Here is a 144179-nt window from a genome sequence, read left to right as displayed (position 1 = left end):
AGTCCAGGTTTTCCTGTTTATTAGAGTGTCAGTGTCAAAAGGTGATATCCAAGCCTAGTCTTACAGCTCATTAGTTCACACAAGCAAAAGAGGAAATTGACGTTTCCAAGCATAATAATCACATTGATCCAACGTGGGCCACGTTCTCTGCTGCAGACAAGGATTGATTGGAGTACTGAGACTAAGTACTGCAAAACATACCTAGGTCCTAGGGCTTCATACAGAACCACCTGGACTGATGGGTCTCAAGGTTAGATGGGCTGCTCCTTCTCAGTGACCCAGTCTTTAGAATATATGCTGCCTTTAAATTATTTTCTTTTTTAATGTAGCTAATTGTTATGGTCAGGCTTATGATTTCTATCAATGGAAATGATTTCTTTTTTAGCATAAGGAACAGGCTTTAGAGAACAAAATGAAATTTATGAGGCAAATCTTTAAAAAAACAGTTTTGTTTTATTTAGCTTGCTTTTATTATTTTTTATTTTTATATTTATTTATTTATTTTTGTGGAGCTGAGGATCGAACCCTGGGCCTTGCGCTTGCTAGGCAAGCGCTCTACCACTGAGCTAAATCCCCAACCCCGCTTTTTATTTATTTATTTATTTATTTATTTATTTATTATTATTTATTTTTGCTTTTTTCGAGACAGGTTTTCTCTGTGTAGCTTTGAGCCTTCCCTGGAACTCACTCTGTAGCCCAGGCTGGCCTCGAACTCATAGAGATCTGCCTGCCTCTATCTCCCGAGTGCTGGGATTAAAGGCGTGTGCCGCCGCCGCCGCTGCCACCACCACCACCCAGCTTGCTTTTATTTTATTTTTTAAGAAAGGGTCTCCAGTTGGGGATTTAGCTCAGTGGTAGAGCGCTTGCCTAGCAAGCGCAAGGCCCTGGGTTCAGTCCTCAGCTCCAGAAAAAGAAAAAAAGAAGTAGATTCAAAAGAAAGGGTCTCAAGTAGCCTTCTCAGGCCTCCAGCTGACTATGAAGTTGAGGACAACCTAGAACTTGCAATCCTCTTGCCTGTACATCCTAAGTTCTGGGATTACCTGTGTATGCCACCTCACCGGATAAAACTCAAAGAATCTTTGTCGGTTTGTTTGTTTTGAGACAGGCTCTCAACTCTGTAGCTCTGACTATCCTAGAACTCACAATGTAGACCAGGCTGGCCTTGAACTCTCAGAAAAATTCCTATATTCTGGTAAGTTTGGGCTTGAAATCATTGCAGTATAGGAGCTAAAGTAAGTGCCACTCCACTGTGCAGTCTCCAGTTGACGAGGCCTACAAACGCTAGACACATCACAAGAGAAAAGAACCAGAGAAACAAACTCCAAGTTCACTGGGCAAAGTAGCGACTGGGACAGGCTATTTTATAGCCATTGAAAATCATGTTTGTGGGGCTCAGTCAGCAAAGTGCTTGAGGTGCAAGTGTGAGGATCTGAGTTTAGATCCCCAACACCTAGGTAAGAAAGTAAAACAACGGAACTGGTGCAGATGTGTGCCTGTGACCCAAGCTCTAGGGAGGCAAAGACAGACAAGTAGAACCCTGGAGCTCAGTGTCCAGCCAGCTGAATCAGTAGTCAGGTTCAGTGAGAGACCCTGCCTCAAAGAATAAGATGATGAGTAGTTGAGGAAGACACCCAACATTGGCCTCTGGGCTCTACATACTTGCACACACTTGTGCACACATGCACAGACACATGAACACAACACACACACATACACACACACACACACACACACACACACACACAAATGATATTTACAACAGGTATGTGAGAAAAATTCTTACTGTAAAATCCTCAGAAAAACAATTCATATCATACCCCCTCCATACAAAGAGTAGAAAAATAATACAAAGAAATAAGTTGAGTTGGGTGGTGCATTCTCACACTCAATCCCAGCTACTTGGGAGGCTAAGTCAGTGAGATGGTGAGTCTGGGCCAAACCTAGACAATAGAATAAGATCCTTTCTCACAAACCTATGAAAAGTGTTTGCAGTGGTGGCCCGTGTCTTTAATCCCAGCACTCAGGAGGCAGAGGCAGATAGATCTCTGTGAGATTGAGGCTAGCCTGGTCTACAGAGTGGGTTCCAGGACAGCCAGGCTACACAACGAGACCCTGTCTCAAGAACAGCAACAACAAAAATATGGAAATGCCAGGCATGCTGATGCACACTTGTAATCTCAGCACTTGGGAGGTGGAGGCAGAAGGATCAGATTTCAAGGTCTGCAGTTACATAGCAAGTTTGAGGCCACATGAAAGCTATCCCAAACCACACAAAACAAAGTAAGATAAAACAATGAAATAGAATGCTAACGATGGCCTCTCTCCTCAGTGAGACTGGCTGATTTTCCTCCTGTGTCATTGTACTTAGTGGCCATTGCCATATTTAGATTGAACATTCATTGCTTTTAGAACTAGAATTAGAAACAAGAGTTTTAACCTGACTTGTGATGGCAATCACCCCTCTTATAAGCTAACAATGGATATATTGATGTATTACACCTAATTTACCAATAAAGGGCTGTCTTCACAGTAAAGAAAATCCACGTAACAAGTTAATGGTAGTGTGTACCTATAATTCTGGCACAGACTCAGGAGGATCAAGAATTCAAAGCCAGATGGGGATGCATAGTGAAACCCTGTATCAGAAGGGGATGGGGGCGGTATTGGAACAGACAATGAAAACTTAGTAAAGAAGATCTTATTAGTGTCCATGGTACCACATGGCAAACTCCATTTCATCTTATTTTGTCCACTTAGTAAATAAGATCTTATTAGTGTCCATGGTACCGCTCAGCAAACTCCATTGTCTTATTTTGTCTGGTTCCCATCTCTGAGACTTTAATCTAACTTTCATTACATACTCATTTGTTTGCTTATTTGAGACAGGGTCTCAAGTAACCCAGGCTAGCCTGGAACTCTCTATGTAGCCCAGGCTGACCTGGAACTCCCTAGTCTTCCTGTTGCCATGTCCTGAGTGCTGGGATGGCAGGAGTGCGCCCCTATACCTGGCTCTCCAGCTTTCTTCGAGGATATTACTTACTGGACTCACCAAGCCTTTCCTCTCCTTGTAGATTACCTCGAATATTCCAGGGCCTTGTTCATTATCTCTGTCCTCTGCATGCTTACTGGCCTTGGCTTGCTCTTCAGCTCTTGCCGCCCTGCAGACGGAATCATGTCAGCTGAGTTGGATCTGAAGGTGTCCATCCTCAGCTTCTGCTCAGGTACTGACTGGCAAGGTAACACACAAAGGTAAAACAGTTAAAGAAACTAAGCTTGTCTGGGGGCTTTCATGGGGGCCAACATCACACCAACTGGCCAGCTCCCTGCCCTATCTCACTGCATAGAACATGCCTTAAACTGTCTTATACCAAGGGGCAAGGACCCCTTCTTTCTCCCATCTTGGCTAACCCCCCAAGTCTTTCATCTTTTGATCGTTGCCATGGATATGATTCCCGCAAATGGAAGAGGAGCTGGGGGTGGCCGCCAAGGCACATGGAAGTTGCGGATAGTTTGTAACATCTTCCTTTATGGTCCTAGCTTTCTTCTTGCTCCTCTGCCTCAGCCTGTTTCTGGCCCAGGTGGAACGGTATACAAAGAGCGCCATGGAGTCAGTGTTCCTGTGGGCCTATTATCTTAACTGGTGCAGTGATGTCTTGCACGTCTGTGCTGGTGAGTCAGCCCCCTGCTCTGTGCTTAGGAGGAGGGGAATCATTTCTGTAACAGGAGGTAGAGTCGAGAAAGAAATGGAAGCACAGCAGGTTTGTATGTGGAGGTGCGGTGGGGAAAGCACAGATTTGACAATCGAAAGCCTAGAATTAGTAACTTGTTCTCTCACAAAATGAAGTGCGGATGAGTTAAGTAACTTGCTTAAGGGCACACAGAAAACAATAGCACCATTGTTGAAATCCAGGGGCGTCAAGCTTTATTCTAACCAGACTGGAATAGTCGAAAGAGGCCTTTTAGGACTAAGTATGGAATGATGAATATGATGTTCAAAAGCTAAAAGACCATCTGTCTGTTAAACCTCACCTGTTTTCCCCCTCTTCTAGGAATCGTCTCTTTTCTCAACTATGTAACTTTCCAATCTCATCCTCCTGATCCAACAAGTGTCGGTATGACCCCACAGCAGAAGTCCAGGCCGGGCTTTGGGCCAGTACCAACAACAGCACCCGCTGCCACTGCAAAGCCAAGTCCTGAGATGCAATTTCTAAGTGGGAAAGGGGAGAGACAGCCAAGTACAAGAGGGAATTGGAAACCAAGTACGAGACTGTGATAGAAAGAGGGAAGGCCAGATCCTGCTGTCTTACACACAGAGGTGGGCTAAGTGAGAAACGATTGTGCAGATTCCATGAAACCTTCTGATATCATGTTCATAGGAGCATTAAAGCTAGCGAAATGTCCTGTGTGTGTGTTACATCCAAAATGTGCAAGAGCATCATAAAATAATGAAGGGCTGAAGAAATGGCTCAGCAGTTAACGGAGCTGGATGCATAATCATGGCATTCAGAATTTGAATCCAGCACAAGGCTCCTCAAAGAATTGGTGGAGATGAGGAGATGGAGGCCCTCCCAATATCCTGTTCTGGTGCCTGAGCTCACGTGTGTGTAAGGATTCTGTCCTTAATTACGCCATCAGCCTTGGACGGCAGGCCCTCTGTGTGTCTCCCTTTTCTCTTTCTGCTCTTTTCCCTTTGCGCACGGTCTCTCTGGTTCTCTGGTGTTCTCTCTCTCTCTCTCTCTCTCTCTCTCTCTCTCTCTCTCTCTCTCTCCCTCTCTCCCTTTCTCTCCCATCTGGTTCAGCATCCTTCTCTACAGTTTAGTTTGAATACTTTTCTTGATTCCATTGAGAGGATGTCCAGCACCGATGGCCCCTCAGGGAACGGACGTTTTAAATGGGGAGAGAAGGTCGGAAGTGTGATTGAGATTCGAATCTGCGCACTAAGAAACAATACAGGGCCTAGCTGTTAGGAGGCAGTGGCAGTCGCTATAGAGCTGGCCCCTCTAGAAACTGAATAAATTAGTCTTTCTCTTTCTTTGCTTGAAAAGATTTCCTTAAAGTGGGACTGTAGAGAGGGCCCAGCGGTTAAGAGAGCTTGCTGCTCTGACAGAGCACCCACATCTGGCAGCATACAGCTGTTTGTATTTCAGTTTCAGGGAACACAACACCCTCTCTGGCCTCCATGGACACCTTTATACACACATATTCTCTCTCTTTTTAAAAAGAGTTTCTTTAAAAAAAAAAAAAAAAAAAAGGCCAGGCGGTGGCGGCACACGCCTTTAATCCCAGCACTTGGGAGGCAGAGGCAGGCAGATCTCTGTGAGTTCAAGGCCAGCCTGAGCTACCGAGTTCCAGGAAAGGCGCAAAGCTACACAGAGAAACCCTGTCTCCAAAAACAAAGCAAAAGCTAACTGTATTTTCAGCCAAATTGGGTAATAAATCCCCCTTAGATACATACCCCAAATACATTTTGTAATAGATGAAAGGGAAGAGGGAAGAGAGAGAGTCCCCATCAAAACAAGACTAACAATTCACACCAGAAACACCATCATCAATGACAAACAAAACATAAACCAGTGTTTGAGCAGAAGTGAGGAGGAAGGGGGCTCTTGTGGGGTGAACGGGCTCAGCATACTCTCAAGACAGATTAGAGTCAGGTCCACACCTTTAACTCAAAAAAAAAAAAAAAAAAAAAAAAGCGTTTGGAAAAGAGGCTGAGCAAGCAGCCGCCAAGCACTGACTGAGCCATAGTTTATTAGGAACTTGGGCACAAAGGGGCAGACGGCTGCTGGTGTGACAGTGAAGCAACCTCTCAGGCCATTCACCCCTTCTGCAATGTCCTTCAATAGCAGAACAAGAAACCCAAAGCACTACATCAGAAGGCCCAACCTCGGGAGGTGGCGGCGGCGTAAGCCTTTAATCCCAGCACTCTGGAGGCACTCAGGAGGCAGAGCCAGGCGTATCTCTGTGAGTTCGAGACCAGCCTGGTCTAGAGAGCAAGTTCCAGGACTGTCATGGCTACACAGAGAAACCCTGTCTTGGGAAAAAAAAAGAAAAGAAAAAAGACCCAATTGAGAGTTTAGGAGATTTACTTTTATTTATTTATTTTAATTACATTTATTTATTCATATATACCTGTTTTATTGATAGTATCCATATGCCATATAATTTGCCCATTTAAAGTGTACAATTTACAATTTAAACCAGGTTTGATGGTACACACCTGTAATCTTGGAGGGGTCCCAAAACAGCTTGACCACATAGCAGCCATGACAGGCTTAGGGGCCTAGACATAGCTTCTGTGACAGGCTTACTGGCAGGCAACAAACACCCAGGTCCAAGAAAAGCCTTAAACTGACACCACACAGGGATCCACCCAGGGATAAGGAAGTACCTGACATCCCAAACATTCCAACCATTAGATAAGGTGACCAGATGTCCCAGAGTGTAGCACACACCTATTTCTGTTGTACAGATAACCCTAGACAATTGTCAGTCCTGGTCCCTGGAAATCCCCTCATCCCAACCTCTGCTATGATAAAAACTCTGCCCCACCTGAACTCAGGGCTCTCTGCTCTCTGCTCTCTTGGACAGAGGGACCAAGCTCCGGAGCTTGAAATAAAGCTCTTTGCTTTACATGTGGGATTTGGTCTCCCTGGTGATCTTTTGGGAATCTCTGTGATCTGGGTATAACATAATCCTCTCATCCCAACATCTGCTATGATAAAAACTCTGCCCCACCTGAACTCAGAGCTCTCTGCTCTCTTGCACAGAGGGACAAAGCTCCAGAGCTTGAAATAAAGGCTCTTCGCTTTTACATGTGGGATTTGGTCTCCCTGGTGATCTTTTGGGGATCTCTGTGATCTGGGCATAACATAATCCTCACAGGGAGGAGGCTGAGGCAGGAGGATTGCCACAAGTTTGATGGTAGCCTATACTACACAATCACTTTGAGGCCATCCTGTGCTACATGGTGAAATCCTATCTCAAGAAAGGACACCCGCCGGGCAGTGGTGGCACATGCCTGTAATCCCAGCACTTGGGAGGCAAAGGCAGGTGGATCTTTGTGAGTTCGAGGCCAGCCTGGTCAACAGAGTGAGATCCAGGAAAGGCTCAAAACTACAAACCCTGTCTCAAAAAACAAACAAACAAACAAACAAAAGGACACCCAGCCATGTGGTGGTGGTGATTGCCTTTAATCCCAGCACTCGGGAGGCAGAAGCAGACAGATGTCTGTGAGTTCGAGGCCAGCCCAGTCCACAGAGTGAGTTCCAGGCTATAACAGAGAAATCCTGTCTCAAAAAAAAAAGGCACCCAATAAAAATAATAGTAATGATGATGATGAAGTACAGGTCAATGATTTTCAGTACATCCCCCAATGTTTCCCCACCATCAATTTATAACATTTTCATCTTTGCCAAGAAAACTCCACTTCCATTAATTAACAGTCACTCCCCTATTTCTCTCACCATACCCCAAGCCCCCAACTCTACTTTCTGTCTGTCTGGATTTGCCTATTCTGGGTAGTTTGTATAAAAAGAAGCGGAGTCATGCAATGCATTCACTCTCCTTTGTGTCTAGCTGTTTCTAGATAGTGCGATGTTTTCAGGGTTCATCTAGGTCACAGCATAGACCAGAAATATCTGTGCTTCATCCTTTTCCATGACTAAATAATCCTCCACGTGTACTCAGGAGATGGGATCTTTTGTAGTCTAGGTAAACCTCTTGCTGTAAAGACCCGAGTTTGGAGCCTCAGAACCAACATAAAGCTGGACATGGTAGCATAGGTCTGTACTCCCAGGCTCCTACAGGGGATGGGAGGTGGAGCAGGAGATATTTCAGAAGCTCTTAGGTCAGCTAGTCTGGGACATATAGAAATGAACACCAAGAGATAGATGTTCAATGCCATCCTCTTACCTCCACAGGCCTGCATTCACACACAAGAACACACACACTTGGGGCGGGGTGGGAGGGAGGATACAAACAAACCAACAAACCAACCTAACTTTAGACAGGACATCTTTGGCCAAAACAAGGAAACACTAAAACATCCAGGTTGAGTACAAGGGGGGGAAACAAACAAACAACAACAACAATAAAAACCATGCCTACAGGAACTAAGGATTAGCTCAGTTGGTAGAATGCTTGCCTAGCATGCATGAAGCCCTAAGTTCAGTTCCCAGCATCTGATAGACCAAGTATGGTTGGCATGCACCTGTGACCCTAACACTCAGTGGGTATAGGCAGGAGTATTAAGGTCTTTACAGTGATGTGTGAATTGTCAGGGCACCCTGAGCTAAGGGAGACCCCATTTAATTTTATTTTAAAAATTTCTTTATTTTTATTTTATGTGTGTGGGTGTTTTGTTTACATGTATGTCTGTGTATCATGTGCATGCAGTGCTGACAAAAGCCAGAAGACATTAGATCCTCTGAAACTGGAGTTACAGATGGCTTTCAGCAGCCATGTGGATGCTGGGAAATGAACCCAGGTCCTCTGTAAAAAATAGCAAGTTCTTTTAACTGCTGAACCATCACCCCAGCTCAAAACCTTATCTATCCATCCATCCATCTATCTATCTACCTACCTACCTACCTATGTTTTCTAGCGACAGGTTTTTTTCTGTGTAGTCCTGGCTGTCTTGGAACCTATGCCACTAAGGACTGATCAATACCTTATTTTTTTTTTCCCAAAAGTTGCCCCCTTCCCCCCAAAAAAGTCGCCTTTATGTAAGAATTCCAAGGAAATGTCACAAAACCTAACAGTCAACAAGAGTATTGATTCTTTCCACTGAAGTACATTGGGGGCACATATGACAAACACTTTAGACTAAGTTATAATTGTTGGTTATGCTTGCGGTGCTTGTGGCTGGCCGCTGCCTCGGTGGCCATGCTGACGGAGGAGAGTGCCAGTCGGAAGAGTCAGTATGCCATAGTTACCTTTCTAGAACTTTATTGGGAGAGAGAGGGAGAGAGGGACAGAAGGAGAGAGAGAGAGAGAGAGAGAGAGAGAGAGGGAGGAACACACAGAGGGCCCACCTGCTTTTTAGGCTGGGACGCCATAGCAGGCTGGTGACAGTTAAGGACAGAATCCTTACAATAGTGAGATAATGAAAGAGAGCAGACCTATGAATGAGAAACAGGGATGAAACAAGAGTAAGTTTAAATGAAAAGGAACCGATTAAAAACCACAGACATTTAAAAAGTAGGCTCTGGAATAAAACTCAGCAGAGCTCTAGGCATGGTGGTTCAGGTCTAAGCACTCAGGAAGCTAACATAGGAAGATCAAGAAGTTAAGGTCAACTTTTACTACACAGCAAGTTTGAGGATTCTCTGGACTACAGAAGACTACATACATCTCAGATAAAAAGGGAGGCCTGTTGTGTGATGGCTCAGTTGGTAAAGTGGTTGGTATACAAACACGAGGGCCTGAGTTAGCACCTACATAAAAAGCTAGAGGCGCACGCCTTTAATCCCAGCACTCGGGAGGCAGAAGCAGGAGGATCTCTTTGAGTTTGAGACCAGCCTGGTCAACAAAGCAAGTTCCAGGAAAGGCGCAAAGCTACATAGAGAAACCCTGTCTCGAAAAACCAAAAAAAAAAATAAATAAATAAAATAAAAAAAAATAAAAAATGGAGAAATTGAGCTAAGTACATTCAAGCAAGTACACGAATGTGTATGCATTCTTTTACTCTCCTCTGCTGACTTGGGTGTGACATGACCAGCTGTTCTTCAGTTCCTGCCGTGTCGGTTTCTGTGCTCTGACAGACTTTCTGTGTTTTAATCATATCAACAGAAATGAAATGAGAACATATGATATAATCTAGAAAACACACTCAGCAAAAGAGAAAACTGCCAGGCTTGGTGGTACGTACTTAAAATCCGAGTACTCATTCAAGAGGCTGAGGCAGGATGATCTAGTTCGGCTATATAGGAAAACCCTGTGTCAAAGAAAAAGAGGAAGGCGGGAAGGAGGGAGAGAGGCAGGGAAGGAAGACTTTATCTTCAAATATCTAGAACATTGACAAAAATATGACAGTGTCAAGAAATGCTAAATGCTCTTTATTTCATTTGTCTCTTGATCCAAATCATAACACATTAAACTTGAATGCATTTAACAAAATGATTACAAAAAAAAAAAAAACCCTCTCCATTTTAAGAACATTTAAAAAGTAGATAAAATAGAAGTCACAATGGAAGGGACAAACTATCTAGAATTAATCAAGGATGAACGAAATAATTATGGAAATCAACCCCCTAAGGGGTATGGCTCAGTGGTATGCTTACCTAGCTTGTTAGAGGTATGGGCTGGGGCTCTAGGATTCCATAAAAATAAAATGAAACCCTAGAAACATTTACCAGAAACAAAAAATATTATTTAAAATAAATGAATGATGCATTAAATTTTCAAGCCTGCAAAAATATTTTTTAGTATCTTAAAATATGAAAAAAAAACAGGTTTAAACATTATCTTGTGTATTAGTTACTTTTTTTTGTTTGTTTGTTTGTTTGTTTTTTTTGGTTTTTCGAGGCAGGGTTTCTCTGTGTAGCTTTGCCCCTTTCCTGGAACTCACTTGGTAGCCCAGACTGGCCTCGAACTCAGAGAGATCCACCTGGCTCCGCCTCCGGAGTGCTGGGATTAAAGGAGTGTGCCACCACCGCCCCGCTTTCTATTGCCATAGTAAAATACTGTGACAAAAGCAACTCAAGGCCGGGTTTGTTTTGGCTCATAGTCTGCAGGTATAGTCAGTCTATCATGTTGGAGAGGTCAAGCAGGAGTTTGAAGCAGCTGGTCATTGTATCCATACTCAGGACTAAGGCAACAGTGAAGGTTCTCTCTCTCTCTGTCTCTGTCTCTGTCTCTTTCCCTATCTCTGTCTCTCTCTCTTCGTTTTCCAAGACAGGGTTTCTCTGTGTAGTTTTAGTTTTGATGCCTTTCCTGAACTCACTCTGTAGCTCAGGCTGGCCTCGAAATCACAGAGATCTGCCTGCCTCTGCCTCCTAAATGCTGGGATTAAAGGTGTGCACCACTAATGCCTGGCAGACTTCTGTCTGTCTCTCTCTCTCTCTTAAAATATAGTCCAGGACCCAAGGCCAGGGAATGGTACACCCACATCTAGGGAGGGTCTTCAGTAAATTAACCTAATCTAGACAATCCCCTCCTGCCACACTAGAGACTCTCCTAGGTGATGCTAGATCCTGCTAAATTCACAATTACCATCACAACCAAAGTTTAATTGTGGACAAAAAGTAAATAAAAGAAGAAGTACAGCACCTGAAGAGATGGCTCAGTGATTAAGATCACTGGCTACGAGAGGACCCAGGGCAATTCCCAGCACCCACAGAGAGGCTCATAACTGTCTGTAACTCCAGTTCTAGGGAATCTGATCTGTCTTCTAGCCTCTTCAGGCACCAGGCATGCACATGGTTCATAGACATACATGCAGGCAAAGCACCCATACACATAAAATTAATTAAGTAGTTTTAACAAAGACAAACTACAAGCAAATATAACTAAGGGAAAAAAAAACAAGAAAGCTTAAATAAATAATAAGAACAAAGAGGAAACTGTAACTATGTACATGTCTACATATATGCATATTCAAGTGTATTTTATTTAAATCTCTTTGTTATTCTTTGCTCAGGTTTTCCTATGTTAAATGTCCCAGAATGGCTTTAACCTTTTCCAGATTTCTCTTGTAATACTAATGAGTTAATGTTTTGAACCAATAAAATGTCAAGCTACATACATTAATTAATTGTGAATTCACTGTTACTCTTTTTCTTCTCCTTGTGATGGGTGGAGGCTGAGACACATTTGGAAAATAAGAAGATGTAAATTATCTATATGGAGATGATTTATCAAATATGTAATAAGACAATAGACTTATGACCGCAGGTTTAAACAAACAGGCATGTTTATGTGGAAGTGTGACATCTTAGGAAGTATTTAAAACGGGAATAAGGAAACCATAGACTGTTCAGATAACGAGGCTGACACAACCAGACCCCTGCTTTCTGCTACATTTTCCTAAGGTCCAGAAGATTAAAGCCCTAAATGTGCTAAATAAAACTTTAAGGACCTTTGCTGGCCTTAGTGGTACACAGCTTTAATTTCAGAACTCAAGAGGCAGAGGCAGGTGGATATCTCTGAGTTCAAGCCCAACCTGGTCTACAAAGCAAGTTCCAGGAGAGCCAGAGCTACACAGAGAAACCCTGTCTTGAACATCTCGCCCCCCCCCCCCCAAAAAAAAGGAAAGAAAACCTTAAGGACCTTCACTGGGTAATCTGCACATCAAAATGAGTAACATCAAAACAAATTGGGGCAGAGACTGGAAGGTCGCCTGGGCCCTGGAATTTGAGATAAGCCTGAGGCTTATGTCTTTAAAAGGTCAGGTAGTGGGGCTGGAAAGATGCCTAAGAAGTTAAGAGCACTTACTGCTCTACCAAAGGACCAGAGTTCAGATCCCAGCACCCACACTGGGTAGCTTGCAAACACCTGTAACTCCAGCTCCAGCCTCTTTCTGACTTCCCTGGGCTCTTACACACACACACACACACACACACACACACACACACACACGCACACGCACACGCACACGCACACGCACACGCACACGCACACTCATGAATAAAATAAATCCTTTGGGAAGAAAATATAAAAAGTCTGAGAAATTTTTCAAATCTTCGTTTTATTATCCAGTATTATTCAGGCCAGTGGCAAGTTCTTTGGAAACAGAATATCAAATTATCACTCCCCAAAGTGTTTCCTAGCTCCAAGGGGGAGATGTACTTTTGCAATGGAAATATTTGGCAAGTGTCACGGTATCAAGATGTCACCACACAATGTGCCTCTTGATTCGACACAGGGGGAGGTATACACAATCACCACTGTAGTGCTTTGCTTAGCAATGTTTGACCTGTTTTCATAAGAGACAGAGTCACACAAATCCAAAATGTGGGGCATTCTAGAAGATAACTGGCCCAGGCTATTCAAGGACACCATACTGTGAAGAACAGTGGGAGGTAACAGGATGTTCAAAGCAACAGGCAGTGAAATGCTTTGATTCTGTGTTTAAACATTCTTTTGACAACTGGGGAAATTTGAGCACAGAAAGTATGTTGGTGGTTGTATTAGATTAACGTGATGTTTTTCCTTCCAATCAATAATACTGTGGGTATGTAGGAGAATACTCTTCTTGCTTAGTGGGTAGACTGAGGGGAAACATTATGGTGTGTATTGCCTATTTTCAGATGGTTTGGACAAAAGAAGAAATGCATATCTGTGGAGACACAGCAAGAAATAGGCCAAGATTCTGACAGCTGAAAACTATGCAGCCTAGAAATGTGGCAGTTTAGTTTTTCTCTGGGTTTGAAATGTTGAAAAATAAAGTGTATTTTTGAAAGGAAATTATGAGTGAAAACAGTTTTGTGATTTTTGTTTGCTTGTTTTGTTTTGAGACTAGGTTTTTCTATATAGCCCCAGCTGTTCTGGAACTCAGAGATCTGCCTGCCTCTGCCTCCTGAATAGTGTGATTAAAGGTGTGCATCACCATCACCTAGTGGGAAATTATTACTATTACTATTATTATTATTATTTTAATCACTAGTAATTTAGGAAATGTGTATATATGTTGCATATGTGTGTGTCCATATATGTGTGCTATCCAATGCATACACACTGTGCAAGCCTATATGTGGAAGCCTAAGGTCAGGGCTGAATGTCTTTCACTATGGCTTTGCACCTAATTTTTTAAAAAATTATTTTTAATTTTTACACATATGTTTTCCTGTGTATATGTGTACCACATGTGTGCCTGGTGCCCCCAGAGGCTAGAAGAGGGGGGTGTCTGCCCTGGAACTGGAGTTACTGGCAGTTGTAAGCCATTTTTCTGGTTGCTAGGAACCAAACTCTGAAAGAGCAGCAAGTGTTCTTAACTACTGAACCATCCCACCAGCCCCTCCACCTCAATTTTTGAGACAGAATTTTTCACTAAAACTGGAGTTTATAGACTTGGCAAGACTGAGAGCTGCAGGGATCCTCCCGTGTCTGCCTCTCCAGCATGGGCATCACATATTTTCTTCCACATACACTGCTTCTTGCTCCAAACACTCCTCTTTTCCTTATCGCGTTCAATCCTAGGATCTTGATACAAAAAAGAAGGCTATGAAGTGGGAAACTACTGATGGCACTGGAGTGTTAAGTTCAGCAATCTAGAATGGCATATACTAGTGAGTTTGTTTGTGCAATGAAGCACCTGAGGCAGACTGACTGATAAGGAGAAAGCTTTCACTAGATCAGTTGGGACGGTTCTACATCCAAGATCAAGTGCGAGAGGCATCCATTTGGCTTCTCGGGAAGGTGGCACTGGTACATACCACGATAGGAACACAAGTTTGCTCCCAAGAATGCTCATGTCTCAGACCAACACAGAGAGTGAGTTAAAGACATTTTAATTTCTTTTGAAAATTTCTATCTATCTATCTATCTATCTATCTATCTATCCATCCATCCATCCATCCATCCATCCATCCACCTACCTACCTACCTACCTATCTATTGGTTTTTGAGACACGGTCTCACTATATAGCCTTGTGTGTCCCGTAACTCACTGTGTAGACCAAGATGGCCTTGGACTCAGAGATCCACCTGCCTCTACCTCCCAAGTGCTAGGATTAATGGTATGCGCCATCACAATTGGCTCAATTTCTTTTTTAAAGGGTTAGTTTTCCTGAGTGCAATAACCCAAACCCAGAAGGACAAACATGGTATGTACTCACTCATAAGTGGATTCTAGATAGAAAGCAAAGAACAATCAGACTGCAACCCACAGAAACAGGGAGGCTATATATATATATAGCAGGGGGGACCCTAGGATGACTGTGGCTTATAATAGGTTTTGGTTTTACTCAATTACTGAGCAAGCCTCAATGAAACATTTCACTATTAGGATAAGAATTTATACTGTATCAAGCTGATAATAGAAAAATAAATTAATTGATTTTTAAAAATGGTCAGTTTGATTTATACTATGTGTATAACTGTGTGTGGGTATGTGCAACATGTGCATACATATGCCATGGAGTCCCGAAGAGGGCATCGGACCCCCTTGAAAGTGGAGTTTTGGACGTTAGTGATTTGTCCGACGTGGTGCTGGCAACAGAACTAGGGTCCCCTCCAACAACAGCAAGGGCTCTTAACAGCTGAGCCATTTCTTCAGTCCTGTAATTTCTTTTGATGAGACACTTTCAATAATCCTCCCACAAAGTAATTTTCCCAATAGTGATGCCTGAAGGATCAATCCTTTGACACACAGGCCTTTGAAGGAGACATTCAACATCCAAATCATGCCATGCTATAATGGGAAAAAAAGATGAGCCAGAGAAAAAGGGGGAAATTTCTTCCTTCTTCAGTAACCTTAAAAAAATTCTACCAGCCAAAGTCAAGGAGCCCTTAGTATTTCATATGAAGAGGAAAGAGACTACTTCATCTTGACACCATTACAATAATGTATCCATTTATACACACACACACACACACACACACACACACACACACTATGGTTATGACTCAGAAATTGTCTCTAGTAACGTAGAACACATTTTTAATCCCAACACTCAAGACTGTAGAAGGATGAGAGTTTGAGAATATTCTAGGTTACCTAAGATGCAGCCTGAACTACACACAGACAGAGACAGACAGACAGACAGACAGACACACACACACACACACACACACACAGAATTTATTGCTCCAGGCTCATCATTTTTATCTCTTTCACTTTCTTTCATTCATTTTAACAAATACTGCTTGAGTACCTACAGTGCATCTGAAATAAGACAGATTTTTGCCCCATATGATTTAGTAGCTGAGACCAACTTTATCACAAACAATTGATTAATTACAATTGTGTTAAATCATAGGAGGAAAGGTACAGAATGCTGTGAATCCAGAAGAAGCTGAGCCGTAGTGTTAGGAGTTTGTTTGTTTATTATGTATTTATTTATTTGTTTGTTATGTATGCAGTGTTCTGTTTGCATGTATCCCCGCAGGCCAGAAGAGGGAGCCAGATCTTATTACAGATGGTTGTGAGCCACCATATGGGTGCTGGGAATTGAACTCAGGACCTCTGGAAGAACAGCCAGTGTTCTTAACCTCTGAGCCATCTGTCCAGCCCCGTGTTAGGAGGTTTTTGCAGAGGATTTTTAATCTAAGATTTGAAGAGTGGAGCTTGGCCAGGAGAACAAAGGAAAGAAGTGGCAAGGAAGAGTCTGAGCCATCCTCCAGGGTATCTAAAGAGCATTCATCACAGACCTGAGTGTCCTATGATGGAACTGGCAAGATGGAAGAGCTGGCTCCCAGAGACCAGAAGGTTTGGAGAGGGTTGAGGTGGTAAGGATAAAAATCAGTTTTTGAGCCAGGCAGTGGTGGTGCACACCTTTAATCCCAGCATTTAGGAGGCAGAGGGTGATGGATCTGTATGAGTTCAAGGCCAGCTTGGTCTACAGAATGAGTTCCAGGACAGGCTCTAAAGCTACACAGAGAAACTCTGTCTCAGAAACAAACAACATCGATTTTTGTTGTTTTAAATATTTATGTAGATGGAAAAATCAGTATGTGCTCCATTTGTGGCTGGGGGTGCAGTTCTGGTGGTAGAATGTTTGCCTAGCATGACTGAAGCCCTGGGTTGGTCCCCAGCACTGCATAATACCAGGTACAGTGGTTCATGCCTGTAGTTCCAGTACCTGGGAGGTGGAGGCAGGAAGTTCAGAAGCTTAATCCTTAGCTTGTCCTCAAATACATGGTGAGTTTGGGGTCAACCTGTGCTATGTGAGACCTTATTTTAGTATCAGACATATACATGTATGTATGTTTATAATATTCCTTTGTGTCTGGTCTTTGGCTCAATGCCCATGAATGTCGTGTATATTTCTCTGTGTGCAAGACTTTATTTTCCTTCTTATCTACTGAGTTATTCACTTATGTTAATGTGTTACAAACTTTTTGTTCTCTTAATGATCATTTAGATTATTTTCACTTTCAGCCATTATGAATGAACTTGTTACAAGCATTCTTGAAAATCTCTTTTGTGGGCATAAATGTTCAGTTCTCTTAGATGAACACTTAAGAGTGAAAGCCAGGCCTGGAGAGCTGGCTCAGCAGTTAAGAGCACTTGTTGCTCTTGCAGAGGACCTGGGTTTGTTTTCCAGTGCACATGGCAGCTCATAACCATCTGTAATTCCAGTTCCAGGAGAACCACCACCTCCTCTGACCTCCACAGACACCAGACATACAAGTGATAACACACACACACACACACACACACACACACACACACACACACACACACAGAGGCAAAGCACTCATACATATTAAATGAAATTAAAACTTCTTTTTTTTTTTTTGAGCTGAGGATTGAACTCAGGGCCTTGAGCTTGCTAGGCAAGCGCTCTACCACTGAGCTAAATCCCCAACCCCTTCTTTTGTTTTTTAAAACAAAGAATCAAAGCTCTTAGGCTAGAAATATACATGGAACTATTCAAAGGTCTTTTCCTGTTACATATTCAATAGGATATATGAGTTTCAGTTGTTCACCTGCAAATGCTTGTGATTACTGATGTGTTCAAGGTATGCATTTGCCTGCACATAAGTCTATGTGTGCCTGGTGCCAGGGAGGCCAAAAGAGAGCACTGATTCCCTAGAACTGGAGTTAAGAGATGGCTGTGAGCCACCATGCAGTTGCTGGGAGCTAAACCTGGGTCCTTTGCAAGAGCAGCAGGTGAGCTCCAGCACTGTGCTTGTCAATCTTATTTATTAATTTATAATGGAGATTGAATAATGGGCCCTAGTTCCTAGATTATCTCTTTACCTCCAGACTCTTTTCTCTACAGTATATTATATGCCACTAGGTTAGATTTCTAAATTCAGTCTTTGCTTGTTTGTTAACAAGCAAAATTCTGATTCAGTTGATTCTAAGAGGGATCTGAGGTTCTGACTCCTCAGAGCCTCTCAGTGATGTGTGCCTCATGTAGGAAAGCACTAGAACAGATAACCTTGACTTCATGTGACAATTATATGTAACGCTGCCTTGCCCTGCCTGCCTAACTGCATTTTGAATTCCAATGTTTTTTTCCAATAGCTTTCCAATGTGTTTTTCCAATAGCTTTCCAATACCTAAGTCTCATTTCCTTTCCCAACTTTCCCCTCTTGCTTCCTTCTCATTTGTGCCTTAATGCTCTCACCTTTCAGACTTTGCATGTGTCTACTGAACAAATCTTCTGCTTCAGATCCATTACTTACTGTTAGTTGTATATTAATGTAAACATCATGCCCTAGTTCTTCCTCAGTCTGTGCCCCACAATAAAAGCTTAGGGACAACTGGGTGGTGGTGGTGCACGCCTTTAATCCCAGCACTCAGGATGCAGAACTCAGGAGGCAGAGACATGCTCCAAAGTTACAGAGAAACCCTTTCTCAGGAAAAAAAATTATTGGGGCTGGAGAGATGCTCAGTGGTCAAGAGCACTTGTTGCTCTTGCAGAGAACCTGGATTTGGTTATCAGCACCTACATGGCAGCTTATAACCATCTGTAATCCTAAGTCTCAGGGGGTCTGATGGCCACTTCTGGCCTCTGAAGGTATCAGACAAGGTTAGAGGACAAATTTGTGGCATTGGTTTTCTCCATCTTTTTATGGGTTTTAGTGCACAGACCTACACACAGGCCAAATATCCACAAACATACAGTAAGAATCCTGTGCTTACACTGGACCTGGAGGAGCAAGCTCAGTCTCTACATGCAGAACTCTGCCCACAAGTCCACGGAGTGCTGAGGAGATGCTCCGAGAGCAACTGCATCCTCGGTGCCAAGGACCACACATCCATCCAGATGAATGTGGCCAGGGTCACAGGCACGTTTACTAGCCAGTTTAAAATCTATGCTATCTGTGGGACCAACCTCAGGATGGGCGAGTCGATGATTCTGTTCTCTGACTGGCTAAGGTGGTGTCTCAAAAGGCTTTTGAGGAAATCTCCAGAGGAAATTGAGGAATATTTGTCATAAGTAGTAAGAAACCACATATAAATAATATTTTAAGTTGTATGTGTGAGTGGTTTGCCCGCGTGTGCAAACGCAGTATATGGTTGGTACCATATACATGTAGCTGCTAAGTACTCTTACCACTGAACTCTCTCTTCAGCCATGAGAACATATTCTTCAAGGGGAACTGGGACTCTGGCCCTTTCTGGTCTCTCTTTTGCTTCTCAGCTGCTATGAAGTGAATAGTTTTGCTATTTCACGTGCTCCCCGCCTTGATGGACAGCCTGGCTTAAAAGAAAGAGCACTAAATGACCATGGGCTGAAGTCTCCAAAACTGTGAGTCCAAAATAAATATTTGCTTCTCCTCTCCCCACACCCCTCTCTCTTCTTTTTTTTGTTTTGTCTGTTTCTTCTTTCAGGCTGGCTCAAATTCATACTCTCTCGCCCACAGCCTCCCAAATGCTAGGATGACAAGCGTGTACCACCATGCTGGACTCTTCCAAGCTGGTTATTGCAGATACTTTTTACAATTATGGAAAGACGGCATACTAGGTAGGTCCTGATTTATCGAGAAAATACATGGATAGCTTTTTTTTTTTTTTTTTTCCGGATCTGAGGACTGAACCCAGGGCCTTGTGCTTACTAGGCAAGCGCTTTACCGCTGAGCTAAATCCCAACCCCACTTTTTTCTTTTTTTTTTCTTTTTTTTTAACAATACAGATCTCATGTTTTCACCATATTTTATCAAAATCTGTGGAGATAGAGCCCAAGAAGTGTATCTCTGGGGAGCACTATTGGTGGCTTTTTTTTGCCCTGGGCTGGCAAGGTGATGATCTAAGTTTGTCCCCTGGGCCCCACGTGGCAGGCAGAGAGAACCGACACCTACCTGACCTCTGCAGGCCACTCCCCAAATAAATAGATGTCTCCTACATCACAAATAAGAACATTAAAAAATATTATCAGGCCGGATGGTGGTGGCGCACGCCTTTGATCCCAGCACTTAGGATCACAGGCCGATCTCTGTGAGTTTGAGGCCAGCCTGGGCTACAGAGTGAGTTCTAGGAAAGGCCCCAAAGCTACACAGAGAAACCCTGTCTCCAGAAACAAAACAAAAACAAAAACAAAATTATCAAATCAATCTACAATCTACCATCAGTCCCAAGGAGGTATTTAGGAATGCATGGACTTTTTCTAAGCGACTATCACAAACGTTGAATTTTAAGAACTCACAGCAGTGAACACTGCAGTATAAAGTAAGTGACTGACAATTTCTCGCGTGTTTTGCTTCTGGCCACTTTGGAGATAAGGGAGTCAGTTCATTTTATTGAGTTTCAGTTTTCCCTGATGTAACATTAGAGTCCCTTTCAGCTATACAACTAATTAATAATTTTTAATACTTCCAATTTGTATGTGTGTGTGTGTTGTGTATGGTGTGTTGTATGTTGTATGAGTTGTGTGTGCTTTGTATGTGTGTGTGCACATTCAAGAGCTAGAGCTTAACATTAGATATCTTCCTCAATTGCTTCATCTTAAGTTTTCTCTTTTTTAAAAAGACTTATTTTTATGAGTGCCTTACGTGTGTGTTTGTAAGTGTACCACATGCACACAATGCCCACAGAAGCTGGAAGAGGGAATTATATCCCCTGCAACTGGAGTTACAGGCAGCTGAGAATCTCTGCAGACGCTGGAAACCGAACTGGGGTCCTCTGTGTGAGCAGCAAGTCCGCTTCATGGTTGAGTCATCTCTCCAGGTCCACTCACTTTAGTTTTGAGATAAGGATTCTCTACATCTCCAGCACTGGGATTATAGTCATGAGTCACCACGCTGACGTTTTACAGGGTTCTCATGCTTGTACAGCAAACACTTGACCAACTGAACCTTCTCTCCAGCCCAGATATCCTCAGTCCCTTTCTATTTCTGCCCCATACTTTGGATTTCAGCTCTTTTTTTTTCCCCAGTTGCCCTGGGCAAGGCAAACAAGAGTAAGTCAATCTCCCCCACCCCACTTCAACTAAACATCTAAAGCCCCCAATTCCCCCGTATCCCCAAGTGCACAGAAACTCTTATTTACGGTTTTCCTGAGTCCGGTTTCCTGCTAGCTCTTATGTGGCTCTGACCCAGTCTTGCGCTCTTCACCCCATGCCCTTGTCTTTCTCTTCTGCTTCTGAACTCCAGTCCAGCCTCTTTGACCTTTTGTTTTAGTCACATTTCTGCCCATCATGTCATCATTTTAAAGTCTGTTTACTTTGAATGATAAGGATCTAGTGTTTACTGAATATTTTCTATGTGTGCCAAGCACTGTGTTGAGCATTTTATAGATGATATCCCATAGGGTCTTTACCCACTCCTACAAATAAAGTACTATTAGCTTCTCTACCTTACAAATGAAGCCAATAAAGTTAACAGCAAGATTACATAGTTACTGGTGGCTCAGGATTTGAAACCAAGCACTTAGACTCCAGAGCCTCTACCCGATTGCTCCAATAAAAACAAGATTAAAGGAGTGAATGCCAGATTAAGGATGACCCAGGCCTTTGTGCATACTGGGTAAGCACTCTTTACAACTGAACCTGAGACAGGCTTTAAAGGCAGCTAAATACACTGGTCAGTCTTGGTTGGCTGGATCTGGAATCAACTAAAAGGCAAGTTGTTGGGCAATAATGTGAGGGATCTTTCTGATCAGACTATTTGAAGTGAGAAAGTCCACCCTAAATGTGCACAGCACTTTCTGGTGATAACCGAGTTAAAGAATTATCATCATCATCATCATCATTATTTTTACTTAGGACAAGATCACTCCAGGCTTGCCTTGAACTTGCAGTAATGCTCCTTTTTCAGTCTCCTGTGTGCTGGGATTACATACATCTGTGACTGCTCTCATGTCAATCAGTGTAGCTGTGTGCAATATAGCAAGTTATTGCTCTTTATTTTGTAGATATCATGTAGTTTCCACATCAGTAATTTATTATCACAGACTGATCTTTGAAAAAGCAGTATAGGGACTGGGGAAATGGTTCAGTGATAAAGTACTTCCATGCACTCATGAAGACTTGAGTTCAGATCCCTAGCACCCACATAAAACCTAGGTGTGAGGGTACAGGTAACCCCAACAGCCCTGGGGAGGTAGAGAAAAGAGGATCCTTAGGGTTTGCCATTCAGATAGTCTAGCCAAATCAGAACTACAGTCCAATGAGAGACTCTGTCTCTAAATAAATAAATAAATAGATAAATAAATAAATGAATAAATATTAAGGTGATGAATGATCAAGAAGCTATTTGAAATTGACCTCTGACCTCCACTCGCTACTTCATTCACACCCACATGCACACACTCCCTACATACACACCCAAAGAAAAAAGGAAAAAAAAAATCAGTCTAGTCCACTAATATTTCCTCTTTTCTGATTTTCTTCTTATTACTCGAACTCATGTGTCCTGGTGTTTATCAAGTCTAGTCTCTTTTGAAAAATGAGAGCAGAATTCGGCCTTCAACAGCTCTCCACGCAAACTCTCTCTCCCTACGCTGTAAACAGCTGGGAGGCCTGGGAAGGCCAGAGAGCAATGGGCAGATAGGGTTAGCGACTAGAGCCTTCTGCAAACAGGAACAGCGAGCTAGCGAGCCCAGAGCAGGTCCTCCAGACCTTCCGCAGCTGTTTGCACTCTAAGAAGTGCATTTGCTTGCCGTCTTTCTGTCCCTTCGGACACCTTTCAAGTGTCGTTACAACCATTTTGACATTTTGTGTTCTGTCTCTTCTTTTGCAGAGGAGTAATAAGGGAGTGGACTGGAATACTTAAAACGAAGAGCTGTAAGCCGGGTGATGGTGGCACGCGTCTTTAATCCTAGCACTTGGGAGGCAGAGGCAGGACAGCCAGGGATACACAGAAACCCTGTCTTGAAATCGCTTCCCCGCCACCACACACACACACCAAAAAAAAAAAAAAAAAAAAAAGGAGCAGTGACGCTCTGTGTGCACCATCACCACCACCTGTCACAGGAGCTCACAGACTGGACTGAGAGCTAGGGAGCCTCCATGGGACCGGCCCAGGCCCTCTACATGAGTGCGCTGGTTGTGTAGCTTGGTCTACTGTGGGTCTCCTAAAGGTGGGAGCAGGGCCTGTCCCTAACGCTTTCGCTGACTTTTGGGAACCCATTCCTCATACCGGGTTGCCTTGCTCAGCCTTAATACAAGGGAGGAGCTTAGTCCGACCTCAACCTGATATGCCAGGCTTTGTTGACACCCATGGGAGGCCTGGTCCTTTCTGAACAGAAACAGAGGAAAAATGGATGTGTGAGGGTTGGGGGGGAGGGAACAGGAGGAGAGGAAGGAGGGGAAACTGAGGTCGAGATATAAAGTAAATGAATAAATTTACTTCATATTAAAAAGAGGAGGTGGGACTGGAGACATGGCTCAGGGGTTAAGAACACTGACTGTTCTTGCCTAGCATGGGTGAACCCCTGAGTTTGATCCCCAGCACTCTACAACTGGTTGTGGTGACACTTCTGTAAACTCAGCACTCAGGGGATTCAGGCAAGAGGATTTCAATGATAAATTCAGGGTCATCTTGGACTACATGGTAAGTTTAAGACCAGCCTTGTCCATGTGAGATGTTGTCTCAAAAGTAAATGAAAACAGGAACAAATGTTTATTTCTTCAGTATCTGTCAGTCAAAATCTAGTTGTTGCTCAGTTGGGTTGCCCATTTCAGTTTTCACAAGGGTTCAAATAAAGTATCGGCCAAGGCTAGATCTCCCATCTGTAGGCCGGGCTGCAGGAAGGTTTGAGTCCAAGCTGTTTACATAGTTCTTGGCAGGATTTAGTTCCTCATAGCCTGCCGAAGTCTTCAGCTTCCCTGCTGGACTTCAGTTTCTCATAGTGTTTGTTGGCTAACAATCTCCTTCAGATTCTTGGCATATAGACCAGGAGAATTTATATTTGTCCTGGGGTGAGTACTTAAGTTCTGATAAACTGATTTATAAGGAACATCTTTGTGAAGGAAACAATTTGCACCAGTACCCATATTTTTTCCCCCGAGACAGTTTCTCTGTGTTAGTAGTCCTGCCTATCCTGGAGCTTGCTTTGTAGACCAGGCTGGCCTCGAACTCACAGAGATCCACCTGCCTCTGCCTCCCAAGTGCTGGGATTAAAGGTGTGTGCCACCACCGGCCGGCTCATATTCTTAATTCTATATTCAAGAGTAAAATGAATTTGCTACACTGAAAATCCTAATTTGTATTAATTTCTGGCCTATTTAAAAAGTAATATATGGTTTAATTAAGCATTCACAAAGCATTACCGATTGCATAGGACAAGCACACTTTTGTATAGGACAGAGAGATCAAGAAAATGAATGTCTGGGCATCATGTGGGTGCAGTATCTGAAGAGGACAGAAGAGGGTACTGGATTCCCTTGGACCAGAGTTTCAGATGGTTGTGTGCCACTGTGTGTGGTACTTTGAAAGAGAATGATTCCATAGACTCATAATTAACTAATTAATTAATTAATTAGTTAATCAGTTAATTAATTAATTAATTAAATTTTATTTATTTTTGAGACAGCATTTCTCTGTGTCTGGCTTTCCTGGAACTCACTTTGTAGACTAGGCTGGCCAGGAATTCACAGAAATATGCCTGCCTCTGCCTCCTGAGTGCTGGGATTACAGGCATGCACCAGACACTATCCCCAAGCTGGGCTCATGTTTGGTCTGACGTTTGAAACTGTTTGGGAAGGATTCAGTGTGGCCTTGTTGGAGGAGGTGTGTCACTGAGGGTGGGCTGTGAGGTTTCAAAAGGCCATGCCATACTGTTGACTCTCTGCCTCTGACTTGAGGATCAGATGTGGGCTCTAAGCTACTGCTTTAGCACCGTTCCTGCTGCCCTGCTGCCCTCCATGATCGTCACAGTCTCCAAAACCCTCTGGAACTGTGAACCCCAAAGTAATGCTTTGTTTTGTAAGTTGCCTCGGTCATGCCGTTTTGCCTCAGCAACAGAAAAGTCACTAAGAGATGTGGGTGCTGGGAATCAAACCTTAGTCCTCTGGAAGGGCAACCAATGCTCTGAATGCTAAGCCATCTCTCCAGCCACTATCCATATTCTTATCATTACACATACATTCAAATTCTTTCCAGAACATTAATTATTCATCCACAAATACTCAGGTCAGGCCATTCACAACACCTAGAAGTCCTCTTTGACAATCTTGTCTGCTTCCTACTCTGAGTCAGATTCCTATCTTTGTGTTAACCAATGTTAGATTATCATCTACTATGGTATTAATGCTTACTATATACTTATATTAACATATGTTAATAGACTGAACATATCATTGTGTGATTCATGGCTTAAAATGTGTCTATGAGTCTGGTGGTGGCGGCGGCAGCAGCGGCGGTGATGCACACCTTTGATCCCAGCACTTGGGAGGCAGAGCCAGGTGGATCTCTGGTCTGGATCTCGAGGATAGCCTGGTCTAAAAAAACATAAAATCATTTAAATCATTTCAGCTATTGACATGTTCATAGACACTGTTTTTTTTTGTTTTTTGTTTTTTTGTTTTTTGGTTTTTCAAGACGGGTTTACCTGTGTAATAGTCCTGGTTGTCCTGGAAGCCACTTTGTAGACCAGGCTGGCCTTGAACTCACTGAGATCTGCCTGCCTCTACTTCCTGAATGCTGTGATTAAAGGCATGTGCCACCACCAGCCAGCTTATTTATCTTAACTTCAATAACCAGCATCATGCCTGACATTTTGATGGCTGACTTGTTGAATTAACTAACATACAGGCCTGTAAGAGCACAGTGACCTTTTGGCAAATGAATGCTGCTTGAAACCAATCTAAGGGCCACTAATTTAAACAAAGTGGCTATCTTTGTACATATTTAGGCCTAAAACAAAGCTTTGTGCTTCTTCGGTGGTCTATATGACATGAATCTTTTATATTTAGTCATTTGTTACAATCAAATGAAGAAAATAGTTATTCCTATTTTGTATTCAGATATCAGGCTCATTACATAGTAAATAAATTGCTTAAGGTCACATACTTAATTCATGGTGTTTCCTGCTCTGAAGCCTACAGTGCTAACTGCTACATGACAACTGAACAGAGCCAGGCATAGTGATGTATGTCTATGAGTCCAGCACATTGGAGACCAAGGCAGGGAGGCCACAAATTCTGTCCAGCATGAACTATACAGGGAGATCCTGTCTGGGAAAAAAAAACCCAGAAAAACATTTCCCAAAGCTGGATGTGGTGGTGGTGGTGGTGGTGGTGGTGGTGGTGGTGGTGCACACCTTTAATCCCAGTACTTCGGAGGCAGGTGGATCTCTACAGGTTCAAGGTGAGTATGGTCTACATATCCAGTTCCAGGACAGCAAGGGCTACAAAAAGAGACCGTATCTCAAAAAACAAAACCACCAAATAAAGATAGCTAAATAGAGGGAATGGTTTTATTTTAGTCACAGAGCCCTGGGTTCAATTCCCAGTACTTCAAAGAAAAAACATTCTCAGAATATCTACTTCTCTACAACATAACTTTGTGTGTCCGATCATTTCCGCCAGCAACTTCCCACCTATATTCATGTAGAAAGTTAGAAAGGCTTACAGCTTTGACATGCCTTGGAAAATGTACCCCCACACACCTTAATTTGTGTTGTATAAAGAAATAGGCTAGGGCTGGAGAGATGGCTCAGAGGTTAAAAGCACTGACTGCTCTTCCAGAGGTCCTGAGTTTAATTCCCAGCACCCACATGGTGGCTCACAACCACCTGTAATGAGATCTGGTGCCCTCTTCTGTGTACATAATAAATAAATAAATCTAAAAAAATTAAAAAAAAAAAGAAATAGGCCACATGGATAACTAATACAGCACTTTGAAGCCATTTTATTTAGTAACACGGAAAAGACAATGTAGTGATTTCAGTATAAACTCTTTAAAGTGGGAACTCTAGCGTTTTGGTAGCAGCGTATGTTACTCAACTTCTAAGCACGTTAAACTCCCTATTTTTTTTACATTTAGTATGTATGCATGCATGTATGTACATGTGCATATGTAGGTCAAAGGACGACTTGCAGGAATTGGTTCTTCCTCCACCACATGGGTTCCAGGGATCAAGCTTACGCCATAAGTCTCAGTAAGTAAGTAAGTCAACCCATTGAGCCATCTTGCCAGTGCAAAATTATCTGCTCATAAAAGCAAAATGTGAAGCAATTCACAGAAAATTCTCAACAAGCAGTCACATACCATAAGCTTTCCACTATTACTCTACTGATACTGAGGGTATAGAGAAACTTGTTCTCTGCCATCTTGAGACACGACTGGAAGAGGTGACACTGGTTCCTGGAGTTGGAAAAGATGATTCCATTGGCTGTAGTTGTTGGGTGCTGAGAACTGAGCACAGGCCCTTGTGTTTGCTAGGCAAATGTTGTGGTGCTGAGCTGTCCCAAGCCCTGTTGTGACTTTTAAATCATGGTATTGTTTCCAAAAGAAGATACCAGAAGAACAAAAAAACCAAAAGAAGTAAAAGACAGAAGACAAGCTTTTTCATTTCGGTAAGCTTTGGTGTTCTGGGAACACACCCAGCACTGATGTTTCTGGGCTGTGGCAGCTAACTCCAATCTGCAGTCCTTCGTGCAGTGACAAGCCAGCTGCACTCTGGGCTTTGTATCCTGTCTGTTTTGATTTCTGTTACAATCTTAACTTGCAATGCAGCATCAAAAGCTGGAGATGTGTGAGGTGAGATGGACACGTGCCCCAGAGACGTCCCAGATAAGGAGTGGAACAGAACAAATGGACATTCAGCCTCCCCCTCCTCTTTCTTCTAGCCTTCAAGTTTTCATGGAAACCTAGAAGAATTAGCAGAGGAGACACCAATGTTTATTTAATATTGGCAAAATCTACTGTACTTTGAGGTAAGAAGTCAATAAATGTCTGTTGGTCTACAGCTTCAGGTTTATAATTAATTGACCCCACATTAGCAAATGCATGGATACTTGTTGCAAATTTTAAGTGCCAAGTTTGGAATGACTTGAAAAACAGTAGTTTTGAAACACATAGATTAGATAAGCAGAGAGAGTTTAGGTAGACGAAACAATAGATTAAAAAGTGCTGAGGCTAGAAAAGTCTAATGTGATTTCTTTTTTAATTACATTTATTTATTCAGTGTGTGTGTGTGTGTGTGTGTGTGTGTGTGTGTGTGTGTGTGTGTGTGTGTGTTTGTCCAAACAATGGCAATGAGAGTATGTGGTTGGTGTGACAAGTACAAACAAATGCATCATTTATCCAAAGACATCCACAAGGCAACACAATAAGATAGAGGATCTGGGGCCTGTAGAGAAGTAAGTCTTTTTGAATGCTGTTAGAAAATATCCTCTTCAGTTGTGGTGGCACATGCCTATAATTCCAGCACTTAGAGAGGGGCAGAGTGACTGCTACAAGTTTGTGTCCAGCCTGAGCTCTACAGCAAGACTCAGTCTCCAAAACAAACAACATAAGAAAATTCATCCCAGCAGGTGGGATCTCAGAGGCACACCTGATCTCTGTGAGTTCTAGGCCCTCCAGTACACAGTGAGACTTTGTCTCAAATAACACTCAAACAAGAAATGATAAAGGAGAAGAAAAGGGTATATGGGGAGGAGGGGCATGTACCACCACCACCACCACCACCTGGTGCTAGTAATTTTTTCCACCCTCATTCAGATATAGGGATGAGAGTACTGCATTACTAAAAATGATTCCTTCCTGCACCAAGGAAGTATTAGTTTATCTATTTTCTTTTTTCCAAGGACCATGTCCTGTTGTTTACAGAGTACTATACTTCCACCCAGTAATCATCATACTTGAGACAACAATCGCACAGGCAATACCTTACAGAGCAAATCATTAAAAGGAAAAACAAACCCCTAATAATGTATATAGGTCATCCCTTGGCCAATATGGGACCTCAGAGAAGCTGCTCTGCAGGTTTTCCTGAAATAGCACCACACACCATAAGCTAACCTCAGTCTAAGATATTTTCCAAATATGAATGGAATGACTACTGCCAAAAACCCGATTAGGAATGCTTGTCCTAGAGTAGGAGAACCAAAACTTCAGATCCATTCTGACACGGCTTATGATATTAGTTTTTAAAAGATTAATTAGATCATAGAGTTTCTGAGAAAAAAGATGAATTTCTTTTCTAGACATTGTGGGTGAGTGACTTAGGAGATGGCTCAGTTGGTAACGTGCCTGACTTGAACTTGATCCCCAGCATTCATGTGAAATGGCAGGTAGGCAGCTGGCATCTGTCACCCCAGCTCTGGAGGGGTGGAGACAGGGAGATCCCTGGAGCTCACTAGCCAGTACGCCTAGCCAAATGGATGAGTTCCAATGTTGGTCAAAAGCCATGTCTCAAAAAAATGAAGGTGGAAAGCAATTGAGGAAGACAACTGATGTTGATCTCTGGTCCATACATACACCTGCACACACATCAACATGAACATATATCACACACACACACACACACCCTACAAAAAAGAGGATATAGGGTATACACATAATAACATAATTAAAATAAAACAACATGTAAGGCTTAAATGGTCATAGTTTCCCCAAGGGTGCAGGTGATTATGACAGGTTTTTTTTTGTTATTGTTGTTGTTTTTTGTTTGTTTGTTTGTTTTTGAGCTGAGGATCAAACCCAGGGCCTTGTGCTTGCTAGGCAAGCGCTCTACCATTGAGCTAAATCACCAACCTTTTTTTGTTTTTTAAGACACAGTTTCTCTGTGTAACCTTGGCTGTCCTGGAACTCACTATGTTAACCAGGCCTGCCTCTGCTTCCCTAGTGATGGAATTAAAGGTGCACACCACACTGCCTTGGCAATTTTTATAAGTTGTAATTTTGTGAGTAATTAACTATATGCCAGGTAGTGACTTTAATATTTTATTTATTCTCTGAGGCAGGATCTCACTGGGTAGTCCCTGCTGTCCTGGAATTCAATATGTAGACCATACAGGTCTCAATTTCACAAAGATCCACTTGTGTCTGCCTCTTAAATATTGGAATTAAAGGTGTGCATCTGGCCTTAGGTACTTTAAATGCAGTTTTTCATTTGATACAAGTGGGGTGTGTGTGTGTGTGTGTGTGTGTGTGTGTGTGTGTGTGTGTGTTACTGGGAACTGGATCTAGAGCTTCACTCATGCTATACTTCTGTTGCTGTGAGTAGTTCTATGAGACTAGCAGTTATGATCCCCTGAAGTAAAGCTCATAGAGAGTCAAAAATTTTCTTAAGATTACAGACAGCAACTCAAGGCAGAGGTACATTCTTATCTCCTCCAAGGCTTAAGTATCTTACCATTATCCTATTCTGCTTCTCCATACTGTTGTTGTCAATCCTTGTAAAATCCTATCTCCATATATAACTCTTTTTTATTTTGTTTTGAACATTAGTACATGGAATTGTCTACTTAATAACTCTACCTTGATGCCTGATAAGAAAACAATGTGCTTCAGTAACTGTTACCACCTGTCTCAGTTGCTCAAGCCCTAAATCTTACAGGAATTCTTGATTCCCTATCAACACAGAGTCAAACTTGCAGCAATCTTTCCCTTTGAAGAAAGGCTTTATTTTGGCTTATGGTATGAGGGGATATGGTGCATACTGGAGAGGAAGGCCTGGCAGTAGGAGGCGCATGAAGTGACTGGTTATATTACTTCTGCAGTCAGGAAGCAGATAATGATGAGTGCTGGTATTCACTGGCTTCTTCCTTTTCCCTTTATTCTTCAGTGTGGAATTCCAATTCTAGGCTACAGGACAGTGCCACCCATATTTGAGTTGGCCCTTCCTCTTCAGTTAAACCTCTCTCAAAGACATTCCAAAGATATTCCCAGAGGTGTGTCCATTAGGTGACCCCCAAAATAGTCAAACTAATGATAGAGATGATCGTCACAAGTCTACCACTTGTCAACTCTACATCAAAACACATCGTTCCGTTCCTGGTCCTCAAAGGCTCATTCTAAATGGGACAACTGTACCATCTCCTATAGTGCTCAAGGGTGACTGCAGGAGAAGGGGAGGGATGAATGTAATAGAAAGGGGAGATGTGTAACAAAAAGTCATCTCCTGGACTTGGTAAAGTCACTGCATTCATGTACTGCAGTTGTGGTTATCTGTATAAGACCTGCACATGGTTGGACCTGTGAGTAGTAGCTGTGCCACAGCCTGAATGTTACACTGTCTTGAAATTTCTACTACCAAACAAGTTAGTCTATTACTTAGAATTCAGTCTCACTCAGAAATTTCAGGACATGGACAGAATATATTCAAGTTCTTTGCTAGACTCAAATATAAGTGGCCTCTAGCACATTAAGAGTCTCATTCTTCTCCAAAACCTCATGAGCCTGGCTTCCACTGTATTTTTTTTTTTAAACTTCCTTCCAAACTCTCACCAGAATGGTCCTTTAAGCTTTGCTTACAATATTCTAAGGTTTCTTTATCCCACTGTGCCAAACTTTTTCAAATTCCTCCAGAAAGCCCAAGAACTGCCTGGTCAGGCTCATTCCCACACCTCAGTACCAATTTTCTCTAGCAGTTTTCTTGTTGCTGTGACAGAAATGGCTGACAAAATCAACCCACTGGAAGGAGTGTTTGTTTTGCCTTATGGTCTGAACACATACAGTCTTGCCATGGCAGGGAAAACATGACTGTGTCTATAGTCAGGAATCCAGAGGTAGGCTGGTGCTCTCATTGCTGAACCTCTTGGGTCTACTTTCAAAGTATACCCAGACTTAACCACTTGTATCTCCAGTGCCATAAACTATTTCAAGCCATTATTATTCTCCACCTGGAGTTCCAAGATAGTCTCATAATTATCTGTTGCCTTTGTAGCCCATGATCTATGAAGTACCCCGCTATCTTTTTGAGAACAAAGATCATATTGTTTTACTCTTCTGCTTGAAACACTGCCCTAATGTAAACATCTTAGGATGGTCTATAATCCCCACTGGCCCCTGCCTTATCTGCCGTCTGTTTTTAAGCCTTAATAGTATTTAGCTGCTCAGCATATTTCAGTGATGTAGATATTTTCAAATATCAAAATTTCAATTATGTTTGCAGTGGGATGTCTTTCTGTTTAGTGTGAATACGTGTTGCTCTGATTGGTTGATAAATAAAGCTACATTGGCCTATGGCAAGGCAACTTAGAGGCAGGCAGAAATCTAAGCGGATACAAGAAGAAAAGAAAGGACAGGAGGGAGAGATGCCAGCTGCCGCCAAAGGAGCAAGAAGCCAGCAGACCAGCAATGCCATGACTGTGGCAATTTATAGATTAATAGAAATGGGTTAAGAGCTAGCTAGCAAGAAGCCTACCATAGGCCATACAGTTTGTAAATAATATTAAACCTCTGAGTGATTTTTTTGAGGGGGGTGTTTCAAGACAGGGTTTCTCTGTGTAGTTTTGGTGCCTGTCCTGGATCTTGCTCTATAGATCAGGCTGGCCTCGAACTCACAGAGATCCTCCTGGCTCTGCCTTCCAAGTGCTAGGATTAAAGATGTGCACCACCACTGCCCAGCCTGAGTGATTATTTTATAAGTGGCTGCAGGACCATGGGGCTAGCCAGGACCAGAGAAAACTTTTGTCTACACAAGGTCCTTCCTGATATTTTCACATTTTACTATAACTTAATCTCATGTGCTTTGAGAGGACTGGAAAGGCAAAATTTGTAGTGGATTTTGTTGTTGTTGGTTTTTGTTTGAGATATGGTCCCCCTATGGAGCCCAAGCTGTGTGGCTTCAAAATTGAATGCTTGGTCTCCAGAGTTGTTAAGAGTTACAGGTGTGAAGCACCACACACACTGTTGGGTTGGAGGCCTGGGAAACGAGTAAAGGTATAAAGAGTAGGTCCAAGCATGGAAACAAACTTTAAAATGTAACAGTACTATGCAGTGGTATTGAGGGTTCAGCTGTGCTTTGTGATTGAAACTTAGTAACAGGACACATATGGCTAAGCATTTTTTGGATTGTGGCCAGCCACTTCAGTACCCAAAAGAAGCTGTGGAGGGTAGGGTAGTGTTAAAAGAAAGATGATGCAAAGGTCTTGACAAATTGTTATGGTTAATATCATCAACTTTTGGACCAAGAATTAGTTAGGAGCTAAACCTATGGGCATACCTATGAGGGGCTTTCTAGACAGTAATTAAGGTGAGAGACCCTAACTGTGGTCTGTAACATTCCACAGGTTGGGGTCCTAGGCTGAATAAGGAGAACGTGACCTAGACACCGTTATTCATCTCTCCCTGCTTCCTGACTGCTGATACAGTGCAATGTGGCCAGCTGCCTCACACTTCCGCCACCATGCTTTCCTTGCTAGGACAGACCCTGTTCTTAAACTGTCAAGCAAATCAATCCCCTCCTTCCTCAACCTGCTTTTCTCTGTTACTGTGTCTCAACAAGAGAAGTAATGAACACACAAATGGTACTCAATTATGTCCATAGGTGTAACCCCACGAGGATGGAGAAGAACAGAGGGTGTTTGTGTCTGTGGCTTGCCCCAGTTGTGGCAATAACTTATAATTGCTAAATAGAAACACTGACTCAAAGGACCAAGATAACCTAGAGCTTACGTTAAGAACTTTGATTTGACCTGGGCATGGTGGTGCATGTCTCCTAGCATTTGGGAGGCATAGGCAGGAAGGTCAGGAGTTAAAGCTACATTTTAAAAAAACAAAAAAGTGAAAGAAAAAAAAAAAAAGGCTGAGCGGGTACAGAAAGGCACTCTCCACCAAGCCTAATGGCTTGACTCCTACTCCTGGAGCCACACAGTGAGAAGAACGAGTTGACTCCCACAAGGAATTCCCTTCTGACCTCCACATGCCATGCTCCCAACTCAGTAAACAGACTAAATAGTATTTCTTAAGGGAAATAAATTTGATCATTTAAAAACAAAATAGATAAATACAGGCATACATATATATTTCATGTTTCAAAGTCAATTTCTAAAAGGAATCTGTATCTTAAGCACTGAATCTACTTGCTAAGCCTTTCAATAAATTAAAGATTCAGCTTTTAAAAGGTTTTCAGTCTGGCCAATCCTTCAAGTTACCGGAAGGAGGCTTCTTTGTGCCTCTGCTTCCTTCAAAACAATTCTCTGATTCTCCTGTCCTATTTACAAGGTCCAAAGCAAATAAAACAAGTTAAGCCAAGTGTTGGAAAGACATAAAATGCTTTGTCATGACCTCTAATTAATTTGCCCAATATTTCCCATTTACCAATTGAGTTTTAATTTTCAGTGTTCTAACTACCGTGAACCTTGTTTGAGCAAGGCCATCTTCCCCTCCTCCTCTGTGGAACTACCCATCCATCAACACAGCTCACTTCTGCACCACCTCAGATAAGCAGTCTCTCTTGCTACATTTGGTCCTTGTAGACGTGGTTTGCCTGTACTGTTTCCTGGAATCGTTACTGTATTTTATATTTCATGTACTATATAGTATGTATCAGAAAGCCTTTCTGCTTCCCTGCTGGGGCCTTTGTGCATGATGGGCAAGCATGCCACCATAGGGCTACAAACACTCCTTGTCTTTCTGTTTTGGAGCATCATGTGCTTCATGGGCACTGGGACTAATCTTTGGAAGGCCCTTAGTGATCAACTGAGGGAAGTCATGGCGTTCACATTGTTTAGGACCCTCAAGAAGTGCTTGTCAAGATGAGTTCGGAAAACGTCTCTTTGCGATGACGTCACGTCAGGGGACCCGAGAACCACTGCAGATGGTGGAGAGCAACACTCCAACTACCTGTCACACAATTTGGAGTTTCCGCGTACTACCACCTTCCAGGCAGTGACTCGGGGCAACCGGAATTTTAGCTGAGCAGCAGACGGCTTTCCGGAACTAGCCAGAGCGGGCGAGAAGTGCCCGTGAGGCCCGGAAGCGGGGAAGGCCGGCGGCGAAAACCTCGGCCTGGGCGCTTCCCGGGCCCCTCCCCGCGACCGGAAGGCCTCAGCCTCCTCACGTCAAGGACCTGCGGGTTCTCAGTCCAGCCTGGCCTCCGCTGCGCCGCCGCGTTCCCGTCCTCCTCCGGCCCGGCCGTGGGGTCTCCCTGCATACTACGCAGGGGCCAAGGGGCGTGGCGCGGTGACGCACAGAGGATGACGCGATGACGCAGCGCGGCGCGGTGACGCACGCCCCTTTGTTGGCTCAGTAGCGGTAGCAGCGGCCGCGGAGGTGGCGCTGGGGACTGTTTTCCGTCCGAGGCCGGAGCGGAGCGGTGTCTGACTGAGGCGGGCAGCAAGCGGCCCCCGCGCTCCCTCCCGCCCTGCTCCGCGCCCTCCCGGCCGCCGCCGCCGCCCGCCTCCAACCGCCGCACCGGGGGAGCAGCCGCGGCCCACGGGGCCGGAACCAGGCCTGCGTCCGGACGGCAGCCGGAGCCGGAGCGAGAGCCGGGGCCTCGGCGTCCCCGCCCTCTCCGCGCCGCGGCCAGCGTCCGCCGGGCCCGCGCGCGTCGCGCCATGGACTCGGACGAGGGCTACAACTACGAGTTCGACGAGGACGAGGAGTGCAGCGAGGAAGACAGCGGCGCCGAGGAGGAGGAGGACGACGACGAGGACGAGCCGGACGATGATAACCTGGACCTGGGCGAGGTGGAGCTGGTGGAGCCCGGGCTGGGCGTCGGCGGAGAGCGGGACGGACTGCTGTGCGGGGAGACGGGCGGCGGCGGCGGCAGCGCTCTGGGGCCTGGAGGAGGCGGCGGCGGCGGCGGTGGCGGCGGTGGCCCGGGGCACGAGCAGGAGGAGGATTACCGCTACGAGGTGCTCACGGCCGAGCAGATCCTGCAGCACATGGTGGAATGTATCCGGGAGGTCAACGAGGTCATCCAGGTGAGGGGCCCCGCCACGCCGTCTGGCCCCGGGACCGGCATGGGAATCGGACCCGGGCGGCCCGCGCGGCGCCGAGGGGGCAGGCCTGGGCCTGGCCCGCCCCAGGCCTGTCCGCTCTGCCGGCCGGTCGGGAGGTGCGTTTGGGCGGTGCTTCCCGGAGCCCTGGTATGGCGGAGGCCTGGGGCTGCCTGAGCGGCTCCGGCCGGCAGTTTCTGCATGACCAGCGGCTCCAGCCGGCAGTTCCTCGTGCCGGAGGATAGGCTACAGGGGCGGGCTGGAGGAGGGGGTGAGGGAGGGAGTGTGGAAGAGGTGTCAGAAAGAATCCGGCCCTTTCCCCCCCCCGGTTTATCCTAGCCCTTGAGTCTCTTGAGCAGTTTCAGACGGGATTAGGGCAGGCCCTTCAGAGCAGCTTTGGTGTACGATTGCCCCAAGTGGGCATCGGCTAATAAAGAAATGGATCTCCTTGGCAGTCTTAAGTGGCTACTTAAAGGTGGGGGAAGGGAACTGTTTCTCGGAAGAGGTGATGATGGGCTTTATTTTCTGATGATGAGGCTTGTATCTTTGTGTGTGTGTGTGTGTGTGTGTGTGTGTGTGTGTGTGTGTCTTTTTTTGTTTGGGACCTAACTGCTATTACTTCCAGTGGTAGCATGTAACTTGATGGAAGCTATTGGAATAGTTACTGCAGATTGCCTACCTACCCTTGCAGCTCCAGCAACAATAAAACTCAGTGTTGTCTAATTGGACAAAACTCTATTGTGAATTAGAAAGCTTTTCAACTTCTGAACTCCTTTCTCTGAAGATTTCTATTTCGTGCATAGAAAAGTTAGGCTTGCTTCAAGCCAGTAACGACATCTCGCTTAACACTATACATCAGGTTATGTATTTTTAAGTTTCAGGAGTTTCGATTAGTTTGGGGAAAATGTTGTCACGAATGCGACATGATTGAAAAATAAAAAACTGACCTTTTGTGAAAATCTGAAATTCCAGCTACTTGGGAGGCTGAGGCAGGTGGGTGGCAAGTTTAAGTCCTGCTTGGCCTACTGAGTGAGCTCAAGGCTGCCCCTGACAACTTGGTGAGACCCTGTCTCTAAAAGAGAAAAGCTGGAGATACAGCTCAGTAGTAGAGCACAGGACTAGCATATTCGAAGCTCTAGATTCAAGTCTTTAGTATTATAAAAATAAAATGAAATCTTGATTCAGTTCAACTCTTAGAAAACAGTAGTTACATGGGAGGAAACTACATAGGAACTAGTTAACTCTTGTTTTTAAGCACATCACCCCCCATCCCCCCCCCCCCCCCCCACTGCCCGCCCCACAGGGTTTCTCTTTGTCTTTTTTTTTTTTTTTGGTGCCTCTACTGGATCTCGGCTCTGTAGACCAAGCTGGCCTCAAACTCACAGGGATCAGCCTGGCTCTGCTTCCCGAGTGCTGGGATTAAAGGCGTGGACCACCATCGCCCAGCTAGCACATTACTTTTTTCCCCTAAAACTTTAGTATGGGTTGGCTTAATATTCATGGACAGGGGTTGGGGATTTAGCTCAGTGGTAGAGCGCTTGCTAGCAAGGCCCTGGGTTCGGTCCTCAGCTCTGACAAAAAAAAAAAAAAATGGACAGATTTGTCAGTGTCACTGCCTACTTGCTGACTATCCATTATTAATGTTTATGGTGTCATCCAATAGGCACCGTTTTTCAGATTAAACCATCTAGGCATTAAATAATTTCCATTTTTGAATAATGGAAAAATCTCATCTAGTGCTGTTATTAGTGGAAATCTCAAGTTTCAATATAGATAATGTAATCTCAGAAATAAGTGGAAGGATTGTAGAAGTCAGACAAGTTTCACTGCTCTAATTTAGTTCTTTGCAAATTGAGATTTACTTCTTTCTCTTTTTTAAGAAACAAAAAATTGTTTTAATAAGGTATTTGTGGTTAAAAAGAATTCTTTTTATTTACATGCAGTTATATCAGGTATGGTGTTTTCAACTTACTACCTAACTCACTGGCATTTTAATTATGTTTTGAAATAACTCAAGGGCATTTATCAGAAATAACTTCTGACTTTACTATAATTAAATCTCATCCAATTTTTGTCAGTTCTTAGATTTGTCTTAGTTAGATAGGTCAGAAACATGATGTCATTTCTGGAACAGTAAAGTAACTGATGTGTATGACATCATTCTTAGTTTAGATAAGAGAATAAATGCTAACGAACTAGCAAGACCTACAAAAAGTAGGGATTCTTTTTGGGGGGGGTGTCCCCTACTTTTTCCATATTTCCTTGCTTCATTATTCCAGCTTTTGTAAGTAAGACTGTTCTTAAGTAGAATTCATGCACACCTGAGCATGAAAGTTCATATTTAGAAATACCAGTCAAGTCAAAGGTTAGGATATATCCCAAACCATCTTTCCTTGAATTGGTATACTTAACCATCTAAATTAGGCTTGATTATGTTTTAGGTCTGAGTTAAACTCAAAGCATTGCATGATTAATGTGTGCACATTGTAAGAAAAACCTCATGAGTAAAGAGAAAGACAAAATAGACCACCAGAGAGAGGCACTAAAATGTGAGATGTATCTACTTTTCTGGATACTGCATAATTATACATACATACATGCATACATTTGTGTGTGTATGTGTGTGTGTGTGTGTGTACACATATATATCAGAATGATTTTGTATAATCTGTTTTCAGTGGGGAGAAATAACAGGTTTTAAAACCAGAAAGAGTCTGAAGAACTTTCTGTAATAAGTAACTATTTTTCAAGAATTTTGTGATTACACATTAATTTGTGTATTTAACCCATTGCTGGCTTCTTTTTTTTTTTTTTTTTGCCCCTCAGAGCTGAAGACTGAACCCAGGGCCTTGTGCTTGTTAGGCAAGCGCTCTACCCCTGAGCTAATCCCCAACCCCGATTGCTGGCTTCTTATGGTTTTTTTACTTACAAGCATACATATCCTTAGAGGTCAGTCATAGAATATTTATTTCTTGGTGTAAGTCCATTTACAGAATTAAAGGCTTTGGGATGGTGTTAAACAGTGTTTTTCCATGTTACACTAGTTGCCTAATTGACATCAAATGTCATTTAAAAAATTTGCTTTGGGGAGTGAGCTGGGAGGCAGAGTCAGGTTGATTTCTGTGTGTTTGAGGTCAGTCTAACCTACATAGTGAGTTCCAGGACAGCCAGAACTACATAGTAAGATCCTGTCTGAGAAAAACAAAACAAAACAAAACAAAACAGCGTCTTGTATATTATAGTTCTGGTTTTCCTTAGACTTAGAATTCTCCAGGAGGCTCATAGTGAGGCTCAGGCCATCCTGGAACTCATGGTTTTCTCTCTAATAGTTGGGTCTGTTGCCTTATACTACCATGCCCTATACCATCATTCTTTTTATGACATAGTGAGCATATATTTATTGTCTTTTCCCTCCTTTCATTTTGTCGTGTTTTTGTTTTGAGATGAAATTTCCCTGCGTTGCCCAGGCTCTTCTGCTCCTGGACTCAAGTGATGATGGTCTTGCTGTAGCTTCCTGGGTGCCAGGACTACAGGTGTGCCATACACACCAAGTGCTACCATAGCAGCAGGATGCACTCTGTGTAGTTCTTTTTTAGTTAGTTAGCCATCTTTTTGTGTGTGTGTGTGTGTGTAAGACTTTTTATTTTAAAGTATGTGTATGTTTGTGGGTACATGGATGCCTGCAGAGGCCAGAAGAGGGCACTGGATCCCCTGGAGCTGTAGTGAGTGACAGGTGGTTGTGAGCTGCCCTGAGTAGATAGATGATAGGAACTGATTTTTTTTTTTTTCCCTTTGAGACAGGTTTCTCTGTGTAACAGCTCTAGCTGTCCTGGAACTCACTCTGTAGACCAGACAGGCCTCGAACTCAGAAATCTGCCTGCTTCTGCCTCCTGAGTGCTGGGATTAAGCACCACTGTGCCTGATATAGCTGAACTGTTGCGCACTTCAAGAGCAGCAAGTGCTCTTAACTGCTAAACTCTCCCGAGCCACTTTTTTTTTTTTTTTAAAGTAACTATTAGCCTTTTTTGTTTGTTTGTTTTTCGAGACAGGGTTTCTCTGTGTAGCTTTGCGCCTTTTCTGGATTTCACTCTGTAGACCAGGTTGGCCTGGAACTCACAGAGATCCGCCTGGCTCTGCCTCCCAAGTGCTGAGATAACAGGTGTGCTCCACCACTGCCCAGCTTCTATTAGCTTTTTTAAAGGCTCTGTGTCAACAGGTGTTTAACTTTGTTAAACCTATACACCTTGATACTATGTAACTATATTAATAACTATAAATAGATTAATTATTCCTATTAGGTGATCTAATGAATAGAATAAATGCTGTGTTTAGACTGGCATTTGATGACTACTACTTTTTGGATAAGAAATTGATCATACTTGTAATTTAGGATGGCTGGATCCTTTGAAACCCATGGTGATACTTGTGACAGTCTTTATTATTCAAAGCCTAAGTGTTTTGTTTTTTTTTTTTCCTTTTCTTTTCTTTTTTTTTTTTAAACTTTTTTTTTCTTCATTTTTCCTTTTTGAGATAGGGTCTCTTTGTAGCCTGGCTGTTCAGGAACTGTAACTGTATAGACCAGGCTAGCCTTGAACTCATAGAGATCCACTTGCCTCTGCTTAGCCAAAAAGCCTTTCTTTTTGAGCTGTCAAGTAGACTTCTGCAATCACATGATTTAAATTTCTTCCAAAATGTTTGTTCTCTTCCTCAGTTTTAGTCCAGGGATCAATGACCATACAGCTTTGTTTTGAATAATGCCTTTTCATGTGTTGTGCTGTAAAGAGATGGCCAGTTAAATTGCTGGGTGGCATGGAATTGGAGGATTCAGCTTACAAGTTGTTACTGAACGTTCAGGCAAATCAACCTTTTTGAGCTTTACTTTTAAAAATTTTAATGGTAAATCTGGTTTCTAGGCTAAAATTTAGGGTTTAAATAAGGAGTGCCGTCAATTGTTCTGGGAGTTTCCCCCACTTAATGTTTATAAATGTACACATTGTTCAGTAGCAATTTTTCCTCTTTTGTTATGTCCCTTTTAAAGGAAGTGTCAGAAATGACTTGACACATAATATGCTTTGGCAAAAAGAACAAAAAATGAAATATTAGGTAATATTTCCTTAATATTAAGATGTTTATTTAGATAATGCTAAAAATAGCATAATTCCTGACACTTTCCCTCATGCTTAATTTAAAAACATCATACCTACAACTCAGATATTACTGATTCCAGTTACTTGACAGTATGTCTCTTACCCATAATTTCCTAATTATTACAAAAGCTTAGTATGCTGATTCTAATTAACTTGACAGTATATCTAACCATAATTTTCTAATTTTTGAAAAGGCTAAGTATAGAGGCAACTATCTCTTGATTCTTAGAAAGAATTTACAACTAAAAGTCACTACAGTGGCTGTGTTTCTTTTAGAGCTTGTGACATTTTAGACACGTTCTTCTTTTAGCAGCTCTTTGATTGATTTACCCAATCCATTAACTATTTGGGCATTTAAGAGCTAGCCTTCATTCATTTCCTGCATCTCTCACATCCAGTTAGCCCAGGTCAGATTACCTTTTTTCTGTTTCTCTTCTTAATAACTAATCCTAATTTTAATTTTTTTGGCTCCTTACTCTAGACATTCAGTCTTCTGTCATACACAGCTATCAAATACATGTATTAGTTATTTTCTCACAAAAAAAGAGTGTTGTCAAAAGTATAGTCCAGATTCCTTCCAGCAGTCTTAGTTTCATCTTACTGTCACCTAATGCTGTCCCATCTCCTCTGGTCTTGTGCCATATCCCCCGCTGCTCTGACTGCACTGCTTATAATTATAACATCACTGGAAGTTTCCTGGGGTTTGTGTTATTAGCTCTTCTTGTGACAGCCCTTCCCTTAAACTGCTCAACTGTTACCTCATATCTTTCTGGAGCCTTTTGATTTACCTTTCCAATGCTTCCTTGTTTGCTTAGCACTTTACGTGGATATTCACTGTGTGTGTGTGTGTGTGTGTGTGTGTGTGTGTGTGTGTGTGTGTGTATGTATGTATTCCCAGGTATGGGTGAGGCAATGTTGCCTGTATGTGTAGGAGTGTGTGCCTACATATCTATCTAAGTCTTGTTGGCTAAATGTGATGGCTTTGAGGGTGAGTGTACTTACACAGTCTGACAGGAAAACACTAGGTAAATATTTTGAAGTTTGTACTTAACTGGTAAATACTTCCTTACCTTATCTATCTATCTTGGTCTTTTTTTGTTGTTGTTCTTTTTGTTTTGTTTTGTTTTTTTAAGATAGGATTTCTCTGTGTAGTGTTGGTGCCTGTCCTGGATCTCACTCTGTAGACCAGGCTGGCCTCGAACTCACAGAGATCCTCCTGCCTCTGTCTCCCGAGTGCTGGGATTAAAGGCCTGTGCCACCACTGCCCAGCTAGTAAATTATTTTATTACTTCTGTATGCTGCAGATGTGATAATGTAGGACTATAAGCAATGTTTAAACTGTAAGAGGACAAACATTTATTTATTTTAACTTGTTTATTGGGTTCTTTGAGACAAGGTTTCTCTTTGTAGCTCTGGCTGTCCTGGAACTTACTTAGAAGACCAGGCCGACCTCTTCTGGGATTAGATATGCTATCACGCCTAAGAGGACAAACTAAAAAAACCCTATTTAATCTTTGTTTCCCTTCCTTCCTTCCTTCCTTCCTTCCTTCCTCCCTCTCCCTCCCCCTCTTTCTATCTTTCTTTTTTTTGATACTAGGTCTTACCATGTAGCCCTGATAGGCCTGAAACTTGCTATGTAGACCAGGCTGTCCTTGAACTCAGAGAGAGCTGTGTAGTTCTGCCTCCTGAGTTCTAGGTTTAAAGGCTTACACCACCTTTAGCTTAAAGGCCTTTTTAGATGTAACCTTTTTTATTTATTATTTATTTCTTTTAGATGTAACTCCATCCCCACACCCTCAAGGCGATGTACTTTTTTTTTTTTTTTTTTTTTTTTTTTTTTGAGTGGAGGATCAAACCCGGGTTTTGGGCTTGCTATGCAAGCACTCTACCACTGAGCTAAATCCCCAACCCATAACTTTTATACTTTACTTGTGTGTAGTTAGTTCTTTGCCCCCCCCCCCCTTTTGAGCTGGGGATCGAACCCAGGGCCTTGCGCTTGGTAGGCGAGCGCTCTACCACTGAGCTAAATCCCCAACCCCAGTTCTTTGGCCCCTTTATGTGAATTGACATAATGGTATTACCAGTTGATTTACTTCAGTGTTGATTTTCAAAGACTCATCTACAAAGAATCAAGCTGTTTGACAAAGGCATTATTATTTCTTTTTATAAGTGTTTTGACATTTGTATTCATGATGTAGAAGCAATAGATGGATAAAACCAGGTACGTAGCAAGACTAGTTTAGCAATAGTCATTGTGTTTTTCACTACCACAGTTTCACTTATTCTAAATGAGACAGTAAATGTGACACCAGTTTATGTTGTTGTTTGTATTTGAGACAGATTCTTAGTATTGCATAGTCCAAGTTAGTCTGGAACTCACTATGTGGTCCGTACTGGCTTGAAACTCGTTTCTCTTCCCTTCAGCTTTTCTGGTGCTGGGATTACAAGTGTGTATGCCACCAGACCTGGCTTGCTAGTTTGAATATGCCTTAAATGCACATCTTCTCAGTTTGTGGGATCAAATGAGAAATATGCATAAAACACTTTGCAGTCTAAAGTATGATGGTTGTCTGAAACAAAGAAAAATGTGCTTCACTTTAGACTTGTGAGTTAAATGTTGATGGGACATTTTTACTAGAAAAGTCATTTAGATATTTGTCACACATGATACATTTTTTTTTTTTTAAACAGAATTTCTCTGTGTAGCTCTGGCTGTTTTAGAACTTGCTTTGTAGACCAGGCTCTCCTTGAATTCACAGATTCGCTTGCCTTCCAAGTGCTGAGATTAAAGAGGTGTATCACCACCACTACCATTACCACCACTAGCTTCATGTGATGTTTCTCTAATCAGCCATTTATTTCAAGGAGAACAGCTAAAATGTTGCTGATGATAAAATTTGAGTTTTATGTGACTTAGAATTTTGAGAAGCTTTACCTGCCTGTGTGAAACAGCATCCTAGGAAAACTTTCTGATGGTATATACTATATAAATAGAAATACATCAACATTTGGAAGATATACATGTTACAAACCAGTATTTCCAGAGGTGGTTAGGATGGGATGGAATTCTTGAAAGTTTTAAGGAGCTAACATACTTAGTTTTTTGGTGTTCTGGATATCGAAGTGAAATGACTAGGCGAAAGGGATTTTCATTAATTTTATTTATTGTTGTAGTAGCAGTGCTCAGAAGAATACTTGGTTTGAGATCAACACCAATAAAATTTTTTTTTATAATTAGTTTTATTTTACCTCCTTTTTTGGGGGGAGGACAGTGGGGACATTCATTTTTGTCACTGAACTGTATCCCAACCTGTTAAATACAAAATCTTGATAATTTAAAAAAATACTATGAATTTTTCCCTATGTACATGTCTGTGTACCATGTGCCCAGAGATGCCAGAAGAGGGCTTCTCATCCCCTGGAACTAAAATGGAAATTACAGTATCTAAAATTAAGCACTAATTAAGGTGCATTTAATAGCACATTAGACAAAAGAGGTCAGTAGAAATTAATGAGTGAAGCGTGGAGAAAAGGATGAGGATAACATGAAGACCAGTAAACAAAGAACTGACAAAAAGTGCTGATATATGTTTGACTAGAGCCTCAGAAGAACCTAAGTAAAGGATGATTGTAGTTGTTTTTATTGTTGTTTTTTCTCTTTATTCTTTATTCTTTGACTTTTTGGGGGTTTGCCATCCAGCTCCCAAATAAATACACGGAGCCTTCTTTCTTATGAATGCCTGCCCTTAGCTTGGCTTATTTCTGGCCAGCTTTTCTTACCTCAAATTATCCTGTATACCTTTTGCCTCTGGGCTTTTATTTTTCTCTCTTTCTGTGTATTTTTTGTTTCCTTCTTATTCCATGTCTGGCTGGGTGGCTGGCCCTTGTCATCCTCCTCCCTTCCATTTTTGCTCCTCCATTTGCTCCCCTTCATATTGTCTCCGCCTGCCGGCCCCTCTTATTTCTCTCTCCTGCCGAGCTGTTGACTGTTCACCTCTTTATTAGACTAATCAGGTGTTTTAGACAGGCCAAGTAACACAGCTTCACAGAGTTAAATGCAACATAAAAGAATGCAGCACATCTTTACATCATCACTAAACAAATGTTCCACAGCATAAAATAAATGTAACACATGTTCAACTAATATTTCACAACAGATGAGTAGAGTTTCCAAAACTAATAAAGAGACATTATCTCCACAGTTAAAAAAAAATCTGATGTTATCTCATGGATAAACACAAAGGAAATACTGGCTAGGCTTACTGATTTTTATTTTTATTTATTTATTTATTTATTTAATTTTGAGGACAAGGAAGTTCTGTTTTTGTAATTTTATTTTGAGATAAGAGTCTCTTTATGTAGTGTTGGCAGTCCTGAAACTTTATGTATACCAGACTGTCCTCAAACTCAAAAAGATCCACCTGTCCCTGCTTTCTGAGTGTTGGAATTAAAGGCGTGTACCAAAATGTTCAGCTAAGGAAAAAAATAACACATAGTTTTAAAATAAGAGAAGAAAATTTTCACAATGGAACTCAAAACAACACAGTCATTGTTTGGAAATCTTTTGTGTGTATGTGGTGCCAGGGCCTTGGCACTTGCTAAGCAAGCACTCCATCCTCAGGTACATCCCCAGCCATGGCTCCATTTCATTTCATTTCATTTATTTAGAGAGGAAGTCTTGCTCTGTATGTAGCTCAGATAAGCTTTAACTTGCTATCTAACACAAGCTTTCCTTGAATTTGTGATCTTTACTGCCTCAACACTCCAACATTGTTGGGGTTATAGGCCATAATCATACCTTGCTAACAACGGAACTTCAATACAAGTGCTTAAAACGCAAAGAACTTCAAAATAAAACAAAAAACCTCTAGCATTTTAGGGAGCTGGAGACATGACTAAGTGATTAAGTTCACTGACTGTTCTTCCAGAGGAAGGTATTATAGCTGCCAGTTCTAATTCTATTTGTTGTTTTGTTTTGTAATGTTGAGACAGGGTTTCACTGTGTATATAACTCTGGTTGGCTTGGAACTTGCAGTGATTCTCTTGCTCTGCCTCCAAATGCTGGGGTTATAGGTGTGTCCCATGCCAGGCCTTCTGTTTGATTCATTGGTGTAAATTACAGTGTTCTACCAATACCGTCTCAGGTATTTTTGTGCTTTGCCCCATTTTCTCTAGGATACTAATCATTTAGTAACTTTTTGCTTTGTTTGGTTTTAGACAGAGTTTCTCTGTGTAGCTTTGGAGCCTCTCCTGGAACTTGTTCTGTAGTCCAGACTGCCTCTACCTCCTAAGTGCTGGGATTAAGGGTGTTTTGTAGGGGGAAGTTTCTTGTCCCGCCTGGCCCCAAGGTCCTACAGCCACTTATAAATCACTTGGAGGCTCATATTAATTATTAACTGTATGGCCTATGGGTCAGGCTTCTTGCTAGCTAGCTCTTATAATTTAACTCAACCCATTTCTATTAATCCATATGTTGCCACATGGTCGTGGCATTACCGGTCTGCTGGCATCTTGTTCCTTTGGCAGCATGCTGGCATCTCTTCTGACTCCACCCTTCTTCCTCTTTAGTTCCAATGCACCATCTAACCTTATCCTGCCTTGCCATAGGCCTATGCATCTTTATTTATCAATCAATCAGAGCAACACACATTCATAGCATACAGAAAGATATCCCACAGCAGTGTTTGCCACTACCACTTGGCATGTGTATTTTCTTACTGTTGCTCTAATAAATTACAAATTTAGTGACACAACTTCATTATTAAGGAATACTGAAAATCAGAAGTCTTAATTGGATTTCAGTAGGCTAAAGATCTGGGTGTCATCAGCCTTTTTTTTTTTTTTTTTCAAGATTGAGGGGAAATTTTTGTTTGATTTTTGTCCTTTTTCACTTCTAGATACCATCTAATTCTTTGGCTTGAGACTTTGTTCCGTCCTCCAGCATCAGAATATCTTCAGATTTCTGATTCTGCATCTTTTTTTTCCCCCATTTTTAAAGGACTAACATGCATATTATAGGATAATCTTACATGAAGGTCAGCTGTGTATTGATCTTCCGTTTGCAAGATTAATGTCTTTTTGCATTATTGTATAGTCTCAGACTCTAGGTATTAGAATGTGAACACCTTGGGGTAGTTAGGTCACATCTACCATGCTGTCTCTTAGCAGTAACCTTCTGTGATAGATGGTCAAGTTGCTTGCTCCCAGAAGTACTGAGAAAGGTCCTTTGAGGAGTGGGGATGGGGGGAAGTCACTTCAGCTGGAAGGGTCATCAGCCTCAGTTCTTGTTACCGAAGCTGTTTTCTATGCCCATCACATTGACTTCTGGATTGTTGTCTGGCTTTTCTTAGGCCACTGTTTGTCTTTAATTTGACTTTTGTGGATTTTGTTGTCTCTGAAATTACCATGTAATCCTCATGCCTCATGGTCTGCCAAATCTATAATTAGCCTTTAAGTCCATATGTTTCTCCTGATATATGTGCACAGTAGTAGCTATGCAAAGATGAGCTAAGGATATTCCTTTTCTTTCCAGAGTCCAAACTGTAGGAAAGCAGAGTGGCCTGGATACAACTTGTTAATAAAAGCAGTAACTTAGAACTTACTGTGCCCACATTTATACATGTGTGTCCTATACATGTGGTGGTTCTCTGTTTCTGGGCTTGGTTTTACTTGGTTTCCAAAGTTAAGAGTCTTAGTATTCCACCCTATGCCAGGGACCTAAACTTCTAGTTTGTGTTTATTTGTTAAGTTAGTTGCAGGGTTCTGAACTATGTTCCCAGTTCCTTAAATGCAATTTTTCTCAAGATGACAATTCTGGTGTGGGTCACTTTCTTGGATATTGGCCCATTGCAATCTTGCTTTCTAAAAGGACCAGTTAGATTTAGGAAATAGTAAAGTCTTACTAGACACAGTTAGCAGTTGTTACAAGGCTCTTTTTAGAAATATTAGAAATCAGGGATATAATAGAGCTTGGTCAGCTGAATGGTTGGCTACCTTTCAAACCTGAATTTAATCCCTAGAACTCAAATTGAAAAATCAGGGCATGGTGATGCATGCTTGTAATTAGTACTGGGGAGTTTGGGGTGGGTATCAAGTAGATCCCTGTGGCTTGCTGGCCAGTTGGTGAACTCCAGGCCAGTGGTGACCCTGCCCCCAAAAACAAGGTGCATGATGACTACAAAGCCTCCAGAGGCACAGGTTCACATAAATACAAATGCCTGTAGGACACACATGCAAAGAGGTATCAGAAAATTCAAAACAACCACACACACACACACACACACACACACACACACACACAATCACACACACGGTGGGGGGTATGAAATTGGTGCATAAGAAGATAGGGGAAGATCTGGGAGGGGAAAGAAAATGATTAAAATATATTGCTTGAAATTATCTAAGTAAAAAATAAAATATAATGAGCTCAGGCAGGGGAGTGGTGTGTACCTTTAATCTAGCACTCTGAGTTTTAGACCAGCTAGGGTGATGTAGTGAGACCCTATCTCAAAAAGCAAGCAAATAAAAAAACAAAAAAGAATAGATGGTATTTTACTGTTTCATGGATAAGGAAGTTGAAGATTAGAGGAATTAAATGACTTGTCGAAGTTGTCATAAACTCTTTTGCAAATCTTTTGTCTTGTATTGAAAATTGTTGCTGGACTAGAATTATCCTTTTTCCTTCCTGTGCCCATTAGACTGATTTGAACAGAATTAGTCATTGGATTAAGTTGTTACCTTATTGCTGTGACCTGTAAATCTAAATAGAGTAGAATAGAGTCACAGGTCTATCCATTTAAGATTTTATTTACATTTTCAACTAGATTTAACGCCTACACCTGTAATCCTACCACACAGGATATAGAGGCAGGAGGATTACCAGTTTAGAAAAAAAATTTTGGATTGTATAGTGAGTCAACCTGAGCTATGTAGTGGAACCCTGATTCAAAAAACCAAAAAGTTGAGTATATATTAGGGGTTTAGTGTTTGCCTAGTATGTTAAAGACTCTGTGTTTGCTCTTCAGCACCATGAAGTCCCAACTTACATACGTACTCTCAAGAAAAATTCAAGCCAGCCCATGTATGTGTATGTAGTGGCACACCCCTTTATCTCAGTACTCAGAGATTAGAGACTGGAGGATCTCTTATGAGTTCAAGGTCAGCCCGGTCTACATATTGAACTCCAGGCCTGCAAAGGCTACATGGTGAGACCCTGCCTTGAAAAGAAAGAAATTTCAAGCCCAAATTGTGATTGTAACATTTATTGCTTTGCTTTTCATTCCATTATAAGCATTTAAAAAACCCACAAAGTTTAGGGGATGGAGAGATTCTGGCTCAAGACGGTAAGAGCATTGGCTGTTCTTCAGAGGGCCTGAGTTCAATTCCCAGCAACCACATGGTGGCTCACAACCATCTGTAATGAGATCTGGTGCCTTCTCTGGCATGCAGGCAGAACACTGTATGCATAATCAATAAAAAAAGGGGGGGGAGCTGGAGAGATGGCTCAGTGGTTAAGAGCATTGACTGTTCTTCCAAAGAACTCGAGTTCAATTCCCAGCACCCACATGGTGGCTCACAACCATCTGTAATTCCAATCCTGGAGGATTGGACACTGTCCCCCCCTTCTCTGTGTACACTGCATGTACATGGTGCACAGTCATACAGGCATGCAAAACATCCACAGTTTAATATGACGTCTGAAGTTTGAAATGTAGACCATGGTCTATAAGGCCTAGCATTCTTTCCAACAGAAGTACCAAAAGATAATGGAAGACTAGCATTGAAACATTGTTATGAGTGTGCTAGACAAGAAATACTTGCTTTCTCTTTCATTACCTAATCTTCCTTTTTTGGTGAATGTGGGTACCATTACTGAGGATCCAACCCAGAGCCTTGTGCATGTTAGACAAACCCTCTCCTACTTTGCTACTTCACAGCCAGAGAAATTCTATTTAGAAGAGAGAATGCTGCTTATTTTATACAATGTATGGAGTTGTGCAGGTGCCTGTGTAGAAGATGGGAGGTGTCTTCCTTCATCACTCCACCTTTTTTTTTTTTTTTTTTTATTTTGGGTTTATTATATACATATGAATGTTTTGCCTTCATGTATGTATGTGCACCACTTGCATGCCTGGTGTCCATAGAGACCAGAAAACATCTATTTATCTGGAACTGGAGTTAGGAATGGTGTAAACCACAATGTGAGTGCTGGAAATCAAACCTGGATCCTCAGCCATAGCAACAAATGCTTTTAATGGCTGAGCCATCTCTTGGCCTTCTTTTTATGAGGTTGGGTCTCTCATTGAGCCTAAAACTCACTCACTAGTTAGCTACCTGGCCCTCCTGCTCCCCCCATCCTCTTGTTTCTGTCATTCAGTGCTGGGAATAAAAGCAGGCTACCATGCCCCACTTTTATGCCTGTGCTTAGGATCCAAACTCAGGTCCTCATATTTGTATAGCCAATACTTTACCAGGCGAGCCTCTGCCCAGGCCCAAGAGCAGAGACCTGTAGAGAACTCTTTAGATGAACTCATTAGTTACTATTTAACTTCACTCCTCTACTCATGGTGTCTTGAGTGTTTTGCCTGCATGTATGTCTGTGCTCACATGTGTACTTGGTGTCCTCAGAGATCAGAAGAGGTGTGCCGAATTTCCTAGAACTGAAGTTACAGAGAATTAAAAGCCTCTTTGTGGGTGCTGGGACTGGAAGCTGGGTCCTCTGGTAGAGAAGCCAGTGTTCTTACCTGCTGAGCCACCTCTTCACCTTCTACTGAATTCTCACTGGCCCTACAATTTTATGTGGTGGTGGTTGTCATCATTGTCTTTTCCTCAGTTCTTTAGAATATGTGACAGTATCTGAAGCTGGATCAGTAATGTTGCATTTCATCCAACTAAAGCCAGAGTGGTGAAAAATAGGACTTCAAAATTCACAAAGTGTTCTAACTAATCATAAGAAAGTGTAAGCTGGGTGTGGTGGTAGACACCTTTAATCCAGCACTTGAGTTTGAGGCTAGTCTGGTCTACAGAGCGAGTTCCAGGGTAGAAGTAGTCAGGGCTACACAAAGAAACCTTGTCTCAAAAAAAAAAAAAAAAAAAAAAAAAAAAAAAAAAAAAAAAAAAAAAAAAAACAAAAAACCCAGAACAAAGGGAATAGAGAGATGGCTCAGCACTTAAGAGCACTGGCTGCTCTTCCAGAGGACCCAGATTCAATTCTCAGCACCTATAAGGCAGCTCACAACTGTCTATAACTCCAGTTCCAGAAAATCTGGCACCCTCACACAGACATATGCTGGCAAAGCACTAATGCACATAAAATAAAAATCTTAAAACAAAAAAAAGTTGAAGTGTAGGTTTTAAGCAAGAGTTAAAAAGTTTAGGATGACACTAAGCTTGCCCAATGTTGGGTTAATTGCTGGAGTCAGTAGAAGTTTTGATTATCGTGTAGTCAGATGAACAGGTTGAAGAGCTCTCTTCATGGTTGTGATGGCTATTTATGGAGTACTACCTCCCTGTTGTTGATAAACTTCCACAGCTTTTAAAAGCGAGTGTACTTTCTTGTTTGAGTACCTTTGACTTAAGTTCTTCTGTACTCTAATGTCTCCCTGTAGTATTAAAGTCTAATTTGTAACCCTGCCTCATAAGAAGTTTTTCTGTAATTGTCAAAGACTTATTTAACACATTGGAGAATACAATGCTTTAAACTATATCCAACTAACATTTTTTGGGGGGTAGAATCCAGAATAAAACTTTCTTCTTAGAATTTGTTGATTAGGAAGATTGTTCTGCGTATTTTGAATTCATGCCTGTGCATGTCTGTTCAGGCATTCGTCACATAAGGTAGAAAGAACACTACAGCAGCACATGGACACCATGCTCAGTTCAGTAAATGCCAGGCAAATACCTAAGGCAGACTTGTTTGTTTATATCTTGCTGCAGATACTGGTGGGTTTTGCAGTAAGCAGTGAATAAGTCACTCATCTTGTGTAACTGTTTTATTAATAGTTTTGAGTTCTGTTTACTTCTGACTCTGCATTTATAAAAATAAAAGCAGTTGCTAAATAGTACTAACTAGGTGACTGAATTTAAAAAAAAAGTTTTTGTGTGTCTTGGAGATTATAGCTAGGTTAAGTGAAGAACACTGAAGTTGTAGTGCAAACTTTGAATTTTTTTTTTTTTTTTTTTTTTTTTAAAGATGGTTTCTCTGTGTAGCCCTGGCTGTCCCGGAGCTCACTCTGTAGACCAGGCTGGCCTGGAACTCACAGTAATCCGCCTGCTTCTGCCTCTGAGTGCTGGGACTAAAGGCCTGTGCCGCTACTGCCTGGTACAATGTAAACTTTGAGTCAGGTTAATTTTTCTCCTTGTGTGCAAGCAAAACAGTCAAGAAGTTGGATGTTGATGCTAGTATGACTTAGTTCTTCTTCATAACCCTGATTTAAAAATAAACCTAGGACATTGTGGCTCATGCCTATAATTCTAATAGGAGGATTACTCTGAGTTTGAGGCCAACCTGAGTTACTTGCTAAATTAGCCACAAGCCCAGATACAGAAATAATGGAACAAACAATGGAATTATCCAGCCAAACATGAAAGAGTTAAAGCTGAAAAAAATGATAGCTGAGCATGTGCACACCTCTAATTCCAGCTCTCTGGAGGTAGAGGCAGGCAGATCTCTTGAGTTTGAGACCAGTCTTATCTGTGAGTTCCAGGACAGCTAGAGTTTATATAGAGATAGATGATTTGACTCCAGAAAGGAAGAAGAGTTGGGAGTGGGGGAAGAGGAAAGAAAGAAAGGAAAAGAAAAGTGATTAATAACTTAATAGACAGAAAAAGAGTAGGAGACAGCAGACAAAGGCAGGAGTGATTAGTGGTCGGGGTAGTAAATGAACAGTAAGAAACTGTCACTCTAAATGATTGGGAATTGGAATGACAGGAGATGGGCAGAGTCAATTCCTAGGTAGTCTGACCTGTGATTTAGGATAGTACTCTTGAGATAGACTTACTCCCTAAGGCTGTGTGAAACAACTTGAACCATTTCAGCGTTGGTGGAACTAGTGCAAAAGTACCTGTTGGCAAGCTGGGCGGTGGCGGCGCACGCCTGTAATCCCAGCACTTGGGAGGCAGAGGCAGGTGGATCTCTATGAGTTCAAGATCAGCCTGGTCCACAGAGCTAGTCCAGGACAGGCTCCAAAGCTACAGGGTTTCTCAGGGAAAACAAAACAAAACAAAAAAACCACCACCAACAACAAAAAACAAAAGTACCTGTTGGCCACTGTTCATGGGAATAAAAGAAAAAAGTGTAGTGAGAAGTCTATTAGACTAATCTAGGCAAGAAAAAGAAAGTCTGGAATGGATGAAAAAGGATAGATAGCATTCATAATACAAGGTTAAAAATTAGTGAGAAATGGTGAATTGATTAGAAAAGACATAGTTTAATGTTAACTTTAGTTTCAGTTTTGTCTTTGATCACGTGCAGTTTTGTATCTGTTCATTTTGAATACTGTTTCCTTATTTGTAAAAATAATAGTGTAACCTGAGGTTTAAGTAGTATTATAATAGTCTTGGCTGAATTGTTACTCTGTGTTCACTCACTGAAACATATCTGTTTGCTATCCATTCATTGTAAGCTCCTTGCTTTGCTGGTTTTCCTAGATAGCCAAAATTAAATAGCAGCATTAGCTTAGCACAGTAGACCTTAAATTGCATTACAATCATTTGTAAAATGCCCAGAATAGGTAAATAAGTAGAGTATTAGGTCAGTTATTGCCAGAGATTAGATGGGGGAGAATGGGAAAAGACAGCTAGTAATTACTAGATTTATCTTTAGAGTGATAAAATGTTCTGAAATTAATGGTTGTCATCATAATGAATATAATAAAAACCACCCGAACCATCTCAGAGTTAATTTTTATGGTATAAATCATAAAAATTACACACCATATTTTAAGTTTCTTCAGCTATCTAATAAGTAGTTTTGCTCTTGTGTAGTGAGGATTGAACTTAGAGCTAGGCAACACCTTCTTCCCTAACCACTAGGTTACATCCTCAGTCCCTCCATGTCTTTTGGCAAAGATCATGCATTGTTTTTGGTTAGTATTACCTTGCTCCAGAATGAGAGATAGATAGTATAAGCTAGGTATGAAAGACTACAGATTCAGGTAACTGTGAATGACAGGTTCCACTGTGAAAATGTTTATGTGAACTTTTTATAGTCAGAACAAACGTAAGCCCCAAGCCAGTGCATTTGCCATATGTTAATGGGGAACTCAGAAGAGTTACATCAAAGCTGGGAAATCTCTGCCATAGAGTTCAGGTGCTGTCTTAGCTTTTGGATTGATGGAAGCTAATGATCTGCTAATTACTCATTTATAATACATTCTAAAGATTTTACCTGATAGCTAGGAGGATATTAAGTCAGATATAGACATGGGTAATAAGTGGCTATTATTTGGTTAGATATAGAGTATCTATATAGATATGAGAGTCCTTAAGATAGTTCAAGGTAGTTTTGGTTCCTAGTCTGTACTGTTGATTCCCTAAAACCAGGGAAGTCCTAGTCAGTTTGCAGAATCTTCATAGGTGTGACTTTTTCTAGGACTTGAGTTAAGATCACACCCTTTTTTAAGAAAGGGTTTCTGTTTCTCTGTGTAGCTTTGCGCCTTTCCTGGATCTTGCTCTGTAGACCAGGCTGGCCTGGCCTTGAACTCACAAAGATCCACTTGCCTCTGCTTCCCAAATGCTGGGATTGAACTCACACCTGACTCTTCCTCCTGAGTGCTGGGATTAAAGGGGTGTGCCACCACTGTCTGGCAACTTTTCCTTTCTTTAACCTTTTGTTTTTGTTGTGTTGTTTTTTGTGACAGGGTTTCTCTGTGTAGCTTTGTGCCTTTCCTGGAACTCACTCTGTAGCCCAGGCCTACTTTAAACTCACAGAGATCCGCCTGCCTCTGCCTCCCTAGTGCTGTTATTAAAGACATGCTCCACCACCGCCTGGCAAGTGTTGTATTTTAGGTTCATGAAAAAAAAAAAAAGATTAAATTATTGCTTTTACCTGTGCACAAGCTTTTGGTGAAGACAGGTGAAATGGGCATTTAAGGTACTGTCTGACTAAAATTTTATCAGTGTAACACTGAGGCTGACTTAAATTAGCATTTTGAGTATTTAAGTACAAGCCTTTTAATGTGATTATGAACTTGAAGTTATAGGTCAGATTCTACTTAGCTTTTAAAAATTCACTTCAGAGTTTTATATATAAATGCTTTGCTGTTGTAACATAATGGGCCTTGGTGCCTGTATCCTTGACCATGATGCCATGACCACAGTTCAGAGGATTAGTCCATTATCATGGTGGGACATGGTGACAGTGCAGGCAGGCATGGTGCTGGAGAAAGAAGGAGCTCAGAATTCTACACCTTGATAGGAAGGTAACAGGATGTGAACTACACTAGGCATAGCTTGGGCATAGGAGACCTCAAAACCTGCCCCCACAGTGACACTTCTTCTAATAAGGCCACACCTACTTCTACAAGGCCACACCTCGTAATAGTGCTGAATTCATGGGGGCCAATTACATTCCAAGTACCACAGTGCCCCCACCATATACTGTTTTGAACCTTCAAAGTAGTTTTTTGTAGCTGTGCTAGCAGTCATACTTACATAGTAAAACAAAATATAAAATGATAAAATGCTAAATTATGTGTTTTATTTTGTGATTTTTAAGTATACTCTAATTATAAAGATGTTAATGTTAACAGTAGAAATTTTTGGCATATAGTAATTTGACAGTTTAGCTTTGGTATAGAAAGTTTAGATATGGTAACTTGTTGTGTATGAAGAAACAGGCAGGGTTATGAAAGTGCCTGCTAGATCTGTTAACTGTTATTGGCATTAAAAATACTGATGGATTTACTGTACTTGTGGGAAATAATTTGTAATTAAGAATACTTATTTTGGTCTCGGGTGTAGCCGTGTTGGTAGAGTGCACGCACAAAGCCCTGGGGCTCAATTCTCAGCACTGCATAAAACCATACATGATGCCACACACCTACAACCCCAGTACTGGGAAGGTGGGGAGAGGAGGGTCAGAAGTTCAGGTCAGGCTAGCTTGGGTTACATGAGGCTCAGTTTCAAAAGAATAAGATAGAATATTAAGTATGGGACGATTACAGACTTCAAGCTCAATAATTTTGCTATAGAATAGAGGCATATTACCACCCCTCTTTGGTTTTTCCCTCCCCTTGGTATACCTTGACTTTAATTTATCAAGTCTGTGTCTCTGGCCTTTGCCGCTGTGGCCCATTGATCTGTCCATCTGTCTGTTACAGTGCATATTGGGTACTTCCAGAAGTTTGAATTCAGTGATGCAAAGGACAGGCGGGCTGCAGCAGCAAAGGTAGGACAGAATCATTCAAAAGACAAGTCATTAAAGGATCATTAAGTGTACACACACATCAGCAGCAAGTACTTCATTGTTTAAAGGCCCAGCATTTATTCTGCTCACCTTTATGGGAAAGCCTGTTCTAGGAAAGCAAATCTAAATGATTTGTAAAGAGCACAGATTTATTTTGTGGTGTTGGGGCTACGTCCATAGCATATATGTGTATTGTAAGGCTACCGCTGAGTTACACCCTTAGCTTACTTTATTTAAACAGAAGCCTGCTACTTGGCATATAGATTAATAAGTAAATAGGTACTTACTAGTATCTTTGTTAGAAATATTGAGTGATTGAAGAGGATTTAATGGTGTGTGTGTTAGTATTAGCTTGATTCATAGACCAGGTTGATTTTTGGGAAATTATATTGAAAAAGGTTCCCATTTTAGAAACAGGAGAACCAGAAAAGATGGATGATTTGCTTGTGTATATGACAAAAGCAATCTTGCGTCATGCAGGTTTTTTTTTGCTAATGTCTCTGAAAAACTGTAAGGGATTCTATTTAAATATTTGTAATATAGATATGCTATACAACAGCAATTGCAGTAGCAGCTCCTGATTGTTTCTGCTGTTGCTATTAAATAGAATTAGAATGAAAGAAAAATAGCCTTTTAATAGTGCCTTCTAAAGCCCAAGTTACAGGTAATTTTTAGGAACTTAAATTTTAAGCTAGGGCTCAGTGGTATAATAGCACTTGCCTTGAATGCATACAGCACTGGATTTTGGTCCCCAGCACTCCAAAACACTTCCCCAAACAAAAACCTTAAACTATACAGTACAGAAAGATTGTTGTAGAGTTGGCTGTAAAGTAAGGTACTGTAGGTATAGTTCAATGATGACATTATTTCATTATGTTTTGTTTCTGAAAGGGAAATGATTTGCTTTTTTTTCGGGATAGATTAATAGTTGCTCCTTATGACTTCCCAAATAAAAAAGTAGATAAAAATGTGTATTTGATCGTCAGTGAAGATTGCTAAGCTTTCAAAATGACTGTAAAACTGAATATTTAAATGTCCTTGGCATGAGTTTTGGGTCTAAAGGCTGGATGGTGGTGGTTAGTTAATACTGTAATGAACAGTATATTTGTATTGAGGAGATCTAGTGTGGAAGCATATTTTGAAGTGAAACTTCATAGCATACCCTAGAAAGAGTGTTTTGAATTAAGTGCTGTAAAATAAAATTTGGGTTTAAATTGTCCTCTTGGATCTTGGTTAACTTTTTTGCTTTCATATTTATAATTCATCCTTTCAGTTGTATTTTAGGTACTTCATAGTTTTTAAAATCACAAACCTTTATTTTTAACTTCTATAGTATGGGGCATTAAAAAAGCATATGCCACAAATCTACAATTTCTTTAAAATTCTGAAACCTAGTACCTCAAAGCAGAATTTAAAAAAAAATTGTGGGATTGGAAAGATGATTCAGCAGTTAAGAGCATTGATTGTTCTTCCGGAGGACCTGGGTTAAATACCCAGCACCCACCTGGAAGCTTAAACTGTCTGTAAGTCCAGTTCCAGAGGATCTGACACCCTCATACAGACATACATATAGGCAAACACCCGTGTACATGAAATAAAAATAAATTAAAATTAAAAAAAGATTGTGAATGTAAAGTCTAGGATCTGATCCTGGCAGTAACACTATTAAACAACTTCTGGGAGCTGGAGAGATGGCTCAGAGGTTAAAAGCACTGACTGCTCTTCGAGAGGATCCAGATTCAATTTCCAGCACACACATGATTATCTGTAACTCCAGTTCCAGGTGGTCTGACACCCTCATAGACATAACATGCAGGCAAAACACCAAAGTACATTAAATAAATCTTTCTTTGTGTGTGAAATAAATCTTAAAAAAAAAAAACAACCTATAATTTCTGTTTTTCACTTTTCTCTTCAAAAATGCATTGGGATCTGTAAAAAGGAAAAAAATCCTCTGACAACAGAATGATCATTAGGGAAGAATAGGGCATTGTGGGAGAGGAGGGTAGAGGTAATGTAGGAGTAGGTATGATTCATATACATTATATGCATGCCTGAAAATGTTACAATGGAATTCATTATTTTGTACAATTAGTTTACATTAATAAGAATGAATATTGTGGCCTGGTGAGATAGCCACCAAATTTGATGAGCTGAATTTGATCCTTAGGACTGATAGTGTGGAAGGAGAAAATTGTTTTCTGAAAAGTTGTCCTTTGACTTCCATATGTACACTGTGGCACATTAGTGCCCTCTGTTCATAAGTAAATGTAAAAAAAATTGTGTAACTTGACACAGTTTAATTAATTTATGTCTTTATGTTACGAAAAATTGATTCAAGATAAGAGTAAAGCTGTGATTTTTTTTTTTTTTTTGAGTGGGTGGGGGGGTCCGAGACAGGGTCTCTCTGTGTTGTTTTGGTGCCTGTCCTGGAACTCACTCTGTAGACCAGGCTGGCCTTGAACTCAGAGGTGTGCCACTGCCACCTGGCTTAAAAAACATTTTTTAAACTAAATTTTTTTAAACTAAATTATTGCTCATGATTTTTTAAAATAGCATTTTCTTGATTTCAGTTAATTTTAGATTCACGATTCTGTTTACATTATTTTAGTTTTTGTTTGCTGGTGATTGACTTTTATCTTGTGCATGGTAGACAGGGACACCCCCACTGAGCTTTGTCTCCAGTCCCGTCAATGCATTAAATCTACAACTGAATCATATGTGTGCTTATTCTTTCTGTTGAAATAGCATCTTATTTCTAAGTTTCTTGTTTTTCATTTGACAGTATACTGTAGATTTAACAGTTATTACAGTGTTTTCTTATATTACTGCATTAGTTTCTCATCTTTGCTGCACACTTTACATTGGTTTTTTCATTTGTCTAGTTGTTAACCATTTAGTTCATTCCATTATATATGTTTTCTATTAAATTTTATAAGTAAAGCTGATTTTTTTTTTAAGTTGTTGTTTATACCAGTGCTCTGTTTTGTTAGTTTCTCTTGTTGGTGGATCTTACACATTTTCAGATTTGTATTAGTCTGATAAAGTTCTGCTTTGTTTTAATTTATATTTATCCAAAATTCTATTTTATATCCTTCACACACACACACACACACACACACACACACACCAATTTTCCTATGTAACTAAAAATGACCTTGAGTTCCCAATCCTCATTCTACCTCCCAAATGCTGGGATTATAGGCACAAATCACTACTTTCACCTTGTTGTGTGGCTTTATACCTATCTTAATGAATTCTTTTCTTGAAAAAATTTATTTATTTAAATGTGTATGGGTGTTTTGCCTACATATGTCTCCTTGGTGCTCATGGAGGCCAGAAGTGGGCATAAGATATTGGAACTGGAGTTCTGGGCGGTTGTGTGATGACATTTGGGTGCCAGGTGTAGTTAGAGTTTTCCTGCCTGGCCAAGTCAGGACAAATCTCTCTCACCCATCAGTCCCACAGTCTCTCAGACATAACCAAGAAAGCATATAGAAACTTATATTGTTTAGAAACTGTATGGCCGTGGCAGGCTTTTTGCTATCTGTTTCTTCTATTTTAAATTAACCCATTTTTGTTAGTCTATACTTTGCCACATGGCTTGTAGCTTACCGGTGTCTTTACATGTTGCTTTTCATGGCAGCGGCTGGCGGTGTCCCTCTCCAGTCTTCTACTTCCCAGAATTCTCTTCTCTCTTGTCCCGCCTATACTTCCTGCCTGACCACTGGCCAATCAGAACTTTATTTACACAGAGTGATATCCACAGCAGCCAGGAATGGAACCTAGGTCCTCTGGAAGTAACTGCTGAACCATCTCTCCAGCCCCACTTACTAAATTCTTAATGTATGATAGTTATCATAGTTCTTTTCTTCAGCCAGAAAGTAAAGACAGATGCCTATGGACACAAATAGGAACAAAAATCGAGTTACTTCTCTATTTCTTTTCTGTATCTTTTGTTGGCATTCTGCCTTTCCTTTTTTCTTTCTCTATTCCACTTTTGTTCTACCATCTTTGGAAATCCTACTTAATGTTACTTTTTTTTTTTTTTTTTTTTTTTTTTTGGTTTTTCGAGACAGGGTTTCTCTGTGTAGCTTTGCACCTTTCCTGGAATTCACTTGGTAGACCAGGCTGGCCTCGAACTCACAGAGATCCACCTGGTTCTGCCTCCCAAGTGCTGGGATTAAAGGCGTGCACCACCACCGCCCAGCCTTAATGTTACTTTTTAAATCAAAATCTTAGGACAAATTTTATTAAATTGCTTATAGGTTAAATGTTTGTTTTGTTTTGTTTTTGAGACAGCTTCTGACGTATTGTAGCCAAGGTCATGACCTTGCTCCTTCTGCTTCTATTGTGTGCAGCAACTACAGGTTTGGAGTACAGGTGTGCACTATTCTTCTGATTTTATGTAGTGCTGGGGATTGTTTGAACCCAGGGCTCTGTGCATGTTAGGCAAGTAGTATGCCAACTAAGGTGTATGGGTGTATGGGTGTGTGTGTGTGTGTGTGTTTGTGTGTGTGTATCTTTAGTCCTAGCTTGAGTTCAAGTGATACCATTAACGTTTAAAAACATTATTTAATGTCATTCTTACAGCAAATTATAATCAAGTATATTATGGTCATTACTTTTTAAAATTTATGTGTATTGGTAAACATTCTGTTTGCATGCATGTCTGTGCACCATGTGCATTCCTGGTGCTCATGGAGGCTGGAAGAAGGCATCAGGTCCTCCAGGACTGGAGTTAAAGACAGTTGTAGGTGCTGGAAATTGAACCTGGGTCTGCTGGAAAAGTAGGTAGTGCTTTTAACCACCGAGCCATCTCTAGACCCTTACTACTTTTTTGTGTGTTTGTGCTGGGTTTGAATCCAAGGTTTGTTCACGTTGAGTGATACCTCTAGCTCTCCTCTAACATACGTAGCAGCCAGGTGTTGGGCGTAGTGTGCTCATGGGTTGAGTTCAGTTGAATTTACTTGCACTCTACTGGGAACCCTTTCTCCTTATCTATCAGCATGGTTGTCCTGTGTCTGTCATGTCCTTTGATGCTTAGATTTAATGTTTAAGTCTACTTACCTTAAATCTAACTTCAAAAGTTTTCAGAGATGTTATTCATTGTGACCCTGATAATTCTTTCAAGTGTGATTGTGAGATTGTCTAGACAGAAAACTATAGATTGGAATCTTTGTGGGAGACACTGCCTTCTGTCTGTATTGTTGCAGATAAAATTGGCAATAATCTGGTTGTTGTGTGTCTTCCTGAGATTTTCTCTAGGTTGTGTATCCTTGGTATTCCAAAGAGATGTTTGTGAATCTTGTGGTTCACTGTGTTAGGTAAACTTTTAGCACTCTCTGAAGTAGAAAAACTTAGGGTCTATTTGTATCTTTGCTGGAATCCTATTACTGCTTGATAGTCGCCCCCCCCCCATTTCTGTTAGTTGAATTTTCTTTCTTTCTTTCTTTCTTTCTTTCTTTCTTTCTTTCTTTCTTTATTTATTTATTTATTTATTTATTTATTTTCCCAGAGCTGAGGACTGAACCCAGGACCTTGCACTTGCTAGGCAAGCACTCTACCACTGAGCTAAATCCCCAACCCCTGTTAGTTGAATTTTAAAAAACAGTGGATGCAGTTTAATTAAAAATTATGACTGAAATTTCCAAGAAAGACTAGGGGAGGTGCAATCCGCTAGGATGTTGATAGATAATATCTATAATGGAAAGTAATAGTTGAGATTATAAGCATATTATTGAAGATGGAAACATACTAGAAGAAACAAACTTAAAAAGATTAAAATGATTGCCTTATAAGATTAGAAATCAAAGCTGAAGCCAGATGTAGTGGTGTGCAGTTTAATCCCAGCATGTGGGAGGCAGAGTCAGGAAGATCTCTGTGAGGTCTAGGCCATCCTGTTCTGCAGAGTGAGTTCCAGGGCTTACAGAGATACCTTGTTCTTAAATCAAAGCTGGGTGTGGTGAACAATCCCAGCACTGGAGGCAGACGTAGGCAAGTCCTTTAGTTGGAGGACAGTCTGGTTTACATAGTGAATTCCTTGATAGCCAGGGTTACATAGTGATAGCCCATCTTAAAAGCAAACAAACAAACAAACAAAAAACTCTATTGGTAAGACAGAGATTTAAAACTAGAGGTAACTGAGGTAAGACAAAAATGTAAAACTTGGTCCAGCAAGGTAGTTCAGCAGGAAAAGGCACCTACTGCCAAAGCCCCACCAGCTGGTTGGTCCCTAGGATCATATGGTGGAAGGAGAGAACGTACTCTGTACATTGTCCTCTGACTGCCACAACACATACACAATCTTTCTAATGTAATAAAATTTTAAAAAGATTTAGATAGTGTGTTAGTTATAAAGCGATTCACTAAAATAATTCAAAACAGTTATTTGATCCAATATGATTTATTGATAACATTTTTCGAAATAACCTAGAAAACATATGTTGGCTATATGCCATGTGTTCTTTTATTAAAAAAAGATTATTTTTTATATTTATGTGAGTCCTTGTGATTATATGCACACTGCATAGCTTCAGGAACCCTCAGAGATCAGAAGAGAATGAATCCTTTTGAGTTACAGAAGGTTGTGAACTTCCATGTGGGTGCTGGGAACTGAACCCAGCTCTGCCTCAGGAAGAGCAGTAAGTGCTTTATACCCCTCCTCCATTTCTCCAGCCTTATGATTTCTGTAAAAAAAGTATTTCTTTTACTTGTGTATGTCTGTAACAGGGTTTATGTATGTGTACCACCTCTGTGCAGAAGCCCATGGATGTCAGAAGAGAACATTGGATCCTCTGGAACTTAGAGTTGTAGTTGTTTGTGAGTCACCAGGTGGATGCTAGAACTGAACCCCTGGGTCTTCTCTAAGAGTAGCCAGTGCTCTTTCTTAACCACTGAGCCATCTCTAGCCTGCCCCCTTGATATTAATCACTGAATTCTGTATTTTTATTTTTTGCAATGGGAAAGATATTAGGGAAAATTATATTTGTGAAAGACTGATAAAGATACTGTTAAAATTTGTTATTAAGTAGATGGACACTGAGTTATAGCTTACTGGTAGCTTAAGCACTGGCTTATCATGTGGAATTGGGACTGAAAATAGATCCCCCCTTCTCCTTTCCTACTTCCTGATCAAACCCGGGACCTTGCACAAGCAGCACTCTACCACGGAACTATATTCCCAGCCTCCTAGGAAAAAGGGCCACATGCAACCCTTCATGCTGTGCTCACTTCACTCTGTGCTGCTGTGCTGGAGGTGATTGATCTGGTCGTGTCCCCCCCCCCCCCCCCCCCCCCCCCCCCCCGACAGGGTTTCTCTTGTGTAGTTTTGCGCCTTTTCTGGAACTCGCTTTGGAGACCAGGCTGGCCTCGAACTCAGAGATCCACCTGTCTCTGCCTCCCGAGTGCTGGGATTAAAGGCGTGCGCCACCACTGTCCAGCTATCTGGTTCTTAATGATGTTATAAGATGTTAAGATCTTGAGCTTGTTTTTCTGGTGTCAAGTAAGAACTTTTTTTTTTTTTTTTTTTTTGTATATAAATATATTCTGTTAATTAACACTCCCATTGGTATACGGTTAAATTTTCATAGAAGATATATAATAATACATATATATATTTTTTATTTATTTATTTTTTCTCCCTCAAGAAAGGGTTTCTCTATGTAGCCCTGGCTGTCCTTGAACTCACAGAGATCCACCAGTGCTGGGATTAAAGGTGTGTGTCACCACTAACCAGCTAAGAAATCAAATTATTATATACTAATTGATAGCACTTATCTTCTATTTGTAGGTTTTTTGGTTATATTTTGTTTGCTTGTATACAGGAGAGGGGCATTGAATCTTCTGGAACTAGGGTTACAGGCCAGCCATTGTGAGCTGCCATGTGGGTCCTGGGAACTGAACCCAGCAGCACCAAGTGTCCTTTTTTTAATTGTACATCCTACCTGCAGCCTCCCCACCAGCAGCACGTGCTTTGTTTGAGCTATCTCTACAGCATCTGTAGAGACATCTTATTGATTAAACTCATAACAGTTTTCTCTTGTTGGTTTGTTTATATATATATATATATATATATATATATATATATATATATATATATATAGTGTGTGTGTGTGTGTATTATATGTATGTGTGGTGTATGATCACATGCATATGATTACTCGAAGGCTAAAGGAGGTTGTCAAAAGTTCTGCTTTTATTATTCTGTGAATATAAGTTTTGGCTAGACTGGTTGCCCATCCATCCCTGGAGATTCTCTGCCTGTAGCCTGTGTCCTATGGTGTTGGAGTTGTATAGGTGCATGATCATGCCTCTCTTTCTGTGGGTGCTAGAGATCAGACTCAGGTTCTCATGCTTATTTAGCAAACACTTACTCATGGCAACCATCTCCTTAGTCCTCATGACTTTTTTCTAGAGCTTGAAATCTCTTTGATCTTCCAAACTTGGAATGACAAGAAGCAATTTCCTTCATGAGACGTATGTGCATGGACAGGTGAAGAACTTTGAAACCATGGGGCCCATTGCCAGGTTTGTTTACAAGTGTTGGTGCATCAGGTGCATTTAGTTCAAGTGCAAACTTCAGCAAAATTTCAAATTGCTGTGGATCAGCTAAGCTAAGCTGGTAAGGGCTGCTTAACTGCCTGGCCAGCACTAAATTTTGATTTAAATAGTCTCTAAAAATAATGAGTGAAAGTAATCTGTTGAGAAGATCTGTCGGTATCATCACGGGGAAGGACATCCATCCTTCTTAAGTGTTCCTCTTTACCTTCTCCTTTCTTTTATTGGGAGTAGCTTAGAAAAACATATTCAAACTGAGAACTTTGTAAATTCTTTTTTTTTTTTTTTTTTTCTCAGAATTAGGGTTGCGACTTGTATCGTATGAGATACACACACACACACACACACACACACACACACACACACACCCCTCAGGCTATCGTACCCTTAAGTGATTCCCCTGTCCTCTGACTCCTGAGATCTGGGATTATAGGTGTGTGTTATCATGCTACACCACCGAATCAGAATTGCTGGACACTAAGCTCATGTACTGATAATTTTAAGCTTCCTCAGGAGATTCTAGTAGCCAAAAAGGGACAGTATCACTGATTTGGGGCTTATTTAAATGTATACAGCTGGTATTATTAGTGTTTTCTATTCATAGTGACTAGTCATGTGGTTTTTTTTTTGTTTGTTTGTTTGTTTTTAGATTTATTTATTTATTTATTATGTGTACAGAAGAAGGCGCCAGATCTAATTACAGATGGTTGTGAGCCACCATGTGGTTGCTGGGAATTGAACTCAGGACCTCTGGAAGACCAGTCAGTGCTCTTAACCTCTGAGCCATCTCACCAGCCCGTCATTTTTTTTTTTTTTTTTTTAAAGCTGAGGATCGAACCCAGGGCCTTGCGCTTGCTAGGCAAGCGCTCTACCACTGAGCTAAATCCCCAACCCTCTTTTTTTTGTTGTTACTGTTTTTTTATTTGATGTGTTTATATCCTTTTAGATTATAAACAACAGAAAAAGATGAGCTTTTTATTTGAGCTTTTGCTCAGTTGACCTTATGTAAAACGATTTATGAATTTGGGTAATAAGCATATGAACAAGTATCTGTTGAAGGAATTAGTAATTCTGCTGTGGGTGTTCCAGTGCAGGTTAGTTTACTTTCATAATTTAAAATCAAAGCCTCCCTTCTCCCCCTGTGTGTCTACATTTTTGAGTTGACACACGTCTGAAATTTCATAGCCACTATTACAGTTAATTTAATAAACAGTTCTCCCACCACCCAGTTCCTTTCTTTTGCCCTTTCCCTTATTGTAACTGTATTTTTGTCTTTAGCTGAGATCCAGCTCTTCTGGATGGCAATCTCAGGTTCTCTGTCAGTCTAAGTCCCTGCTTCTAGTCTTCCCCTTCCCGCTCTTCTCCCCCCTCCCTCCTGACTCTGGCTCCATCTCCACCCTTCCCATTTCCTCCTCTCTGGACTGAACTGTAGAAGTAAAGGCTGGTCTTTGCTAACAGCAGTCCCATTGCTTTTGCTTCTCTAGTGCTAGGATTACTGGCTTGTGCTGCCACTTCTGCTGTCACTCTTAGATAGTGGCTCCAATTTTGGGGTGCCAAGAACGCTTCACTTTAGTGGTATAGCTTAAATGCCAGTGCTCTCTTAAATACCAGCTGCCTGGCACCATGAAGTTCTGTAGCCGTTTGTAGTCTTAGTTCTCTGGCAGTTTCTGCTCCTTGCTGTTATCTAGCACTTTTCTTTGGCCTTCTAGAATTGTAGGTGTGCCCGGGACAGCCAGTTTTCTTGTTTGTTCATTTGTGGCTGCTGCTGTTTTTGTGGCCAGATTTTACTGTGTGGCTAAGGCTGGTCTTGAACTTGCAGCAATCTTCCGACCTCAACTGCCCAAATTCTAGGATTATAGGCATGAGCCATCATGCCTGGCTGAGTTGCCTGTTTGTGAGAAGGCCAAATCACTCATCAGGCTTTCCTGGGGACTGGACTTAAGAAGTCAATTTTACCAGCTGTCATGAATGGAGAAGTACTCCTGGAACAGACTGAGCACTGTGCATGGGGTTAGCTGGGCTGCAGGTGGAGCTAAGATGGTCTAAAATTGTCATGGCCTAAGCAAACCCCCCCCCCCCCCCCAAACACAACTGAGATTGGAGCCTAGCTCTGCCTCCCAAGTGCTGGATGCCAAGATGAAGCCACATATATATACACAGCCAAGAAAAATGGACAGCTGAATTAAAAAGACATCAATAATTTCCAGAATTTAAAATCCTGAACCATGACATGACACTAATGGAATTCAGGTGTTTCTGGTACATGGACTGCTCTCACCAAATGTGAGGTCAAACTGTTGACCTTGTATACATCTTAGTTCACAAAAGAGTCTGTCAGATACGCTAAGCCTGTAGGCTAAAGATGATGCCCCAACACTGTGGAGAAACCTCAGGTGACTGTCCAGGCAGCTGGCTGTTTCTGTCAACTCACATTTTTTTTTTGAAGCTGCTTGCATGTACTTCTTGTTTTTATTTTTTATTAGGTAGTATTATTTCCTTCTTGGGTCTCTGAGGGAGTTGAAGATCAGTTAGTTATAGTTATAATTATCTTTGTTAAGGATTTCAGAAAAACTCACTAAGAGCTGTAAGTGTATAAATTTGAAAGACGTTATAAGACAGTTCCGTTAGCTATATAAGTTAGGATAAAAACTGAATCAGGTACATTCTGGACTTACCAAAATAGGATAGATAATGGAATTATTTTCTCTGAATTTGTCAATTACAAATGGACTAGACATTGTTTAGGTATTTATTGTTTGTATATATGGTATATATAGTTATTGTACTTTTGTATATAGTTTTTCTTATATTAGTTATAACTTTTTCCTTTTTTTCTTTTTATTAAAATAGAAAAGGGGAAATATAGTGATATTTTATTTGTATTGAAATGTGATTTTATTTGTATGTCAATAAAGTTGCCTTGAGGTCAGAGCAAGCCAGAGCAGAAGCCGAGCAGTGGTGGGGCACGCCCTTAATCCCAGTACTTGGGAGGCAGAGCTAGGCGGATCTCTGTGTGTTCAAGGACACAGCCAGCATAGCAGACACACGCCTTTAATTTCAATACCAACCATAGAAGACCTGGAGGTCTGTACAAACAGGCAGTGACGAGGAGGTCATGTGGCTGGGTTACAACCAATGAGGGAGGAGAACAGAAAGTCTTTAAATAGACAGGACGCACAGAAGTAGGTCTCTGGCGGAGAGGAGGAACCGCAGAAGCAGTGAAGGGTAAGGTTTTCTGCTTTGGCTCTGACCTCGTGGTTTTTAACTCTGTAACTGGCTCTGTGTTTCTTATTTAACAAGCAGGATACATCTACATTTTTTAAAAAAGATTTATTACGTATGCAATGTTCTGTCTGCATGTATGCCTGCAGGCCGAAGGAGGGCACCAGATTTCATTATAGGTGGTTGTGAGCTGCCATGTGGGTGCTGGGAATTGAACTCAGGACCTCTGGAAGAGCAGCCAGTGTGCTCTTAACTTCTGAGTCATCTCTCCAGCCCCTGCTCTCTACATACATTTAACTCTTCCTTCACATTGATGTGTTAGAGCTTTTGATTTGACAGTTTTACGTTTTTGACAACTCAGGAGAAAAGTAGTTCATGATAATTACTCAGATGATTACACTTGCTGTTGTTTCTGTTTTCTGTAGTTCCCAGTTTCCCTCTTGTATCATTTGACTTGGTTTCAGATGTTCACTCTTAAGAGATGAACCGTGTGTGTGTGTGTGTGTGTGTGTGTGTGTGTGTGTGTGTGTGTGTGTGTGTATGTATGTATGTATGTATGTATCTCTGTCTTGTGGGAGTTAGTTCTCACCTTCCACCTTGTGAGCTCTGGGTGTGTGGAATTTACATCAGGCTTGGTGGCAAGTACTTTTACCCTGCTGAGGCATCTCACTGGCCCGTAAAGATCTTTGTTCATTGTAATGCCTGGGTCATCTAGAAATGGACTTCTGTTGTTTCCTCTGAGAATTGGTAAGAATTTGTTTTTGCTGTGTCTGGTAATCTGATTTCATCTTGGACACTTTTGAAGATGATTTTTAGTAGACAAGTCAACCTGGGTAGACTGTAATTTCAAACAAAGGTTCCATTACCTGTTGTTGGTTTTTAAAGCTTTTTCCAGGTTTGTATTTGCCTCTATTTCCATGAATGTATGTAGGTTGATCCTAGGACTTGGGTAGTGATTTATATTGTAATTTGTTCTGAAAGCATTTCCTATAATTTTTTGTGTGTCTCATATACACACAACTTAGTACAGTTCTTTTTGACACAACCTTGTGTCAAAACGAGGAGAAAACCTAATGGAATGCTTAACACCATCTTATCTCCCTAAACGTGTCTGTCTGCCTGTCTATCTATCCATCCATCCATCCATCCATATCTTTACAGATCTGGAGATTTAATTCAGGGTCTGTTACATTGTGGGTGAGCATATCCTAGGTACATCCTAGCTCTTTTAAAATCTTTTTATTTGCCCAGATAGGTGTTTAATTTGTGACCCTTAGCCTCTTGAGTAGCTGGGATTACAGGCTTTTCCTCCAGGCCCAGCTTTACTACCATCTTATTTGGTTGTATTTTCACCTTCCCATCATACAGTCTGCCTGCTGTTTATTTTCAAAGTTCTCTAGTCCTCTGTAAGTTGCATGTGCACATGTGTCCCGTCCCCCCCCCCCCGTGGTGATATTGTGTTCCCCAATAAACTTGTCTGGGTGTCAGAGAACAGAACAGCCACAATATTAAACATAGAGGTTAGGCAATGGTAGCACACACACACACCTTTAATCCTGTAAGTTCAAAGCCACACTGGAAACAGCCAGGCATGGTGGTGACACACACCTTTAATCCCAGGAAGTGATGGCAGAAAGCAGAAAGATATATAAGGTGTGAGGACCAGGAACTAGAGTTGGTTAAGCTTTTAGGCATTTGAGCAGCAGTTCAGCTGAGATCCATTTGTATGAGGACACAGAGGCTTCCAGTCTGAGGAAACAGGATCAGCTGAGGAATTGGCAAGGTGAGGAAGCTGTGGCTTGTTCTGCTTCTGTGATCTTTCAGCGTTCACCCCACTACCTGGTTTCAGGTTTGATTTTGTTAAAGACCTTTTTAAGATTCATGCTACACCCTCTCCTGGGTGTGTGCATAGGCACACATACATGTATGATGTCAGTTAGGGTTTCTATTGCTGTGATAAAACACCATGACCAAAAGCAATTTGGACAGGAAAGTGTTTATTTTATTTCACCTTATAGTGGGTAGGTCCATCACTGAGGGAAGCTGGAGCAGGAACTGGAGCAGAAGCCAGGGAGTGCAGCTTACCGATATGATCCTCCCTTCTTTCTCAGTTACTTCTTATACAACCAATAATAAACTGCAACAACCTTTTGCTACTATAACTCAAAAAAGAGGCATTAGCAACCTTGGTTATCCTTTCTCTATTTTCCTTTTGTAAGTTGAGACTTAATTCCTGACACTTTCCTTTAGGTGCACTGTTTAGTGGAGGGGTATATAGTGTCCTGGGTGCTACAAAGTTATAATCAAGCAAGTCTAGTCAGTATTACTAGACTTAATTTTGATTTTATAATAACGTGATTAAGATTTAAGATCACACTTTGCTCAGCCTTGGTGTAGGGAGGAGGAGACTGGACCTGCCTAGGCTGACTCTACCAGGCTGGGCTGACTCCCCAGGGGAGACCTTGCCTTGGAAGAGGTGAGAATGAGGAATGGATTGGGGGGTGGGAGGGGGAAGAACGGGGGAATCGGTGGCTGATATGTGAAATTAAGTTAATTATAAAATAAAAATATTAAATAAAAAAGATTTAGGATCAGTTTAATCATTTTCCTTTTTATATCTTAACTCTTGGAGATTCATATTTTCTGGAGTATGATTTAAAATAGAATTCTTAGGGTATCTGAATTGGAAGAGGTAGTTAGACGAGTAAAGTGTGCCGGGGTGAGTAGAAGAGTACTTGGGTCATTTGCCTTTGGGGGCAGTGGAGTGTGGGGATAGATAATGCATGTGTTTTGTCTGTTTGGGTAACAAATGGTGTTACTGAGAATAATTGATGGAGATGTCTTTTGTAGCACTTTTATGTGAGATTATTTTAAATTATTTATTTTATGTGCATTGGTGTTTTACCTGCATTTATGTCTGTGTAAGGGTGTCAGATCTCCTGGAACTGGAATTACAGACAGCTGTGAGCTGCCATGTGGTTGCTGGGAATTGAACTTCTGTCCTCTAGAAGAACAGCCAGCTCTCTTAACCACTGAGCCATCTCTCCAACCCCCATATTAGATTATTTTAAATCAATATTTGACTAATACCATTATTAACTTCAGTGAAAGAAAGTTTAAGCTACAGAAATAATTTTTGAAATCTGAACATTTGTACATTAAATATAAGTTGAACGGACCTGAGTTTAAGCTCTGCTTCCTTCATTGTTAGGAGCTCTCATACATTTCAGTTAGTCAAGGTTCCCTGGTCACTCAAGCCCTGTAGTTAGAGTTTTCCTGCCTGGCCCAGTCAGGACAAATCTCTCTTACCCGCCAGTCCTACAGTCGCTCAGACCCAACCAAGAAAGCACACAGAAACTTACATTGTTTACAAACTATGGCTGTGGCAGGCTTCTTGTTATCTGCTTCTTCTATCTTAAATTAACCCATTTCTGTTAGTCTATACTTTGCCACATGGCTTGTGGCTTACCAGTGTTTTTACATGTTCCTTTTCATGGCGGCGGCTGGTGGTGTCTCTCTCCAGTCTTCTACTTCCCAGAATTCTCTACTCTCTTGTCCCGCCTATACTTCCTGCCTGGCCACTGGCCAATCAGAACTTTATTTACACAGAAAGATATCCACAGCACTTCCCCTTTTCTTTTTTTTTTTTTTTTAAGGAAGGTTTTAACTTTTACAAAGTACAATTACATATAACAAAACAATTATCAAGCAAGAATTACAGTTACAATATTAAAGAAGATATCCTATCTATCTTATATTTGTGAGTCTAAGGTTTTATATCTAACTTATCTTTTATCATAACTGAGGAAATTATAACTATCTAGTCTTTAACCACATCAAAGCCCTCAGAAGGATATAATATTACCTGAGAACCAGGAGAAGGATGCAAGCATTTTTCAGGAGTCTTGCAAGAGTAGACAGAGACAGCTGGCAGCCTGGACAGTCACCTAATGTTCCTTTGTAAAGTTGGGGCATTTGTCTTCAGCCCACAGGGCTAGAGTCTCTCAATCACTTCTCTCAGTGTCCTGTAGAATGTCTGGCAGTTTCCTCTGCAAAGCAGGAACCTGAAGGACCATTTTGTCAAGCAAAGTTTAGTGGTCACCTTTCTATGGGTCCTGCATGTCCAGTTGATCAAGCAGTCCAGGCAAGAACAGTTTCTTGCTCAAATGGCTATTTTTGCAAAGGTGAAGAAGATAAGATATGAAGTGTCTTCAATGCCCATCCTTGTCTCTGAAGTAAATTGGTGCTGCCAGGAGCAGACATGTCTCACTGTCCAGAAAGTCTAAATTTTAAAAGTATTTTAAATGCCATATTTTGTAGGTCTTTGAAGTATTTGAAGATTACCTATCTATCTGAAATATCTCTATGTAGAAGACTTAACTAACATGGCTATGAGTATGATTATCATAGATGACTAATTATTAATCTATTTTTAATTATCCATTTCAATTTAAAATGAGCTATATAAACATAATACCTTAAACATGAGTAGAAATATATACACAATATAACAAAATTAACTTTAAGTTTGTATCAATAGACTAAAAACTATACCAATGTAAAACATTTTAAACAAGTTATTGTTCTTTAGAAGTTCCTTAATCTACCCTTCATCCTATCATATCTATATCATATCCCCTTTTTATCTTTAGAAAGAGATTGCATAAATAATCACCCAGTTTTAAATAAAAATATTGGTTTTTCTCTGTCCCACACCAGAAGGTTCTTCTGATTTGGGACACAAGAATCTCTTAACCTTTTCTTTTAACAATATGCCTGGGTTTAGAGAAGGAGTGAGCCAATTCCATCCCTAAAGCCAGCTTGATAATTTTGGGAAATTGGGTGTAGTTTCTTTTACTACTTCCTGCTGGAGGGGGGCGCTGTATCTTATGGGGATACAAAGAAAATTTTAGGATTATAGAGTAGTTCATTAGGGTGAACCTCTGAGCCAGTTGCCTTGAAAGCATTCTGGATGTTGGATCATCTGGGCCATGGTGTCATCGGAGACCTTTCAGGTGGTCTTGGCTGATCAAACCTGATGTATCTTAATCTGGAACAAATCCACAGCCTCTGGCTTTCTATGGAAACAAAAGCAGAGACTCTTTTCCAAAGCAACATATCCTTATATCCAAAGTTTGAAGTCAAGTTACCTTTAAAATTTACATATTTATTTAACTATACAGCTTTTATGATCAAATCTTTTTCTGTAGTTAAAAATTCCAAAGACAACAGAAACCAGATTCTCTGTGTAATATCCGTCTTTGTAAGACTGAAACACCACTGTGGCTGCTGGCTCCGCCCACCTCAGCTTCCCAAAATGGCGGTGGTATAGTTTACCGCCAGCTCTGGGTCTGGAGCCATGTGTACCATCAACTATCAGAAGCAGTCCTATCAAAGCAGCGCATAGCCCATAACCCCCCCCCCCCCTTTTTTTTTTAACTTGCAAAGGCTAAATCTACCACGCAGCAGAGTAAAGTGCCGCTTGTAGACTCCTCATTCCCGCCACACTGCAGGTCAGACGCACATGCCAGGAACCCGCCATAGTAGCTCAAACAGGCAGGCTGCCACTAACTTGAGAAAGACAACTAGGAAGCTGTTTTTAGCTCCGTCTTAGAATCTTTTTTCTCAGGTTTTAGGTGGAAATTCTTGCCAATACGTTGGCGCCATTTGTAGTTAGAGTTTTCCTGCCTGGCCCAGTCAGGACAAATCTCTCTTACCCGCCAGTCCTACAGTCGCTCAGACCCAACCAAGAAAGCACACAGAAACTTACATTGTTTACAAACTGTATGGCTGTGGCAGGCTTCTTGTTATCTGCTTCTTCTATCTTAAATTAACCCATTTCTGTTAATCTATACTTTGCCACATGGCTTGTGGCTTACCAGTGTTTTTACATGTTCCTTTTCATGGCGGCGGCTGGCGGTGCCTCTCCCCAGCCTTCTACTTCCCAGAAATCTCTTCTCTCTTGTCCTGCCTATACTTCCTGCCTGGCCACTGGCCAATCAGAACTTTATTTACACAGAAGGATATCCACAGCAAAGCCCCATTGAGTTTGTTTTTGAAACATGGTCTCATTCTGTGACAGGACTAGCTTGGAACTCAACAGTTCTTCTGGCTTAGCTTACTAAGTATTAAGATGACAGGTGAGCCACCACACCAAGCCGCATTATGTTTCAAGTTTTAAAAACATTGTGCTCTAGTAGTAAGCTTGCTAATTTAATGGGAATTGGGGATATTTGTGACAACAGTAAGCTTTTATTTCAGAGTTTTAACTTTTCCCTTTAAAAATAACCTAATATGAAAGAGCACCCCAAGAGTACACACTGTATCATTACGTGGTATACTTTGCTTAAATGTATCTAAAACACACCATAACTTTGGATTCCTTTGAACTGTTCAATACATTGGTCTTACAAATTTTAATTACTTGCATTTAGAATGCTGATGTGGCAGTCTGTTAAGTACTCAGTGGAACAAATTTTAATCAATGTGTGATATTTTTTGTTTGCTTTTCAAGATTAGGATCTTGCTATGTAGAATGAACTGGCCTCTTTCCCCTCCCTCCCTTCCTTCTCTTTCTCCCTTTCTCCCTTTCCCCCTCTCCCTCTCTCTCTTCCCTCCTCCTTCCTCTTCCCCCCTTTTCCCTCTTCTCCCCCTCCCCTTCCTCTCCCCTCCCTTCTCCCTCCCCTTCCCTGCCCCCTCTTTCTTTTTTTTTTTGAGACAGGGTTTTTCTGTAACAGCCTGGAACTAGCTCTGTAGACCAGGCTGGCCTCAAACTCACAGAGATCTGCCCACCTCTGCCTCCTGAGTGCTGGGATCTAGGAAACGGTATTGTGGATGGGACTTAGTGGTAAAGCAGTGCTTTTGTGCTTCAGCAGTGGTGCAGAAAAGAAATATACTAGGACAGAAAGCTTGGATGTGTTATTAGGGAACTTGAAATCTAGCCTAAAAGTTCTTTACTTGTGAAAGAGCTGGGTTTGGTACATTGATGTAATCCCAGCACTTGGGATGCTTAAGAGAATTACGAATTGAAGGCCAGCCTGAATTACACAGAAAAATACACACATACAAAAAAAAGTCAATGAGATACAATTACTTTAAAATGTTTTTTTTCCCCCTCCTTCAGAATCCAGCAACTATCACGAGAATACTCCTTAGCCACTTCAATTGGGATAAAGAGAAGCTAATGGAAAGGTAAGGAACTTATATTGTTGGCTTTGACTTAGAAGTAACAAGAAAGCCCATTGAACTGAATTTATAAGCAAGAATTGATTTATATAGTAGTGAGCAAACCAATGTGTAAGTAATAATTGCTGCTATTTCTTGTATTGGAAATTTTACAGTGAAGTTAGTGTTAGGAAATTCAGGTTAAACTCTGCTTTATTTTGGAAATGAAATACTTTATTTCTGCTTATTAGGTATATCTTTTTGAATATTACAAACTAAAAGATTTTAAAAAGCACTTAATGTTCTTAGAACACATAAGATCTTACATATTAGTCACTTAAGGTTTATTATTCATGAACTTTAAGTCTATATTAGGTATATAAATGACATTTATTCAGTAAAAACAGAAGTGAGAGGTTGGTTAGGTTTCCTAGCTGTCAAACCTAGATGCTTGTCCTGGTTCTCTGATTTTAGAGCAGAATTCGGCTCTGTTGGATGTTTTACGAAGTTTGCCTCTCAAAATAGATCTAGTTTTAAAAGAGTAAGTACTGGGCTAGAGACTGACAATATTAACTACTCCCTACGTTCCTTAGATTAGGTATTTGGGGGCTGTTGTTAGGGTAACAGCTTCCATTTACTCTTATAAACTTTATTAGCAATCTTAATTGTAAAAATTGCAGCTTGTTGGGAACTAATAAATGAATGGGAAAATTTTCTCATTTGACTTTCATATTCAAAGTGCTGTGTGAATCAGATATTAAATATTAGAAATGTAACTCATGGGGGCTGGAGAGATGGCTCAGAGGTTAAGAGTACTGACTGGTCTTCCAGAGGTCATGAGTTCAATTCCTAGCAATCACATGGTGGCTCACAATCATCTGTAATGAGATCTGGTGCCCTCTTCTGGCCTGCAGTCATACATCTGTATACATAATAAATAAATCAATCTTTAAAAAAAAAAAAAAGAAAGAAAGAAATGTAACTCATACACTTTGTATCTGAGTTATAATTTAATAGTAAGTTATTGTGTACTTTCTGTTAGATACTATTTGATTTTATCCTTCTGATAATTTTTTTTTTTTTTTTGGTTTGGTTGGATTTTGGTTTCAGTTTTTTGACAAGAGTCTCACTGCAGTTCTGGCTAGCCTGGAACACTCTATGTAGACCAGGCTGGCCTCAAACACACTGCCTGCACCTGCCTCTGTCTCTGCTGGGACTAAAGGCCTGAGCAACCATGCTCTGTCTCCTGATAGTTTTTTAGTGCTAGAAAGTATTGCCTCCACTTACTTGATGTGGAAACTTGAGTTTTGAGACTTGTTATTTAACTCAGTTTTGTAACAGAAAGACTTGAACATGTTTTTTCATCTCTAAAGCTTGTCTTAAACACATTATATTCAGCTTTCCCTGGGTTATGATACTTCTAAGAAAAAGAATTTTAGTGTTTACATTATAGTCTTGAGTTTTCCTTTGTAATATTGCTGAAAACATTTTCTAATTAAATATTATACTTAAGTGTTGTCTGATATTAGCACTGTTATGCTTCATTTTAAAAGCATTTTATGGGTTGGGGATTTAGCTCAGTGGTAAAGCACTTGCCTAGCAAGCGCAAGGCCCTGGGTTTGGTCCTCAGCTCTGAAAAAATAAAATAAAAAGCATTTTATGTACTTTCTAATTCTAAATATTCACCCTTCATGGATTATTTGCTTTTTAGATACAACTTTTGCAAATAAAATATAGGTGATTTAAAAAAAATATTTAAAAGCTCTAAATATATATTCATGTTTTATGATAATTTCTGTTTAGATTTAGCTATTGCTATTTTAAGTTGCACTTTACCATACTTTGTTTATTCTGTTGGCACCGTTGGATTTTTGTTTTGTTATTCTCTACTAATGTTCATGTTTTATGTTTCAGTTTTCCTAGTAGTTTTTATAGACAGACTTTGTAAAACTATGCTTATAACTGGGTGCAGTATCTGTATCCTTTTTCTGTATGACACGAACTCTAGTTTATTTGTTTTTCTCTATCCTTTCCTCTTCCCCACTCAGCTTGTTAAGTTAATGATAATTTATATTTTTGGCAAGCAGCAGCTAGTGATGTTACTCCATCCCTACCTTCTTGATCCTTTAAAAAAAATTTCTTTCTGGCGGCAGAGTTTGTGTGTGTGTGTGTGTGTGTGTGTGTGTGTAGTTGATTTTTCTCTTCTTATCATATGAGTCCTGCGGATTTAAGTCATTTCATTATATGTGGCAGCAAGCATCTTAATCTGCTGAACCATCTCACTGTGTTCTCATGTAGCCCATTCTGGTCTTAAGCTCCTTCCTACCCCTCCTGAGTGCTGCTATTACAGATTTGCATCACCATCTTGGATTGCTCCCTCAGCCCCCAAAGACAGATTGTCACTGAATATATTACTGGCTGGCCTGGCAGGCCTGGACTTGATGTGTCCAGGCTGGGCTGGAACTTGTAAGGATCCTCCTGAGTGGTGGGGTTACAGATGTGTCCCACTACATCTGAACATTATTTTTAGATTGAGCTTTTTTTTTTTGTTTTGTTTTTTTTTTGTTTCTCTGTAGCTTTGGAGCCTGTCCTAGACTAGCTCGGTAGGACCAGGCTGGCCTCGAACTCACAGAAATCCACCTGCCTCTGCCTCCCAAGTGCTGGGATTACAGGCGTGCCTCACCACTGCTCGGCCCAAGCTATTTTTCTTTATCTTTTCTGCTCTTTAGCTGTCTTGAGTGCCAACCCTTCATCACCTTGAGCTATTCTTTTTATAACATTATTCAGTTTTGTGGGACTATTAGTTCCCTTATCCCTCTTAGGGAATATTAAATATTCTTGTGGGGATTTGGGGGAGGGGGAGAAAGTACAATCCTTTTTAAAACTTTTTTTTTTGGATAAAGTTTTTCACTGTCTAGGAACTCACTGTATAGCTTAGGTAGTCCTCAGACTCAACTCAGTTCTTTTGCCACACCCTCTTCTGTGTTGAGCTTACCAAGATGAGCCACTGTGTTCAGCTGTTGACTATCGGTGTACCAAAATAATTGGAACTAAATGAGAATAACATAGAGATGTGTTTAAGGAGAAAAGTACATGGAAATGTTCAGTTTTAAGTGTATTTATTTATTATAAAAAGGATAATGGGGTGAAAATGGGATAAAGCTTTTGAAACAAGTTAGAAAAGTAAACTCAAGATTTTTAAGATAAAAGCAGACATGAATTAAAAAAAATACAAATCAGAAAGTCTTAAGGTGAATTTTAAAAATGGAAATATCAAAGCCACAGATGGGGAGAACATTTTTGCTGTTAAAGAAAGAACTTGTGCCGGGCGTTGGTGGTGCATGCCTTTAATCCCAGCACTCGGGAGGCAGAGCCTGGTGGATCTCTGAGTTCGAGGCCAGCCTGGGCTACCAAGTGAGTTCCAGGAAAGGCGCAAAGCTACACAGAGAAACCCTGTCTCCAAAAACTAAAGAAAAGAAAAGAAAAAAAGAAAGGACTTGTAACCCAAATAACACAATGAACTCTTAGAATTCAGCAACAGAACAACTTGATTTAAAACTGACCAAATGCTGGTTGCACACACCTTTAATTCCAGACAGCACTTGGGAGGCAGAGGCAGGGAAATCTCTTCAGTTCAAGGTCAGCTAGTTTACATAGGATGTTTTAGGCCAGTCAAGACTACATAGTGAGCCCCCACCTCCCCATATTCATTTCTTCCTCAGATGGATTAGATGATTGTGTGGGAAAGTTCTAACAAACTTTGAAAACTGCTTTACTATATAGAAAAACATAGGATATCATTAGTGTTATCGAAGTCAAAATAGTAATCAAAATTTGATAAAAAGATTCCATAAGGAAATCATGTTTATTAAAAGCATAGCTGTTGAATTAATAGATATTCAAATAACAATAAATTAATGGTCTACAATTTCTCCTAGGAATGCAATAAAAGATGTTGAGAAATTAATATATATATACTTAATACATTAGCAAATTAATGAAGAGAAACAATATAATTATAACAGTGAAATTGTGCATTTGCCCAACATTTCGTAAAAATAAAAATCTTAGTAAACTGAAAAGTAATTTCTCAGCTTGCTATTATTAACTAGTAATTTACATCAAAATTATATTTAACACCAAAACATTAAAGTACACAATAAAAATATCACTTGAGCCCCAAGAAGTTGGAGACCAGCCTTGGCAACATGTTAGGAAACCCATTTCAAAACAAGACCATGGATTGCACCACCATTTTGATTTAATAAGACTTCTGGTAATGTAAGGAGCAAGGGTTGTTGCCACAAATCTGTAATTCCAAGTATTTGAGAGACTGAGATGAGATTATTGTAGTTGTTCTGAAGCTCACTACTTCTAAGAAGTGGATGAAAGGAAAGTATCCCTAAGGGTGATGTCATCCTTTCCTGAATTGTATTTCCAAAGGCTTTGTGTTTTTTGTTACGAAATATTAATACTGTTTAGTGAAGAGGTTAGGTGTAAAGTTAGTGCTTATGTGTGACTATGATACTATAGAGATTTTCTTAGCTGCTTTTGTAATACGTTTCATAAATTGTTGAATGCAAAAGTGAATTTGGTTTTTCAGAAACCTCATTATTCTTTTATAATTTAGGTTTTGTTTTTGTTTTTGTTTTTTTCTTGTTCAATTGTTTTGGGGCAGTTGTAGATGGAAATAGATGTCTCATCATGCTGTAGTGTAAACATTGAATATCTGGTGCTCCACTTACTAGATGTATGATCTTGAAGCAGTTTTCTTTGTTACCTTATCTGAAGTGATTTTTTTTCCTAGCTAGTGTGATAGTACATGCCTTTCAATACCAGTAGCAGGAAGATGAGACTCCCAGGGCCAGCCTGGACTACCCGACGCAAAACAAAAACAAAACAAAATTCCCCACAGATGGTTTTCCCTTTTGTCTTTTCTGTTGTCTCTATTTTATCTTTCTCGAGGCTCCATGAATTATAATCATATTTGAAAATATATCAGTTATGTCTGTAATATAAGTTGAGGTGGTGTGTTATTCACTGGCAGGCAGAGCAGTTTCTTTCCTCACAGTTCTTACCATTGTTTGGAAATACACCAACCATTTCTGAAAAGAAATCCACCCTTTAAAACATAATAAGCCAAGTATGGTGATGTATGCCTGTAATCTCAGTACCCAGGAGACAGAGGCAGGAAGATTTAAAAAAACAAAAACCATAAACTCAAACTTAAAAATAATTGTAATGGAACTGAAAAATGTAGAGTCTCTTTAAAGTATCAAAATATAGATTACTTGAAAAAATAAAAGTATATGGCATATTCTGGAGAAGAGCAGATGTGTCAGTAATAGCACTAAAAATGATTATTAGACCAATACTTTAGTGAGTTGAAGGGAAATAAATTCCAAACTGTGTTCATGGAATGTATTCATTGTGTGTGTGTGTGTGTACACTGTATTACCTGCTGTAGTACTTTGTAAGTTCATAGCTAGCTCTTGTTGGCTGCTACATTCAGCTCAGGTACTGTATTTGCTTTGTATGTAATGTCTCCGTCCAGTAACTTGCATATGATATAAATACTAACTTCAGGGTTTGTGTGTCGTTTACCACTGTTGTGGTTTGAATGTGAAATATCCCTTATGGGTTCACGTATTTGTACACTTGGTCCTCAGCTGGTTTGGGAAGGTTGTGGAACCTTTAGGCAGTAGAACCTTGCTGGAAGAAGTAGTTCTTTGGAGGTGAGCCTTGAGGACTTAAAATCTAGCCGCACTTGTTGCTTCCTGCTTTATCTGAAAGCAGTGTAACCAGTCAGCCTCAGCTCTTGCTGCTTTCCCTTTCCTGCCTTCTGCCAGGTCTTCTTCCCATGACGGACTTCATCTTTCTGGAACTGTAAGCTAACATTTTCTCCCCTAAGTTGCCTTTGTGGGGATATTTGATTCCACCAATAAAAAATAACAAGTCAGCCATATATCACACATATTAACATACAAAATAGTATTAATTGACTGTTTATATCAACAGCAAGTTCTTAGTATTCAAGTTTTTTAGGAGCCAAAAAGAATATCTAGCAACTGGTGAATTTTATAGCTTGGTAGTAGTAGAGTGCTTGCCTGGGAAGCCAAAGATAGTATAGGTTCATAGCATGACAAAGTTAAAAAAACAAAACAAAAAACTGATTTAGAGAATTTTCACTGATTCTGAATGGTATTGATTTGTTGTAAGGTCAGCTGAAAATGTTTTATTTTTGTGCCTAGAGTTTGTATCTTTAATTTTTTTCATTTTATTTTATGTTATGTGTATGGGTATTTTGCCTGTGTGAATGTACAACTGTATACCATGTGCTCAGTGTCTTTGGAGATCAGAACAGGGCCCTGGGACTAGAGTTATAGGTAAATGTGAGCTGCCATGTGGGTGCTAGGAATCAAACATTGTTCCTTTGGAAGAGCAGCCAAGTCTCTTTAACTACTGAGCCATTTTAGCCCAATTTTTAAGTCTGTTTTTAAGCTTACATTTTTTTTCTGTGTGCTGATTGAAGTTCCATCTACTCTTAACTTACTTAAGCAGCCATTTGACTAGGGGAAGGGGAGGCATTTAAAGAGTGTATCCTATGTTACAGTATAATTTGTGGACTTTCGTGTATATGTATAGAAACAAATCAACTAAATCGTCTTCAGAGTATTAAGCAGTGAGCTGTGTATGGATCAGTGAGATGGCTCAACAGGTAGCCTCTTGCTGCCAAGCATTGACCACCTGAGTTTCACCTTGGGCCAACATGGAAGAAGGAGAGAATTGATTGCAGTGAGTTGTCCTCTGACTTCCACACAAATGCCATGACAGCTCTCATACCCACACACAACATAAATAAATGTAAAGGAAATATGCTTGCCCCTACCTCTCTAGCGTTGGGATTATGTACTTAGTTTATGCACTGCTGAGCATTGAACCCCAGGCTTCATGCATGCTGGGCAAATACTCTACCACCTGAGCTTGAACAACATTCCCATCCCTAAATTAGATTCTAATTTTCTTCCAAATAGCCATTGTAGCGTCAGGAGTAAACAGACCATTAATAAATGCAAATTAAAACAAATCTTTTCTGTTAGCCTAGGAAAGGAGCCAACCTCCTGACCTATAAGGCCCTGGCCTGGATGCTTTGCTATCTCTTCCTCTTATCCATAATGGCATTGGGTCACGTGAAAAGGAGAATCCCACGCGGGAACTTCACATCTGTAAGCTCTGCCTCTGTGTGTAAGAGAGTGGAAACAGACTAACTTGAGCAGCTAGAGCATTGGAGCTGCTCACAGGCCAAAGCTAGATAGATATGCTGTCATGATTTGGGAATCAAGAGAAATGAAAATCTGTGGGGCAGTAGTGTTGAAACAAAACACTTGACATTGTATATTTCTTGTAAATGAAGCTTAACTTTAAATGGGAAAAATAAAATCCCAGACCTCCTTCCCATTCCTGGAAATGTGAGTGTATTCTTAAGTTCCTAGTCACTTTTCTATATGTAGCTCAGGCTGGTCCCCAATTTGGTTCATAGCCAAAGACAATCTTCAACTCCTGATTTTCCTTTCTCTGCCTCCTAAGTGCTGGGGTTGCAGGAATATACAACTATACTTGGCTTTGTCTAGGTAATTTTGGAAAATTCTTTGACTTCTAGGTTTTATCAGAAACTGCTACATGCAATCTTTAAGAAATATACTTAGCTGGCTGCAGTGATGCATGACTAATCACAACATTCCAGAGGCAGAGGCTGGTGGACTGATCTCTGTTGAGTTCAAGGCCAGCCAACCTGGTCTACATAGTGAGTTCCAGGACAACCAGAGATACATGTAGAGAGACCTTATCTCAAAACCAACCAGCCCTCCTCCCGAAACAGACAGACAACCTTAGGTGAAGGAATTTAGACTGAGAGTCAGTTAGTACCTTACATCTGAGAATAAGCTTGCCGAAAACTTGTAGACCCTGCCAAGTGGGGAGTAAAACCTGAGAGGGAAAATTAGAGGAATCAGGTCTTGAAAAAGACAGTTTGGGGAGTCAAAGGCCAGTCTGGTTTACAGAGCAAATTCCAGGAAAGTCAAGGCTATATGAGAGAAACCCTGTATTGGGGGCCCCCCATCATTCACCCCCCCCCCCCCCAAAAAGGGAAAAGACAATTTGATCTTGGCTAGAGAGACTTCATATTTTAGAGTGATTCTTTACTAATAAAGGAAAACTAATCTCGACAGTTTCACACTGTTAGATGGGCCAAGAGTTTAACCTAGATTGTATGTATGTGGACCATCTAAGTGCCCTTCAGTATAAGGTTTATTCAGTATTTTATAGTATGTACATACAAAAATGAAACGTTGTGCAGGTATGTGTTGATTGACAAATGTCTGCTAAATATCATCTAGTGAGGAAATGAAGACTATATCCAAGAGAGTGGTACAATATAGATACATTTGTGTGGGTGTGTGCATGAAATGTTGTCTAGAATGTTAGAGTATGGAGAGTCTACCAATTCTATGTAGTAATTCAGGATAGCTGAAAGTTGTCTTTATTAACACGGATTTCCCTTTTTAGGACAAAATGTTTGTATCTTTGCAAATTCGTGTTTAGTGGTGTTCTCTTTCTGCTTTTTATATAAAATTTGAGCTTGGGTTTCTCACAAAATTTTTATAAGAAAGCATTTTTGGTTTTACTAGATTTATTCTGATTATCTGAATCACATTACTTTATGTGTCAATAATTCACATAATGTAAATTCACTTTATGTAAATTACTGACAACTTTAAATGTACGTTCCCTTCATAACATGTTGGCATTTTGATTGAAGGTTTGGTTATTTCTTGAGAACACTGTAGTTAAAGTTCTTAAAAAGATACTCATTAATCTTAGAAAAATCAATACGATTTGTTTTTGGATGAGTAATTTTTCTGTAAAAACATCTATTTCTATATTTTTCATAAATGTTAAAACCTTAATTAGCAATACTTGAAATGTGGATTGGTGAGATCACTTAGCAGATACAAGGTGCTTGCTGCCAAGTCTGATGACCTGACTTAGCTTCCCTAGGTTTTACATGGTAGAATGAGAGAACTGACTCCACACGCACCTCTCCTCCGTCACCCTCATAAACAAACGTGGTGATTGATATATTATATATATTAAGGAATTTTAAAAATACTAGAAATTTTGGTTGAAGAGATGGCTCAGTGGGTAAAGTGTCTGGTAAGCATGAATACCTGAGTTCAGATACTCAGCACCCACATATAAAGAACAAAAAGTGAGTGTGATGATACATATCTTTAACCCTAGTTAGGCAGAGATAGATATATTCCTGAAGCTTGCTGTCCAGTCTGTACTGCTGAAATGGTAAGCTCCAGGTTCAGTAAGAGATTCTTTCTCAAAAAAAAGGGCAGAAAGCAAAACAATAACAAAAGTTGACCTTTGGCCTACACACACACACTAAGGGGCTTGCATGCTTAAAGAACATGATAGTTACAACCTTGGATAGACCTAAAACATTATTGAGCAGATTCTTCACTGATATTATAGCTGGCTGTGTTGATTTACAAATTGAAATTTTTTATTTTAATCTTGTTTTACTTTTTAAATACTAAGATATTTCAGGCCATGTGTAGTGGTACATGCCTTTAGTTCCAGGAAAGCCAGAGCTACATAGTGAAGCCCTGTCTTGATAAAACAAAACCAGAAAGATATTTCCGAGGTCCAGGGACCTCATTTGGGAAACATTTTCCTTGGCATTTACCTTTATCATCTGTGAGGTATCGCCATTTGCTCTATAGATAGCACTTGGCATACTGTCTTTTGATATCCTTGAGGTTTAATTACTATATATTTAGATACACATTTGGGGATTTAATTTATTTGATGTAATTGTTTTAATATACACTGTTTCATTTCTTCTTAGTAAATTAAAGAAATAACTTGAGGAGGAGTTTGTAGAAAGCAAGTTCATTGTATACGATGAAACATGTTGTAATCACCACCTTTTATAAAGTAGTTTCAAATTATTGCTAAAGTAAATTTCATCAATATAAAATACAGCATAGTTTTAAAATAGGATTACTCTTTACAGGTAACAATAGCTGTGTAGCACAGCTTTTATCCTAAAAGTTTAGTCACAGTTGCGTTAAATGCTAATTACTTAACCTCCCGTGTTGCCTAACTTAGAAACAAAAGAAAAGCCAAAAGTCAGCTGCACATGCACACACTGTCATTTAGCCACGCCCTCTTCCTATCTTGACCAGAATGGGTTTGATCTTGGTTTATTTTAGTTTAGTTAATGGATTTTCCTTACAGGAAGTCAGGTTTTTTGGAGAGCTCTAACTGTGCTATTTGCTGGGCTCTCATCCTTTTTGTTTAAATAATGCAGGTACTTTGATGGAAACCTGGAGAAGCTCTTTGCTGAGTGTCATGTAATTAATCCAAGTAAAAAGTCTCGAACACGCCAGATGAATACAAGGTCATCAGCACAGGATATGCCTTGTCAGATCTGCTACTTGAACTACCCTAACTCGGTGAGTACCTGGTAGTTTAAGGCTAGCACTATGTCAGAGGGTTAATCAACTTTCATTACTTAAACAAAGGACAGTCTGGAAGCCTGGGAGCAATAACTAACTGTATCTGTAGCCTGTTAGTAGATGAAGAATAAGGAAAGGAAGAGGAAAGTCCTAGTTCTCTTCCCAGTCCTGCTTCCCCATTTGTTTTCAGACCTGTCCAAGTTGTCATTAAATGCCTGAGTCTTTCTGGAGTTTATTTTACCACCACTTGAGAACTGTGTAATAGGCTAACAGTTTATAAACTTTTTTTATACAGCTTAAAATAGATTCAAAATTTATTGTTTCAGATATTCAAAATCCTTATACATTTTTTTAGAGTACTTTCAGGACTTCATACTTTTCACTTTTATTAATCTAGTCTGACATAGGTTCTTTTTGTTTTCTTTTTTCAAGGCAGGGTTTCTCTGTGTAACAGCCCTGGCTGTCCTGGATCTTGCTCTGTAGCCCAGGCTGGCCTGGAACTCACAGAGATCCGCCTGGCTCTGCCTCCTGAGTGCTGGGCTTAAAGGCGTGTGCCACCATCGCCCAGCCTGACATAAATTCTTAAAGATGGCAAATGGGGCCAGAATTAGAACAGAATAGAACCAAATAATAAGTATTTCTCTTAAAAAATGTCAGAAAGTTTTATTGAGTTACAGTGGTGTACTTTATAGCATTTAGTAAATAAATTTCAGGGTTAAATGAAGTCTTCATACTAAAACATTACTGTATTGGTAACCATTGGAAAGTTACTTTGTGGCATAAAGATGTTCAATTGCTTGGAATTGAACTTTCAATGTATTTTTATAGATAAGAAAGTGTTTAACTCTATAATAATTAGGACCATCTTGCTGATTTTTTTCTGCTTTAATAGATAAGCAGTTCTTTTTCATAGTTGCATAGTTACTAGGTGTTTCTCAACAGCATTTTAGACTCTTAAAGATTTTCATTGTTATTCTTAGAATTTTAGATATCTCTCTCTAAAGGAGTTTATTTAATAGGTGCTAACTTGTTCAAATGATCAAGTTTTCTTTAAAGTTAGAGAAAAAGAATGGTCCATGACCTACTTTGGTAGGGAAAGTGTGGAACTACGTTTCTGAATTCTCAAGTCCTAGTTGTGCCTTATACCAGTGTTTTGCTTTGGAACTGATCCATCAGTTTTTTCATTTAGGGTAGAGTTTTATCTTTCAAATGAGCTGGCTTGGATATCCTTCAGATCTCTACAGCCTGTGGACTGTATCACTTCCCTTTCCTTAAATCATAATCCCAGTGTATTTGAACAGTCACTGAATTTTGAAATACATTAAACTCAGGGGTTTTTTTGTTTTTGTTTTTCTCGAGACAGGGTTTCTCTGTGTAGCTTTGCACCTTTCCTGGAGCTCACTTGGTTGCCCAGGCTGGCTTCGAACTCACAGAGATCCACCTGGCTCTGCCTCCTGAGTGCTGGGATTTCAGGCGTTTGCCACTGCCCACCTAAACTCAGGTTTTAAAAATACCTTTATTATCTTGAATAGCTATTTTTTGCCAATTAAGATTTACACCATGATTACAGTTTCAAAGGTCTCTGTAAGCTAGTACTAAGATCTAAATAATTTGTCCCAGTTTGTAAATGGCTTTCTTCTTCTGCCTTTTTCTTCTGCTTCAGTATAACCTGTTTCTCCTTCATTGAAATCTTTAATCTTGGAGGTAGTTGTTACCAATATCAGTTATATTTTCAGTGCCCTTGATATTGTCCAAAAGTCTTAACAAAAAACTTGAGCAGCTGGGTGGTGGTGGCACATGCCTGTAATCCCACCACTCAGGAGGCAGAGGCAGGTGGATCTCTGTGAGTTTGAGGCCAGCCTGGTCTACAGAGCTAGTCCAGGACAGGCTCCAAAGCTACAGAGAAACCCTGTCTCGAAAAACCAAAAAAACAAACAAACAAACTTGACCAAGCATTTGTAGTGTATATTTTGGCTTTGTTTGCAGCAGATGATGGAGAAGTTAACATAGCAGGAACTATTCTAAATTTTAAGGACATAATGGAGACTAAACATAGACTTTGTCTTCATAGAACTTACAGGGTAGCTGGTCAGATTCATAGGGCATTCAGAAAGAATGGTAGGTACTTTGAGATAGCAGATAAGTCATACTATAGTACCGTGTTGGGGGAACCTGGGTAGTATTTTTCTTTCTCAATCTGGTTTGAATTTTACATTTATTAATTTTACTCTGTATGTGAGTGGTCATGTGTGTGGAGATGAGAAGACAGCTTGTGGGAATTGGTTCTCACCTTCTGGCATGTGGGTTTTGTCAGCCTTGGCAGCAAGCAGCACCCTTACTCCTGCACCATCGTCTCAGCTTGGTTACTTTTCTTGTTGTTGTGACCCTGTACCTAGCAGGAAACAGCTTCAAGGGAGTATGGATTTATTTTTGCTTGTGATTAGAGGATACAGTCTATCATAGCAGGGAAGGTGTGGTTGTGGGGATGGAATGTTAGACATTTGGTTATATTGTCTCTACAGCCAGGAAACAGATTGTTGACGTTCTCCTTTCCCCCTTTTAATCATTGTGAGTCCCCAGGCAGAGGAGTGGTGTCCCACCTGCTTCAGGGTGGGTCTTTCTCCTTGATTAATTCTTTTTTGGAAACACCCTCATAAGCGAATACTAGGGATGTGCCTCCTATAGATACTAAATGCAATCAGATTGATAATGAAGATTAACACTTGACACTCACATGGCCACATTAGACTGCAGTACAGTGCAAGTTCACTTTCTATTGTTGACACAGAATACCTGAGATAATCCACCTGAGGAGAAATTATTTGCTTTCGTTCATGTTTTTAAGGCTTCAGTTCTTGGTCTTTGCTTTAGGGCCTGTGGGAAGAACAGACTTCATGATGCTGTCCCTGATGGAGTAAAGTTCCTTTCACAAGGACATTCTACATTTACAGTTACTTGACTAAACTTCCAACTAAACTAAGTCTTACTCCTAAAGGTTCTATAACTTCCGAGTACCAAACAAATATAAAGGCTGCAGAGGACATTTAAGATCTAAACCACAACTGACACAGTTCATTTATGGATATAGCACATCCATAGGAATCGATGACTGAGGCTGTGATAAGAAAGTTGGGTAGAAGAAAGGCAGGTAAGAGTGCTAAGAACTGAAGGAAAGAACCTGGAGTTAAGGGGTTAAAGTTTACTGTGACCTAGGAGAGCTACTCTAAGTTGTGTGGTTAAGGAGTTATGAGTGGAAACTGCTAATGTTAGGAAAAGTATAATCCAACACAGTTCTTTTCTCATCGTTTCTAGATGAGTATACACAGGTGATGGTTTCTGCTCTGTTTTAGCAGTGTCACCTGGAACCCTTCATGGAACCTTACTAATGACTACTCTGTTGTTAGACATTTGCAGTTTCCTCTTATTTATACAAGTGTTCAGTACTTTGGCTATTAAATAAATGGGGTTTGTGTGTGTGTGTGTGTGTGTGTGTGTGTGTGTGTGTGTGTGTGTGTGTGTTCTGTTATTTTCATTTTCAGAGACAAGGTTTTACTATGTAGCTCAGGTTGGCCTTAAACTCATGACCTTCCTGCTTCAGTCTCCTGAGCACGAGATCACACACTTGATCTAAATAAATGTTTCTGATAGCTTCCTTTCCATAGTACTTTGGAGCTAAGTATCTGGGAGAGAAAGTCTCACTTTGAACCAAGATTTTTGGATTAAGCACTGTGTAACTTCACAACAGCACCACTTTCTTGGCACCTAACTCAGGAATTTTAAGATCTTGACTGTGTTTACTTATTTTGAATTCAAATAACTTAAAATGTAGGTGAAGAACCTGTTACTCTCTAAAATGTTGTGACTATAGGCATATTCCACCACACTTGGCTTTTTAAAATCTATCATTGTACTAAAAAATGCAATATGTACTAGAATAGTTCACTTTTATGAAGTAATTTGTATTCTTTAATATTTAGCTGGCAGTGTTTGCACATGCTTTTAATCATAGCACTTGGGAGGCAGAGGCAGGTGGATCTCTGTGAGTTGTCTACAGAGCTATGTCCATGACAGCCAGGGCTGCACATAGAAACCTTGTCTCGAAAAACAAAACAAAAAACAAAACAACAAAAGACTTAGGATTTGTTAAATAGAGCCCCATTCCCATGTTGAATCTCCCATTTAGACTTGGTGCTTTTGGCATTAAGCACCAACACTACTTGACAGAATACAGTCTAGGTCTACTTCTCCTCCATTACTTTAGATTTGTTTGTTTGTTTTTGAGGCAGGGTTTCACTATGTAACATCCTTGGCCGTCCTAGAACTGGCACTGTAGCCCAGGCTGGCCTCAAACCCAGAGAGATCCGCCTGCCTCTGCCTCCTGAGTGCTGGGACTAAAGGTGTGCATCACCACCGCCCAGTTTATATTTGGTTATGTGTATGGGTGGATCAGGTTGTGCACATGAGTGCAGTGCTCACAGAGGCCTGGAGGGTATGTCAGATCCCCTAGAGCTGTAGTTGAAGCAGTGGTGAGCTGCTTGACATGGGTGCTGGGAAACGATTGTACCCTTAACCTCAGACCCATCTCTCCAGTCTATTTTCCTTCTTGATCATCCCATTAAACTCTTGGTTCTCCCCCCCCCCCCAGACAGCTTTGGAGGCTGTCCTGGAATTCGCTTTGTAGACCAAGCTGGCCTTGAACTCAGAGATCCACCTGCCTCTGCCTCCCGAGTGCTGGGATTACAAGTGTGCACCACCACTGTCCGACCCCATTAAAATCTTGAGAGAACTGATGGGTTCCTATATTATCCTGTTTTTATAGACAAAATGCCTTTAAATTTTTTTTAGATTATATTGGCAATTTCTGATGGAAAGATGTTTTTTTAAGTTGAAAAGTTTTTTTTTTCTCATATATGTAGTGTGATCATGGTTTACTCTCCCCAGAAAGACAGTTCTTACAGAACTTTAAGAATCTGCTATTATCTGAATGTGGTAGCACATACCTTTAATCCTAGTGCTTCGAAGGCAGAGGCAGGCAGATCTCTTGAGTTTGAAGCCAGTCTTATTTACTGAGTTCCAAGTCTGTTTAAGCACCATGCCTTCTCCCTCCACGATTTTTTTAAAAAATATTACTTGCTATGTATGTAAAATAAAATGTTAGCGAGAAATTAAACCTTCTTTAGATCCTTTAAGATCATTTCTGTTATAGATACTATATTAGTTATTAATACTCTTTTGTTTGGATTTATTTACACCATAAACGGGTAAGTTTAATTAGTAGTCATGTTTCATGAGTTAAGTAAGGATCAGGGAATCAGGCGTATGCTTACAGACTCAGAACTTGGAAGGCTAATTAAGAAGATCTGAAGCCGGGCAGTGGTGGCGCATGTCTGTAATCCCAGCACTCGGGAGGCAGAGGCAGGTGGATCTCTGTGAGTTCGAGGCCAGCCAAAGCAAGTTCCAGGAAAGATGCAAAGCTACACAGAGAAACCCTGTCTCACCCCCACCCCCCAAAAAAAGAATCATGAGTCAGGTGATGGTGTTGCATGCTATTAATCCCAGCACTTGGGGGGTGGGAGTGGCCAGAGGCAGGCAGATCTACAGAGCAAGATCCAGGACAGGCACCAAAACTACACGGAGAAACCCTATCTTGGGAAAACAAAAGAAAACGACACTAGCGGAACAAATATATACTTTAGTAGTTAATGTGATGTAGAGAAGGTAGATTATACAGGATATGGTGTTGAAACAACATAGAGGTGAAAACGGACTCACATTTGCTTAATTTCGAAGTCATACATTTAAAGACTGGCTTTTTACCATGTATAGTAAAGTGTTTATGGATAGCTACACAATGTGAGCACTCTGAATCGAAACTTAAGTATTTTCCATTTAAAGGCCAATCATAGTTTTTTTTTTAAAAAAAAGGTCCTGTAAGTCTTTGGGTGTGTGGCAACCTGGTGAGAAATTAGCAAACTATGTAAAGAAAATGGACTGAATTGAACATAATCCATTCCCTATCCCCCACGCACGCACAAAGTTGAAACTTTGTTCTTAATTTTAAAAAATGATGTTAAATTTATTGTGGGGTATGGATCTGGGAGGAGGTGGGGGGCTAAGAGTAAGGTTTTTTTTTTTTTTGTTTTTTTTTTTAAGATTTATTTATTATGGATACAGCATTATGACTGCAGGCCAGAAGAGGGCACTAGGTATCTCATTACAGATGGTTGTGAGCCACCATGTGGTTGCTGGGAGTTGAACTCAGGACCTCTGGAAGAGAGTCAGTGCTCTTAACCTCTGAGCCATCTCTCCAGCACGAGTAAATTTAAAAAATTACTTTGTAAAAAATTCTCAATGAACAGTCAGGTGTGATGGCACACACCTTTAATCCCAGTTCTCTGGGAGGCAGAGGCAAATGGATGGCTGAGTTCAAGGACAGTCAGGGATACACAAAGAAACTATGTCTCAAAAGCAAAGCAAACAAAAAAACAAAAACTCAAAGAAATTACAAAGATATATTTTAAGGACCAAATCATTTACTTTGTTTTTCACAGGATTGATGAAAGCTCTGACATGGGTGGAACAAACTATATCATCTTCTTACCCAGTAGGAACTGCTATCACTTCTTGTGAGAGTACCTGATAATAATTGTTGAACTGTACTTGTATACCTGTCATCTTCTAAGTATTCCCCCATAAAATGTCACATGGTTACAAAGAGTATTACAGTCACTGTGACAAAGTGGTAGAAGTCTTGTGTGACCATTAATAGTAAAGAAATGGTGCTTTAAAAGGAGGTAAACAATGGGTCCAGAACACTTCTTCCTCTTGCAGAGGACCTAAGTTCATTTCCCAGCACCCACATATCTGTGACTCAAGCTCCAGGGAGATTCAACAACACAGGTCTCCTTGGTTACCTACAACATTCATCTGTGTATCCTTCATTCCCTCACATATACACAGTGATTAAAAATAATAGAAAATGTAAACAACAGGGAAAAGGTAAATGTACCATTATGGAGCCCCAGCAGAAATTTAAAATCGAAACAACAAAAGTAACAGAGTACCAAGGAGAGCATGAGATTCTCATACCATATGTGTACATTAGAATGTCTCTGCAAGTACACCTCAGAAATGAAAACAGCTGTTTCGAAGTAAAGGAGACAGAATAGGGGCATAAACAAGGAGGTTAATTTTTCTACATACTACAAAAGAATTTGTCCTCTTAAAAATGATCTGTCTCACAGTGCTGCTCAGAGTTAAGTGCAGTAACTGCTCACAGGCGCTTCTCCACTGTGGGTGCTCAGGGCAGTCCCCTGATAGGATAGCCCAAACCCCTTGTAAGTGAAAAGGGTTGTTTGCTTCAGTCCTCCACACAACTGGAAGTACAGGCACATGCCACATGTAAACATAACTGTTAATAAGCATTGCTTTAAAAAAGTCTCACATCCATGTCAGCACAGCTTTATCAATCTAACATGTGAAAAATGAAGTAGTTGATTTTATTTTTGGTTGTGAGCCTAGCCTTTAACGGCTGAGCCATCTCTCCAGCCTGATTTTATTTTTAAAATAGAATATTTTAAAAATTTTCTGAAGGTTTTTTTTTTTTTTTTTTTTTTTTTTAAACAAAGTGTTTGTTTACATATATATAGTTTTGGTTTTTCAAGACAGGGTTTCTCTGTGTAGTTTTGGAACCTCTCCTGGAACTCACTCTGTAATACAGGCTGGCCTGGAACTCAGAGCCTGGCTCTGCCTCCCGAGTGCTAGGATTAAAGGTGTGCGGCACAACTGCCCAGCGTAAGCTTGCTTTTTTGTTGATGTTTTATGTATTTATTTGGCAGTGCTAGAGAATCTAACATAGGACATCAGACAAAGTAGACAGAAACTGCCACTGAACCTTCCCAGCCCTGAAAGCAAAGCAAGTTACAAATACACTGTACTTGTACATCACCTCTAAGTTTCAATGTTTCAAAACATTGCAGGTAAAGATTAGAACATAGAACACAATGTATTAGTCATCTTTTATTGTTCTGTGTGACTTGAGCTATCCAAATCTCTTGGATTTTTTTGCCCTAAGCCTCATATTGCTGGAACTGTAAGCATGTACTTCCATATGGGCTTACTGTTGTTAACTATTTATTTTATAGTTACGGGAATTAATCCTAGGGTCTCATGCTTGTAGGCAAGTGTTTGAACATTGAGCTGTATCCTGTATAGTCAAGGCTGGTCTTGAATTCTTTTCTTTTCTTTTCTTTTTTCATTTTTATTTGTATTGGAGATAGTGTTTCTCAGCATATCCTTAGCTGTCCTGGAACTCACTCTGTAGACCAGACTGGCCTCCAGCTTGCAGGGGACCCACCTGCCTCTGCTTCCCTGGGATCAAGGGCGTGCACCACCATGTCCAGCTGGTACTGAACTTTTGATCCTCCCTGACTTTACCTCTAAGTTCTAGACTATAGACATCTGCCACTATACCTGGTTCAAAATAAAATTCTCAGTTTACTAAAAAAATTTTATTTTTAAATGACTGCATTCTATGAAATTCCATGAAGGCCTACATGTATTTGAAAAACATTTAAAGTTGCATATGCCTTTAACCCAGCACTTGGGAGGAAGGTAGGCAGATCTAAGTTGGAGGCCAGCATGGTCTACATACTGAGTTCCAGGACAGCCAGGGCTACATAGAGAAACCCTATTTTCAAAAACCAAAAAGAAAGGAAAAGAAAGCAAAAGCACTCCTGAAACATTTAAAAATACCATCTTGTTGAAATAGTGCTTTCATAACTATCCTAGCACACCATTTAATGTGGACTTTGCTATATTTGCATCTATTTATTTATTCATTCATTCATTCATTTATTTATTTATTTATTTATTTATTTATTTATTTTTTATGGCATGTATGACTGCAGGCCAGAAGAGGGTACCAGATCTCATTACAGGTGGTTGTAAGCTACCATGTGGTTGCTGGGAATTGAACTGAGGACCTCTGGAAGAGCAGCCAGTGCTCTTAACCTCTGAGCCATCTCTCCAACCCATATTTCTATTGTATAACCATCATAATTATTTTTAAATTTTAAGTATTATCCCCACCCTCCTTAAAAAAAAACTGTATATTTTAATATTCATTCTTCCTTTCCCCACAAATATACAGCCTATGGCAAATATTTTCTAAGACATTATTGTTTTGTATCTTTTATTTAAATAGAATCAAGTTATATGAGTCCTTTTGTCATTGGCTGTTTTCATTTAGCATGTTTTCAGGGGTCATTAATATTGCAGCATCTATGATAACTCTATTCCTTTTTGTGACTAAATATGCCATTATGAAGCTGCTCCACATCTGTCTGTTGATGAATATCTGAGTTGTGTCTATATTTTGGCTATTATGCATGGTGCTAATATAAATACTATGTACAAATTCTCAAAAGCATGTGCATTTTCATTTCTGGGAGTATACTGGCTGGGTCATAAGGTGTGTTTTCAATGAGAATGGGCCCCATAGGTTCATATATTTGAATGCTTGACTCCCAGTTGGTGGCTGTTTGGGAAGGATTAGGAGGTTTGGCCTTGTCAGAGGTGTGTCACTTGGGTGGGTTTCAAGGTTTCAAAAAACCTATGCCATTCCACTTAGCTATCTCTGTCTTGTGTTTATGTATGCCTGCTGCCGTGCTTTCTGCCCCAAACTAAACATTCTTGTCATTGTGTTTTATCACTACATTAAAAAGTAACCAGGAGAGAAGTTATGATAACTGCATTAATATTTTAAAGCACTTAATTGTCTGGTTGTTTTCAAGTGGTTCTCGTCAAGCAGATAATTGGAGCAGGTTTCCAATTTTTCCATCTCCTTACTTGTTAAAATCCGTCTTCTTAATTACCACTCTCTTAGTGAGTGTGACATAGTGTCTCATTGCGGTTTGATTTACATCTCCATGGTAGCTAATGAAATTGAACATCTTTTGTGCTTAGTGATATGCTTATTATATATTCATATATTTAATTCAAACTTATTGTCTGTCTTTGTAAAATTTGTAAATATCAACAACATGTATTTTCTATTACTTAGTCTATGTTCAAAGTATTTGTATGTCTAGATTTCATCATATAGAAGTTAACTTTAGGAGCTCTGATTTTTGTCAAATGGAGATTTTTAACTGTTAGAATTGTGAGATAATGAAGCTCTGAGGCACTAGGTAGTTTTACTTTTTTAAATAATGTCTTTGTTAAAGTTTATGTTTTATTTTTGTTACAGTATTTTACTGGCCTTGAATGTGGACATAAGTTTTGTATGCAGTGCTGGAGTGAATATTTAACTACCAAAATAATGGAGGAAGGCATGGGACAGGTAATTTGATTTTCACTTATAAAATTTACTTTTTAAGTTCTTGGATAACTATAACCAAGTAAAATTTTTGGGATTAAACATTTTTCTAGATTAAAACAGGCTTAAAAAAAAAAAAAAGACTTTCCAGTTAAAAGTCTAATTTAGATAAAGTGATTCTAGCATTCATCAGCCCTGATAATCTCTCTCAGGCTTACCCTGATAGAGAACTTTGTCTGGTATTTTGCTTGTAACTTTTCTTTTCTTTTCTTTTTTCTTTTTTTTTTTTTTTTTTGTGTGTGTGTGTGTTATTTACAATGATAGTTACATTCAAAGATGTAAGTATCATCAGAACCTAGCAAACTGCCTGGCAATGGTAAGCATCATGTAAATATTATTGAATGAAGACATAGTTTAAATTTTGATCTTTTTCAGACTATTTCATGTCCTGCGCATGGTTGTGATATCTTAGTGGATGACAACACAGTTATGTAAGTATTTCTACAGGAGTCTGTATGTTGATTGTTGTTTTATTGGTTAAACCAATTACCTTTGCCTGAGGACCTTCAAGAAGGTCAGTTATTGAAATTCTGAAGAGACCTTTCTTTTTGTTCCACATTCATTCCTTTGTAATACATAAAGACACTTGCAGTTTGCTTAGGAGTCACTCTTAGGATAAATTTGGAAATACGTGGTTGCTGAATTTTGGTAAACCTTAAAATTATATAATGGGATAATGAATGTGTTAATTGATACCCTCTGAGAAACAGGCCAAGACAGAAATCAAGGAAGAGTTTTGGAGGCTGAGTGTTGCTCAGTGAGTTACCTCGCTCATGTGAGGTCCTGGCTTTGGTTTCCAGCACCTACCATAGGAAAAAAAAAAAAAAACAAAAATGGAAAATAATAAAAAGGAATGTGACTCATTATGAAAATATGTGTGTTGGATTACATTAAAAAGAGAGGATCAGGGGGTTGGGGATTTAGCTCAGTGGTAGAGCGCTTGCCTAACAAGCGCAAGGCTCTGAGTTCAGTCCTTAGCTCCGGAAGGAAAAAAAAAAGATCAGATCGACTCAGTACAGGTACATAATGCTGAGAAAGAAAGAAAGTTTTCAAAAAGAAGAAACTCATTGTCCTAGTGAGGGTTTCTATTGCTCTGAAGAGACATCATGACCACAGCAACTCTTATAAAGGAAAACATTTCATTGGGGTGGCTGAGAGTCCTACATGTTGTAGGCAACAGGAAGTAAACTGACAGTCACACTGAGGGAAACCTGAGCAAGAAAAACCTCTAAGCCTACCAGCACATTGACACAGTTCCTCCAGCGAGGCTACACCTACTTCCACAAGCCATACCTCCTACCAGTGCCATTCTCTGTGAGCTTATGGGGCCAGTTACATTCAAACTACCAGACTCAGCTGAGTCTGGTATCCTTTAAGGATCCCCAACACTAAAATGCCCCAAGAAAGCAGAAGGCTGTGCCAGAACATTCTTGATGTATTAGCCACCGCCAGAGGATAGAGTGGTTTCTGCTGAAATACTGCTACTAATTCAAAGGCACTGCAGCTGGAAGCTGTAAATTAATTGTTCTCCTGTACAAATGCTGTCTTTGGATGAAAAAAAGAAATTGAGGGAGAAAAAGCAGAATGAATTTTTGTGTAAACCTAAGCTTCTTAGTTCCTGGGCCAGTGCTGTCTTTGTGCCCTCAAGTTGTCATTCAGGGTGCCAGGCAGATGGAGAGATCTTGGATGATCCCTAAACAAATTGTATAATTAGTTTTAGGTAATTGCCTATACAGGAAGTTTTATCTGTGACTAAAAAGTAATAAAAAGAAATGGCAGCAGTGTGTTTTAATGAGTAACTTTAACCTGATAAAGCTAAATTACCCTGACCAGCGCAGCTCTTCAAGCTCCACCTATTCCACTTAAGGGAAAAATTGTTTTGTGTGTATGCATGTGAGTGCACATCCCAGCATGCACATAGAGGTCAGAGTATAACCTGCAGGGAGTAAGTTTTCTCCTCCTCCTATGTTAGTCCCAGACATCCAACTCAGGTTGTTAGGCCTGTTGGAAAGTGCTCTTAACTTGATGCGCCTTCCTGCTAGCCTCTGCTACTTTTTCTTTTCTTTGCTTTTTTTCTTCATTTCTAGAGACAGGGTTTCTCTGTGTAGACCAGGCTATCCTTGATCTCAGAGGTCCACCTGCCTCTGTCTCCTTGGTGCTGTCTCCACCACCACTGCCCAGCTCCATTCTACCTTCTTAACTTCAGTTTACTTTGGTTAATTTAGAACATATTTACTGCTATTACTAGGTCTGCGTTAATCTTGCTTGTCTTAGAGTTACTTCTATTTCCATCACTGTTTAGGCTACCAAAATAAATCAGCTACCACCCACCACCCTTCTGCTGGTGGTGGTTTTTTGTTTTTTTTTTTTTTGTTGTTGTTGTTGTTGTTGTTTTTGTTTTTGTTTTTCGAGACAGGTTTTCTCTGTGTAGTTTTGGTGCCCTGCCTGGTTCTGTTTCCTGAGTGCTGGGATTAAAGACGTGTGCTTTGTGCATTCTTATCGTTGTATTTTTTTCTTCAATGTGTTAGCTTCATCCTACCATCCAGTGCACTGTATTCTTTCATTATTTCCAGAAATTGCTGGGAACTTTTGGTATCATATATACAATTTCATTCCCCAAAAGGTTCACAATAATAAGTGTAACATAAAAGTTTAAGTACATTGTATATGTAAAGTTGTATTAGTTTATGTAAAGTTGTATTAGAAGGAAACAAATTATCCCTTAAGACTAGAAATAACACAAAAGGAGTAAAACTTAGGGGTGAGGGAATCCTGGGTAATATTGACTAAACAAAATGTCAGTACCTTTTAAATAGTGATGAGCTTTTCTCTTTGGTACTTTGCAGTGGCTAGAGGGGGGTGGGTGTTATTAGCGATGTGGATAAAAAGAATTTAACAGTTCATCATGCTTTTTTGTTATAGACACTAGTCAAGACTGTATAATTTGATGTGTATTTTAGAAAGATGTAGCGGAGAAATATTGGGTGGTGAGATTTGTTTAGAAGGTTATTTGTAGGTTAAAGAGGATTTGGAGTCAAGATTTCAGTGGGAAGCAAGTTGAAAACAACAGAATTTACAAACAAAACTGATTGTGTGACATGAAAACCTGTGTGGATTGTCTGTTTCCAATTTGACGCATTAGTTAGGAACTAGTAACCTTTAGGTTTTGAATCCATTAAACAGGGTAAAAAACAGTTAAAGTAACAGGAGAGGAAACCAACACTCCTGGGAGAAATGTAGGGTGAAAAAAAGTAACGATTGAAGTCTTAGAGACTAAACTTTTCATTGAAAGAATAATACTGGTCAGCTATGGTACACTCGAGGCACAGGCAGATGGATTGCAAATTTGAAGCCAATTTATGCTGTCTACAATTTCAAAAGAGAATGCACAAGTTAGATGTAGTCAGACACTTAGATGGTGCTTTGAGTGAAAAGTCCAGGAACCAAAGGAGTAGAAGGATGAAGTAGAAGAACATATTACTTTCCCAGAATTATAAATGAGAAAGATTATTGGGTTCCCCTACAAAAACAACTTTACTAGGAAGATAATAGATGTAAGATTGCAGTGAATTAGTTATGAGTAAAAAGTGGGGGAAATATGGTAGTTCAAGGAGATGAGCTATCAGTTATATTCCATTAGATTTCAGACTGAATTAGATATTTGATGTCTACTCTAGTCACCTTAGATATTAGAACATCTTTTTAATGAAAGAAATTGATACAAACCCATGAATGTCACTGCCAGTTAGATTCAACAAGTTGTTCAGTTTTCTCAGGTATTTTAAGGATACTCTTAATAATGTTGTAAGCATTGTCTTTCAACATGTACACACTGAAACCATAAGGGTCTTGAAAATTCAGGATCACAGTTGGGACAATTCTTCCTCTGAGTTAACCAAAGCTTATTTTCATACCTTTTGTATAATGGGTTGCTGGTTAAAGTTCTTTTTGGGAGAGGACTGGATAGAAAGTGGACAAATATATATCTAAGACATAAAACCATTGTGCCTTGTTTCCTTGAAATCATGGGATCATTAAGCAGATGATATTCCAGTTTTGGGGAGGTAACTGTTGTTACAGTGTCTGCCATGCAAGCACAAGAACCTGAGTTTGAGCCTTATAACGCACATTTGGAAAAGTGGGAAAAAACCAAGCATGGTTACATGCATTTGTAATCAATCCCAATGCACAAGAGATTGTCTAGAAAACCCAAAATGAATGTCACTGGAGTAACATAACAACACCTAAGGTTGTCCTCTGGCCTGCATGTGCAGTACTGTGCACATAAATGTGCATACATTATGTATGTACGTACGTATTATATGCATACTCCCAAAAAAATCAGGAAAAAGATACTTCTGTGGAATAAGCAAGCAGGTCATAGTAGATTCACACAAAACTCACACAAGTGTAACGCAAAATTAGATACTCCAACTTAAGGGTTTTGTTGTTGTTCTTGTTTGTTTTTAGTATTTCAGATTGGGTAAAGATGAAAGAATTTTGATAATATCTGAAGTCATGGGAATATAATACCAGAGGTAGAATAACTGTTAAAACATTTGTTAATTGATGCTTGACGGTTTTGAAAAATGCATGTATTCTTTGGTCTTTCTTAGCATTTAGATATGTTATTACACTTTTTGTTGTTAGTTTTTGCCTCCTATTGTTTCTGAGGACTTAGGTATTATTTTTCCCCTATATTTAGTGCTTCTACAATTTTTTTGTCTTTGGCTTTTAGAAATTTGACTCTGATTTGACTAGGTGTGGTACTGTTTGTTCTGTGTACAGCTATTTGAACTCTGGATTCAGAAGTCAATATTTGTCTTCAAATTTGAAAACTCTTTGGTTCTTATTTCATGGGGTAGTAATGAGGCAAGGTATCACTGTGTAGCTTTAGCTGGCCTCAATTCACAGAGATCCTCTTGCTTCTGTCTCCCGAGTGTTGGGGTTAAAGTTGTGGGTATTTTCAGAATTCAGAAGAGGATATCAGGTCCTCTGGAGCTAGAGTTGCAAGTGGTTGTGAACCAACTAATAAGGGTTCTGGGAACATAAGTGGGCTCATTTAGAAGAGCAGTTGATGCTCTTAGTTGCTGAGTTATACCTCTAGCTTGTCTCATTTATTGAGAAAAGACCCATGTACCCCAGACTGGCTCTTAAACTTCATATGTAGCTGGGGAAAATCTAAACTACTCATGTTAGCTCTATCTTCCAAATGCTGGGATTGCTGGTATCCATATCACCATGCTTAGCTAGCCTCTTATTTCTTAAAACACCACTCTCTCTTTGTCTATGTTTGTGTGGTGTATGTTTATGTGGGAACATATGTGGAGCATATGTGTATAGACTTGCATGAGTGTGAGTATGTGTGTGGAGGTTCAAGACTGACATTGGGAGTTTTCCTTGGTTGTTCTACACTTCATTCATTAGGACTTGGTCTCCTAGTTGAACCTCTGCTTCAGGCTTGCTTTGGCCAGCTTGCTCCAGGAATCCTTGTCCCTGCATTATTTATTAGTATTGGAATTATAGGTGGGATACCTTTATATAGTGGGTGCTGGGGATCTGGACTCCAGTCTTCACATTTGGCATGGTAAGCCCTTTACCCACTGAGCCATCTATAGTAATAAAAACAATATTACTTCTGTCCTTTCTTGACCCCATAGTAACACCATTAAACCCATAGACACTTTTATTTGCCACACATTTCTTGGAGTATCTGCTTATTTTCATTAGTACCTTATATTTCTGTTTCCAAACATTCAAAACCTTTTTATTGATACATCTTTCTGTCATGTTCTTTTTTATTCTCATTTTTCTGTGTTCTCCAATTTTACCATATTTTTCTGAACCCTTTAGTCAGGATTTTATTTCAGTTGTGCATTTTTGGTTTTTCAGTGCAGGGAAACTGAAATTATATTTGCTAACTATATGTTTTCTAGCTGGATAGTTTTTGTAGATTTTATTGATACTTTGTTGATTTCATTAATAAAAACATAATTTGTTTATAGTAGCTACTAAAAGCCTTTGCTAACTCAAACACCTGGGCTCTCAGAGAGAGCTCTATTGACTGCTTCCCCCCAAGTGTGGCTCACATGTTCCTCTTCTCTTTATATTGCCTACATAATCTTTAGTTGAAAACGGGACATTTTTGGATAGTAAACTGTGATGTTCTCTATAATGACCTGCTTCCATTCCTCTCTGTTCCTTCCTCTGTTATTTTTTTTTTATCCTCCTGAAGTGTTTAGATGCTGATAGCCATAATCTGTTTTAAAATTCTCATTTCTACCATCTGCATTCCTATGTGTCATTCTACATTCATAAAACAAAAATTCTATTTAAAACATTTAGACTATAAGTCATCTAGCCTGAATGGATCACCTTGAGGTACAGGTTGGGAATGTATTTAAACAGAAGGCATGTCTCAGTTCTGAGCTTTGACTATTGGTTGAGTTGGTGTTTCTTTCTAGAGCATTTTGAATGTTCTTCACTAATCATACATTGGAAGTACACAAATTTTTATTTCCATCTCATACTCTTGAATTTTGGGCTTTTGTATCCTAATGCTTGTCAGCCACATCCATCTGTATATTCATAGCTCCCACCTTATTTGTCTCCCCACGCCATCCCCATCATCACTTCCGTTGCCACCAGACTCATTCTTCTCCTTATGAAAGAAAGGCATCACTAGGTGTTAAGGACGTTCCTGAATTATAACATTGGTGGTATTCTTGATTTGCCTTTCTCCTGTGTCTTCTGTACTCACCCTTGTACCAAATTCAGTTCATTCTACATCTTTACATCTTTGAAGTTAACATCAATATTCATTCCTATCTATCCCATTAGCATGATCCAGGCCATTTTTTCTTTGCTCGAAATTTACTGTTGGCTTCTAAGTGATTTCTTCATAATTGTTTGTTTGTTTTTTCAAGACAATTTCTCTGTAGCTTTAGAGCCTGTCCTGGAACTCTCTCTGTAGACCAGGCTGGCCTCAAAAATCACCGAGATCTGCTTACCTCTGCCTCCCGAGTGCTGGGATTAAAGGCGTGTGCCCAGCAGATTTCTTCATACTTTCATCACCTTCCAATAGTATTTCTCAGTTGCCTTCTATTGTCCTTTGCTACTCATCTTAGTGGCTCTTACATTTTCTGTTACATCTGTACAGGGACTTGATCTTTTGAAAGTATTGTGCATTTTGTTTGCATTTGGTTTTTATTTTATTGCTGACTGTCTCCTGTCTTTGTCATGTTTACTTTCTGAATCATTTAATTCTTCTAGTGCATTCATCCTTTATATTTTAATTTGTTCAACATCCTATAAGTTTCTGAACTTCACCCTCTGTTTTACTTACTGTTAGCTTTTGTCATTGCCTATACTTTGGAGCTGCACAGCCCAAAGTTACTGTGCTTACATTGACCGATCCTGCTGTTTCCATACCCTGATCGTATTCATTCTTTGGAGTTTCAGTACTTTTTTAGACTATTGAATCACTCCCACTTGCTCTTCATCCTCCAGGGTATTAAATACTGTGCCTCCTGCATTCTAAACCTACTACTACTGAGGTATTCCTGTTCCCACTCTCAGATTTCTAATTTTTTTTCTCAATGTTGGAGATCAAACCCATGATGTGGGAGGCAAGAACTCTACTACTGAACTATATCTCAATCCTTTTAAATACTTAATAATGGTAATTGAATGCATTCACTTCTTTATTCCTAGCATCTTTGAATAAGTACTTGAGATATATCATTATCTCTGTCCTTTGTAGAAAAATATCTCAACTCATCATTGAAAATAAGTAAATAAAATTAATTTCATTTTCCATCAAGACCATTAGCCTAAATGGTCTTCTGTATACACTGACCTCATCTAGAGTTATGCAGATGATACACTTACTTTGAGAGCATTTTCTTTGTCACAAGATTTTTCCTTGATGCTTTCATGAAATTAGGAAAAAATTACTCATCTAAATTGTGTATCACTTATTACTTATAACCAAATACATTTGTTTTTACTCATCATAACAAGTTTATTTTTTTATTTCATTTACTTTCTTAAGGTCTCCTTTTATATATATATATATATATATATATATATATATATAGAGAGAGAGAGAGAGAGAGAGAGAGAGAGAGCGCTTCTCTAGTAATCTTAGGATAAAAGACAGCATATATTTATTTATATGTTAAAGCCTTTGAAGATGTTCAAGTAGTGTATTTACTCCCATCTCTTTTATGGCAACAATGGCTCATTGTATAGCCTAGGCTGGCCTTGAATTCAAAATTCTCCTGGTCAGCCACCTGTGTCCTGAGATTACAGGCATATGTCACCATGTTCAGCTGTTCTGTCTCAACACTAACCAGTTGTAATAATATTTTCTGGAGTTGTGATGGATCTGATTCCACATCCTGTGGAATGTTCCTAAATAATAATAATAATAATAATAATAATAATAATAATAATAATAATAATTTCACGTCTAGATTTTAGAAGCAGACGGATTCATTGCCATTCATTTTTGGAGAATTATGTATGTTGCTTTCATAAAGTGTCCTGGAAACTGTTGTTGTAGCTAGCCAGTAGTGCCTGTATTTAGCTTTAGCAAGGTTTTGGGTTTGATCCCAGCATCTTTTTTTTAAATGATTCATTGACTCGTTGACTACTAGATCATTGACTATTAGATTCTGTTCTAGTTTTCTATTTGTGTGAAAGACAAATGTTTTTTTAAATTAAGCGCTGTTCCATCAATTTGAAGCAGTTCTTCTTAACTCCATACCTACTCTTTAATATGAGGTAATTACTGCCTTTATACTGTTGTTCATTTCTCCATCTTCTGACATATCAAGTGTATAATTGCTATACATTACTAACTTTGTGGCTGTCTTCTGTTCTGTCATTGATTCTTTTATGTTTTGCCAGTGAATTGATTATATATATTAACTTGGAGCCATTTATTTTTTGCCTTTCTTGAATATTATTCACATGGAATCATGTAACATGTGTTTCTTTATTACCATTGTGTGCATGTGTTTATGGATTGAGGTGAGTGATGGTACACATCTGCCACTGAATATAAGTAAAAGCCAGAGGACAAGTTTGTGAAGTGGTTTTCTCCTTTCATTTTGGGTTCCAGGGATCATCAGGCTTGCTCAGCTAAGCTAGCCTGCTTGTATTCTTTTGTGTATGCATATATTCTTCTTGGGCACAGTGTCTGTATTTATTGTATAATGTTTGATTCTCTGGATAGTAAAGACCTGAAGTTTATGGGTGGTTTGTTTTTGGCCAGTGTGTAAACTTTTAAGTTTAGTAGCTCTTGCCAAAATATTTTTCTAAAGTGTTTGTGCATATACTCCGTGCTAAATAGGAAGGAGATTCTTGGTGGGAATGTGGGCATATCTCACTGTAGTTTTAATTTACAATTTCCTGGTAGATAATGTAAAGCATTCTTCTACATTTCTTATCAGTTTAGGTAGCTCTGTAGATTTGTTTGTAGTACATTTATTTCACTGTGTGTGCATTGCATGGCACACATGTGGAGATGAGAGAACAACTTGTGGGAGTGAACTCTTTTCTTCCCTGTAGGTCCTGGGGAATCAAGCTCAGGCCGGCTTGATAGCTTGCCTTTAGCCCCTGAGTCATTTCTAGCCCTAGACAGTCCATTAAAGAAGTACTCACTGAAAACTTTTCTCCGTTCTTCTATTTAGTCTGTGTAGCTTTTTTGTGTGTATGAGAACGTAAGATCAGCCCAGGCAATCTGAACTTCTAAGATGTTCTTAACTGTAAACATAAAAATGTATAGATTGAAGTAGGGATAGGCAAAGAAGTGTTAGGGGAAGCTGCAGATTTTCTAAGTAATGATATGTTATGTGGTCTTTTGACATTTGACTTTTTGGGCAGGGGAATTACAGGGTCAGAGAGCATTGCCTTGACTGTTGGGTTTTGGAAGGCTTTTGTTTTCGTGTATCTGTGTCTCAGGAGAATGGGCAGAATAACTGAATTTGAGGTCCTTGGGATATTTAGTGAGATCTTGTTTCAAAGAAAGGTAGGAAAGGGGGAAAAGTAGAGAAAGGAGATCATACATTTACAAAAAGAAAACAGAGATTCATAAAAAATCTTGTGAGAGTTATATGTGATGTTATTTTCATTCTTCGTATTTGTCTGCAGTTTGTATATCAAAGTAAAAAAGACTTTAAAGGAAAATGCTTTTATTATTGGAACTAAATTATAGCATAATATTGTTTTGTTTTTTAACTCAGGGTGCTTTATATGCATAAGTGTTATTTAGTAGTTCTACTGACTAGTTTTCTGTCAATTTGACACAAGCTAGGGACATCAGAGAGGAGGGAGCACTTACTGAGAACAAGCCTTGATCAGAATGGTTGTAGGCAAGCCTGGAGGGATTTCTTTTAATAATCGATGGGGGAAGGCCTTGCCCATTGTGGAGCAAGCCAATAAGCAGTACTCCATGGCTTCTGCATCAGCTCTTGCCTCCAGGTTCCTGCCCTGTTTGAGTTTCTGCCCTAAATATTTTCCTGGGTGAACTGTTAACAAAATGTAAGTGAAACATGAACCCTTTCCTTCTCAAGTTGCTGCTTTTGGTCATGGTGTTTCATCACAGCAGTAGTGACCACCTAACACAGTAGTTGACACTCATTTAATTAAAACAAAAACCTTTATGGTTAAGTTAAAGTCACTTGATTTGAAATTGCAGCATTTCAGTTTCTTTGTTAAGTCAGGTATGATTCCCAAACTTGAGGGTGGTTAGATGATTCTGAAGTACTCCACATGTGTAGTAGACATTCTGGAGAACCTGTTTTGACTACCTGAGAGACGCTCCACAGAGAATTGGTCCAGTGACATTTCAATAAAGGTGGTAGCAACTGGTTTCCCATATTAATATCAGAAACTTTCATTATTTTAATAGTGCTATTTATTTATTTTCTCGAGACAGGGTTTCTCTGTAGCTTTGGAGGCTGTCCTGGAACTCGCTTTGTAGACCAGGCTTGTAGACTAGGCTGGCCTCGAACTCATAGAGATCCACCTGCCTCTGCCTCCCGAGTGCTGGGATTACATGCGTGAGCCACCCCCGCCCGGCTAATGGTGCTATTCTTAACAGTATGAAACAATTCTGTCTAGCTAAGATCAGCCATAATAAATGGTTTGTGCAATCAGAGAAGCATTATGGATAATAGATGTATAAATGTCTTTGGAACTAGAGCATCTGACTTAGAATTATGTACTTTATTTTACTGATGTCAAATCCATAAAATAGTAGATTTACTATTTTAAAGTGTGTATGTGTGTGTGTGTGTATGCGCGCGCAATTTACTGGTACAGTCATTACTTTTCACTAGTTCCTGATTTTTTTGTTTTGTTTTAAGAGACTGTCTTAGAACAGTACGCACTGGACTTAAAGGGAAAAACTCTACTGTGTCAACCTCCTAAATACTAGGATTGCAGTCAATTCTAAAATACTTTCATCATTTTGTTTCCATTCAATAATTCCTTCACTTTGCAATACTTAGTAATACTTGTCTGGTTTCTATATGTATTGATTGGTCTAATCTAGAAATCATAAGTAAACAAAATCATAATACGTGTCATCCGTCTGTTTGTGCCTTGCGCCCCCCGCCAGTGGTTTTTATGAGATTCATTCACTTTGTGGCATGAATCACCTGTTAGATCTTTTTATTGTTGATTTGTTTTTGTTTTTGTTTTTGTTTTTTTAAGATTTATTTATTTTTATTATGTATACAGTGTTCTGCCTACATGCATGCTTGCAGGCCAGAAGAGGGCACCAGATCTCATTACAGATGGTTGTGAGCCACCGTGTAGTTGCTGGGAATGGAACTCAGGACCTCTGGAAGAACAGCCAGTACTTTTAACCGCTGAGCCATCTCTCCAGCCCTTGATTTGTGTTTTATTAGAGCAGTTTCAACTTTCTGTGAACAAGTTTCGTCATGAACATTGTATATAAGATCTTGTGGGACACCCATTTTTCATTCTAAGTGCGTATATCTAGGAGGGAAGTTGAAGAGGTTTGTGGTAATGCTGTGTTTAACTTGTTGAGGAACTGCCAAATAGACTAATTATTGCTAGACCTTGCCTTCAACATTTGTGAATATGAAGATTAATTCATTTAAAAATACCTAGCATCTAGTGGCACTCGGAAGGCAAAGGCAGCAGATCTCTGTGAGTTAGAGGCCAGCCTGGTCTATAAAGGGAGTTCCAGGACATTCAGAACTGTAACACAGAGAAACTCTGTGTTGACCCCCCTCCCTCCCCAAAACAATAACAACAACAACAAAACTTTATCAGATACTGAATAGTTCAGACAGTGTGCTGGATACAGGATATTTTTTCATGGAGCTTATTGTTTGGGAATAAACAGTCAAAAAAATAGATGTAAAAACATGATTAAGCTTATTGTCATAATTAAAATGATGGTAAATTCTTCAATTTTTTATGTATTTAATATTTATTGAGCATATGCTGTTTGTCAGACACATCTAGTTTCATAGATTTTTAATTTTACAGTTTGTTTTTGCAGAATGGTAACCTGAGCAATAGAAAGGTCAAAGAACTTACTTTCATTTCATAATTGTGAACCATACTCAGATGAAGGTTGTTTCACCTCGTTTCCTTCATGACATTTTCCTTTCTGTTGGGAGGGAGGGAACAGTCTTATGTGGTAGTATTTCTGAAGAAGTATGGCATTTAGGATTTTTGAGGAAAAATTATATACATATTAGTGATTACAATACGTGGATCCATGCTTGAGTGTACTTGTTGATGACAGCATGTGTCATTTCATGCACTGAGTCATGGGTTTAAAGGAAGACAGTCAAGAATTGTTTACAGCAAGCTCTATAAGGGATGCAAACTTGCAGTTGTTGGACTCAGCAAAAATAGAATAGTTAAAGTAGAAGATGAGAAAATTAAGTCAAATTACAGAAACTTGGAAATCCCTGTTAGGACTAGTAATTGGATTGATTGATACAACATATACATTCTTACATTTTCAACTTAGAGTAATTTTATGCTATAGAATAAACAGTTTTGAAGTTATATTTTATTTATATATGTGTTGAAACTTGGCTTTAATAAACTTAAACTTTAAAAATTCTTTTATTCTTGTTTTCAGGCGCCTAATCACAGATTCAAAAGTTAAATTAAAATATCAGCATTTAATAACAAATAGCTTTGTAGAGGTAAGTGGTATATGCTTGTCTAGTTTTTGTCTCCAAAATTTGTTTATTTATCGAATACTAGTTCAGTTCTTCTTGTTGTAGTTTTGTTTGGTTTGGTTTTTTGAAACAGGATCTCATAGTGTAGACTTGGCTGGCTATGTACATCAGGCTGGCCTCTAACTTGCAGAGATCCATCTGCCTCTGCTTCCTGAGTGCTGGATTCCCAGCATATGAAATGCTAGTTTTTCAGCTGAAATACTAGTTTTCAAACTATCAAGAACTTGTTACTATATTTAGAACACTTATTAAAAAATTACTTTTTTTTTTTTTTTCTCTTTTTGGAGCTGAGGATCAAAAAACCCAGGGCCTTATGCTTGCTAGGCAAGTTCTCTACCACTGAGCTAAATCCCCAACCTCCCCCCCCCCCACAAATTACTTTTTAACGGTGTTTTCTTTACTGGTTTTTCGCCTTAGCAAAGAGTTGCAGTATGTTATTAAACATTTCATAATGAAGTTGAGGACCCTAACATTGCTGTTTCTCTGATTGTCTGACAGTTCATTGCCAGTAAGAGTGCTGTAGTTACAGTGCTGGAGAGTAGCGCTGGCGACTCTTGCAGAGGACCTCCGTGTTTTCTGTGGGCAGGCACTAGTCACAAATACGGTATATATACACACATACAGGCAAAATGTGATATATTTTTTTTCTCAGACAAGTGGTCAGCAATTTATGGTTTACCTTTGTTTGCAAATATTTATTGGAGGTGGGTATGGTAGGACATGCCTTTAAAACCCTAGCGTTCAGGAAGGCAGAGGTGGAAATCTGAGTTCCAGGACAGCCAGGGCTGCAGAGACAGTTTCAAAAAACAAGCAAACAAAAAAGGATTTATTGAAAAATACTTATTGTGTATTTGTTCTTACTGATTTTGTGCTGTAATGGCAGAATTGAGTAGCTACTACAGAGAACACTGTGTATAGGGAACAAAATGATTCACTCTTGGGTTGTTTTGAAAGTGCCATCATGGTAATGTCTGTATAGCTTGATATTTTAATTCTAGAAAATAGCCTTTATCTGTGTTACAGACTAAACTATAAAAGTGCATATTATATGTATACTGTCCATTTTTAAATGATCAATATATTTAGTGAAGTGATCTAATGTGTTAAACCCCTAGCCAGTATATTGACATTTGAAGCCAGGTGTGGAATGTTATTTATGACATATCTTACTTATATAATAAAAGTATTTCATAGTTTGTGTTTTATCTGTGTGGGATGATACTCACCGGGAAATCCTAGCACTGGAGTGACAGGGGTAAGAGAATTGCAAGTTTGAGAGTACTCCGGACTACCTAGTGAGAGACTTCATTTTAAAACAGACAGATAAACAAAAACCCAAATTAAACACTGCATGAGGCAGAGATTGTTGGACCTCTGTGAGTTCTAGGTTAGCCTGCTCTACATTCTCCCACTTCTAGGATAGCCAGAGCTACATAGTGAGACCTTGTCTGGCGGGGTGGGGATATGATGATGACAGTCGTAGAAACACTTGAGAATCAGTTCAAAGGATTATTTCGTTTTCAAGCACTAGTAAGATTCAATCTTTACCTGTGGTTTAGGAGTGGTTTTGTGTTTTGTTTTTTCTCTCTAGTCAAAGGGAGAAATGACTGACATAAATCCATTAGCTTATCCCAGGCTACTGCTTAGTGTCTGAACACCTTCCCTAATTAGGAACATACCTGATTTTCATTTTTTAAAAATTTTCCTGGGCTGGTAGTGGTGGTGCATATCTGTGTGGAGGTCAACTTGGTCTGTGGGGCACCTTCTAGGTCAACTGGGGCTATAGAGTAAGACTGTGTTTCAGAAATAGAAATTTACTCTAGAATTGGCGTTTATTAATAATCATAAAAATGTCTAAGCTGGCACATGATTGCTTAATCCTGTAATCTCAGAAATTATAGGGCTGAGGTAAGAGGATTGCCATAGGTCTGGAGGCAAGCCTGGGTTAAGGAGTGATACTATTTAAGTCTCAGTGAGATTTGTAGAATGAAAAAATAGTTTTATTTTTTATAGATGAGTTTATGTTTTTAAAGATGAGTCATCCTGTGAGGATCTGGGGATACTGCTTTGGTAAAAGGCTTCCCTAGCAGGTATAAGGTACCTAGAACCAAAGCAAACAAATAATGAACCAACAAACTGGTGTAGCTCAGTTGGCAAAGCACTTGCTTAATGTGTGGTCCCAAACTTTATTCCAAGAACTGAAATAAACAAGTTGCAAGGATTGCTTAACATTGAAAAATCTTCAGTCAGTGTAACCTGCTACTTCTTTCTGTCTTCTCCCCTCCCCTCCCCTCTCTCCTCCCCTCCCCTCTCCCCTCCCCTCCCCTCTCTCCTCCCCTCTCCTCTCTCCTCCCCTCCCCTTTTCTTTCCTTCTTTCCTTCAGTCCTTCTCTCTCTCTGTCTCCCTCCTTCCCTCTCCATCTCTCCCTCCATCTCTCCCTCCCTCCCTCCCTCCCTCCCTCCCTCCCTCTCTGTCTCTGTCTCTCTGTCTCTCTCTGTCTTTCTCAGTTTTTTTGAGACAGGGTTTCTCTGTGCAGCCTTGGCTGTCCTTGAACTCACAGAGATTCACCTACCTCTGCTTCCCAAGTGCTGGGATTGAAGGAATTCACCACCACTGCCCTGCTAACCTGCCACATGTTTAACAAAGTAAAGATAGAAATATCATGTATCTTCCCCAGATGGAGAAGAAAAACTAACACACATTTCTCAGTAAAAGATGATAATTGTAATGAGAAAGCATTACACTTCAAAGACTGTTGTACAAGACTGTGGCAGGTTTTATATGGTTTTGTTATCTCTCTTTTGACCTTATATTAGATATTATAAAATTTATGTAGTTTAACCTGATAATCATTTTTAAGATTCTCTAACTTGTGTTTCAGTGCAACCGACTGTTAAAGTGGTGTCCTGCCCCAGATTGCCACCATGTTGTTAAAGTCCAATATCCTGATGCAAAACCTGTTCGCTGCAAGTGTGGGCGCCAGTTTTGGTAAGCAAGTAATTTCCTAAATGAGTAAAGTGAATGTGGGGTTTCTGCTTTTTCTTTTTAATCTTGGTAATATAATAGGACACTTCATGCCGGAAGATAAGTGACGCTAGTTAAAAATAGTGTGAAGGTAGAAATCACACCTTAAATTTTCTTCATTCCAAGACGCTTTTATCTTTTGGAGGGAGAGGGAGTGTGTGTGTGTGTGTGTGTGTGTGTGTGTGTGTGTGTGTGTGTGTGTGTGTGTGTGTGCCGTTTGAAGGCAGTCTCGTTTTATAGTTTCATAGCCTGGATTGGCCTCAAACTCATGTTCATCCCTTTCCTAAGCCTCCCGAGTGCTGGGATAAGCGTATGCCACCACACCTGCTGAATGTATTGTTCATCAAGTGAGAATCAAGCTATACTCATAATTTTCTTTGTATTTCACTTTAACTTTTAATGAGAGAAATCTGGGTTAATTGCCTTTTGTTTCAACACTCAGAAAACTCAAGTGTGAGTGTACGTGTGTGGTACTTAGGTGCTCACGTGTGTGCTTGGTGATGGTGTGGTAGTGTCTTGGGGATCAAACTCCAGTCAAAGCTTAGTGGCAAAGCTTATCCACTGAGCCTTCTGTCTGGTCCAGATTGCTGTCAACATGTAGTATTTTGTTCTGTCTGGCTCTTGCTCTGTACCTTTATATTGTCACTGATTAAGGAATAAATAATATGCAGTTTATTTAAAAACAAAAAATTTCCTTGATTTAGACAAGTGTTTTTTGTAATTCACTTTTATTTAGTTTTGGTTTTTTTTTTTTTTGTTGTTGTTGTTTTTTTTTTTTCTTTTCTTTATTAAGAAATTTTCTACTCATTCTACATACCACCCACACACAGATCCTACCTCCTCCCTCCCCCCACCCCCACCAAGTTTTTATCTTATAAGAAAATGTGGTTAATTCTGGTTGTTTGAGCCAACTTTCTTGGTAATTTGGGCCTTTAGAGTTCTATAGTATATTTTTCCTCTGCCTGGACACTAGATTTCATTTATCAGAGATTTTTCAACATCAAATATTAGGGGACATCTTAGTGTCTCTGAAGTGTTTAGCTGACTTTCTTTTCCTCTGTGTGTAGCCTGGAAATTTCCCAATTTGAAAGTTCTTATTCTTTTTTCATTGGTAATTCATCTCTAAGTCCATCTTTTTTTGGTTTTTTCAAGACAGGGTTTCTCTGTGCAATTTTGGTGCCTGTCCTGGATCTCAATCTGTAGACTAGGCTGGCCTTGAACTCAGAGATCCACCTGCTTCTGCCTCCCGAGTGCTGGTATTAAAGGTGTGCACCACCACCGCCCGGCTCTAAGTCCATCTTTATATTTAGAGGCCAAGCTGCATCTTCAACAATGTTTCAATAATATTCAAAATACCAATATTTGATATTCAGTTTCATTGTTTATATATTCTACCTTGCAAAAAAAAAAAAAACAGTCAAGTCACAATTAAGTCAGGTTCTACTTTTTACAGTGAATGGTGGTATTCTAGTTGCAATAGCATGTTCCTCATTTTTATCAGAGACATCATCAGAATGACCTTAATTGGCTTTAGGTGCACACACATTCTATTAGGACTGTTATTCTTTTAAGATGACTGGTACTTTCTCTGCACCTCCTTTTTCATTATCAAGTTTCACCACAATCACCCTGGAATAGTCTGTTCAAGATAATGTATTTTTTTCTAACACACATCCCAAATCCTTCTATTATTGAGTTCCAATTCTGCTTCATTTTAGGATTTGTTAAAAAGAGCTTTCTTCACCTCTCATTACCAATTTTCCTATAACAGAATACCAAGATAATACAGTATTTACACAGCAGGAATTTATTTCTCAAGTTGGGAGTCCTGGGTCAGTGTGCTGGTGGATTAGAGGATATCTGGTGAATAATCTCACATGGTGGAAGGAACAACCCAACTGTCTGCATCTCCTTATTGTGTTGTTTATGAATACAACCCTCATGACACTAGGGTGTGTGTGTGGGGGTGGGGGGAGGGAAAGAGAGACCCACCTGCTTCGGCTTTCTGGGTGCTGGGATTAAAGGCATACGCCATCATACCCAACAGCCCCTACCTTTTAATGCTATCACACTGATGATTAGGTTTCAACATTGGAATTAGGGTAGGGCACATGTAGAATATAGCAGAAAGGTAAAATGGTCTTTTAGTCTTTTTAAAGAAAAGGAGAGAACTGGCACTACCAAATAGATTTTTTGTTTTGTTTCAGGACAGGGTTTCTCTGTAGTTTTGGTGCCTGTCCTGGATCTTGCTCTGTAGACCAGGCTGGCCTTGAACTCAAGGAGATCTGCCTGGCTCTGCCTCCAATTGCTGAGATTATAGCTGTGTGCCACCACCGCCCAGCCCAACTAGATATTTTGTTGATAGGTATTTCAGTATTATTCTAATTCTTTGTGTTGATAAAGATCAACAATGCCTTATTGTTTAGAGTTTAACCCTGTGACCTGGGGAGATGGTTCCGTATGTAAAGTGCTTGCTCTGCAAGAGTTAGGGACCTGAGTCCCAGAACCACGTAAAACTGGGCACCCCAGCATGCACATGTATTCCAGTGCTCCTTACGGTAATGGGAGGCAAAGCCAAGAGACTCCCTGGGAGTTTGTGAGCCAGCTGTGCTTGTGCTCAGAGCAGTGAACACCAACACGGAAGAGAGACCCTGCTTGAAACAAGGTCAAAGAGGAGGATGGCCGTTGTCCTCCTCCCACACACAGATTTCACCTTGGTAACAGATGAGAAGATGAAATCAGATTATGTTTTAATAAGAAACATCTCTCTCTCTTTGGTAAAAAGTTATTTAGTACAGTTAGATTTATTTATGGTTATCAGTGTTATATATATATATATATATATATATATATATATATATATATATATATATATATATATATATGTCTGTATACCACATGTGTTCAGTGTCCACAAAGGCCAGAAGAGGGCATCAGATCCTTATAACTGGAGTTGGTTGTCAGCCACCCTGTGGGTGCTGGCAGTCAAACCTGGGGCCTCTGCAAGAGCAACCAATGCTCTTACTCACTGAGCCATCTCTCCATTCTCTTGTGTTGTCTTTCTGTTAGGAAATGAAATGTGGCATACAATTGAAGCTCTGTTGGATTCTCTGTCTACCTTGTTAGAGAAATAATCATTTCCTTAACCTCTTTAGTTCTTTTTTTTTGACCATTTTTTAATCATTCTTTCAAATTACTTGATAATCACGTTAATCACCAATTTGATTTTGTATAAGTTTTACTAAACATTCTTTGACAATTTTATGCATATACAGTACATTTTAATTACTCTGCCCCTCTCCCCTGTCACAGCTCCCTCCTGTCCCTGTCACCCTTTCCCACTGCATCCCTGGAGTCCCTTCCCCACATTCACATCTTACCTTGTGACTCACTGAGTTCCTTCTGTGTGGCCGTGAGTTTGGAACAGTCCATCAGAGCCTGGTGGGCTCCACACTAGTGGACACACTGTTTGTGTGGCCTGTGTCATCCCTGCCCTCCACCCACCCATTTTGAGGAAGGGCGTTAACTGTAGTCCAAGCTAGCGTTGAATTCTCTATTCTTCCTGGGGCCTGGGATTTTACAGGCTACCATGCCCGCCCAACATCAAGTTGTTGTTTTTTTTCACAAGCATTTGTGTTTCCTTCATTTACACTCCTACCCTGTAAGCATACATGTGCTTAGTGCAGAATTACAGTTATGAGCCACCATGAGTCTTTGGTTTTTTAATAGATTGGCCAATGCCACTTTTCTCTACGGGCCTGAGTTTAATCTAGTCACATTTTGCAAAGATGTCCCCATTTTTGTCTCGTGTATTGTTTACTATGTATCAGTATGAAATTGTGAATTATCCTGAAAATGCAGGCTTTTGTTCTTCAGTTGGAATATTGAGTGGATGAAGGTAGAATTCTGTTTGGTGGAACACTACTACAAGCTTCTCAGTACAGTCTTAAGTGAGACATTCTTGCAGCAGTTACTGTGTTGTTATCAGGGCCTGTCTTTATGCTTCTAGTCATTCTCATTTCAAACATAATGAGTACATATTAATGCTGGTCCTAGAACACATTCATTCTGAAAAAATTCACTGTAAAATAAATGGACACATTCCCTGCATTGGTATTTGCAAATCATTTAGAATTTCCTGACAATACTAGAGAACTGAAGAGTATGAAATTGTTGAGTTGTTTACTTGTAGTAAGCATTATTATTTATCTAAACTCTTTGTGTCCTTTAACAGCTTTAACTGTGGCGAAAATTGGCATGATCCTGTTAAATGTAAGGTGAGGTTTCTTTTTTTCTTTCTTTTTCTTAATAACAAGTCAGTACATTTATAAAATTTGATTAAAGATAACAGCTTATGACTTTGTATTAGCAAACAGATTTTATTCTGCCCTTTTTATTTCTAGTGATCACTTACAGGTATTCTAAGTGCGTTCTTTAGAGTGTCAAGTTCCTGTTTATTCTTAGAATATCTGGGTGGGGCAGCTCTGGTGTCAGGTTTTGTATTGGGAGGAATAATTTGACTTTTCCTCAAGATTCCAGCCTCCCATCTCAACTTTAACCAGACAGAATTCTTATATAAAATTCTTGATCTTATATAAATGAGATTTTATAGTGACAAATTTTCCTGCTTTGAAAATATGACTAATGATAATCAACTCCTTTTTGACTGTCACATTTAAAGCTTGCCTTTAAGTGCTGAAATAAGCTCCTTAAGCTCTTAGTTATATTCTGATTCTTATTTTCAAATAGTGGTTGAAGAAGTGGATTAAAAAGTGTGATGATGACAGTGAAACTTCTAATTGGATTGCAGCTAACACAAAGGTTGGTCCATCCATGTGTTTCCCCCCACCTCAACCCCATCCCTAAACTGTTGATAATGAACATGGTGAAGGGTAGGTGTATAAGCAAAAGCTGTGTGAATTTATGTTGGTATGAGCCTTACAATAGCTTTTATCCACCTTACCCCCAATCATTGTCTATTGATTCCTTAATTACTTTCAGGTGTTTTATGTTATTGAGCATCTGTAAGGCAGTATGCATAGTGCTCTACTTTTATTGTAAAAACACGAATTTCCTGTAGAACAAGCTAATTTTGCTAAGCTATTATGAGGATATTCCATCCGGTTCATTTATGATGCTCATTTTTTTCTTTTTTTAATCTTTTGTTTGTTTGTTTGAGACAGGGTTTCTCTGTAGTTTTGGTGCCTATCCTGGATCTCGCTCTGTAAACCAGGCCGACCTCAAAGATACAAAGATCTAGTTCTGCCTGGCTCCGCCTCCCAAGTGCTAGGATTAAAGGCGTGCGCCAACAAGGCCTGGCTCCTTTTTTTTTTTTTTTTTTTTTTTTTAAAGCTGAGCTAAATCCCCAACCCCTTAAAATAATTTTTGTTCAGTGTGCATGTGTATGCTCATGTTCAGGTCAGGGGAGAACCACTTGCAGGAATCAATTTTTGCTTTCCATTATGTAGATACAGTGTATTGAACTGTTAGGCTTGATGGCAAGTACCCTTACCCACTGACCTATGTCACCAGCTATTGTTTTACTTTTTAGAAGTCCATCTTTAGAGGTCAGGATTTAAACAGTAATTTCATGTTTTGATTATGTATAGTAGGGCTAACAGAACTGATTCTCTGATTTTACTTTATGGTATACATCTAACATATGACTTAAGTGAAAAATTGAAAGTGGACCAATGGTGTTAGTCCTTATTTTTATTTTGAAATATGTTATTAATGAAGCTAGTTGTAAATTCAGTCTCTTAGGCACTGTGAATGTAGCTCAGTTGGTAGAGAGCTTGCCTAACAGGCACAAAGCCCTGGTCTTGATCCTAAACACATACAAACTGGATGTGGGGACATAGCCTATATGTCAGCTCTGCAGAACTAGAGGCAGATATCAGAAGTTCAACACCATCCCAAGCTACAAAAGACCTTGTAGGAAAACATAAAAACAAGGGCTGAGAAGATGTGTTTGCTGCTCAAGTAGGAAAAACTGAGTTTAGATCCCTGACACCCATATGAAAGTCAGCTGTGGCCATGTAACCCCCAGTGCTGTGTTTTAGAGACAGTGGATTCCCTGGAGTTCAGTGGTCAACCAGCTCAGCTGAATTTGAAGAGCTCATTGAAAGTGTCTGAGAGGAATAAGGCTGAGAGCTATGGTATAGGACTCTCTAGTGTCATCTCTCACACACTTGTGCACACAGTGTCCATGCCACTCACATTTTAAAGTTTTTAAAAAGCTAGACATTGTGGCACACACCATTGATCCTAGCACTTGGGAGGCAGAGACATGTGGATCTCTTTGAGTTCAAAGCCAGCCTAGTTACCTAGTGAGTTCTAGGACAGCCAGGACTTTGTAGAGAGACCTTGTCTCAACCACAACGAAAGTTTTTAAAAGTACATAAAAAACAAAAACAAAAATTGTGAGCTTCAGTATGAATTGACTTTGAAAGTCGGGGCCTGATTGCCTGCTTGTCTGACTACTTCAAAGTTTTAATTAAACTTACTGTGTCTGATTAAAAATATTTTGATTGGTTTTCACTGGGGTGGAGATGGTTCAGCAGCTGAGAGCACTGGCTCCTCTTCTTTCCATAGGACCTGAGTTCAATTCCAACCTGCATGGTGGCTCATCACTTTCAATATTTCCAGCTCCGGGAGATCTGATGCCCTCTTCTGGTCTCCACAGGCACCTGCATACAGATGGCAAACACACAGACATACATATAAATAAAAATAAATATTTTTAAAAAAGAAGCATTACATTGTTGTATCTATTAAAACCCAGTAATAATGATACAGGTTGTATTTAATGGTATTTATTACTTATGTGTAATAACGCTAATAAATAAATGAAATCTAGAACTGGCTTCTCTCCTCAATGGTAGCAATACAGCTTAGTGTAGCATTGACACCAACTTTATAGTTTTTTTCCATAGGAATGTCCCAAATGCCATGTCACAATTGAGAAGGATGGCGGTTGTAATCACATGGTTTGTCGTAACCAGAACTGTAAAGCAGAGTTTTGCTGGGTGTGTCTTGGCCCTTGGGAACCACATGGATCTGCCTGGTAGGTTGGACAAATGGTAGAGTATGTTCACATAATTATGGGATGTATACCACATATAAATGATACTTCTGCCTTTGATTATCATTTGACTTGAGCTAAATAAACAATATGTTGTTTCAATAGAGGAATATGTTCAATATAGCCACAGAGAGGGATTAGGTAGTGATATTTCTCATAGGAATTAATAATTGAGACAAACCTTTGGGTTGAGATTTTCATTAACTGAAGTTGGAAACAAAGTAAAAGCAGCACTAATCAGAGGTAGAGTAATATTTTAAGTTCATGATTTTAATTTTTAGTTACAGTGTCTGATATATCCTTTAGGTAGACATTGTAAACTAGAGTTTATGTACAGAAATTTAACCTGTGTGTTTTCCTTACTCTACAACATCTTTTAACAACAGTTTTGTTGTCTTTGACAATTGGAAAGCTATTGAGCAAAAATCTGTATTTTTAGCCTCTCTTTGAAATAGGCTTGCATTTCTGTTTGGAAGAATTACCTACAACTGGGAAGTAGTTCTTCAAATGGGCCTTTATTGTGCAATTTGATAAGTTCTTCAAGACCTTATGTTAATGTTAGATATGTGTGCATCCATTGGAGATGGGGTCCAGGATGCACTGTGGATACCAAAATCTGAGCATCATTATGACCACTATATACACTAGTGTAGTGTTTGCATGTATGTAGATTACTTATAATACCTAGCACACAGTGATTTTTCTGTAAAAGATACCAGTTACAAGGATAAAGACGTCTGTTTGTGTTTGGTACAGTTGGGAATTAACTTCAGATACTTTTTGCTCCTGGAAAGATTGTTTCCATGGATGCATAATCCTTGAATACAAAGGCTATCTGTGTTAAATGGCATTGTTCCATTTCCTTCTGTACCAGTAGATAATTTTGTGATATGCCTGTTTATTTGAGAAAATGCAAGTTAAATTTTAGATGAGTTTGAAAAACATAGGAGCTAAGCACATATCCTGTTGAAATGAAATGTTTTTGGGTGCTGTAATATGCAAATGACCTACTTTTATTTGTGTTACCTTCTTACTTTCTTTTGACACCGCCCCCTTCCCCCAGTAAGTTGTGGGGGATAGGGAAAGTTAGGAAATAGAACTTTAGTATAAAATAGTTTGGATATTGTGAGGGTTTAAGTTAAAGTAGCATGGTTAGATGAAAAGGGTTTGTATTGTATCCTTAACACATTGTCAAATAATTACAGTGCTCTGTGGAGACTGGATGGGAGGGGGAGGGTGCAGGTTCAAGACAAGATAAAGGAGATAGGAACTTAATACAAAAGTTAGGCATTTGCTTTTAATTTAAATGGAACCTGTATTATAGCAACTGGAAGAATGGTAATAGGGATCACTTCTGAAACTAATTCTAAGGGAAAACTAATTTGTTAGTGGTGAATAAAGAAGTTATGCCATTGTCAAAACTGAAGACAGATTCTCTTTATTTGTTTGTTTTGGTTTTGTGGGGATTCTCTGTTTAGTTTTGGTGCCTGTCCTCAAACTCAGAAATTCACCTGCCTCTGACTCCTGAGTGCTAGGATTAAAGGTTGTGGGGATTTTTTGAGTCAGGGTTTTTTTCCTATGTAGTCTTGGCTGTCCTGGAACTAGCGCTATAGACCAGGCTTGCCTGGAACTCTCAGAGATCTACCTGCCTCTGCCTCCCAAGTGCTGGGATTAATGGTGGCCACCTCTCTCTTCGTCCCTTCTCCCTTCCTTCCCCCTCCCTCCCTCTCTCGTATGATAACTATGGGGTTCCCAGAAACTATAATAAGGACACTGTATGCTTTTATATGCAAGTGTAGAGAAGTGGAGAATAGAGAAGAGTTTTTCAAGACCTTTGAGTTTGATGACTTCTCTCATAACGACTCAGATTTTAATTAAGTTATGCAAAGCAAAAGCACTACCACAGGCTGAATGATGACCTGGGCGAAAGGGCCATGCCTTTATACTTATTGACCTTGCAAAATGTATCCTACTTTGTTTTCTCTGAATGTCTTAAAATGCCTTTGATTTGTCAAAACAGTATTCCAAGTAGCACAATCAGTTATTTGAGTTAGAAGAGTTAGAAATATAGGTAGAGCCAGGTGGTGGTGGCGCATGCGTTTAATCCCAGCACTTGGGAGGCAAAGCTAGGCGGATCTCTGAGTTCAAAGCCTAGGCTACAGAGTGAGTTCCAGGACAGGCTCCAAAACCATACAGCAAAACCCTGTCTCGAAAAACAGAAACAAAAACAAACAAACAAAAGAAATATAGGTAGATCCTAAATATTTACTTTTGGTAGCCTTCAAATCTTTAATAGTTTCAGAAGAGAAAAGCCTGTGTTAAGATGGTGCTTTAAAATACATTTTAAAAAGTATTGCAAAGAGTGGGTATGGTGGCACACACCTTTAATTCCAGCACTCAGGAGGCAGGGGCATCTCTAAAGGACGGCTTAGCCTGGGCTGCATAAATAGCTCTGGGCCAGCCTGAGTTACGTAGGAGAGACCATGTCTCAAAAACAAACCGCAAGGGAAAGTTGCGGGCTTTAGAAGATAGGAAGAAGAGAATGTTAATAGTTAACCAGTCGATGACAAGAGCAGTGATCTTCCAATTAAATTAAGCATACTAGTGCATCCAGAAAAAAACATTGAATGATCAGGTGAAAATTAACATTTAAATCTTCCTCATCCAGATAAATTACCTGTTACTTTAAGACCAATTGTGGGCTACTTCTGAATAGTGGGAAATAGGCAATTGGCTAGTATCAAAAAGTAAGCAATTAAAAGTATAATTTTAAATTTCTGAAATTTGTGATTTAATTCTACACCTAAAAACTGTATCTGAGCCACATTTCAGTAGAATATTTCATTGGAGACAGAAATTTGTAGCCTATTCAGTAAAAATAGGCAAAGATATTTGGGATTGATTGGCCATTTCTTGCAGTAAACATAATAAATTTGCATTTTCCTTAGGGGAATATCTTTAAAAGTTTCATGAAAGGTACCCTACTTCTTTCTGCTTTCTCGTACATTTTCGTAAGAGCTATCTTATCTCCAAAGCCGTCTGTTACTCAAACATGTGAGTCAAAGAAAGGTATTGAAAACACACACACACACACACACACACACACACACATACATAGACAAACACTTCTCTGAAAACTGCTTTCTGATACACATTTGGTAAAATCAAAGATAATGAGTATTAGTCTATTATGCGTGCCTACAAATACCTAGACACCAGTACAGTTCTGAAGGGCTGAAGATACAGCTCAGTGGCAAAGAGAGCATTTAGATCAGCTCAGTGGCAGAGAGGCTCTAGATCCCAATTCTTAGCACCATGTGCACACGGGTATTCAAAAAACATTTCTGAAAAAGTTGGTAAATCTGTACAACAACTCAGTTTTAGATTTACTTTTTCTTTTTTTAAACATGTATGTGTGTGTGTCTGTGTGAATATGCATCTGTCACATACATGGTCACTCATCTTTCAACAGCTGTCCACAAAAGGCCAGAAGAGGGCATTAAATAACTTGGAATTGGAGTTCCAGAAGGTTTTGAGCTACTCACATTGTGTGCTGGGAAGAAATTCTGGTCCTTTTGAGTAGCAAGTACTCTTAGCCATTGAGCCATCTCTTAAGCCCCATACAATTCACTTTTAACATTTAAATTCAAATTTTTTTTTGGTGGGAGGGATAGAGGGAGGGATAGGGTTTTTAAAAGTCTTCCTTTAGCTCCAAAAGGTTCACTGTTAACAGATTTTGCAGCATGTTAGTTTTTAGCTTACTTGCTAACTGAACTGCCTCTACATAGTAACTCTGAATCATTCTTTGAAAGTCCATCGCAGGTGGGTGGTTAAGCATTATATAAATAAATAGCCACAATCACAATGTTGTCTCTTATAAAAGATTACATCGTAGCAAGGTGTGGTAGCATGTTGCCTTAATCCCAGCACTTGAAAACCAGTGCCAGGCAGATCTCTGAGTTTTGGGTTGTCCTGGTTTACATAGCAGTTTTCAAGCTAGCTAGGGATAGTGAGAACCTGTGTAAACAACAATAAAAAAGATACATAGTAACAAGGAAATAGGAAGTGCCAATCATTTCCACTCTTGACTTAATTTCTCTGGGCTTGTTCCCTCCTTTTTTGTGTATCATTGAGTTTTCAGTGACAGTTAATAGATCATAACAGTGTGTAAAAGTACATACAGCACAGCATCTCTTAAAGAGTAACTTGCTGATTGTTGGTTCTCTGGTTTATGAAAGGAGAGATACAGTGAGTAACAGATGGCTTAGGAGATAAGGTGATCTCTTCGGAAACAGTTTGAAGTTCAGACCACAAGTAGTAAACATAAACTTTATAATGCAGTTGTTTCTGGTGGTTGTAGCTTAGCTGGTTTGGGATGGGTTGCCCAGAAGGTGTGGAATTTCTTATTACTTCATGGAGAAGTGACCTAGTATTTTAGACAACCAAAATATTAGGTGTTGGATTATGTTCAACCCTCCCAGTGTGCTTTATTTATTAGCCTTGTAATTCTACAATTGTAACAATAGGATCCTGTGTGTTTTGATATCTGAGTTTATCTGTTGTATGTAAAGTAGAATATTGGTTCCAGATGTCTCTTAGTACAAGTTGAAGTGCTACATTGTGTTCCTTTTTTAATTGATTGATGGCTTTCTGAAATCCTCTTAATTTTCTTTAAGGTACAACTGTAACCGCTATAATGAGGATGATGCAAAGGCCGCAAGAGATGCCCAAGAGGTGAGTGCAGCCATGGCAGGGCAGCACTGGCTCAGAATGCCCAAGGCACGTTTTTCAGGGTAACTTTGTAGAAGCATTCAGTTCTGAATTATTTCTAGATAGACACTCCAATAAATCCTAGATGTCTGCTTACAATCCTAAAGGGACTCTTAGGATATTTATTAGGAATAGTCATAGTTTTGGTTTCTGAGAACTGCACTGTAGCTTAGATTGGCATCAAACTCATGATCCTTCTGCTTCTTCCTGACTGCTGGATATAGGCATGTGCATTTTGCTCAGTCTTTTTTGTTTTGTTATTTCTTTGTTGATTTTGAGACAAGCTCTTGCTTTTTATCTTGAATTCCCAAGTCTGATTACAGGGTATGCCAGTCTTCCTCTTCCATAAAGTTAGTCTTGTTGTTTCCTTTCTTTTGGTTGAGCTAGTTATGTTGGATATATGGCATTTATGGTATCAACACTCACCTGCATTCTTCTCATTCAGAAAGGAGAATAAGAGATCAGCAGTTGGTGGTGAGCTGCTGCTGTTCTGTGTAGAGCACACACAGTGTGTCACTTACTTTTACTCTGTTTTGTTTTGACCTCATTGTTCATGCAGTTCTGATAGGTGAGCTGATTTGAAACAGACCCCCCAAGAGTCTCCTGTCATAGAGAAAGGACCTGTTATTAGGAAAGGATCCAGACAATAGGTTTAGGTTTATAATACTTTTCTTTAATCTTGTAACTTTATAGTAGTTGTAAAAACATTAAGTTTTTATTTAGTCATTCTTTATTGAAATTCCTAGAGACACAAATGCTAAATGGTTTTCCAAGCTGGATACAATCCAAAATATGGATTGCTTGTTTGTTATTATTTGTTCTTAAAGGCATTTCTTTAAATTTTCTAGGCCTGGCATATTGCTGTGTGCCTGTAATCCAACAATCTGGAGGCTTTGGAGGATCTCAATTTTGAGTCCAGCAAGAATCCTCTCACTCAACACACACAGACCTCAATCATTTCTAATTAAAAAAACAAAATGCCCCCAATACATATTACGATATACTCCCATATTGGTAGAAATAAAGGTACTGTCTTTTTTTTATAATTACAAATGATGAATGTTTCACAGATATTTGTACTATTTTGGTCCTTTAGGGGGATATAGTTTAGGTGGTTTGTTTTCTGAGTCTTGGTTTTTCAAGACAGGGTTTTTCTGCCTCCTGAGTGCTGTGATTAAAGGATGTGCCACCACTGCTCAGCGAGACATGTTTTACTTGGTCTGGGTTCAAAGTACTGGAATTACATGCATACTATTTCAGTCCTTTCAAAGAATAGAAAAATTCTCACAAATTATAGTGCTGATTTAAATATATTCACTACAGTATTATTTAAATATATGAATGTAAATCCACTTGCAAATATCTTATTTCTATACAGCTATATAACCAAATCAAATCACAAATCAATGAAACTTACTTATATTCATTTAATTTTATAGATAGTAAAATGATACACCACTGTTTCTTGTTTATGTGGTGCAAAGGATAGAACCCAGGGATTCCTGTATTTCAGGGCAAACATTCTACCAGTTGAGCTACATCTACTGTGCTGAGTTGATGTGATCATTATCATCATCATCATCATTTTATTACTTAAAAAGGCGTGGTGGCTCACACCTTTAATTCTAGCACAAATAGGCAAGAGAATTTCTGTGAGTTCAAAGCCAGCCTGGTCTACATTAAATCAGGAGAGGGGTTGGGGACTTAGCTCAGTGGTAGAGTGTTTGCCTAGTAAGTAAGTAAGTAAATAGTTCGGGAGAGCCAGAACTGCATAGAAAGACCCTGACTCAAAGAAACAAAATATTTCTATTTCTGTGGTCTACTAATAATTTGGCACCAATAAATAGATAGATAGATAGTTCGGGAGAGCCAGAACTGCATAGAAAGACCCTGACTCAAAGAAACAAAATATTTCTGTGGTCTACTAATAATTTGGTACCTCTACTTCACTCCCATTTAATGGTCCTCAGATGTTAATATAAGATGGATCACTGTCTTAGTTAGGATTACTCTTGCTGATGAAACACCATTACCAAAAGCAGGACCTCAAACCAGGGCAGGAACCTGAGACAGGAGCTGATGTAGAGGCCATGGAGGGATGCTACTTACTGGCTTGTTCCTCATCGCTTGCTCAGACAGTTTTCTTATAGAACTCAGAACCACCAGCCCAGGAATGGCACCACCCACAGTGGGCTGTGCCCTCCCCCTTTGATCACTAATTAAGAAAACCCCTATAGGCTTTCCTATACCCAATATTATAGAGGCATTTTCTCAGTTGAGGCTACCTCCTCTCAATGACTCTAGCTTGACTTAAAATTAGGCAGTACAGTCACTTTGTATAATTCTGATTTATAAATTATTAGTGGCAGTCATGCTTTCTCTAGCTTCCTGTTTGGACTTAATTCTACTGTTGTGCTTTTGTTTATTTGTTTTAAACCTTAGCTTATTTTTATGACTTATTAGAAATCATGATTGTTTAAAATCCTTTTGAAGAACAGTGCTGTACATTTTTCCTATATAGTTTTGATAATTCCTTTGAATACAAAGAAATGTTTTTTCCTCATGGGTGGTACTGTATTTTCCTAGTTACTGAGAATTCTGAATGAATAGTAGACCGATTAGATCTGGAGATCATATTTAGCACTGATCTTTTGTTCTGAAGACCCCACCATTCAGTAACATCATACAGAAAATTAAGTCTCAATATGAATTCGCCTGAGACAAACCACATTCAGCCCGTAGTACCATCAAAATACATGATCTGTTTCTGGAGTGGGCCCCTAAGTTTTTTAAAGTAAGGGTCTATAGCTTGTACTTCACAAATTAGACCATTCTAAAATCTTACATACTGTTGGGGCATAGGGAAAGAATTCATATCACTGTTATTATTTATTTGACAGCTATATATTATTACATGCTTATTTTTAACCTTTTGATTATTCTTTATGCTCTCCACTCTTAACGTGCTGATCTGATGTCTCTTGGGTTATTATTAGTCTTCAGAAGTATTAGAAAGTTGGTATACAGTCCAGAAAGATGATTGCTGGTACTTTGAGTGCTTTGTGTTGTAGAAAAGTTCAAGCTCTGTTGTGCTGACAGTGGCAAAAATTTTGAATTTTCTTCTGTCTTTGGAAGTCAGTAATCCTTCTCTGTGAAGAGTTAAATAAAACCATGCCTGATGGCACAGGTGTGTTACCACAGCTGCTTGCAGGGTGAATGAGGAACATTATGAATTCAAGGTCTGCCTGAGCTATAGAGAGAAGTTAAAAGCCACCCTGAGCAATTTAGTGACACTCTTGTTTAAAAGGGGTATGTGGTTGTGTGTATTGGGGGAGGTTGTGTGTATAGGGAGATGACTCCATGTTCAAAACATTACTTTAAAAAAGCATGGCCCCAAATTCAGATCTACAGCATCCACGTGGCAATTACCTGTGTGCCCAGCATTGAGGCAGAAACAGGACTCTTGTGGCTAGCTGCCCAGCTACATTAGCCAGAATCAACAAGATCTGTGTTCAGTGAGAGTCCATGCCTCAATAAATAGTGATCCAGAAAGACACACTATGTGAACTTTATCTTCTAGACACTCATACATTCTATACACACATACACCTGTAGTGGTTGGGGAAGATAAGCCCATTGAGATTGCTTAGTAAGTAAAAATGTTCGCTATACAAATTTGATAAACTTGCATTTGATCCCTTGAATCCACAGTGTGGAAAGAGAGAACTGATTCCTGAAAGTTAACTCTGACCTCCTGCTGGCATATGAGTGTGCACATGTACACGCACACGCAAAAAGTGGAGGATGATGTACAAAGGGGGAAAATAAGGTTGGGAGGGTTGAATCTCAGGGGTAGAGTTTGCCCAATTTTGGCAAGGCTTTGATTCCCAGCACTGGGGTGTGAATCAGATAATACTTGCAGACTGGGTGATCTCCACTGTGATTACTCAACTGTTTCTTTCCTTACTGCTAAGGAAACCATAGGCTTTAATAGATGAATTTGACTGTGTTCCAAATAACTTTACTTAGAACAAAATAGTTGGTAGCTATACTTGACTAATCCTCATTTGAGGCTTTACTCACTGTATAGCTCTCCCTGGAACTCTGTGTAGACCAGTCTACCTTCTTAGTACATCTATAAACAAATTCAGACTCGGCAAGTAAGAACATTGAACATTTAGTTGAGGGCTGGAGAGATGGCTCAGTGGTTAAGAACTCTCTGGCTATTCTTCCAGAAAATCCAGGTTTTAGTTTCCAGCACCTACATGGTGGCTCACAACTTCCTGTAACTCTTCAATTCTCAGGAATCTGATGCCCTATTCTGGCTGCTTTGGGCACCAGGCACACAAGTGATTCATAGACATACACATAAAGTGATTAAAAAATATATTTTAAAAAACCCACTTAGTTGATTGTACTGCCTACTGCCTACTTGAGTTACATTGTCTTAGGAGCTATATGATGTCTTTTTGCCTGAGGGTAGTTTTCTACTTAAAAATACTTGTTTTCAAGGGCTGGGTTGTCAGTAAATTTGCTTAGCTTGCACAAATCTCAGGGTTCAGCCACCAGCAACATACACAGCTATTTCTTGTTTTCTGTCTCATTGCATCTGCTGTAGAGTGCTATCCAAGAGAACTCTTTTTGTAATGCTAAAAATATTCTTTATCAACATTAATTTGTTGGCCATTAATTGTAGAACAGTTTTGTTTTCCTTTTTGGGGGGGGGGGGGTTTGAGACAGGGTTTCTCTGTGTAGCTTTGGAGCCTGTCCTAGACTAGCTCTGTAGACCAGGCTGGCCTTGAACTCACAGAGATCCACCTGCCTCTGCCTCCCGAGTGCTGGGATTAAAGGCGTGTGCTGCCACCACCTGGCTTAGAATAGATATTTTAATGTTGAATTAAAATAGACAAATATGTGCCTCATGGCTGCTGTATGGAAACTACAGGAAGGCATTCAGAACAGTGTTAAATACCAAAGGTAACTATATATGGCTTTATTTTTTATTTTAAATTAAGATTAATTCTAAATTACTGCTTATCAGCAAATATATGAAATTTTAATTAACAGTTTTAGTCAAAAAATCGAATATACTCACGGATACAATGTTTTAATATGTGTATAATGTTGATGGATATTTAAATATAGATAATTATTTTTGTCACCTTGGGTACCTATCATTTTCTATGGTTAGACATTTGACATTTACTGGGTTACTTTTGAATACACAGTGCATTATTGACAGGGTCTCTCCCCAGTATCCTCATTTTACTTTGTACTTCTGAGTTCAGTAGTTTTAGATTCTTCATAGAAGTCAAGATTTATAGTATATATATTTCTATACAGGCTTAGTATATTTTACTTTTTTTGAGGGCCTTCTACTAATTTACATTCATACAGTTCCCTTCACTCCACTGCCAACTCTTGGTTATCTTTACGCTTTCAGGTGATGAGCTGTTGTAGTGCGTGAGATGCTATTAATTACACTGTAGCTTTTGTGTAGGATGTGTACGTCATAATTACAAGACCTTTCTTTTTCTCATGGGTCAGCGGTCTAGGGCAGCCCTGCAGAGGTACCTGTTCTACTGTAATCGCTATATGAACCACATGCAGAGTCTGCGCTTTGAACATAAGCTGTATGCTCAGGTGAAGCAGAAGATGGAGGAGATGCAGCAGCACAACATGTCCTGGATCGAGGTGCAGTTCCTGAAGAAAGCCGTTGACGTCCTCTGCCAGTGTCGTGCCACACTCATGTACACTTATGTCTTCGCCTTCTACCTCAAAAAGAATAACCAGTCCATTATCTTTGAGGTAGGACTAGTTTCTGGACGGGGAGGAAGGCTACCTTGTTTCATAGGACAGAGTTAAACCCTTTCTATTTTTTTTTAAAAAAAAATGTAGGTTAAAAAAATAGTCCTTATTAGAAAGATATGAGAAACTTCTTTGTTAAACTAAATGGCATAGAAATTTATGTGGTTTATCCAGCTAGTTCACTGTGCTGGCTCCATAGTCTATAGCCCTCAGTTTGAATTTTCACTTCTATCCTGGCTTAGCGCTGACTTATCTCTGCCTTCTCCCCTGGTGGTTTTCCCTTTTTTCTTTTCTGGAGTTTTTGTTTTGTCTTCTATTTGTGAGACAGGAGGGTTTAGCTATGTAGAACAGGCTGTTCTCATACTCACAGAGATCTCCCTACCTCCTGAGTACAGGGATTAAAGGCTTGGCCACCCAGCTTGTGCATCAATTTTACAATGTTATTGAAAAACCTTTACTGCTAAAAGCCCACTATTTTAGCCATCGTGTCAACACTAACGCTAACTACCATGTTAATTTCTAATAATCAAGGCTAGTTTTGTGCTTATTGAGAGCTTAGATGTGCCAGGTGCTGAGTAAGCAATTTATATGAATTGTGTCGCTTAAGCCTCATAATACCCAGAATGGTAGTACTCCACTCTCATCTAAAATAGAGAGTAGCAAGGCTTGAAGGCTCACGCCTATAATCCCAACATTCAAGAAGCAGAGGGAGGCACCTCTCTCTGAGTTGAAAGCTAGCCTGGTTCTAGTCCAGCCATAATTACATAGTCAAACCCTATATCCACTCACTCCAAAAAAGGGCAGCAACATAAATTGATGCATAGGATACTGATTTTGCATATGATGTGAAATATTGAAAGTTTTAATTTTTAGTTTTCAAAAAGAGTTGCTCTCACATTGTTCTCAATACTCTTCCAGAGGTAAGTAGGTAAGTCTTTATCTTTTCTAACATTTTTAAATTGTTCTGGGATAGAAAAAAATGGTTATTACAGGTGAAAGCCCCCAAAGAGCTTTACCAGTTAAGTCACTTGTCAGAATGACTGTCATGTTGAAAGTACGTGTACAGTCAGCAAGCTGGCTAAAGTGGGTTATATTTTAGCTTGATTCTGAAGCCAGAATTTATATTCTTTTTCTTTCAGAATAATCAAGCAGATCTAGAAAATGCCACAGAGGTGCTTTCGGGCTACCTCGAACGAGATATTTCCCAAGACTCTCTGCAGGATATAAAGCAGAAGGTCCAAGATAAGTACAGGTAAGGATAAAATTTTCTGCCAGTGGTGAGGTTCTGTATGCTTGACTGTACTTCTATATTTCCAGATGCCCTCTGTCTTTTGGGCCAAAAATTGCAGATAGCATACGTGCTGATGGAGTGTAGAGGAAGATTCTAGCCATGTATTCTAATGGCTGATTCTATTTCAGTTAAAATCCCTACACCATAGAAAGACAGACTTTAAAAGGAATAGGTAGCTAATATTAACATGAGGTGATATCGGTTTTATCCAGGGACTCTTTGTGGGTCATGGTTCTTTGCAAGTGAATTATGCATTCTTTTCAGAGTTTTTTGTTAGCTTTTATATCTTGGGAGAATTTTAGCTCGGGTAAATAGCAGTTCAAGATTGGATGGTTCCTCAACATAAAACTTTTTCCCAATGTGTTTTTCTCATATGCTGTTATCTCTTTTTACAAATGATTCTTTTAAATTTATGTATATTTTTGTGTAAGTATGTACATGTGTGTGGATATCCAAAGAGACCAGAAGAGGGTGTCATATTACCTGAAGCTAGAGTTACAGGCAGTTGTTCTGAGCCACCAGATGTGGGTTCTGGGAACTGAACGTAGATCCTCTGGAAAAACAGGAAATGCTCTTTACCACTGAGCCATCTCTCCATCTCCTAGTATCTTTTTATTATTATTATTATTATTATTATTATTCCACTTTTTTAGCTGAGAATTCTGGTATCTTTTTAATAGTAGTAAGGAAAGGAACTGGGAAGTTGGAAGGCCTGGAAATTTAGTCCCAGTATCTTCACTTCCTTATGATAACTCCAATGTTCGCTTTGTGTTTATAGTGTTTTTCCAGTTAACCTATATAGATGAGAGTAGATAGCCCATGAAATTAACTTTTTGTTTGTTTGGTTTTTTTGTTTTTTCAGACAGGGTTTCTCTGTGTAATAGCCCTGAGTATTCTGGAACTTACTTTGTAGACCAAGCTGGCCCTGAACCCACAGAGGTCCGCCTGGCTCTGACTCTTGGGCGCTAGGATTATAGACATGTGATACCACAGCCCAGCCAAAATTAACCCTTTATAATTTATGCAACTGTGGGTTTGAATCATTGTTTCTAGGGCCCATCACAATTTCTAAAACATGAGGACTCTAAAATTAATTTCTGGCACTGGAAATCCTAAGCTGAAAGGCTAGATCAGTGGTAGAGTATTTGTCTAGCATGCACAGCATCCTGGGTTTGATTTCCAACATTGAAAGAAAGCAAAAAACAGTCCTTAGAACAGATAGAAGTGGTTTGATGTGTCTGTACACAATCTGAAAATGGTCATAGTAATAGCGGATGTTTTTTAAAAATCTGGGCAAACTATAGAGTAGTCCTTTTTAGAAATGGTAAATGCCTCTTTTTTTCATTGTCAGAGGCTGATGACAGGTTGTTTTTGTTTTTCTCTTTGATTGCAGATACTGTGAGAGTCGACGGAGGGTTTTGTTACAGCATGTGCATGAAGGCTATGAAAAAGATCTGTGGGAGTACATTGAGGACTGAGAATGGCCCTGCATAAAATGAACTCTGAAAACTTTACCATCTAGAGTGCTCATGCAATTAACACAAACACAAACACAAACAAGGAGGCACTAAGCCTATTCTGACACCGCTGGTCTGTAGTACCAGAATTCTGTTTTGTTAACGGAAAGTTTAAGTAAATTATATTGTAATAAAAAAGGTAGATAAACCATTGTACAACAGTATTCTAGGCCGCCAACAAAGTGTGACAGACACACAAAAAGCCCTCCAACTTTAACTTGTAACGTAGCTTCATTGTCAAAGCTGACTTCCTTTTTCTTTTCCCCCCAAATGTAGTACAGTTAAAATTTCAAATAGCTCCTTTACTCTGCTTTTCATGTCCAAACCAGCCATTTTGTTGTACTTTGGTAAAGGACCTCTTCCCCTTCTTCCCCTGCACATACACACCCCACACACAGTTGGAGTCACTTTCTCTCATACCCTATGGTCATGAGTGAATAATGATTATTAGCTACTTGTAAAGGAAATTCGCAGGAGGGGGAACGGGTAGGCAGCAAGAGGATTAAACAAAAAACACAAAAACTTTGTATATGACTTTTAAAACAAGAGGACAACACAGTATTTTTCAAAATTGTATATAGCGCATATGCATGGATAAAGCAAGCGTGGCACGTGTTTGCATAATGTTTAATTACAAAAATATTTATTCTTTAAAAAGCTTCAAGATTATGTCTATTTGCTGTGCATTTTCTTTCAGTTGGCTTTATCTTTCCAGGGTTGGGGTTGGGATAAAGGTGTGTATGTTAAGCACCTCTGCAAGACCTAACTAGAGTGCTTCAGTTTGCCTTTCCTGAGGTCAGTTTGCCCTTTCTGGTTTGGTTCTGTCTTTTACTGGCCATGGGCCTCTTGCCTTGCATTCCCAGCTTCTAGATGTAGAACAAGGGAATCAAGTCCTGAGCAAATGCTCTGGCCTGTGAAAGACTACAAGGGGGTTGTGGCTTCAGTTCATGAATGATCCTGTCCCAACTTCCTTTTTCCTGCGTGGCCTTGATGCCCCTGTCCCAGCCCATGTACACATGGTGTGCACATGGCTGTAGGCTTCCTAGGCCTCCCCATCACGTCTGGAGGAAGCATTTCAGATTTTCTTTTCCTGTTTTATTTTTCCTGAATTGCTGCTTTGAGCCTTTTAAAATTTTAGTTATGGCTCTTTTCATCCCTTCTTTATGTTAGGGTGTTGAATAAAATGTTTTCACTTTAAGTATAAATAAATAGCCATTCACTTAGTCCGAGATTGTGAATTTTAAATGGTGGATATTGAAATTGCTTGTGTGTGTTGCGGTGGGTTCAGTTTGAAGGCAAACACCACTAGAACATTGATACTCCCATCCAGTGCATTTGAGTAGGAATCACTGAGTTTGCTTCTTTTCTATTGTCAGCATATAGGAGAATTAATAATGCATTTTAGCTGTGATGTCCATTTTTATGAAATTTCTACTAAAAGCTATGTTAAAAGTAAAGGATGGTGGTGGTTTTATTAACTATATACCTGTTTAGGCCATTCTGCCTGTGGTATTTCAACAGGTCAGCATCCCTAAGACTGTCAGTTTTATATTAGAGTGCAGAGTGAACTAGGCAACTAGATCAAGAGGTATAACTATTAAATGCCAGTTTTGGCTGAGGACCTCTTCGTCTTCCTTTAACTGTCTCGTGCCTAGGGAGTGTTTACCATTGTGAGGCAGCTGTGTCTGTTCTTGCATTGTACATCTTATTACTCCATTGGGAAGTAGGTTCACTTTCCTCTGGCTTTTTGCCTAAGTTAGGCTTTGCTGAATCACCCTCCGTTTCCTTTTAGAAAGGTGGTTACATGAGATGTACTTGCGACTGTTCTTTTCCCGTCATCACAAATCAGTGACTGTCTGCTGAGTATGTCATGCTGCTTCCTTAAACCACTTGTTGCTCTAGGATCAACTTTACTTCTGTCTTTTTCTTCCCTTCCCTTGTCACCTCAGGTGCAAATCTGAACTCGTGTCTGCTTTTCCATTCTCTCTTGGCCCTGTCTTTCCCCCATTATCCATTTGACTTTATTTTAAATAATTGCATCAGTCTTTAAAGAAAAAAAAAAGCAACATTTATCAAAACCAACGAGATTTCAAAGAAAGCTCAAAGTAAGTTCCTTTTCCTGATGACTTTGAAAAGCAACCAGAATTGACACTTAGATATGTGGTCCCTTAGAATGCTTTGTGTATGTGGTGTTTAAAAACAGTTAACTCCGCAGTATCTAGGTCTGAGTCTCAGAAGACCTCTTCACGCCCTGCCCTTGCAACAAGCATCCAAAAGAGTGTATGCACCTTATAGTCCCAGTCCCCACCCATGGAGGGATAGTGCAGTTGGTGACACTACTTTCTAGTTCCAGTGCTCACATGAGACTTGAGGGTACTGCACTCATAATTTGTGTGGATCAAGGTGAATTGGCCTTTCTGCTACATCCAAGCTTTTAACACCTGTCTCCACATCTAACAGAGTTTCCCGAATTTAACTGCTTTTGTTAGTAGCTTCAGTGCCCCCAGCTGGGGTAGGCAAGCCATATTGTTTGACAGCTTTCCTATTTGACCTACCTGTCTCTCAGAGGGCTCTACTTAAAATAAGCACCAGGATCTCCTTGTGTTTTTGAGGTCAGTTACATTGTAGGCACATGCTTCATTTGAGCAATTCATTGAGCAGCAGGTGAACTTTTAATGATTTACAATAAGATTTTGATCCAAAGCTCAGGAGACATACTATTGTGGTAAATGGAGTAGCATATAACATCACCAGACTCTAAATTCTTTGTAATTTGCTGCAACTCAGATTGTACATGTTTTATGTGTGTTTAAATAAATATATTAAAGACACACGTGTATACATACACACCAGTAGATCCAAGACTGACTGACTTGGTTTGAAATGGTTGAATCTGCAGTGTAATGTGTGGGTCACCTGTGATTAGGAGTTGAACCTTAGAACAAGAGAAAAAGGACTTAATGTAACATTATTTTAGCCACATATCCCGATATAGAGCACTTGGGGGATGGGATGGGGTGGGTTGGTGAGACAATCAGATCGAGAAATTGATTAAATGCTCCTAACCCTGTAATTTTGTGCATAGAGCACCTTGTGCTGTGGAAATAACTGTTCTTAGATTTTCATTGTAACTGGACTGTTCAGGTTGCCCAGAGGGAAAGAACATTCCTAATTCTAATAAAATAAACGTTTATTTTGTTATTCCATTAGTTACTTATGTTTATTTTTATAGCTGAAAACAGATGACGTAGGTGGATAACAGCCACCTGTATAATGTGCCTTATTCACTGTTCCTATTTAATATAAACTGTCAAGAATTGGTTCAGGTTCTAGGTAGGGAACTGTGAATGAGACCATCCCCATCATTTAATTTGGCTAATGAAACTTTCACAAGTACTTCTGAAAGCAAACATTGAATTGGATTGTTTGTGTTGTAATAGTGATACACATATAGATCCTGGAATATCAATTTTTTTAAAGATAAGGTATTTAAAATATTCTCAGCCTCAAAAGTACTTCACCTTACTTTCATGTAGAAGCTGATGGTCCCTGTAAAGCAGTCTCAAAGCTGAAGATACTCGTAGATATTGTTAATGGTACGTTAACCAAGTCTAGACTTTAGGACAGTTGGGTCTTATCCCATCTATAGTGTAATCTATTACTTTCATCTTCAAAGCACTTCAAAACAAGTGGAGTAAAGATTGCTATTTCACAGAAGAGAAAGATAAGACTCAGTAAGATTAAATAACTTACCTAAAGTTTCAAAATTGTATCTAGGACCAGAGCAACATCCAGCTACCTCTCTCTGTACAGTTTTCTTATTCTGGTCTCAGAATTATGTAGAATCCATAACTAGAAGTGGCTTTTAGTGCTATGCTTCTAAACCATAATTTAACAGCAGTGATAGATAGCAATGCTCCTTTTAGAGGGCTATTGTGTCATTCACCGTTGTGGTCCTAATTTCTTCTAGAAACCAGCCTTGACTGGAAGAGAGCCCTCTCCTACCTGCACTGCAGCCAGTCCCTGTGTCTCATATTGAAGTCCTAGTTCCTAGAGTCACCCAGACCACATATAGCAGTTGGGAATAAATAGCTTAGTGTAACTTCATAGGGTATCTGCAGTTGACCTTGGATTTGGATGGCCTTCTGGGACTTGTTACAAGATCTCCTTTATACGTTATGGCTGAAAATGCAGAGCAGCAGCAAATGTTTTTCTTTTTGGTGTTTTAAAAGACAGGATCTTTTGTTGTCCAGGTGAGTCTTGAGTCTAGAACTTAGGTAGCCAAGGATGGCCTTGAACTGCCAATCATCTTGAGCCTCTGCCTCTGAAGTGCTGGAATGACAGGCATGTGCCACTATGCCCAGCTTAGCAAGTAACCATTTGAGCTCAGCATTTATCTCTGCAACTGGAGAGTCTGGGAGTTTTTGGTTTGGGGTCTTTTTGTTTTGGTGTGTGTGTGTGTGTGTGTGTGTGTGTGTGTGTGTGTGTGTGTGTGTGTGTCTTTTAATTACCACAGAATCTCAGCACTGTAGCCCAGGCTGACCTCCAATTTAAAACTTTCCTTCTGCCTCTGCCTCCTGGGTGTTGGGATTACAGTGTGTACTACCATACCTATCACCTTGGGAGGGTCTTGTTTTTGTGGGGTTTTTTTGTTCTGTTTTATTTTTAGATAAAACAGCATAATGGGGAAATCTTGGTTCCTTCAGAAATGAAAAATAGGGAGTTTTATTTTTTTTTCCCTTGGGGCAGTTGGTATTTATTTTAAACAATGTGCATCTGTTAGATTTTCAAGTTGAATTAGCCAACCTAGATGCCTAGAAAGTCTCAATTGGAAGTCAATGCTGACTACGAATAAAGGAAACTGAAATTTTCTTGGTGTGTGTATGGGGGGGCGTGCGAGCACATACGAGATGCATGTGTGTTTAAGGCACCTGCTAATCTTTCTCAAGCATTTAATGGGAGAAGTGATACTGCTTTTTTTGGGGAAAACTGTCTTCAGCTATTATGGATTGGGGCCATTAGAGTGGTTTTCACTGTAGTTGCCAAGTTATAAATCAGTCACTTTGGTACTTAGCTTCTCAACAATGCATCCACTGGGGACTCAGGGGCCTCAAACTCAAATGTATACTAAGTTAGGTAAGTAGGGATAGATTACTCCCATTAGAGCTGGATTCTAAGGAAATACTGTCAGATCATTAAATGTTAAACTTTTAGTTCATAGTGTGTCCATACTTGTCTGATTCCATATATTCTATTATATTGCTTCTTTAAAAAATAGGAATATTGTGGGGATCAAAGAATGGGTAAAATAAAGCCTAGTTACAAATCTTGAAGAAATACTTAACTTAGGTCTCTTGTGTATTGATTAGTTACTTTTCTATTGTGATAAAACACCATGACAAAGGCAACATATAAAAGTGTTTAATTGCACTTACAGTTTCAGATGGTTAGAGTCATGGTGGCTGAGAGTTCACATCTTAATCCTCAAGTAGGCAGCAGAGAGCACACACTGGGAATGATGGCATGAGATTTTTGAAATCGAGAAGTCTGCCCCCACCCCTGTGACATACCTCCTTCATCGCCACACCTCCTAATCCCTCCCAAACAGTTCCACCCACTTGGGACCAAGTATTGAAATATGAGCCTGTATGAACCATTATCATCTAAATCACCACAGTTACCTTCCTCATTTGATAAAAACAAAATTTAATGAAAATGGATAATTACCCCCACTCCCATTAACAAGGGGTAGAACTAAGTTCCTTTAATACAGTGTTGGGCACTGCAGGTCCAACAGTCAACTAAAGGGGTCTGTCAATTTCTGTGAAGCTGTTAATCTAGGTAGGCTGTTCGTGCAAATGGGTTGTTCTGTAACCTAGCCTGTTACCAGGTGGGGCTATATTTGGCCACTTGACACTATTCAGTCTTACCAATGTACCTGCTTGGACTTAAGACTTTTAACATTACTAAGTTATTCTAGGAACTCAGTGGCAAATTCTTTTGATTGTTCTACGCAAAACAGGTTGCTTTTGTTGAAGACCTCAGATAAACCAAGCAATTCCTCATGTTTAGGAGCTACCCTATTTTAACGAGTGAAGAAGGGCCTTATATTTTCAGACCCTTCAAAGATGACCAACCCTGACATGATGGAATTGGCTCTATATGAATAAAGTAACGTTTCCTGAGGATTACTTTGTGCCTTAACTAGCACCTGTAAAGCCCTACTCACTGACTACACCTATATGAAAGTTGAGTGGGTCATTAACTTTACAAGCTACCTGCGGTCTGCTAGAGAAGTCAAGTCAATAAGATTCCTGTATACAAAATCAAACAGTGCTCTACTAGTGACTTCACAGGAATGGCCATTTGAATCTTACACCATGGGGACCCAGCTCTCTGGAAGAGGTGGGTCAGACAGGGATTCAGGAATTTATATCCTAAAACTTGAAGGGACCCTATCTAAAAACAAATATTGTAGCTTGCTCTTAAAGGGAGAACTCTGCTGCTTCTGTTGGTATCATTTCCTTGGAGTGTAGTATAAAATGATGATCTGCACATATAGATGACCTTTTGTGGGCTTACTTCGGCAGTAGACATTCTAATGGGATGCTCTAAAGTTGTTAACTACATTCACTCTTAAGTTATTTATAACTTAATTGCTGGTATTCCTGGTATGAAAGAAGATGTTTGCTTATTAATAAATGCCTATCAAATATCTTGGCTTGTGGTTCATTTCTACCTATATAAGACAAATGCTAGAATTTTCTAATAGGAAAATATGACCTGAGTATTCACTTGATTTGGAAAAGATGTACTTTCAAATTTTTACTCAGTATGAGACAGGATCTTGCTAAAATTATATAAAGGTCCATACTGGCCTTTCAGTTGCAACCCTCTTGGTGCTGGGATTTTAGGTGTGTGCCACTCTGCCCTTTCTAGGGAATGACTTGGAATAGTGTAAAGGTCATGACAGTAAACACCAGAGACTATGCCTTGAGAAGGTTGGTGATAGTGTTCTCTATGCCTTTTCTCTCCCAAAATTTGTTTTTATTATTTTGACAAGCTTGCAATAAAGTCAACAAAATATGTATTTTAAAAGATCTCCATGACATACTGTAAAAATTAAATGAGTAAACTAAATGCCTTACTGTGATCAAATGTTGGCACACTAATTCATGTAATCAGATAGCTGGTTCCATGAAATTGCTTCACAGATTGCAAATGTTTAAAGGATATGTGAGTGTATTTCTCTAAGATTAATTCCATAATCTAGGGCATTGCCCTGAGCAGACAAGAGCCCACAAATCATACTGGAGAAAACAGATTTGGAAACATGCTCCTGGAATAGGAATTCCATATTCATCGTGTGTTTAATTGGTCATAATGTACACATCTTACATTTAGTTGGATATTTTAAGAACTATGTACACCAGTGTAATAACCCAAAAATAATGGAGAATACTATTAAGCTCTCTTTAACGCCATCTTTGAGGCCCCTTTCCAGTGCTTACTTGCTGGCTTTCAATCACTCAAGGTCAGTGTGCTCACTTTTGAACTTCTAGTAAATGGGTCATATGTACTCTTGGGTAGCTAATTTATAATGCCTTAAAGATTCTCCATATTATATGTTAGATCATTCTGTAGGCTGAAAAGTAGAGCATCCTATACATAATACCAGTTTATCCAGTTTCCTACCAATAACTCTTTGTTTTCTATTTGGGGCAATACGAGTTTTGGTTTTTTTTTTTTTAAATTGTGTATGGCTATTTTGCCTGAATATAGGTCTGTGTCTTTGGAAGGCACTGTATCCCCTAGAACTGGAGTTAGATGATTGTGAGCCACCATGTGGATACCAGTCCTCTTGCAAGAGCTGCCAGTGCTCTTAACCAGCCATCACTCCAGCCCATTCTGTTTTTAGATACATGTTTTCTCCTGGTTAAATACCTAATAGTCAAATTTTCTGGGTCACATGGTTACCTTATGCTAAGGTCATAAACTGTCCTATACAAAGGGTGTATCATCTTGTCTGCTTATGAATGATATATGCAATCTCTAGTTTCTCCATATCCAAACATTTCCTGTTGTCAGTGGTTGGTTTTTGAGACAGGACTTTGTGTAGCTCAGGCTGAACTTGAATTTAAGAAGCTCCTGCCTCCACCTCCTGAACATTACGATTATAGACATGTACCACCACATCTAGCTCTATCAGCATTTACTTTTTATACTAGCAATCTTAGCAGGTAGGAAATAACTGTGATTTTAACTTACGTTATTTTCCTTTGGTGGTATATACATAGTCTGTTTTCAAAGTTGGGATGTAGCTTGGTTAAGTGCTTGCTTAGCATGTATGAAATACTTAGCAATGGAAGTTGTGACAGTCATTTTGCATTCCTTGCAGTTAAACCTGGCCTTGTGTATGCTAGGCCTATTTTTTCTTTCATTTTATTTTGACACAGGGTCTTGTTATTTTGCGCAGGCTGGCTTTAAATTCCTGGGCTCAAATGATCCTCCTGCCTCAGCCCCTAATATTTCTAGGACTGCAGCGTCTGTGCTATTGGTGTTCAGCTTGTAATTTTGTATTTTGACTTATATACATTCTGTTTTATGATTTTATAAGTTCAGTGTCATAAGCAGTATGTTTTCTGCTAGAAATTTAACTGCAATCCATCTCAAGTTAATTGTTTAAACTTTTATGGCATTTTACATTTAGGTGACATAATATTTCAAAGTTGATTTCTGTTAACAGAATCACATTTTGTTTCAAGATGGATATTCAGTTCCAGCAGCTTATTTAAGGATTTTCTATCCCCCTCCCCATTAGCTCTAGGTTGGCACTTAGGTTGAAAATCTTGATGGGTTGCATTGAAATAAGATCAGTTTAAGAAGGGTTAATATTTTATTAGGGATGAGTTAATCTCTGTCCATAAATATGGTACATACTTTGCCATTTATGGTTTTTTGTTTACTTTTTTTTTGCTTGTGTTTTGAGGTAGGGTCTCAAGAAACCTTGAACTTCCTATATATAACTAGGAATGATTTTACCTCAAGTACTGGGGTTGCAGGCATGTGCCCCCATGCTTTGCTATTTAGAGTTTCTTAATTTTTTTCCTAGTAGTGCTTTGTAGTTTCCCTTAGCTTTTACCCTTGGGTATTTGTGTGTGTGTGTGTGTGTGTGTGTGTGTGTGTGTGTGTGTGTGTGTGTTGTTTTGTTAGATGGGCTCTTGCTTGTAGCGCAAGCTGTCCTTGAACTCAGATTTTTCTGCCTCAACCCCTTGAGTACTGTTGTTATCCATGTGAGTGACCATGTCAGGCTGATATTTTTTTTAAAATATTTTAAAATGTCATTTCTATTTTTGCTGTTATAAAGAAATAAAGTTGATCTTACATATTGATCTTGAAGCCCACTCAATAAACCTATTCTAGAAATAGCTCTGTGGGTTCCATATATGCAAAATCATTTCTACAAATGATGTTTTTACTTTTTTTCCCCATTTTTATTTTGTGTGTGTGGAGGTCAGAGAACAATGTTCTTGTCTTCCATCTTACTGAGGTGGTCTCTAATGTTTCTGATGCTGCCTGGCTTACTCCATGCAGGATAGCCCTACACCTCTAACTTTTTACATGGGATTTGAACTCAGGTGGTCAGGTTGTGCAGCTAGCAGCTAAAGCTGCTAGGCAACCTCCATGGCTCCCTTTGGTATTGTATGCTTAGCATTTTGTCTTGCCCTTCCATCCTGGTGCCATCTAGTATAGTGCTAGAAAAATGTAACAAGGGCTGAAGAGATGGCTCAGGGGTTAAGAGCACTGGCTGCTCTTCTAGAGGTCCTGAGTTCAATTCCCAGCAACCACATTGTGGTTCATGACCATCTATAATAAGATCTGATGCCCTCTTCTGGTGTGCAGGTATACATGCAGAGCACTCATATATAAAATATAAATAAATAAAAATTAAAAAAAAAAGAAAAATGTAACAGTGACATTCTGGTTCTGTTCTCAGCATTTGAAAGTAAAGATGTTATGTTTTTTTAATTAAGTGTGATGTGTAGTGGTAAGGTTTTTTTTTAATATATGCATGTTACAAACCTGTGGGAGTTCATTTCTATTCCTATTTTACCAAGCATTTTTAATAGGAAGCATTGCTAAATTTTATCAGATGCCTTTTCTGATTCTATTCGAAGTGTCATAAGAGTTTCTCAGTGTGAAGAGTTAACATACTATACAGTGGGCTAAATTCAGTTCAAGGACATTGTACATTAAACCCTTGAGCTACTTTTTAAAAGGCTAGGCTGCAGGCCATACTCTAGTTACTATCCAGCCTGCTACCTGCCTATCTGCAGGCAAGTATAAACTTATCTATTTAAAAGTCGGGGGAGGGGAGGGTGGGAAGATGGCTCAGCAGGTAAACATGCTTGCTGCTGAATCTGATGGCCTGAGTTCCATCCCCAAGACCCACATGGTAGGAAAGAACCAATTTCTGCAAGTTGTCCTCTCTCATCCATACACACACACCATGGTACCAGCTTCCTCCAATAAGTTAAATGTAATGTTTAAAAAATGGAAGGGGAAAGGTTTAGGAAGGGGAGAAGAAGAAGAGCCAGAGATATATGCTGTAAAGCTTAATTAAAGTCCTCTTGCTTGGAATCCGGGGGGTGGTGGCACACACCTTGGATCCCAGCACTCCCAAGGCAGAGGCAGGTGGATTTCTGAGTTTGAGGCCAGCCTGGTCTACAGAGAGTGAGTTCCAGGACAGTCAAAGCTACACAGAGAAACCCTGTCTTGGAAAAAAAAAAAAAAAAAAAGTACTCTTGTTTCCTCTCACTCAGCAGTCCAATTACACTGTCTATGGTGATAGGATATACATTGAACTTAAAAGTATGGTAGCTAATTAATGGTTATTGAACACTTAGATATTATTAGTGTAAATGGATTTTTAATTTCAGTGAATTTAAATTTAAATAACCTAATATGTTCTGCATGGGACTGTTTAGAACTAGAAATCATATATATGTGTGCCAGATATGGTACTTTTATAATTTCATGTTTTATTTGTTTTTTATATATAAACCTTAGAGTACATACTATTATTCATATTTTCCAGTAAATCTAAGGTTTTATCTGATATAATTTCTCAAGTCTGAATACCAGGGT

At 39.7% G+C, this 144179-nt stretch overlaps 2 protein-coding genes and 1 non-coding gene across 3 annotated transcripts in view; 2 read left to right on the top strand and 1 right to left on the bottom strand.

The window, feature by feature from the left end:
• The window catches only part of Tmem202 (transmembrane protein 202), a 7874-nt gene extending 3538 nt beyond the window's left edge, over window positions 1–4336 (top strand). The window contains exons 3-5 of the mRNA XM_036191809.1: window positions 3072–3221; window positions 3538–3669; window positions 4050–4336. Coding sequence (XP_036047702.1) covers window positions 3072–3221; window positions 3538–3669; window positions 4050–4273 — 506 coding nt within the window. The 3' untranslated portion in view covers window positions 4274–4336. The remainder of the gene's footprint in view (window positions 1–3071; window positions 3222–3537; window positions 3670–4049) is intronic.
• A 30443-nt stretch (window positions 4337–34779) lies between these two features.
• Arih1 (ariadne RBR E3 ubiquitin protein ligase 1) lies at window positions 34780–136240 on the top strand. The gene is made up of 14 exons (XM_036192708.1): window positions 34780–35876; window positions 75349–75416; window positions 85771–85915; window positions 96168–96260; window positions 96672–96727; window positions 109435–109501; window positions 112419–112525; window positions 116796–116838; window positions 117311–117382; window positions 119497–119627; window positions 124322–124379; window positions 129963–130223; window positions 131363–131475; window positions 132908–136240. Exons 1-14 carry the CDS (start codon window positions 35508–35510, stop codon window positions 132990–132992), a joined length of 1668 nt encoding a protein of 555 aa, XP_036048601.1. The 5' UTR covers window positions 34780–35507; the 3' UTR covers window positions 132993–136240.
• On the bottom strand, window positions 43001–43073 carry Trnag-acc. Its single transcript has one exon. It is a non-coding gene; the product is annotated as a tRNA-Gly (tRNA).
• Window positions 136241–144179: the final 7939 nt, after the last annotated feature.

The sequence above is a fragment of the Onychomys torridus genome, chromosome 7 (genome assembly GCF_903995425.1).
Source record: "Onychomys torridus chromosome 7, mOncTor1.1, whole genome shotgun sequence".
Taxonomy (NCBI): Eukaryota; Metazoa; Chordata; class Mammalia; order Rodentia; family Cricetidae; genus Onychomys; species Onychomys torridus.
This window is presented reverse-complemented; position numbering and strand designations above follow the sequence as displayed.

Bases quoted from the DNA above. Each gene is read 5' to 3' on its own strand.
- Arih1 (XM_036192708.1), top strand. From the start codon at position 35,508: ATGGACTCGGACGAGGGCTACAACTACGAGTTCGACGAGGACGAGGAG. The intron at 112,526-116,795 runs GTAAGCAAGTAA...GTCCTTTAACAG, and splicing joins AAGTGTGGGCGCCAGTTTTG to CTTTAACTGTGGCGAAAATT. The intron at 119,628-124,321 runs GTAGGTTGGACA...ATTTTCTTTAAG, and splicing joins GAACCACATGGATCTGCCTG to GTACAACTGTAACCGCTATA.